The sequence below is a fragment of the Ammodytes marinus genome (assembly GCF_949987685.1).
Source record: "Ammodytes marinus genome assembly, chromosome: 9".
In the NCBI taxonomy this organism is placed as follows: Eukaryota; Metazoa; Chordata; class Actinopteri; order Uranoscopiformes; family Ammodytidae; genus Ammodytes; species Ammodytes marinus.
In genome coordinates this window covers 7,480,590-7,587,389 of record NC_137213.1, presented here as the reverse complement: position 1 = coordinate 7,587,389, position 106,800 = coordinate 7,480,590, and the positions used below count along the sequence as shown (strand labels likewise).

General features: G+C 40.1%; 7 protein-coding genes across 9 annotated transcripts; 4 read left to right on the top strand and 3 right to left on the bottom strand.

Moving 5' to 3' along the window:
* Nucleotides 1-2,980: 2,980 nt before the first annotated feature.
* On the top strand, nucleotides 2,981-23,097 carry LOC307255602 (CTD small phosphatase-like protein). Of its 2 annotated transcripts, XM_080034320.1 has the most exons (8): nucleotides 2,981-3,642; nucleotides 13,378-13,535; nucleotides 13,678-13,710; nucleotides 15,704-15,805; nucleotides 16,644-16,700; nucleotides 17,172-17,264; nucleotides 18,869-19,054; nucleotides 20,034-23,097. In XM_080034320.1, exons 1-8 carry the CDS (start codon nucleotides 3,567-3,569, stop codon nucleotides 20,157-20,159), a joined length of 831 nt encoding a protein of 276 aa, XP_079890446.1. In that variant the 5' UTR covers nucleotides 2,981-3,566; the 3' UTR covers nucleotides 20,160-23,097. The 2 variants fall into 2 exon arrangements, with proteins under 2 accessions (XP_079890446.1, XP_079890447.1); XM_080034321.1 differs by lacking the exon at nucleotides 13,678-13,710.
* Nucleotides 23,098-25,984: 2,887 nt separating this feature from the next.
* Nucleotides 25,985-35,842, bottom strand: LOC307255053 (1-phosphatidylinositol 4,5-bisphosphate phosphodiesterase delta-1-like). Its single transcript, XM_080033653.1, has 15 exons — nucleotides 35,539-35,842; nucleotides 33,731-33,889; nucleotides 32,418-32,646; nucleotides 32,163-32,292; nucleotides 31,480-31,708; nucleotides 30,737-30,938; nucleotides 30,267-30,411; nucleotides 29,404-29,556; nucleotides 28,849-29,001; nucleotides 28,577-28,733; nucleotides 27,772-27,888; nucleotides 27,479-27,657; nucleotides 27,212-27,344; nucleotides 26,854-27,003; nucleotides 25,985-26,635 (listed from the first exon to the last, which is right to left on the bottom strand). The coding sequence occupies exons 1-15, from the start codon at nucleotides 35,567-35,569 to the stop codon at nucleotides 26,544-26,546; spliced, it is 2,259 nt and encodes a 752-aa protein (XP_079889779.1). The 5' UTR covers nucleotides 35,570-35,842; the 3' UTR covers nucleotides 25,985-26,543.
* Nucleotides 35,843-39,713: 3,871 nt separating this feature from the next.
* Nucleotides 39,714-53,568, top strand: LOC307255881 (serine/threonine-protein kinase OSR1-like). Of its 2 annotated transcripts, XM_080034692.1 has the most exons (17): nucleotides 39,714-39,911; nucleotides 40,721-40,833; nucleotides 41,888-41,996; nucleotides 44,233-44,374; nucleotides 45,212-45,267; nucleotides 45,501-45,610; nucleotides 45,726-45,827; nucleotides 45,913-46,046; nucleotides 46,161-46,209; nucleotides 46,316-46,381; nucleotides 46,530-46,652; nucleotides 47,346-47,381; nucleotides 47,598-47,747; nucleotides 48,672-48,777; nucleotides 48,888-48,956; nucleotides 49,365-49,426; nucleotides 49,618-53,568. In XM_080034692.1, exons 1-17 carry the CDS (start codon nucleotides 39,842-39,844, stop codon nucleotides 49,690-49,692), a joined length of 1,572 nt encoding a protein of 523 aa, XP_079890818.1. In that variant the 5' UTR covers nucleotides 39,714-39,841; the 3' UTR covers nucleotides 49,693-53,568. The 2 variants fall into 2 exon arrangements, with proteins under 2 accessions (XP_079890818.1, XP_079890819.1); XM_080034693.1 differs by lacking the exons at nucleotides 46,161-46,209; nucleotides 46,316-46,381; nucleotides 46,530-46,652 and having other exon boundaries at nucleotides 45,913-45,986; nucleotides 47,360-47,381.
* A 6,763-nt stretch (nucleotides 53,569-60,331) lies between these two features.
* Nucleotides 60,332-64,239, top strand: LOC307255318 (solute carrier family 22 member 13-like; the record flags this gene model as incomplete). Its single annotated transcript, XM_080033997.1, has 10 exons — nucleotides 60,332-60,706; nucleotides 60,793-60,896; nucleotides 61,028-61,182; nucleotides 61,417-61,585; nucleotides 61,668-61,788; nucleotides 62,290-62,384; nucleotides 62,552-62,766; nucleotides 63,298-63,406; nucleotides 63,485-63,691; nucleotides 64,167-64,239. The coding sequence occupies 10 exons, from the start codon at nucleotides 60,332-60,334 to the stop codon at nucleotides 64,237-64,239; spliced, it is 1,623 nt and encodes a 540-aa protein (XP_079890123.1).
* Nucleotides 64,240-67,333: 3,094 nt separating this feature from the next.
* Nucleotides 67,334-71,694, top strand: LOC307255317 (solute carrier family 22 member 13-like; the record flags this gene model as incomplete). Its single annotated transcript, XM_080033996.1, has 10 exons — nucleotides 67,334-67,708; nucleotides 67,793-67,896; nucleotides 69,389-69,543; nucleotides 69,867-70,035; nucleotides 70,115-70,235; nucleotides 70,361-70,455; nucleotides 70,684-70,898; nucleotides 70,999-71,107; nucleotides 71,329-71,532; nucleotides 71,649-71,694. 10 exons carry the CDS (start codon nucleotides 67,334-67,336, stop codon nucleotides 71,692-71,694), a joined length of 1,593 nt encoding a protein of 530 aa, XP_079890122.1.
* Nucleotides 71,695-82,230: 10,536 nt separating this feature from the next.
* LOC307255017 (xin actin-binding repeat-containing protein 1-like) lies at nucleotides 82,231-83,987 on the bottom strand. Its single transcript, XM_080033614.1, has one exon. The coding sequence runs from the start codon at nucleotides 83,908-83,910 to the stop codon at nucleotides 82,237-82,239; it is 1,674 nt and encodes a 557-aa protein (XP_079889740.1). The 5' UTR covers nucleotides 83,911-83,987; the 3' UTR covers nucleotides 82,231-82,236.
* A 228-nt stretch (nucleotides 83,988-84,215) lies between these two features.
* Nucleotides 84,216-97,112, bottom strand: xirp1 (xin actin binding repeat containing 1; the record flags this gene model as incomplete). The annotated part of the gene is made up of 10 exons (XM_080034943.1): nucleotides 84,216-84,326; nucleotides 84,745-89,193; nucleotides 90,574-90,615; nucleotides 90,847-90,989; nucleotides 93,304-93,471; nucleotides 93,959-94,048; nucleotides 94,539-94,617; nucleotides 95,663-95,959; nucleotides 96,723-96,777; nucleotides 96,988-97,112. 10 exons carry the CDS (start codon nucleotides 97,110-97,112, stop codon nucleotides 84,324-84,326), a joined length of 5,451 nt encoding a protein of 1,816 aa, XP_079891069.1. The 3' UTR covers nucleotides 84,216-84,323.
* Nucleotides 97,113-106,800: the final 9,688 nt, after the last annotated feature.

The window sequence follows — 106,800 nt, the reverse complement described above, 5'->3', positions numbered from 1 at the left end:
CCAGTTTTAAAAAATGCCATTTCCGGCCGAATATTTTCGGTGGCCGAATGTTCGGTGCATCCCTATTAATTAGTCTATAATCGCTTGAAAATAAAGGCTGTTGTTTTCTTTATAACCTCAGAATTAGCCTTTTATATCTAGGATGCCACTAAACATTCCGATATTACACACTGCACCTTTAAATATGACTTTATTGCAAATGTTTCACTTTCACTTAAAGTGGCAGTGACCAAAGCAACCTTTGATTTCATTGATTAAGTTTTTATTTTAATAATAATAATAATAATGGATTGGATTTATATAGCGCTTTTCTAGGCACTCACAGACGCTTTACAGGGTTCCAGGTTCCATTCATTCACACACAGTCATACTGGTGGTGGTAAACTACCATAGTAGCCACAGCTGCCCTGGGGCAGACTGACGGAAGTGTGGCTGCCATTCAGCGCCTACGACCACCACCTCAAACATACAGCAGTCATACACATTCACACGAGGCAAGGTGGGTGAAGTGTCTTGCCCAAGGACTCAACAACAATGACACAGGTGGCAGAGCGGGGATCGAACCGCCAACCCTTGGATCATTGGCCAACCCGCTTAACCACCTGAGCCACGGTCTTCCGTAGGCCTATTCCTATCCGCTTTATTCTGTGGTATAAGAATAGTCAACATCCTCTTAAAGGTGCTCCGGGGAACTTTCAGTTTGTGCAAATTCTTGCACACCCTTTGGACAAAAGTGGTAGCGTTTTACTACCCCAACTGTAGTTCCTGGGAGAGCGTATGGCATTGACAAAAACTAGCCTATATGAAAATAGCATTCTTCGCACTGATGGTCTTGTTTGCTGTTACTAGTAATTTATGATCATCAGATGAGAAATGAGACAGTTTCATACATTTTAAGAGCTCCTTGTAGCACCTTAAAAGTCACAAATATATCTGTGGTATATGGGATTTTATACGTTTTTAATCACGTGTTTTTGAAGTCAGCAAGTCTTGCACGCTTGTTGACAAAATAACTTTTTGTCAAAATCAGTGAATATCTCCTCACATTCCGCTACCTGTCTGTGGACTATTGTGTTTGTGTGTGTAAGTGTACTGAAAAAAATATGTTATCTATACACAGCCGAGGCTCTGTAAACTGGTAGACAATGTAAACAAAGTGTATCCAAACCAATAGAGGTCACTAAAGCTGCAAAATGCCCGTTTACATAGCATAGGCTGTGTATTAACAGTGGATTTGTAGCAGATTCTGACGAGATATTCACTGATTTTGACAAACAAGAATTCTCCAGAATCGTTAACTCCACCTTTAAAGGCAGTTTTGTGACAAAATCTTCTCAACCTGTAGGTCTCAATGGCTATCTTTAGACAAAAAAACAAACCAATTGATTTGGCTTAAAACCATTGGCCTATAGCAGGGGTTCTCAAACTTTTGATAGCTGAGGGCCAATTTAGGAACCCAACATTGGACTGAGGGCCGCCGAAGGAAAACAATTGAAAAAAATGAAATCATTTCAATGGCCTGCGTCTTTACAGTTTACATGTATTGGTCTGCATCCAATAATGTGTAATTAACTAATTTTAATTAATAAATGAAGGGCTAGGTTTCATTTCAACATTGGGGGGGACACATTAATAGCGGGGGTCTGGGCGTTGTCCCCCAGAAAAATTTGAGGTTCGAACACTTCAATTTGTGCATTCTGGTTAATTTTTATGCAGTAATTTGTGTCTTCTGTATTTATTTATGGTGGACATGTTAAGGAAAAGACAACTAGCTCCCATTGACACAAATCTAATGGAATATAAATCAGTAAGGCACTGAGGCATTCTGTATTGCATTCAAATATTTATTCTACTTTATTGTTCAAAACTTTCTGCACATTGAAAATGTATCACCTTTTGGAGTGTTTTTTTGTGTTAACTATTATGACACTACATTGGAAATAAACAGGGTGGGCTATCAGCAGTCAACTAGGCAGATAGTTCCATGGCTATCAGCAGCTAGCTAACGTTAGCTTGTTAGCTAAACTTAAGACATAAGAGTTAGAAACCAGATAATGTTAGCATCCATCCTTAGACACTTGACCTAATCTAATTCACCTTGAAAGTGAGCAAGTGCATTGTATTGGGCTTGACAAGCTCACTATCTAACAACTTTTACATTGCGACCACTACACTGCACTGCGGAAAGCTGACCAGCCGTCTGCAACGAGAGGCAGAGGCCAGCCGAACGTCGCGAGTTTAAGATGGTATGGTCCACTGTAGGGGTGTTATTATTAATAATTGGGGAATTAATATAAACAATTAGGAGGGATATTTAAGTGTTTCGACCCCTGTACTGTTTTTACTGTTACGGGGGACGCATGCGTTTTTAATAATTCATAATTCAATGCGGGCCGCCAGATATGTTTCCGCGGGGCGCACTTTGAGAAGCACTGGCATAGGCAACTGAGTAGGCCTATAAATGCAGGCAATGTAGGCGACTGCATTTTATCATTAGAAATGCAGGGTATTCTCGAAGCATGTTACTGATTTAGACACTAGGTGGTGGTCTTGCTCTGTCAAAATTAGCCAACCATGGGGAAAGAACTAAAAGAACCCACACAGTAGCCTAATAAAGTTGTTTGTTAAATTATCATTCTTAATTTTTTGGATTATCGTCAGCTATTTGCTTGTATTGTCTGGCTGTTGGTTGTACCGGATCATGTTAAAAATATGGCAACGTGTTTGCCATATTCTGCCACGCAAAATGTAGGCCTATTATGACTGAATTTATAATTTTTTATAATAATAAGAGTGCAGAGCTGCAATTTGTTGCGTGAGACCTACAGTAATTACAGAGGAAAGGAAGCCTGTGAGGACTCGGAGCCGCGTCCATCCAGATGCACGGTTTGAGCAATGTGGTGGGCTGAGTTTGCGCTGGATGCCTGAGAGAATCCATCACAGAAACAAACCGCCCCCTCCCACTACGAGTGCCCCCAGCATTAGATGCAACTCAAAATACATTAAGCCTCCATGTTACACAGGGAATGTAGGGCCAGCTGATGCAAACTGTTAAACCTAAAATTGCTAACTTAAACGCTGGACAACTTGCATGTGATACATGTTTTTGGACAAGAATAATCCTCCGAAGGGCTTCCTAGCGTTTTCAGCGTTGTTCCAGACACGGCCTCACGTTGTGGATGATCGGAGCTTCACGGCTAACTCAAGCTAACTGCTAACTTCAGCTAGTTAGCAATTCAACGTCGGGTGTTTTTTTTTTTTTTTGCTTTTTCTTTTTTTCAGACACGCTCTGTCGTTGTTGCCATCAACAATACTTGTTTGCAGCGATGATATTTTGCTGAGCGCCATAAATGACAGCGTTTCAGTGGCTTCCATTCACCACCGAGCTAGCTGGCTGGCTACCACCGCTGCCCCGACCCTTTGCCTCGGTCGGCCGCCTGGTTCGCTGGGCTGTCTGCTCATCCTCCGCGTCTTGAACTGCTAGCTTACGGCAGCTAGCGAAAGAAGCGAGCGATCTACTACGAATAACATTGTGGGAAACAAAACGGGAATAAACACCAGTCTAAATGGACCACATGTCCATAATAACGCAAGTTTCCAACCCGAAGGAGGAGGAAATAATATCCTTTAACCAGGAAAAAGGTAAGGAAAAGTAAATTAACGGTTTTGAAGTGATGCTAGCTGGTTGACCACTTTTCGCGACTGACTTTAGCTGACTGAACTCGCGCTGGTTAGCTGCTGTAGTAGTTCAATACACTGGTTGCCCGTTTGGTAATAGTCCTATAAAAACTACCAAGAAACAAAATCAGCTTTGGTTGACAAAGTCTTCACGCAACAAGTTTATCAGACGGGCCTCGTCCTGAATAATTCGAAACAGCCTAAACGTTTATTTGCTGCGCGTTCAATATGAGAGCGCTTCGTTGTCGGGAGACTCGGGACGTGTGGTGTGTGTGATCCCATTATCGTTAACAAACATGTTGTGACACAGTTGTTCACACCAAATGAAGCCAAATAACACCTGGTCTTTGTGTCTAATGATATGTATATTGTACTTTCCTTTCCTGAATTATCTCACTAAATTATCCCACGACTACAAGCAACTAAAAAGTCCATGGTGGTTTGGTCTGAGTGGAAGCACCAAGTTTAGCAAAGGATAGTCTTGCAAAGCCAGACCAAACTACAGCAAGTAGTTGCCTATGGAAAGGATAACTATATGTTACTGATGTTGGATATAAAATGCCAAGTAAATTGCAGAACATTTTTCTTAAAATTAAACTCTGATGTGACAAAGTCATCACGACTGCAGCATTCACTTCGCAAAATGGACAGATACATTGCTGTCCTTTCTGATTCAGTCTATGTAATCTTATCAATTTTGTTGTGTATTCAGTATATTTCACTACCAGTTAAGGTTGTGTTTACCGTTTGTTTTTATAAATCACAAAATAATTCGATCCTTATCTTAAATCATCAATAAGGCTGATAAGTATATTTATTTTTAAAGGGTTCCTTGTGCTTTAAATTTCACTTGTAGGCTACTCTATTTGTCATGGCTCTTTATTGCTTCCTTCACTAACTCTTTGGCCTGAGCTGCACTGGAGGTCAAATCTGTACCCTATGATGGGTATATCATATACCCATCATAGCTGCTTATGTCCATCCAATCCCATTCCTGAGGCTATACCCAGACACTTTTCGGGTCGTCCATACCCATGGGATAACAGTATAACAGTATCACATCTCAAACCTCAATTGACAGACCATTAGTAATGTGAGAACATATGCCCTTTAAGCACAACAATGCATTCTTCCCTGAGCGTACAATAAATCCCTCAGTAACTACTATGGATTCTATGTGTGTCATGTACAATATTCATTGTAGGTAATGTGGGAGTTATGAGAGAATATCCTTTCAAGTTAGGATTTAACCCTCGCAATATTAATGTATGGCAGACAGTATAACATGTAGATTCCAGTGCAGTGATACACACTTTACAAACTGTGGATATTGTGCCGCAGCCTTAGTTAAAATGTTGTAGAGATTACAATTCTTTTTCAAAGATATCTTGTAAAGGTCTTTTTTTCTTTTTTGCATTTTATGTCACGATTTGGTGATTGAGGGCTTTGTTATTGTGCTGAGAAAAACTGATGGGGTCATTTGAGTAGTGCTGAAATGATATGTTGCATATATTCTTATGGCTAAAATAAATTTGAATGAATAGTTTAAGTAACAATTCCAGTAATAATATCAGACAGTGCTGGCTATGGTTTTCTAAAAGTAGATTTTTTTTTTTTTTTTGCTATTTTGTTTCTTTGTAAAAAAATTTTTTCCCTGTTTCTTTAGGCTGTTCGTCAGATTATGTAAGCAAATGTAATGCACTCATTTGTGTGTATATTTGTCTTTCATTATAGACTACATGATCAATAGAAATTATGAATTATAAATTATTATTATTAGGGATGAGCCCGAATCCGAATATGTATTCGGATAAGCACGGATAATGAGTTAGATACGGATACGGATAATTTCCGAATAGTCCCGTTATTATCCGGGGATTTTTTTTTATTATGCGCCTAATTGACGCAGCGCGTTCCGCCTCAATGACACAACAGGTAGAATGACACTAACAGCTGTTCTGCGGTGGACATGAGAGGACCGGGCGCGTCCCGTGACCCGCGGTCTCTCTCTTTTTATCCACTGATAAACGCAGCGCGTTCGCCCTTTCCCTTGAATAGAGGGTTCTACCTGTCGCATTCGCTGCCGTTTTTATGTGAGTTTCCTCCGCTGCCGTGGCGGAAAAGAGACGAACCGATGGAATATGCTGCACCCCGAGTCATCGTCAGTCCTTCCCCGATGTATTTACATTCACTAGGCCTACTGCTTAAACTCTTTCAAACACCACAACGTTTCCATCAAACTGATGTTAAGGACCTGTACTTTTTCAGCTGTCAATCAATGCGTATAGGCTACGGCTAGGCCTACTTCAGGACCTATACAATAAAATCGGAAACTGCAAACTTGACACATTAAAATCACATGTGGCTTTGTGGAAAGGCTAACATATTATTTAGGGTTTATGAGATTGGTACGTTGATACATATATTGTTCCTAAATCTTAGTTTAGTAAAACAAAAGTAAAAAAGAGGGAGGGGGAGAGATAGAGATAGAGATAAAAAATAATCATGAAATACAGCTGTATTTCCCCCAGTTAAAGGGATACCTTAATTAAGTTAAAAGTAAAACACTGGCCCTCATTTACTAACAGTGAGTAGCCTATGCACAGATTTGGGCTGTTATTTATCAATATTTTCGTTCCCTGAATGTCTTCGTATTCTGAGAACAAAGAAGAGAGAGAGAGAGAGAGAGAGATGAAAAGGTAGAAATATATCTGACTTTTTGACTTATATGGCAACATTACATCAATGTGATGCTTTGAAGGGACAACAATTGCATTGACAATGAATATTAGTTTAGAAAATCAATTTAGGTGTGACTTCCTTTAATGTAGGCTAATGTAAAAGAAACTTCCGGTATACGCCACGCCCACTTCTTGTTGTGTATCCGGATACAGATACAGATACAGATAATTTTGTTGGTTGAACAGATACAGATACAGATACAGATAATGACGTCTCCGCACACCCCTAATTATTATTGAGTATTGACTCCCAATTATATATCATGAAATTCCCACTGTGGAGCCAAAATGACCCAAAAGGTTTGATCTGTAGTGTGTGAATGCATTAATCGGCAAAGGTGTATCTATATAGGTGCATGCAACTCTCGACGGGGAGGCAGAACTTGGCATAACACCTGTATTTTGAAAATGTATGCTACTTCCTAATTTTGACACCTCACTTGACCCAATGGGAGTTTCCATTTCCTGTCCACAGCCTTTAATAATCAATGAGAGTCTGCGTTGAAAGGTCAAGTGTGCACAGTGTTAGTCTATTGTCCTAATCATCTGTGTGAATGCAGTGCGCCATAGTTGTTTAAAGCAATATGAAAACAAAGCCGTAATTTAAATAATATGTATTGATGAATTTTAGTTATTGGTTTACTCAAGAGACCATTTTAGCCCCAAAGTAAAATATTTGTTTTGTTCTTTTAATGATTTGTTGTGCAGGGCTAGTTAAGGACACACTCACTCAAGGTCTGATAACTTTAATTAAGGCCTACTATCAGTAAATGCTTTATAACAATTTAGAGACAATAGGTCTATTTTTCAAGTCATGATATACTCTGGTTGCATTAATGGCGCTTTTCCACCGCACATGTAGCTCAACTCGACTCAGTTCAGCTTGGTTTGGTAGCAGCACGGGTCGTTTTCCACCGCAAATAGTACCTCCTGAACGTGGGCGGGGTTGTCGAAAGGGGCTGAAAGTCTACTCCGGAGCAAAGTAGCAAAGCAGAAATTACGAGCAGTTGTTGCACTATTAACTGAACCAACCGCCAAAAACACGGATGATTTTTTTTTAAGAAATACCCCCCTTGTATCTGTTTGCTAAAAGAAGTAGAAGAATATTGCTACGGGCCATTAAAAGGGATGGTTGTTGTCCCGATGTGTGACTCTGCCACACAGCTGTAGGGATGTGTCACGTACATCCCTATGCACGTAAACACGGGCATGATAAAGTTGACTGTTTAGTGCTTGTTTCAGGATACGTGTTTTCAAATGCAAGCCGTGTCTCAGCCTGAATATTTTATTGAGGTAATCAGTTCAGTCCGAGGCTTGTAATGTAATCGCTCGCTATCATGTCTGTCCCAGTTGGCTACTATATTCTATTTAGCCTAGCTGCTAGCTGCCCTACACGTCTCCTCTCGTATGTTAAAAGTAACTTCCCCAACAACCAACACTGGGTGAGCTTAGCGAATATATGGAAAAAAAATTCGGATCTGTGATGCAAATCAAATGAAAGAGAGCCAGAGAAGGCTGCACACTAAATACACTCAAAAGTACCGGAGAGTTGGGGAGAATAAACAACAGAATGAAGCCGGTAGTCTCTGGCCAATCAGAAGCGTCGGCAGACGGCCGATTGTCTGGCCAATCAGTGGCCGGCCGTCTGCCGACGTCACCTTTTTGCATCGGCTCAGCTCGCTTGGAACCTAGAGCGAGGCGATACCAAAAAAGCAGCCGCTACCAGGTACCATGAAATTACGGTGGAAACGCCAAAAATGCGAGTTGAGTCGAGTCGAGTTGAGCTGATACCATGCGGTGGAAAAGCGCCATTAGTATGATTGTTTATCAACAGAGGAGTTGAGTAGCACTACACACACTCATATAGTGGGAATAAACTGTTATGCTTAAAGCTCCTACATGAAAGTCACTCCTAACATTGCGAGTCTGTTAATCTGGTCAACATATAACTATAAGACACTTCTTACACAGTTTAGTAAGGACGAAGTAGAGTTAGAGTAGCTATGTTGCTGTTTGTTTCCTACCTCTTCCATTTCGCTAAAGAATGAGTCAGAATTTCCCTTTGAGGCAAAGTCAAATTTTTGCATCATTATAAGAACATTATGACAATGCCCTTTCTTCTATTTGTTCTGGTCATTTTGAAAACAACAAGGTTTAAATGTGAGTGGCATAGTTGTGAGCTGTGATATGAACAGGAATTTAAAAAGAAAATATATTTTTTGTATTTAAAAGGTAGTACTGCGTAGTATGCAGCAGGAATCTTATCATATTCCCCAAAATTGTCTTACACTCAGCTAATGATTTGACTCTCTTATCTTGCAAATAACTTCCCATGTAGCATATTCTGGCAGCTGTCTTAAAGGAATTTGACAGGTAGTCTTCCATTGCCTGAACAGGCTCCAAACTGTCTGGACAAAAATTGACCACCTTTGCTCTGAGTGTTCCTCTAGCGATTGTCTTAGGACATGTGCCTGCCTTTCACACTGGTTGGGGTGCCAAGCAGCAGCCTAAATATAGACCACTGCTCTGTTGGCCAGTGCACCACTGACCTCCAGGCCAAGTATAACTTCTTCAAAAATGACAATGATCCTTTTTTTGTCATTCTCGCAGCACTTAAACTAGAATTTAGTTTGGAAAGAACATCAACTTGATTTTGCTGGGATTTTAGAGTGTTTTGATGAAGGGGTGTTTCAACTATAAAAGTCCCCTCTTCCCTCGCGTTTTAGCACTAGGACCTGAACACATTTTTTTAAATGAATGGGCGGCTTGTAAATGACCCCTTCACCCCTTTTTATAGTCATGGAATCCAAGACTTCTCTGTAGATTGATTTATGTGTGGTGGTATGTATGCATTGGGCCCTGCAGTTGTTCAATGACTGTGAATTCAAACAGGTTTTGGTGAATGTCAACAAGTTAAATACTTTTTATTTCCTGGCGTTCCCACTATTAATGTTTTGACATTTTGACTTGAAATGTCGTAAATAAAAAATGGCTGCCAACTAAGTTAAACATGGATAACAGTGGAAATAAGCACGGGTTCACTAGTAGGGTTCACAACTACTGCTACAAAAAAAAAGATTTTCTGAATGTTAAGAAGATCCACCTAGTACAGGTAAATAAGAGGAATGCTGTGTTGAGTATTTAATTAATTTCTAAATTCATAATAAATAAATAAATATATATATCTAGATACTTTGAATGTTTTTTTTTGTAAAATGTGATACATTTTTATTTTCTGACGAACAGGGTGCCATGGTGGCTGAGTTTCAATCGGATTATCCACCAGCCAGTTAGTTTGAGTTTGCAAGTTCACTTCATACTGTACATGTATGGGTTTCCATGGTCCAAATAAATGCAGTGCAGGTTAATTAAATTGGTTCTTTAAAGTGCCCGTATGTGAAAGTGAGTGTGAATGGTTAGTTGATTAGCTAATTTAGAAAAAGAATGCATTAAAGTATACAGACTACTACAATGTGTCAACACAAACAAACAAACAAACAAACCCAAGAGTCAAGGGAACAGCATACACTCCTTTGTTACAGAGAAAGGCTTATCTTAGTCAGAAATGTACTAGAAGTTGCTGTCACACCTGCACTTTAAGGATGTGTAGTATGTTTGTGGACAGCCCAATGCTGGATATTCTAACTGTACCTTTAAATGTAATCAACCAAGAGGAACAGCACAAGGAATAAGTTTCTGTGTCAATGAATGGTAAATGTCTTTGAGTTGGAAACCTTGGAATGTGTTTCGGTTAAGGTTAATAAAAGGAACTGTTCTTTGACTTCGAGCTTTATTAAAAAAACATTTACCCCCTTATTATGACCCCAGTGTCTGTTTGAAGCCTTGGGTGTTTTCTGAGAGTCTTTATGCAGAAATGGGACGGTTGTAGTGATGAGTCACAAGAAGATGACAACTGCTTCGCTGTCCCAGTTTTACAATAATACAAAGCTGAAATGACAAGACAAAGTCATGTTTAATAAAGTGTGCGGTCGTGATTTAGGTTATTTTTAGATTCTAACCAAGCTAACTATGGCAGATGTGATCCTCTTGGAGCATTGCTCTCCAACAAAAGCTAAGGGATCACAGAGAACAACTTAGTTTGTTTTCCTTTTAGAATCCCTTCTTCAACAAAGCATTATGTCATGATATGCTCTGGCTATATGTTCAAAGGGCAAACCAATCTCAACTAAGTGTAGTAGTTTGGTATTTGGTGAGTTTTGTGTAATGTTTGGTATTTTCCAGTGGATTGGGTCGAATGGCCTTTTATACATTGAGAAGGAGCCAAAATTTATTTTGCATCCTGTTTTATTCCTCTTCTGGATTAGCACTTGGAGCATGCCGTTTTTGTTGTGTTGGCCACTAAGATGATGGGATACTGGGCTCTCCTGAACGATTCCTTCTGCTTTCATTGCATAAGATTAATGGACATGGCCTGTCTCTCCTTGAGCCCGCTCAGTTTCACTCTGTTAAGCAAAATAATTGGTTATTTTGGCTTCTATTTGGCTCATCAAAAAACTAAAAAACTTTGTACATATTATGTACTCCAAAACAGTGTATCAATTAGAGCTGCAACGATTAATCGACAAATCGATTATTAATCGATTATTAAAATAATCGCCAATTATTTTGATAATCGATTAATCGTTTCGAGTAATTTTTTTATGAAAAATTTCCAAATTCTCTGATTTCAGCTTCTCAAATGTGAACATTTTCTGGTTTCTTTAATCCTAGTATGACAGTAAACTGAAATATCTGTGTGTTTTGGACATAACAATACATTTGAGGACGTCAACATGGGCTTTGGAAAATGTATCAAAATGTTTCACCATTTTCTGACATTTTACGGACCAAAACACTAATCGATTAATAATCGATTATTAAAATAATCGTTAGTTGCAGCCCTAGTATCAATGTGTCCATGTCATTGATGGTTTAGATACACACAATTATTTATGCATGATAATTTAATTAAAACAATTAATGGTAGAATCAGCGATTGCATGCTTTTGTCAAAATCAGTGAATATCTCCTCGCGATCCACTACCTGTACGTACTGTGTGTGCGCTGAACAAAAAATCCAGTGTTAAAACACAGCCTAGTGTTTTTAGCATGTTGCTAGCTACAGTGGCCCCCTTTGTTCACATACCTTTTTACTGAGACCACTAAGATGTGTTTTAACACCAGATTTTTTCAACGCACATACAGTACAGACAGGTAGCGGTTTATGAGGAGATATTCATTGATTTTGACAGCAAGCGTTTTTCAGAATCGCCAAATCCACCTTTTTAAATATCACATAACAAAAAATGTCAGCAATGCCCAGATAAAGTTTTGTGCGTTTAGGTTATAGGTTACTTATGATAGTCACAATGTTTTAATGCTGTTCTCTGCATGTGATGGATGCTTAGTGCACTTAACTTGGGGTCTCGGGGTGAAGAGATTCTGTCACTGATGAGATGTAATGTAAACAGCATGGCATGCCCTAGCTTGACAGGCAGTAATTAATGTGACTGGAAGCAAGTGATGGAGGGAAATAACAACCATAGGGGGAAGCAGAAAGTGTTTAATTTATGTCATGCTGAAACTCGACTCTACTGTAAATATAGAATTTAAAGTGTGGACTCAACTTTATGTCTCAAGACACTATGAAATTGAGGAATGCTTTGTTTTTAAAATCACAAAGATGGCTTTTGTAGCAGCTAGTAATGTTCTAACTGCTATACTTTTTATTTTTAATTAAATAAAAGCTGATAATACAGTAACTTGCTAATAACAGTATAACATTTCTGGAGCAATAACATAACTTTTTGCCCATAATGTAATGTATAAGCTATACATTGTTTGCCGGATAAAAAAAAAATCTTTTGATAAGAATGTAATAAACTTATATCACTTTATTTAAGTTTTATTTATTGGCTATAAAGTATCACACTTCCATGACACTTACCTTTACTATTGCAACTAGTCAATATAACATTATGGGGCAGGAAGGTATTACATTATTGTTTCAGAAGTTTTATGCATTATTGGCAAGTTACTACATTATCTAATTTTATTTAATTTTTTAAGCTGAAAAATTCTTACAATCTAGGCAGTTATTACGTTATCGGCCATCACAACATTATTGGCTGCTACAGTGTTTCCCATCACAAATGTCCGATGGGTATTTGTTTAAGGTCAGGAGCACAAAGTGGCACAACATCAAGATGCCAAAAGACATGACATAATGCTATTTGCTCTTCGATGGTCTTCAGTTGCAAAAGCATTCTGGTTGTGTGGGGGGGGGGGGGGCTAATGGGTGGAGAGGAATGCAGCCTTGTATAGGCTCTGCAGGGTCTTAGGGCCTCCCACCTCCTCCCTCCCCTCATCTCTAGTGCATGTCCAGGCTGCTTCAGTCACTCACCTGCCAGCCGAAACATGGGAGGGAAACGTAAGCCAGCTTTCAAAATGGAGACTCCTAGCAGGCCAATCAGGTGACGGGATCCACGGCATGGCAAAGAGGAGGGGGAGGAGGGTGCAGCGTCCAACTTGTCACTATTAATAAAAGCTCAGTGTCTGATTTAGGCCCTGCTCCATAGTCCTGGAATGAGGGGTGATTTGCAATCAGAGCAGAGCACACTCTGAACTATCGCTATGTGCGACTGATGAAGTCACCCAGCCATACAAGTTATTTTCTGATCAGTGATTCTGCCGGGCCGGGTCAACAAAACCAACACTAATGCCATTTAATCACACTGTCAAGGTCTCACCTATTGTTGTGATTCATTGTAGCTCCCACCACTGTGGAACTGTAATGAAAGTTGTTTATTTCCAGCAGCATCAACGGCACAGCATGCAAATAATTGACAGTAAAATGCTGGGTCACTTCAGCCTGCTCCATTTTTTATGACGGAAAATCAATTTGCATATCCACATGTTTCACCCTCTGCTCTCCCACCCCTTCCCATTGTTTTGACAGCATCCCAATCCAACAGCAGCCTAAAGAAGCAGAGGAGCCGGAGCATCTTCAGCACATTCTTCTGCTGCTTCCGCAACTACAATGTGGAGCCGCCAGCCACCAACAGCAACACCAGCTCCCTGCCTCCACCGGTGGAGGAGAACGGATCGCCTCCCAAGGTGAGCGGCTACTCCACCAAATACTTCCTATTGTTTTCTTTGTTTTCTTTATTTTTGTGGATCCTTTTTTGTCTCTTTTTTTTGTTCTTCTTATCCCTCACCCTGTATTTGTATTTGTGTATCTATCTCTCTTGTGTTGTAGTGTGACCAGGTCGAGGTCATCCCTGTCCCTTGTGTATGTATTGCCTTTTTTCCTTTTCCTTTGCATGCAGGCTGAGTGGGCTGGCGCTGGCACATCCCGTCTGTGTGGGCTCCAGTGCTCCTTAGAGAGCTTTTTCTCTGCTGCCGTACTGCGGCTCATATTCAGCCCATTGTACTGCTGGCTATGTGGAAGGTGTATATATGCCTATGGGTTTCTATGGTGCCTGATCTGCATGAGTGACACTTGGTGGTTTGTATGCCTTCAGAATTACTGTGACACTAACGGTCTAACAAGTTAATTGTAAAAGTGTTTCTATTAAGCGCCTCAGATGCTTACATGCAAGCAGTAGATCCAATTATCATGCTATTTATCTGTGTAATTGAATATTAATAGTGAGAGTTGAAATCTACAGTAGTTTCTAGTCTTTCACTTTACTTCCTCAATTCAGCGGTCAAACTCATTTCTATGTTCACATTGCAAGCCTAAGTCTTCAATTTGTAATTGCTCAGATTAAAGAAATATATATTTGGTTATTTTTTTTTTAATGTGACTAATATCATATGGGAACTGGTCACCATCCTGAACTGACCCAAATGCGCCAACGAACAATAACAAAGATGCCACATGCTGCACTCTGTTGTGCAGAAGCAAACGGGAACATTTTTGTTTTTTTATTTAGTTGCAGAATAATTCTGCATACTAATAGTTGCCTAATAATAGCAAAACATATATACAGTATATTCTCGTAAGAAAGACAAAACCTCACTTTTACTTTCGTAAACATTCAGGTTTAGGTTCTTTAACATTTTGGATTGACCGAGAGCACTGTAGTTGTTCAATAATAAAATTAATCCTCAAAAATACAACTTGCCTAAACCTTTTGCACACAGTGTAGTTGATAGTGGTTGGAAGACAGCAAATTTGTGAGACGATGAGTAGGATGAGTAGAACGAGAGCCAAATTAAAAATTGTGGCTTTTTGTGAGCAACGGCTCTTACTTCTGTACGGGGGTGTGTCTGTGTGTGTGGATGGATGGTGAGTCTGAGCCAGGAGTGGTGGGATCATCACGTATTCACAGAAACAGATTTCATCCATTATTTCAGGATGTCAAGGGGCTACTTTTAACTACAGCCAGCGCTTTGTGATGAATGCTTATGCAGAGTTACATAGTAGTCCGATATGACTGTTCCAAATGAGGTCGCACCCTCATATGAAAGTGGTCCAAATCACAATTGAAAAGGTCAGATATCATGTGATTGGAACTGTTCACACTGCCAGAAAAAAAAACCCTGATCTGAGACAATTATAATCAACTTTAGCCAGTAGTCTGAATTATTCCCTTCACTCAAGGAAGGAATTATGTGAATCAAATCAAATCAGTTTTATTTGTATAGCCCAATATCACAAATAGAATTAGCCTCAGTGGGCTTTACATTCCATACAGTATGACACCCTGCCCTTAGACCCTTAGCTCGGCTGAGAAATCAGTGACTGTATGAGGCTCAACTCTTAACATATATAAAGCACTGTTGTGTTCACATGAAATTTTAGTTAATTTGCATTTCCAAACTGATAAGGATAAAAGGTTATTAAAGTTTGAAGTATTTCTGGAAATAATGCACTACAGCAGCAGCAACAATTAACCTTTGCATGGCTTTTGTCAGTAAGATTGAGTCAAAGGTTATGACATGAAACTAAGGCCATTTTAAGACATTTTACTTACTCTGAGTAGGTGAACGTAGCAGGGGACTGTCCAGCGTTAAAGCAGTCCATAATGTCTTATTTTAGAGTTATGGGCCCATTAAACGCATCATTGCAGTCATGGCATTATCTCAGCTGCATTGTCTCCCATGGAGATGCTCTTCCTAACACAGTGTTGGCTTTTCTGCTCAGCCATGCACATTCATTTATGCAAAGTACATGTCTTTTATAACTCTTGTCGCTTTATTTGTCTGTCTGTCTGTCTGTCTTTGATGCTCTGACTGTGTCTGGAGATCTGACTCTATCTGCCCTGTGTTCCCTTCAGCCACCAGCCAAATACCTCCTCCCAGAGATGATAATATCTGACTATGGAAAGAAGTGTGTGGTGATTGACTTGGATGAAACACTTGTCCACAGCTCATTCAAGGTAAAACCGGCTAAAGCTTGAATCAAGGTTTTTACTATTGACAATGTACACAGTCCTGCAATGGTCAGCTGTCTTCCTGTGTGAGCTTGCGCCTTCTATGTAAGAAAAATACATTAGCCAGTTGACTTGACCATCTAATTCTTTGCTTAAAAAAAATGTTATTTGAAAAAAGAAAATAAATCCTTTTTCGGGATAAGGCTTAAAGCATATGCCAATTGTATGTAAAACTTACTGTGTAAATGCTTATAAATGAGAGTTATAGGCCACATACTGTATGCGTGACGTTTTCTTTGCCTTTACATCCAAAACTCAACCAATCACCAGCAGGAAGTGGAAGCTGTGTCAAAGCCATTAGATCACTGTGTAAACAAAGCCAGGAGAGGAGCAGGTGGAGGAGGATGTGCTGTAGTGAGAACAGGACCAATAAACTGTCCCTGATTGTGCATTTAGAATAAAACCAGGATGGCAAAAGGTCTGAAGTCTAGCCCATGTAGGCAGCCAGCTGCAGCTAATACAATGTCTTCTGAATCCTACAAAAGTGTCGCAACATATAGAAAACCGATGTGTGTCCAGTGTTTGTCCAGTTACTGTCTGAGGACGACCAACTATTTGTCTTTTGAGTTACTGTTGGATTATTAGAACGGTTGCTATAGGAAGAAGCACAAAAGGGACAATTTTGTTTTGGCAAAAAATAGACTATGTTCCTCTTCTTGCCGAGATTTGACTATCTTTGAATAGCTAAGTTTTAAGTGTTCCTAGCAGGACCTCTGCTGATCACTTGTGGTACTACGCCCACTGTTTGAATGACACTGACGTGATATTATTTTTCTTCTCACAGCCCATAAGCAATGCTGATTTCATTGTTCCGGTGGAGATTGATGGGACTGTTCATCAGGTATTGTACACACAAAATAAACACACATTTTCAGTGAAGCATGCTTTTGTTTTTATAAGGGGGAAGAGTTCCACTCTGTTTCCTTATGTGAAAATCCTGAAGAGATTGGCTGTGGTCCAGTTCAAGTAATCCAGGATAGGCTGTGTGTATCCTGGTTGGCCTATTCATGATTACTTGCACTAGATGGCAGCCGCTGGACGAACAAAGGTGGGCGTCTAAACCGTGAGTGAGAGTGACTATTTTACAGAGGGCTGTCAAAAGCAAGACATTTTGATGATGCTAAATATAACTAGTAGGACTTGCTCCGTAGTACCACTGCTCAAAAGTGTTCTATTATATAACACCATACTGCTATGAATCATGCTGGGAAGGTGATTGTAATGTGCAGTTCACTCATATTTCCGTCTGTCGCTCATGTTACACCATGTACGTCGTTTCCCTCTAACCTGTAATCTGTGGCATGTTTTGCAGGTGTATGTGCTGAAACGACCACACGTGGATGAGTTTCTTCAAAAAATGGGAGAGCTATTTGAATGTGTGCTCTTTACAGCCAGTCTTGCCAAGGTGCGTATAGGCTCGGACATTTTTTCTTTAGTGACCTCATGTTTTGGTTAGAAGCAAGCAGATAGCAGCTATGGAGCAACATTTTCTATTTCCTCTTTGTGCTCTGTATTTTTCTGTATTTTCACACTTCCTCTGCTTCGCTCTCTCCATCTGCGTCTTTTTCATCTTAGCCAATAATGCATGGGTAAGTTTAATGAATGAGACAGATAATTGACCACATTAAGGGCCTGTAGTATGGAATGCTTTCATGTCATAAGCTTAGGGGCACTTTACACGACAACACGAAACGGTGCAAACGCGGAAAAATTCCCGCGGTTGCACTATATCATTTACAGGAAAACAGCAAATGCAGGCATGAAACCGCAGATTTTTGAGATCACCTCCCAGGGAGGATTTTTTGGAAAACTTAACGGTTTTGGTTTCCTGTGAACACCGAAACCATTTCCCCTGATAACGCTGACGTCACGGCTCCACCCTCACACATGCGTAGTCTATAACATTTGCTGTCAAAATACCCACAACACAAGCGAGTTATAAAGTTAGAAGACACCATGAACGGTGTCTCCACGGCACCATCACTGTGATCAGCGGAGAGTGACGTGCAGGGCTAAAATATAGGCTAACACTCGCCAATTTAGTCTAAGCGATTAGTAAGTTATTGAGACCACCGGCCACTTTGTCTGGGGAAAGATTTGTGCTCTGCCGGTTTTTCTAGCCAAATAAACGTGTGTAGCTTCTATGCCAGGGCAGGGACACGGCTCTCTCTACATAAAAAAACACTATCCATAGTTCAGCGCGCAGCGGTTAAATTACTGTTCAACAAAAGGAGCATTAAGGCTACGGCTTCACAGTAAAAGCATTTCACTGGCTAAACATTAATAGCATTTCACTGGACACACGTGAGTTGACTTTTATTTTGAAGTACGCCTAACAGGAAGGTATCCGCTCACGAAGCCCCTTCACTATCAGCAAGTCTTCTGTTTTTACGAGTTCAATGCGGTGAAATAAGAGGACAGAAAGCTTGTCTTTTACAATATTTGTAACCCCAAGCTTACACCAACCGCTTTATGAACGTTAGTGGCATTCATTTTCGGTTACAGTAAGGTTTTATGCATCAAATTGTACCGGAAGAGCTATCTACTAGGCTGTGTCACTGCTGACTATTGGCTTGGCATGGCTGCTACACTGCTACTACAGCGATTTCGGCCCGTTTCCTCTGAAAACATGTGTATGGGTGAAGATGTCAGATAAATTGTGTCTGAACGGGGTTTTTTTTAAAACCAAAAACTGGAAAACTGTCACGTTTTCACAGTGTAAAGTGCCCCTTAGTGTCAGTGGTGCATGTTGTGTCATTAGAGTAGTTCTACTGAGGCATCTTCCCGGTCAGGTAAACAGCTGTGAAGGATGACCTGCTTTGCTGCCTTATAAAATGATAGTGTAGTATTTGCGAGCTGTTCTGTTGGTGCTCTCGTTGAGGCTTATCACCACAAATATTTGCATTACAATGGGTCTTCACAATTAGATTTTTTTTATGAGCATATTTTTGTAGTTGTAAAGTAGTTCATTCTAGATGTGTCTAATATTAGTTCTTTATATGCATGCAGTATGCAGACCCTGTGGCAGACCTGCTGGACCAGTGGGGCGTCTTTCGAGTGCGGCTCTTCAGAGAATCCTGTGTTTTCCACAGAGGGAACTACGTCAAAGACCTCAGCCGGCTGGGACGAGAGCTCAGCAACGTCATCATTGTTGACAATTCACCCGCCTCTTACATTTTCCACCCTGAAAATGCTGTGAGTTCCAAAACCAATAATATACTGGTCACAGTTAGAGCTTTGATAGTTTGATATGGTCTTAAAAAAATTGCTATCGTACTTTTGCTAACATGACTTCAAAAATCTTCCCAAGTTGCATTTTAGAGATGTTGCAGTGACAATAATGAAAACATGCCGCTGGTATCGACGTTTAATTCATGGGTGTATCAAGTTACCCATTGATGCAGTTGTCTTTTTCAAACGAGCAATAACATGGCCATGGGTGAAGGAAAAAATGAGAGGAGGACTTTTTTTTTTAACTTTTCAATTTGTTGAAATGCAATTTTGTAAAAATAAATAAATAAATTGAAAGCGGTAAAGTTGGAAAGACGTTGATCGAGTCGAACTTCCGGTATCAATTACTCATAATCAAAAGTTTGTAAAACAGAAACCATGCATGTTTGCTATTCGTAAGGCAGACATGGGGCTACAACCTTATTTTTGATGAAACTAGAAGTCCTCTAAATTCGACTAATATATTGTTTGACATGTGTATGTTGGCTGGAGATAACTGGGCCATCTAATAAAAGCAACAACGAAGAGAATATATTCAATCCATTCACTCTAATACAGTGCAGGCAGTGCAGTTATCTGCTTAGACGACGTATTGTTCTGGTATAAATGAGGTTGTAGCAAAGATACATTGTTTGTGTGTTTTGATAACATTTAGCTTATGAGTTATTGATCCTGGAGGTTTGATTCTGTCAAAATCTTTCCGCCTTCACTGCAGCCACACACTTTTGAGTTTATTTTTCGACATAGTGTTTCATCATTATTCATAAAATTGTAATCCACTTAATTTTTGTCTCAAAGTGCATAATGAAAAAAACACTCCATTTTTCTTCTCTCCTGTGGCCATACTATGCTTCCAGAATGTTTGAGTGCAGTTTTGATCTTGGTGACAAAGTTTTATATGGTATTAAAAGCTAACTGCAAGTTGTTTTCCCTGTCTCCCAAGGTCCCTGTCCAATCCTGGTTTGATGATTTGAATGACACAGAGCTCCTGGACCTGCTGCCTTTCTTTGAGGGACTCAGCAAAGAGGAAGAGGTTTACGGAGTGCTGCAGGATCTGAGAGGCAGGTAGCAGGACACAGCATGGCGCTGTGTGTGTTCTCCAGCCTCCTTCTCTGTCCATCTACGGCCACACCTCTCAGACTCAGGCAGATCCTCCCACACGCGCCCCTCTTGTCTCTGCCCCAAGGGGACGCCTCGGAGTCTCACTGTGGAAACCGTCAAGTCTCTGCTCTCTTCTCCTGGTGACTGGCTGCCTTCTGAAAACTCAGCAGAAAATACAAACAAACACTAAATATCCCAGGAGCACTGTGTTTCACAACAACAACAAAAAACACACAGCAGAAAGCGTAAAGTTGATCATATTGGGGACAAAATGCTAAGAGGAATGAACTCTGGTCTTTTTTCTTTGTTTTTCAAACCAACAAAGTTTTACTATTTGGTGAAGTGCTTGTTTTAAAACCAAAAATACACAACTTTCTTTCTGACATTTCTTTTGTGGTACCACACAAAAGTCTGAAAAGATTTGTTCCTTGTATTGTTGCTATGCAGGCAGTTTCTGGTAGTAGAAAGGACTGTGATTCTCTTTTCTTACTGAATGAAGTGCCTTGTGTGAATGTTGTTTATATGGGGAGATATTTTGTACATGGCATATTTCCAGAGTACTCCAGTCTTTTCACACACAATATGCTTTAAAGTGGACACAAGTATCTTGATATAAAAGTTTTACTTTATTTTTTCTGATCATCAGACGCTGGCTAATTGTATCCATAGTATTCATTTTTTTTCCCAGTATGCCTGTGCCATTACTTAGATGTGATATTTCATTCTGCTTTCATTTTATGTAGAAATAGTTACTTTGTTTTAGGCAAAGGAGTTCATTTGCAATTGTGAACCTTCTGCCCCACCTGCAAGTATACGTACTAGTTCTTTGCGTTTGATAGTTCGATCTGAAAGTTCAGATAAAATTGTGCCATTTATTGTCCGTTTCTCTCACATTATCTCATTTTATTATTTGCCCAATAAGGAATTTATTTGTTAACAGGCTTCGTATCTTTAACATTGGTTCAGCTATAACTGTTAAACCATTAGTAGTAAGTGTAGCATCATACATTTTATTATTTTTTCAAATAGTTGTCAATTACATTTGTGTTTTCATTGTTACGGGATCCTTGTTTGTTTGTCATGTCTTGCTTGTCCTATGGCTAGCTTCTAGCCCACATTTATTTCTTATCACTTGGGCACACATACGTGGTGCAGCTTCACCCTTATGGGATAATCTTTCCCCTGAATTTACTCAGTTGCAAAGTTTTCCCTTTTGTTGTTTCAAATGGTCTGGGATCTTAAAGTTAATAGGTCGAGTGCCACGATTTTATTCCTTTCATGAGGTTAGTGTCTTTAGTGAATATAGGATAGTGTCGGATCGAGTCTGGGCAGTGTTAAAATCACACCTTTCTCTCCCAATTTACATACAGTGATGGCACCGTCGAGCCGATGTGTGGCGTTTACCTTCCTAGACCCTTTACAACTGCTCTTCACCTCAGTGCCTACGTTTTGAGAAGAGCCACACAAACCGAATGCTGCAACATAAGCTACCATGGCAATAACCTTTTTTTGGGGCGGTGTGGTTTTGGTGTCTAGAGCACTTGACACGGCTAGCCAGTAGAGGTTTGGTTGACATTAAAGGCTGGCCTGCTTATCACCACAACTTGTAGCGTTCATAATAGAACCTTTAAACATACATTTTCACATGAATTGATGCAAAACTGGACAAAGAAACATATATAAAATTGTCATTCCGTTGTAGAATACAATCTAAATTAGTAAAATGTCAAAAGGATTTTCTTTGTATTTAAAATTCCGAAATAAAAACTAAAATGTTGCTTGGTGTATTTCACCAACAGCAGCCAAACAACCTTCCATATAGTCACCTACGTTGCAATAGTTATTAGCTTTTGTTGTGGAAGAGAGTAAATACAAAGGATATGTTCCAAACTTACAGATTGGTGCTCAGTCATGGCTCATCCAGACTGCTTCTAAATGTTAGGGGGCCAGCTTTTCAATGGAACACTACTGGGGAACTGCCAAAGGACTGAGGAACCTCATCGTGGCATTGAAGCCTTACTGCCTGTGGAGGCACGAAGCAATGTTTCATTAATTCCAAGTTACATCTAGACGTTTTAGCATCGTCTCATTAGTATTCTCTTATAGAGTGTGAAGACTGCTCGGCCATATGTGGCCAGTCAGATGATTTAACATTGTGAAACAATACAATGAAGCATTAAACAGCTCTGTGGTGCCGTCAAGGGATCATACACTCAGACAAATCTCTTTGGCTTTAGTGCTAGGTTTATGGGTCAGGATGTTACATTAGAAATAACTACACTACTTCATCATTTCCAACATTTTGTTCAAATGGAAAGGCTGCTGCTCCTTCAGGCTTATTGAAATATTTTGGTTCTGAATAAGCGTTTGTGTTGGTGGTGAGTGTTCAGCTCATGTTGATGGTTTCAGTGCAATGTCCTTTTTTACAAGAAGTGACTCTTGGTCGACTCCTCTAAACCTCTCAATGATAACCGTTCTCTGAAATCGTTGTTTGTATCATTGTGATATTTTTCTACCTACCTTTTGTCAGTATTTGGTTTGAGACGTTACATATTGCCAGCCTTGTTTTCTCTTCTTCCTTTCAAATCTTTGGTAAGAATTCCCAGTAAGGTCTCGTCTTTCCTATCAGGGGATGTGTGTGTGCGTGTCATGTGTGTATGTGCGTGTGCACAGGCTTCTTGTTTGTGCTTCCTTAGTGTTTCTTTGTGTATCACCTCACCCATAATCACACATTGACCATTCTGTATTGATTTAACACCAACGTTCTACAACACTTGAGTTCCAGTCACTATGCTTTGCATATTCTTTATGGGTCAGGTTATTCACCTTTTCTTTTATGAACACTTGTTTGTTGTTGGCAGCGTGTTGTCACCCTGAGCATCCTTTTTTTCTTTCTTTCCATAATAAAAGGCTTCATTGAAACAATTTTGTCATGTCTATTTTTTTTTACTCAGATGTCTAATAGGATACATTAATTAAGGCCAAAGACCATCACTTCAACTTGGTGTGAGGTTCTCATTGTCTCTGTACCTGGTTTGGTATTATGTTAATACATTTGACAGTGAATGCATCCATTTGTTTTGATTTTAAGTTCCTTCTAGACATGTCACAATAAAGTAAACTTTTATGAAGGAATGTTTGTCTTCCGTCAGCAGACTAATGGCAACTAACATTTTGATTTACCTTATTTAGCTGGCAGCAGTGAGGCAGTGTTACGTGAGGACAAGCTTTTTTGGCCACCTACCGTGCCAATATGGAGCAACTTTAGCATTAAAGGTGCAGTCAGCAATAACTCCTGTGACAGGTTGTCAAAATAACTTTTTATCAATATCTGTGAATATCTCCTCACGATCCGCTTCCTGTCCCTACAGTCTGTTAGTTGAAAAAAAATCCAGTGTTAAGGCTCTGTAAATCCTAGGCTCTGTAAACAAGCATGTAAATAAAGGGTATGTAAATAAAGGGGGCCCACCTTAGCTAGCAACATGCCCGTTTACAGAGCCTAGACTGTGTATTAACACTGGATTGTTTTTGAGCACACACACACAGTACAGACAGCGGATCGTGAGGACACAGTTATCTTGACAACAAGTGTTCTCCAGAATCGCTGACTCCACCTTTAATTTGGAGTCTTGTTTCTCAGCTGCAGAATGTAGCGGTAAAAAAAGAAAGAAAAAGGACAGATGTGTATGCTGTTCATCACTTGATCCTCCCGACACCCTCTGAAAACATGCAGAGAAATGCATCCCCAAAGACCCTCAAACAGATACATAAAATAAATAAAATACTCTTTACATGAAGCCAAGAAGAATCAGCAATTCATCGCATGATCACACACACACACACACACACACACACGTAACACACAAAGACACACAAACACAAAAAGAAAAATCCATGTCCTGTGATCTCCACCGTAGCTCCCCCCCTCCCTTCTCAGCAATGCTACGAGCTTTATTTCTCATAGTGCCTCATAGATGTGATTCCATACTTCATTAAATTGTTTTGTTTTGTTGTTGTCCTCGGATAATGTATTTTCTATGGTCAGACAATATTTCATAAGTTCTTTCCAGTTCTTTAATGTAGGAGCCTCTGCATCTTCCCAGTATTTTAAAATGAGTTTCTTGTAAACAAGGGAAGAAAACATAATTTGCCATCCCGTAGGGTTCCTTACACCCTCGGGGTTCTGAAAAATGCACAGCTGAGCTGAGAACTGCATTTTTGTTTTACAAATGGTTGATATCCAGTCTTGGATTTCATTCCATCCTTTGTTCACTTTCATACAATGCCAAAAGGCGTGTATGAGGGAGTCTTGAGAGCCACACTTCACACACTGGTCAGAGGAGTCAGCATAAAACTTATGTAATTTATCTCTAGTATAATATATTCTTGTCATCAGTTTATATTGTATTAACCTGAGATTTTCATATGTGGTAATTTTATTGGTAAGATACAAGCATTTCTTCCATGTTATATTGGCTTCTTTGAATTGGAGATCTTTATTCCATTTTTCATAGAGCTTATGCATTAAGTAATGTTTAGATTCTTCCTTCAAGAGAATATTATATATGCTACCAATTAACTGTTTATTTCTTCCTTTTTTAAACATAACCTCCTCAAATGGTCCTGGAAACAAATCATATTGTAAATTAAAGTTTTCCATTATCCAGTTTTTTAGCTGTAAATATCTAAACGATTCTTGGTTTGACAGTTTGAATTTATTCTGAAGCTCTGTGAATGGTTGAACCCTATTGTGCAAAATTAGATCTGACAATTGATTAATTCCCCTTGTACTCCAATTGAGCTCGTCATTCTGGATTTTAATTGATGGATTATTCCAAAGTTCTGTGTTCCTAGGGATACTAATCTGCGCTCCAAGTATTTTTCCAATTTTGTTCCATGATTTTAAAGTACTATTTGTAACAAAGTTTGATACTTTTATATTGCGTTTTGTAAACAAAGCTGTGAACAGGTTTTGGGGTTTTATTTGGTTACTTTCCATATCAATCCAGGGTTCTTCAGCTGTATTATTGATTATCCGATCTATGTAAAACATCTGTGATGCATAGAAGTACAGTTCTAAATTTGGAAGTTTAAGACCACCTTCTGTTCTTACATTATCACATGTATTTCTTTAGCTGCTGAATGCGCTGCTAAATTGACCAACTATTCGTTTAGTTAATGTGCCAGCTGTTTGTTTTTATGAGAGGGGTACGGAGTGAATAATTTAACAAAATTAAAGTGGTAGGCTTTAAAGTAAATAAAAAAAGGAGCCGAGTGATGCTAAAAAGCTGCAGGGTGATAATTACCTGTGGGATGTTTCAAAGAGTGACTGCGTTCCATTCTTTATATAATAAATATATCGCTTACACAGCTGCTTTAAATACACAAGTCAATGAACAACTAAAAGCTATTCAACAGTACACTAACCCATGAGCGGTGCTTTTATGTGCAACACCGCCTCCTTGACTTCCTTTTGATTGTTGACACTGTATACCTTGGGTGTGGCCATCCAAAGTTCACTGGGCAATGATTTTAGTATTTTTGTTATGGCTAATTATGCTCAGTCCAAAATAGGTATAGCTGATTGCATAGAAGTTTGGCTCAAAAGGGTATTTGGTTTTTCTATGTAATGGAATATTGGCTACGAATGTCATGTAATATGTGAAATATTAAGCTAAACAGTAAGTAGTATTATTCCACTTGATACAACTATGATCCACGTGGCCACTTAAAGTTAGTGAAAAACAATTTAGTTTAAAATGCTGGAATAGAAAAAACAAGGTCGAGACAAAGTTCACGTTTAAAACGTTTATCTTCATCTTGATTCATATAAAGATAGAGTGATGTCACATGAAAAAGAATCACAGTTGATGACTGAAGTTACTGATGAAGACAAAAGTTTTCATTTGAATAAAAATATTTAAATATACAATACATTGACCAGAAATTAGGGACACATGCTGTTTGAAAAAAAAAAATTAAAATCCAATCAGCTATCGCAAGCTGAACATGGTACAACGCTAGTGCCCCTCATACAAACCAGGTAAAAAACAGTTTGTAGAAAAGTCCCTGTTATGTGACTCATATGGAGCACTACTAAGTCTAGCAAACCAGGTGTGTGTGTAGTATTTGCAAGCTTACGCCAACCTTCCAACAACTCAATCCCAGCTGCAGATCTTAGGTTTTTACTGACACTGCTGTCTGAATGTTTTGTACAGTAGCTTCTCAAACTACTGGAATGAAGCCAATAACTTAATCATGAACTTTGGAGCAAAAACAAACACCAGCTGAAACAGGGCTGTGTGACTGGAGTGCTTGTGTTCTTCAGAGGCACACGCCTGTCTGCGAGGTCTCACTCGGCGTCGAGGACCATGATGTGTACAAAGAGTCCAGCTGAGGGGAGGACGTCTCCGTTCTTATTGAGCAGGGGCACGTGTCTGTATCCTGCCAGAGGGAGCACACAGTGGTAGCAGTCAGTGATCAGACAAAAGGAGAATATGAACAGCTCTTTGTGCAGAGTGCAAAGTGAGTTCTCTGTGCTTGATAGTGCCTGTCTATTCATTAATGAAGTTTGAGAACAACTAACTATCAGTCGGGTGACAGCAAGGAGAACAAGGACCCAATAAATTCTGAAAATACCCTCCGCCAGTTGCTGAACTTACCCATTTTTAAGCTGTTGAATGGAAGCGTGAACTGTCCGATGAACTCATTTCCGGAAGTGGAGTCGTGGTCTTCAACAGAGAAGCGCACCAGTGCTAGCTCCGGCACGTACACATCGAACTGGAAGTTTTTGTTCCATGTCGGGTTAAAACCTTTCAACAGACAAGAATGTTTCCTCATCCCAAGAATGCATTTTTACGAACACCAGATGGCATGAATGAAAACAGGGTCTTACAACTGTCTCAATATGTTTATATAAAAAACAATGAATTAAAATGTTCCCACCATTAATAATATACATCCAAAATATTAATATAAATTATATATTATAAAAAATATATGATGAATATCTGCCTTTACCATTGTTTTCAATAAAGTTGGTCTCTTTCTCAGCAACATCAGCCTGCACTCCGTAGACCTGCACTTTAACCAGCGGGTCCACAATGGAGGATTTCTTCATGCTCACTTTGGGGAGCTGCTGGGCCGACACAATCTGACGACAGGAGGGAGACACATCATGTCAGATGAGAAAAGATCCGACACGATCTGGGAGGCGGGACTTTGAACAGGAAACGACAGTAAAATGCACAGGTGTAATAATGTCAGCACACACAGGGAAATACTCACCATGACATGCAGTGTTTTGTGCTGTAGCCACTCTCCTCTGGTCAGGGTGATTGGGTCAAACTCCGTGTCCAGGTCCCTCAAGTAGGCCGGTTTCAAGATGTAGCCGCTCTTTCCGTTAACCAAGAATCGGCCCTGGTGCACGTCCATTTCCGGGCAGCTTGTCTGGAAGTTTAAGGCCACTGAAAAAGGGATTCATAAAAACAGAAAAAAATAAGTGACTGGCTCTCATTTATGAAATTTTTCAGGCTGGACTGTGCAAGTGACTGTTTGTAATTCAGTCAAGTCTTACGCACCGATTTGGCAGCCAGCGTTCCAGAGAGGCACTGGGTTGTAGTTGGAGGAGTCTGTCCTGGAGCCGGCTGGATAGATACGGCTCAGCTTGTCCACATTGTGACGGATGTAGGCATTAGCTGCAGACACAGGAGCAGAGTTATCTACCGAGCTGAGAGTTACTTTGTCATATTCTATCATAACACAGGAGGCCGCATCATTTTGCAAACTTTTCTTTTCAATATTTTTCATTGACTTCTCGCAACTTTTCAGAGATAGATATTCATCAAAATAGAGTTGAAGATGTTCAATGTTTCAAAAAGCATTCCCTGATTTTTAATCTAAAAAGTTAATAGCTTAGGAAATCCAAAAGACACTCTTTCACTACGTTAACACCTTGTGTTTTAGGTTTTAGAGTAACACTTTCATGGGAATATATTGTTAACAAAGTATCCTTACTGGTATCCTTTTGAGTTAAGGTAGAGTCAGCGATTCTTGTGAATTATTGTTAATATAACTAATAATACTTTCTAAAATCAGTGAATATCTCCTCATGATCCGCTACCTGTCTTTACCATGTGTGTGATGAAAAAACTGTTTGTATGAATAAGCCTAAGCTCTGTCAACGGGCATGTTGCCAGCTACGGTGGGCCTCTTTGTTTACATACCATTTTAGAGAGCCTAGGCTGTGTATTGACACTTCTTTTTTTTCCAGTGCACTTGTAGTATGGAGAGCAGGTAGCAGAGATATTCACTGATTTTGAGTGTTCTCCAGACTCTCTGACTCCACCTTTACATCTTGACACTAAACTACTAGTTGTCTCTCACCTGACTCCTCTGCCAGCCCTGTGGCCTTTCCCTCCTTGAAGGACGACATCTCGTAGAAGCTGAGGTTTTTTATTGCGTCCTCAAAGCCGTTGAAGTGGACACTCTTACAGTAGATCACCATGTCGGACAGCTCTTTGGCGAGTTTCAGCTTCTTTTTCTTCTCCATATTAAACAATAGAGATTAGATGTTAGGTACACAACAACGATCAGTTAATGCTAAAACGTGTTTACTGAGATCATTAATTTACTCCTTGCGTTGATGCAACCCCCACCTTGCTTCTCTCTAACTCCTTCTGCTCATCATCGTCATCATCATTTGACTCTTCCTCGGTCATGTCCGTGTCATCGGCTGTGTCATCGGGAGCATAGTTTTTCTCTAGTTTGTTTAACCTCTTCCCTTTGATCAGGAACTTACCCTGTAACTCCTGTACACACACACACACACACACACACACACACACACACACACACACACACACACACACACACACACACACACACACACACACACACACACACACACACACACACACACACACACACACACACACACACACACACACACACACACACACACACACACACACACACACACACACACACACACACACACACACACACACACACACACACACACACACACACACACACACACACACACACACACACACACACACACACACACACACACACACACACACACACACACACACACACACACACACACCCTCTTGAGTGACTGCTATCATCACAAGCATCCGTCACAAGCATGTCGTCAAAGGACAAAAGTAACAATCTACCGACAATAGACAAAAGTGGATACAAACCTCGGGACACGGGAACTCTGTGGGCATGACGTCCCCCAGCGGTGAAGAGACAAGTGCGCTGCCCAGGATGGAGCTCATGTGGTGGGCCATGACTTCCTGCTGCTCCACACTGCAGTGGTTCTCCAAGGAGAGGATAACTGGGTAATTGGACGTCTGGGGACACAAAACACAGAGAAGAAAGACTCACACAGAGTACTAGTGGCTATATCGATTTTCCGATTAATCGCAATTCTCCCTCAAACGATTTCGAATCGATTCATAAAAGTTAATAATCGATTTATAATTTTTTTTTTTTTACTAGTATTTAATATTAGAATTTCCTGCGCCACTGCGCATGCACGCCACACAAGTGCGAGTTGGTAAAAGTGGCGACAAAAGGGCAGAGAGCAGCAAACCCATATGACCTGCACTGGCTTTGTGTCTGTTTACATTTTTTTATGAGAGCTGAATTCCAAGCCATACTTTTTGCACAATGTGTTGAAATTACATAGAAAATAATAGAATATAAATCCTATAGAAACATGATTCACAAGAGTAGAAATAAAATAAAACTGAATCGGTTTAGTTTTTACATACTTCCATATCGTGTTGAAATGCAAGCTGCATTGATGAGTGCACTGGTCATAGAAAGTCATATTTGTGACAAGAAAAGCTTTTTCTCTAATACAATATTAGAGAAGGCAATTCATCTGTTGATTGAATTTAATGATCATCACAAAAGTAGGAGGTGATTAGCAAACTCAGATGCATTGAGAATTGATTTTGAATCGAATCGTTGACCTCGGAATCGAATCGAATCGTGAGGTGCCAAGAGATTCCCACCCCTAGATCTGATACTGGATATTACTGGATACCAAGCGCACCTTAAAGGCATACTCCTTGATGGCTTTGATGGCGTCTTTGAAGAGGATCTTTGAGGTGAGTGTGTAGCCGTGGTAGATCACTGGCTCGTTATCTGATCCGTCCCAGCAGTCCAGCTCCACGCAGCGGCAGCCCTTCAGCAGAGCCCTGAGAGAGTCACAGTGAACTAAGGTTATCATTCATAGAAAAAAAAACTAATAAAATAAGTGTTTACATAAACATCCAGATTTGGACAAATCGTTGACAGGATATAAAAATACTGCCATTGGCAATCTTAACATACAGTCTATCAAACAAGACGTTAATTCCTTTAGGACAGGGGCTTTGCTCAAACCGGAGACATCCAACAGCCCTCAGCCTCCTCATATTGGGAAAGAGGGATAACCAGAGACCAAACGACACTGAACAGATTTGAATAAGCATGTCACAGCTAAAGCAGCTGAATTTAAGTGGCTGGACTTAGAGCCATTACCTGACATAAGCATCGGTGCTGCTGGGCCCTTTGAGCTGATCCTCCATGAGATAGGTGTTGTGCGAGGAGGAGATGAAGTAGTGGTTGAGGGGCTGGCTCATGTCCTGGTACAACTCTTTGTGATCTGAATTGAGCACCAAGGCCTCTGGGTGGTGCAGGTAAATGTGGAAGCCGTCTTTTGACAGCAGCTTCTTCTCCTTGGCTGAAAGACAAAGGGGGCAAAGGAGAGCTTGAGTGTAAAATATATACTGCCTCTGCTAAGAGGATGGGATCTCCCGTGTGCTAATTCCATGCTAAAAATCTAGAGAAAAGCTGGCTAAGTTATGTGTTACAGCTCTTAGCATTCAATAGGCTTGGCAAGCCTGACATAGAAATGTCCCTAGCTGCAGTGCATGTAAAACATTCAAGTAATATTTTAAAAGTACCAACACTGTAAAGGCTGTTACTTTTGCATATTGCATTCATTGAGACGTTTATCTTGTAGGTTAATATCAACAGGATTAACTAGTTGCCATCGGAGGCATGTGTCATCAAACAAGACATGAGGCCTCAAAGCTATGGTAAGGCTCATTCTTTATCTTTAGAAAAAAAATTGTCTAACCGTTTTCCCCTGCTTCCAGTCTATATGATAAACTAAGCTAAGCTAAGCTCACTGCCCCCTGGAGCCAGCAAACATAGTTAGCATCAGTGCAAGAGGAGAATAAGTGCGTTTCTCTACAGGTTTCAGACAGGCTACCACTGACCATTTTCGTCCGGCTCGTACTTGTCGATAATCCTGTGCGCCTCTGCCAGTGTGACTTTCTCTCTCTGCTCTTTCATCAGGAAGTCCACCAGGTTGTCTGGACTCATGAAGCCCGTGGTTTTGGCGTACTCGCCGTAGATCACGTCCACTTCCTCCCGATGGGTCAACAGCTCGTAGAAATTTTCAATTTCCTCTCCAGCCAGGTATCCCGATTTGCTTTTGTCACATTTCTGTAATTTATATGTTTTTTAATTAGTTATACAATAAAGTGGAAATACAATTGTGTGAATAAACTCGGCAGTTAAAGAGACTGTGGCAAAGTTGGAAAGATGTTGACAGATTTTTAACTCCGGTCTCAGTAACTCGTAAGTAAAAGATTAGCAACACTGAAACGATACATCTTTGTCATCATCATAATGTAGACAATGGGATACTACAACCTCATTTTTACCAAAACGAGTAGTCCGCTAAGTCAGACTAATACAAATATATGTGCAGCGGGCTGTTAGACAAGAGCGCCGTCTAATAAACACATCACTGGAGCGAAAAAAATGGCATGTATGTTAAAGAAAACCCCGTCCTCCTCACATTTTACGCTCTCCTGTAGCCCTAATACTCATCCATAACTTATGACTTTGAGATTCAGGAATCATAAAAAAAAAAACCTGGGGGCATCATCATCACCTTGAAGAGCATCTCTGCGTAGTCGTCCTCCACCTCGATGTTGACCAGACGCATGAAGTCCTTGACCTCCGACTGGCTCAGCTTGTTGTTTTTGTTCTTGTCGGCTTTCCTCAGGCAGCTGAAGATCCAGCTGAAAAGGTTAATGTAAGGAGTAGATACAATGTTAAATGTAAAAGCCCAGACGCCACCTGTTTGATTTTTTTATTTTTTTTAGATCCATTCTCAGCTGGACCCCCACTCCCACAACAAGGATACTGCTCTGTCTTTTGCTGGTGGCTCAGGTTGTTAATGCCGGAGACCATTTTCTCCAGGCTGCTGACCCACTGCTTGGCCTCGTCCTCTGAGCTGGCGATGAGGTCCAGGTTCTTGCGGTGGCCCTTGAACATAATGGTGAAGCAGCGGCCCTCCACCTGCTCCTCTGTGTTCTTCCTCAAGATGTCCGATTGACGGCCCAGGTGCACCGTTTTGATGTCGTCGAGTGTAACTGTAGACAGGGGAAGAGTCGCAAACGACTCAGTATATCATTCAAGAAGGAAAGTCCCTCCCACAGGACTGCTTATGTTAGATATATATATATATATATATATATATATATATATATAAATATATATATATAACTATTTAATGTTGGTTTAATCAGACCAGCCTGCTTGGTAAACATAAACCTGCTGCCCAAGTTTATTCCCAGACTCCCAAAGACTCGAACAAGGCGACAGAAAAAATGACGTCACCATACTAGAGTTGTCATATGAGAACAGTTAAAGAGTGGAGTGACACATTTCCCAACTCTGGGATAATAAGGTATACTTTGACTTTGATTCTGCAGAACACTTGTTGTCAAAATCACCCTTTTGTCAAGACAGTGAATATCTCCTCACGATCCACTAACTCTCCATACCGTGTGTGTGCGCTGAAAAAAAAATCATAATTGCATGTTGGGCATATTGCTAGCTACGGTGGGCCCCCGTTGATTACCCTTTCTATACATACCAGTTTACAGAGCCTAGGCTGTGTATCAACACCAGATTTTTTTTTCTCAGCGCACACAAAGTACAGACAAATCATGAAGACATTTGAAATTTAGATTGTGACAACAAGCAAGAGTTTACCCAAATCGCTAACCCCACCTTTAACTGATGTAATCCAAGTGGGAACATTTTAACCAGAGCCATTTCCAGCCACTCCTTCGCACGCTATGAAAAAAAAAATCTCTATCTTGATAAACACACCCAGATATATCACTACTATCATAAACAACCCAGCTGTGTGAGATCATACAAAGGACTTTCAGACAGACATGATCTTTTATGGCTCTGGGATCATCAGTCATCTACTTTTATATTCCATGAAGGAAAAGAAAAATCTATCTGACCCGGTTAAAGATATTTAGAGACTGTTTTAGCTGTATCATTTCAGGAAACCCAAATGTGTCAGATGTTCTTAAGAAACAATTATCTCTGGTCAAAAGTAAAGAGGAAGTGTCAGACATGTGCCAACCACCACAACACCAGAGCTCAGTTTGCAAGAGTCTCACACACATGCTTTCGTGACACTGCGAAAGCACTCACACGTCTGCTTTTTCCTCAAGGTTTTCTTGGATTCGTGCCACACAGTCTTGCAGTCCTCCTGGAGCTTGAAGAAGCGTGTCTTCTTCCAGTGCGAGGAGCGCACCTTGAGGAGGTCTCCACCCTGCAGGAGGAACTGGAGGTCCTGATCACCCTCCATACCTGTGGAGCCAATGAACAGAGAGTCGATCAAATACTACATTTCTAAAAAATAAAATAAAGATATTGAACTAAAGCACATTTCACATGACCAAAGCCCCCAAGCAGGCAAACCAAGGAAATCCCCTCACCCGGGAATATGTTACACCTTTCCCACAAGTTGGGATCGTCTTCACTGTGACAACAAAGCATGTAATCTGACCGCGGACAACCCTGTGGTCACACATCTGCTACAAGAGATACAATAACCGCCGTGCAGCCTACCTACCTAGGAGCTTTACGTTCGTTTGTATCACCTTCCTGCGTTTGGCATGGCAGAGTAATTCCTCAGACGCGCTGAGTTTGGGTTCTCTTTGCAGGCATGACATGATGCCCCGAGGTGCAGAAACGCTACCACAGTCTGTGTTGAAAAAGCGTCGGGACCGAGCGGAGTGTGAAAGAAAGGGCGTGTCCCCAGCTCCACTCAAAGTTCAGCTGAGCTGTCACACAGACACGTAGCCTAACCTACCAGCACTGTTTACATAGCATGGCGAGAGGAGCAATGCTGCTCAAGTTCTTACTTGTCGGTTAATGTTGCTCTATAAAAAATAGTAATTTCATAGGATATTTCAGAAAATCGAGTAGGCTAGGACATAGGTCTTGACCATGTTTTAAGACAACCAATGTCCCAGAAGTTAACTTTAAGTAACACCCAGGCAGTGCAGCTAATAAACACATTTTCCATGATAGGTGGTTAGCTTACTTTAGCTGCTAATTAACGAGCAATGCATTAATTGGCTTACAGTCACAACCAGCCAACGAGATGCTAAAGTAGGCTAGGCTATAGGCTAGTTGTAGGGAAATATTCCAAGCTACCCTCCATCCAAAAAGTTGCTAGGTGACTTTTTTTTTTAAACTTAACGCATAAAAATGTAAGCAGACCAAGGGGGTCTATATTATAAAAGCACATTTAATTAGCTGATATAGGCAAGAAAATTACATTATAGTGTCAGTAGGCTATCGGAGTCCTTAATTGTTCCCTCGCGACCTCCATCTAGCGGTGTCAACGTGCAATGTCCTTGCTGTGATTTAAAACAACTCAACCAGACTTATTTTTTTTTCGGTGCTGGCAAACAGGTGGAAAAATAGAGAAAGGAATGCCTAGAATAACAGGTGGACCTGTTTACCATCCATAGACGTTTTATTTTGTCTTCCTCTTCCCTGGTTTAACCAAGGGCTGTGAGCGGTTTTGCATTGGCATTTGTTTCTGTTTGAAGCGAGGTGAGGCTGATCACAGGGGCCACACCTTTTGGCAGAGTATAAAAACATCTTTGAAACTATGCATGTCATCTTATTCGACACACATATCGCTTACAACCCTCATTGTCAACAACAATATAGCCTATAGGCTTCTCTTTTTTCCATGTTTCTCTTGTATTTAGCTGCTTCTGTATTCTTTAATATGATATTATTAGCCTAAGTGATAAGTGAATCCTATTTTAATATGTAAGGCTAACCGACTATCAAAATGTGAGAAAAGTTAGTAAAATCCAGCCAAATCTGCTCACGTGTCATTTTTGACAGAGGTTGGAAGATTCTGAAACACAAATAGCCTATTGCCAAAAGATCCCCAGACGCGCGCAATGAAACAGAGCTCCACATTGTTTTCCTACCGTGTTTCAGTTCGATGCCATTCGTTTCCATGCTCTCTGACTGAATCTCTTCTGTACGCAGTCAGAACTTGCCTCTCTCTCTCTCTCTCTCTCTCTCTCTCTCTCTCTCTCTCTCTCTCTCTCTCTCTCTCTCTCTCTCTCTCTCTCTCTCTCTCTCTCTCTCCTCGTTTCACTTGATGAGCCGTTTCATCAATAGGTGCTCCTTCTTTTTTCCATGTGCGCAATTATGTGCGTAAAGTCGGGTTCGGGATCGTTGAACTGTTGAAGTTTGGCACAGCAGGGCGGTGACACAGGTGCGTTTCTCCTGGCGGTCTACAGTAAATGATGACAGCACTCCTGCAGGCTCCAACACCGGTTTGGCAAGCCAGCTGATGTCACAACAAGTTATAGGTTATGCCTACACCTTAAACCTAATGTCATCAGGAACGTGGTTGGTTAACACCCCTTTTGACATAATAATAAAAAAAATATCTATGCCATATATTATAGTTTTGAATTGCACCTGCAGTTAAAATCAATTAATGCCCTTTAGGAAACTAGATGTGAAAACACAGGGAGGGGGCGTTTACCTGAGAAGCATCTAACAGTATCAATATAGCCGAAGCCTACTGTCATTAAGTTTTAGAAGTACTTTTTTGTACAGTGTGAACATTTCCCACCACTTCACGTCTATAGTCTGCTAAAGCCTTCGTCAATTGTTGGCTATACTATATTCATGTGAACACCTGTTCCTCGTGTAAACACAAAGTAGGGTAAATATGATTAAGAAGGCTGAATAGCATAGTTGGCCCGCTGCCCATCCTCATAGTTGACATTGATTTGGAGCGTGTCCGTTATCGTTACACTGAATGGGGCAGTTACAAACAAATTTTTGTTTAGTTTTTTTGCTTCCCTTTTCATGCACAGCTCAGCCTTGGCAGGATAATAGCACTGCAATCACTAGTGCGTTTGGGGCTCTTGTGGCTCTCAGCACTTCCCTTTCAGACCGGGCTTACCCTCTGCGCCCTGTCAGCAGCAGGATGGGATGAGGGAGCTTTAATGCAGCATTGGAGAGGGGGAGCTTCCGGGTAGGTCTGATCACCTCCAGAGTCCACGAGGTTCGGGAAAAAACCCACAGGACAACATGAGTGCGACTCTGTATTTAGATCGGTGTCTTTTCCGTGGGTGCATGTGAGGGCAGGAAATAGATTTTTAATAAAGAAAAAATAACACTGCACATGTGTTTTTTTAAATATTTACCTCAGAAAGACACATATCTTTGCTCCATCTCAGCCATTTGGTCAAGAGGGCCTCACTCCACAGCAGGGGTGGATTGGAGTTATTTTTGGGCCACACAGCAAACACAAGCTCAAGGGGCACTGCAGCCCTTGTTCTCCCCTTTTTTAATCCTTATTTATCTAAGAAAGGCCTATGTGTAACTTATTTACTTCTCGTTTCAATTAATGCCCTTTAGGAAACTAGATGTGAAAACACAGGGAGGGGGCGTTTACCTTGAAAAACAATTGTCCAATGGTCAGTAGGCCTACAAAAGTATACTACAAATCACTTATACAAACATTACGATTAATGTATTAAGCATTCTGATGCCATTTAAGCAGAAAGAGACAACAAAAAGCAAAAAAAAAAAGAGTAAAAAAAATCTAAACCATGATTTAGGAGGGGTTTTATGTGGCCCATGGTAGCATGGGGCCTAAAGCAAGGTAAATCCACCTCTGCTCAATGGCATCTCACCCAATATAGCAGAAGGGAGTGTATTCATTTTCTCTGGACAATGGATTTCCTCAGCCCAGAGCTGGTGGCGATGGTTTTACAAAATCATAGACAAAGGCTGTGATTATTTTTACATTCTTGGAGTTTTGTCATATTATAATCTCATTAAAATATCCCTCATTTCTATTAACAGACCACCTTATGTTTAAATTGGAGAAAAACTTTAACCAATAGCCACGGTGTAACCAATCTTTGTAAGAGTGTTAATAATAACTCTATGTTCTTCTGCCTCTGTGACATACGTTAACTTGGATAACTCAACATTAACAGGAATATCTGAAAAATAAATTAAGCTTTGTGACTTGATGCCTTACAAAAGAGAGGGAAATACCAATTTGATTAAACATCTGATCAACGTCAGCAGTACATATAGGCTATTATGAACTGCTGCCTGGAGAAGATAACCAAAATTGTCTGATTACATAGCCTGTTGAACTTAAAATGTTTGCAAATTGGGTAATATGGACGCCCAACCCTCAATAAATAATAACCAGTAAGTATTCGGTCAGGCCATATATAAATAGTATTTTAAATTTGAAATAGTACAACCAGAGGTAATAGCTGTATTGAGACGTACAGCTGCAGCAATGAGCAATAGTCTTATTATGTTCATTGTATAGCCAAATTAGACATTTTCCCCAAATCATTCAGCCCATGGAAAAAGTCTGCCTGCCCATTTCCCAACTGTAAAAAACAATTTCATGTGAAAACTTCTTTCACAATCCACATCAGCAGGAAACAGATACTCTTAAAGAATCCTGCACAAGTACATAATGAGGCATGTATTTTTAAATGTACTTTTGGATGGGAGGGGGGTGGGGGGTGGGCATGCAACTGTGACTGTGTAGAACTGTCAAGTGGTACACATGGCTCAGGAGTCAGGTAAGAAAGCGCGTTTTTGCTTATGGCCACTGATAGCAAGTCAGGACCGGGTCTGGAGGTAACTGTAAAGATGGTTGTGCCATTTGTGTGTAGTCAACAATTTTATAAATATGTGCAAACCCTTTCCAGATTTTACCACCATAGCAAAATGCATAGGAACATGGTTGATGCTGTGTTTGGCTGTGGTTTTCTCACTTTCCCCTACATGTTTCAGACAATGCCTGTCTTTAAGTCACACAGCCAAATAAACTTACTGCTAGCTGTAGACCTGCTCAAATGGATGCAGTGTCATCATGACTCATGTCACTTTCAGGTTGAGGGATGTGAGAATACATTTTCAAATTTGCTCAGCATGTCACCAATAGATGGCATATTAGATATGGGAGAATTTGCCTGCCCAGTTTTCTAATTGTAAAAAACATTTTCATGTGAAATCTTCTTTCACATTCCACTTCAGCAGGAAACACACCCCACACAAGTAGATAATGATGCATCATGCTGTATTCATGACAGTGACATCCATGGAGACAGATGTTTGACAAATTTGGTAGGCAACTCTTCTACCATACTCCTATTTGAGTATACAGGCTAAAATGCTGCTACCAGCCACCACTGTCAAAAGTGTAATTCCAGGCGGTTTTATTGTATTTATTTTTGTAGAGGCTGCTTTTTTCAGCATGTAGCCTATAGTTTACATTTAGGCCATGCTTGCGTCATATTCAAAATATAATTGCTTTTATATTTTAGTTTATGATGAAATGTATTGAGAGTTTGGACAAGGAGATAGAAACATGGAGCATATGAACATATCTAACAGTTAAACACAATATTTGAGAGACAAATGTCTATTGTTAATTGTGATGTTTGTCAGAGTAAAATAAATAAATAGGGTTTGGGCAATTTGTCAGCTTAATGTACATTTTGTTTAAATTAAGCTAAACTTTAATTTAATAAAAATAGGCCTACTGAAATAACCCTTTAAAAAAACAGCAGTAACACTGTAATTGAGAATACAGTAGGCCTAACTATCTATCTATCAATAACCTATTCTGAAATATGTAATCGAAGGCTAAAAGAGAATAGGCTACAACAATGACATGTAGTCTACCTTATGGTAATTCATATTATTGTGTTATTTCAGATGTCTCTGTAGGCTACACGACTGAGAAATAAATTGTAGAAGAAAATAACCACCTAGAGGCCTAGAAATAGCCGAGGCCTACTAGAGGCAAAAGCGCCCTCTATCGGCTAATGTGAAGACTTCCTCATGTTGAGGAGTGCAATACTAGCGTATCTGTTGTCTAAAAAGATTACAATGTTTTTCTAACCGGCATGAAATACGGAATATAACCGTGGTCCACCTCGGTATGTTGTCTGTTTTCATGTTTTTTCGGATTCAACAGATATTTGGCTGACTTTGCCACACTCAAGATGGCGATATCTGTGTGCCTCCTGCCGAGTCGAGTCCGTACGTAACTGTGCGTCAGTCGCGCGTAAAGTTGTGTTGACAGGAGCGGCAGGAGTTGTCAGCGGAACAGCAGCAGCAGCCAGCATCATCGGAGCCGAATGGAGTAATCACTAACATATTAATCCAGACAGCGTCTCTGTTATTATCCAGAAGCACTGTTTACACTGTTCAACCAACGACAGCATGGCAGACGACCAGTCCTCTCAACCCTGGACGATCGACAGGGACGACTACGAACTCAATGAGGTGTTAGGTGAGTAGCCTAGCTCGCTAAGGTTAGCATGCTAGCCTCCCCTGTCTCTACTGCAGCGGTGTCGGAAGCCAATTACCACTAGCCAACTAGCACTGCACGTCTGCAGCTAGCACAAGGCCAGTCACAACCTTTACAACCCGTAGCAACATGGCAGGAAGGTTAGCAGCTCCGCAGTTTCCCTTTGACTAGGCTAAATTAATAACAGGAGCCTGTTTTTGGCCAGCTAAAGTGAGGTAGCCCGACAGCAAGTCAGCAGGAATCTAAACGGCTAGCTAGCTAACACAGGTTAGCCTACAGTGCGTGAGAGCTCCCTCGTCAGTTGTTGGGGAGGGTGGTGCTCTTGAGCTGAAGGTATGACACGGATTATAGTGAGCCATTCAAACTTTAGTCTAGGTAACGTGACTTATGCCTTTGAACAAGAGAGTTATGTGGTGTCTATCTAAATGAAGTGCATGTTTCTAGAATCCAGTTAAATTAAAATTGATGCTTCATGTTACATTGGTATAATTGGTCTGTATGTTTTTATTATTTATGTGTGTGTTGTCTATTTCTTGTATTGTATGTTTTTAAATGGACCTTGAGTCTAATAATAAAATATGATGATGATGATGATTATTGTGTAATACTGGAAGTTACCTTAGTCCCTATCTTAGAAACTATTTTCTACACAACTATAGCACCTTCTCCTGTGACACATAGTAGAATATTAAGTTTAGCTCTCATAATCTGACTGCTGTATTTCAAAAGTCAAAGGCTCTTGTGCTCCTACAGTGTGTGATGGTTGCATCTCTCAATGTTGTTCCACTCAGGAAGTGGAGCCACTGCAGTGGTCCAGTCTGCATACTGCAAGCCCAGAAAGGAAAAGGTGGCCATCAAACGCATCAACCTGGAGAAGTGTCAAACTAGCATGGATGAGTTACTGGTAAGAAGCAGTAGCAACTGTGGGCCGGTATCTGCCATCCAGATGTTATTTATGTGTGTTGGTGGGGTCTGAAAAGGACAGATCAAAAGCTTGATACCACAACAACCGCTGAGTGCTGGAGCTGGGTGACACATTATAAGGACAAATTTAATGGGAAGAATGTATATATTCCTGTGCAACAAGGTTGCACTGATCGGACATTTGATTTTATATTGCAATATTTTGATCGGTATTCAGGGTTTTCTGCAGGGCAGGGATTTATAGCAGCGGAGCCTCAATTGCAGGCATTAATTTCAGCAGGAGTCACACTGTCACTGTAGAAACGTTTCAGTTTCCATAGGGAATAGAGGAGATAAACCGCCCTATCGGCAATTATCATTTTCAGTTGTGTGAGGAATAATATGATTGAGAAAAAACTCTTGACATGTCTAATCCAAAAAATATCATTCCTGACAAAGCTGTATTAGTATCACAAATACTAAAGCATATGGTAACTTTCATAAAATCTACTTAGAAATGTCATAGTCCTACCATCATACGGTACAAATGACCTTTCTATGTTATTCTTGTACTCATTTTCTGTCCAGCTGTGCAACAGAGGGATATATTGATGCTTTAGATAGGACACCAGAGAGATGACTTTGCAATACTTTCTCATCCCACCACAACTGTTGCTTTTAAATATCAACATTGCAATGTTTGCTATCTGGTGTGATTTATTTTCATTGCCTTGTCTCCCAGGATTTACACGTCTAGGTCCTGAGTTCACCTGTGTGGGTGTCATCTGGGTTAAAAATGTCTTGGCTTGGTGGCCCAGTGGTGACGTAACCTAGGTTACTCCACCGTCTGCAGCCAGAGGCAGTGTGTGCTCTCGTTTTAGCTTTGGGCCATTTAAACAGGAGGACAGGTTGGCTGTGAGGAAAGAGTGCTAGGTCAAATCCTACTTAAGATACAGTATGGCTGAGCTTCAGTTTGTCACTCACAGTGTAGTAAATGAATATTTAGTCAATTATTCATGTGTGACCTTGTGTCCTATATTTTCTTCTCTGTGCAGAAAGAGATCCAGGCTATGAGCCAGTGCCACCACCCAAACATTGTGTCTTATTATACCTCCTTTGTTGTGAAGGATGAACTGTGGCTGGTGATGAAGCTGCTCAGTGGCGGTAAGTGCTTTACTGTTTAAAGAAACTTGGCTAACTCTTATCTTCACCTAGACTCTCTTTGTTATGCCTACTTACTATTTTAGATCTCAAATCAATCAGGCTGTGAACTTGGATGAATGCATATTTAGATTAGTTCACCTGGCCCAGTTGTATGTTGTGCTGTCATTGACTTAATATCTGGTAATTGGGTCAGCGGTTTTGTTTGACTATCTGTTTATCTTGCTGCCTGAGATAATAGGCCATATGTATGTGTAGACAACTTGACGTAAAACTCAGATATTAGCAGTGCAGCCAACATGCTTAATAGCTTGTTGAACATTGACCAATGTTTTGTATTGCTCCTTGCATTCTCCTTGCTTTTTGCTTTAGTTGCTTCGGCCACACCCATGGTTAGTGGTTGAGCAAGCAAATGGTTTAATACTCCACTCTTTAAGCAGCTACTCTGCCTGAAATACAACACAAGAGCAGCTGATGTATCTGTTTACGGTGAAGACAAACAAACGGTAAACAGCAGGGGCTGATACCAGTGGGATCAAATTACAAATGGCAATGCTGGATTCCCTGAATGCATAATTTCCTTTGAATCCCTGGTGCATAGGGAGGCAATTTGAACTAGCGCCGAACGGCAAAATCCACCACTAAAAATGTGGAGAGGTTATTACAGAAAGTAAAAACATTGGATGACCACTGGTGAAATATATTGACCTTAAATGATATAAAAAAATGGGGTTGCAGGGCTGTACAGTGCGACAGTTTTGATCGCATTTGCTACTGAAATTGATCACGTGCGATGATGAATACGAACCCATTAGCACTCGTGCGACAGCTTGCTAATGAGGAGAGGATGTCTTTGAAACACAGAGGAGAGATGCACAACACTGCTTAGAGGGCTCTACATTAACACTGCGGGTAAATGAGTCTTAGGCAAGTAAGTTATTGAATCCACCCTCCACTTTGGCTGGTGAAAGATGTGTCCTCGGGATCTGTGCGGGTGAAGCGATTCTAGGTATAAAAACTTCGCCAACGGCAATTACCGGAAGGAGACGGCACATTACCGCAGTTAAGTTAGCTCGTGTACAAACAGAACATTTCCTGTGCGCCTTCACATTAAAAGCCTGTTATTAGCCAAACGTGAGTTGACTTTTATTTTGAAGCCGGTAAGAACAGGAAGTTAGCGCTTTTTTCTAGCTTGAAAGGCAACTCATTCAGCTGCAGAGAGCAGTCAACAGTAGCCTAGTCTATTTACAAAGTTTTAAATAAGCCACTGAAAAGCTACTCCCAACACATTCACAACAACCTATTTAATTTATCCTAAATTGTACCAATATTTATACTTATTTATTTAATAGGCTATGTTTAATGTTTTAAAGTTTGGTTTTAATTAACAGAAGGACATTATAATAATAATTCTGAATCAGCAAAAAATTGCAATTGGCAGGTTAGATTCTTTTTTCTAAATTGCAATCAGTGCACCCCTATTAATTTTTCTACAATTATTACTGCACCCACTAGGATATCATATTAATTGTGAATCTCAAATGAGACCAGGATGACATGCTCAAAGGTAATTAGAGCAAAATGCAAGGGTTAAGGTTATGCAAGTTTTCAATCATAGCCTACTTTGTGTGCTACCAAATTTATTTTTGTGCTACTGAATTTTTTTGCTTGCTAGCACCAGTGCTACCACCTGAAAAAATAAGCGTACAGCCCTGGGTTGATTTGAAAACAATCTTTAGGATTATGACTTTAAACATTCTTTGTATGAAAACTTTTTTGATGCTTTTATTTTAGAACTGGTGAGGGAAGTGGCTAGTGGCTACTTGTGGCACTTTGACGGTTGACTAACAGGTAGCCATCCATTCATAGAAAAACAATAGACAACAACATAAAATCATTTATTTTGTATATACTAGGTAAGCTCAGGTGTGCTTTTCAAGAGATTTAAGAATTCTTTTGACATGCTGCATTTTGTTAAGTTGGGAAGGAGGACACAATTTTTTTTAATAGTTCAAACCCCCACCAGATTAATTCTACTCTCTAGCTTTTTTTTCTAGTAAATTTATTTGAACATGTTAAAAAAACACAAACTAAAAACATATAAGCAATAAAAAAAATAAACTGGATCCTCCAGCAACAAATTGGTAACTCAATGATATAGTTCATGTTCAAAAGAGGCTTCTTGTCAAACTTGAGATTCCCTCAACGTGTTATGACAGTCCTGTGCCCTCCCTCTCAGGCTCAGTGTTGGACATCATCAAACATATCATCTCCCGTGGCGAGCACAAGGCTGGGGTGTTGGACGAGGCCAGCATCGCCACCATGCTCAAAGAGGTGCTGGAGGGGCTGGAGTACCTTCACAAGAACGGGCAGATTCATCGGTGAGTTCTACACCACGCATCGCCCCCAGGCTGCAGGGCGATGCACACACTGTTACTGTGTTAGTGTGCAGTTTGAGTCCTGGTTAAGCCACCATGTCCCATTATAATACACCACACTCCGGTCTCTCCGCTCACTCTCTGGCACTGAGCCCTTTTATCCCTGCATGTGAGCGTGTAGTTTGAACTGGACCCGGCTCCTTCAATATTTAATACATCGGAAATGCATAATTGAGGAGGTTTGTTTTACATAAACGCTCCACCCAGGAACATTGTGAACCCCCTCTGCGAAGAAAGGCCTCTTTATATCCTCGGTGCCTCGTTGTATGACATGTGGTATTCTTTCAAAATAACAAGCTAACGTCTCCCACACACAGGGGTTTGCTTTAGTGACTTAAAAAAATTACAGTTCTTTTCAGTGATTGTTTGTTTTTGTGATGTACTGCTACATTCTCATGCTTTTCTTATTTATTGGATCCAATAGTCTAGGCATTTGATTAGCAGATTAAATGGGTCTGATGTTCCAGTTTGGAGCACGAGTGCAAAGTATTTTCAGTATAGACGCACAGTGCAGCTGCTGTGGCTAACTCACTTATACCTAATCAGGCGATGGAGGAGGAGGGAGGTGGTAGGAGTCAGGTTAATCCACTCTGTTCTTTTGTGTATAGTATGCAAACAGAAATCAGGTGGAAATAAATTAGGCAAATCAAAGGTGCAGCTTAAAGTTTTTTTTGTGTGATTGGGTAATGCGCCTAACCACTCCTCTCTTTGGTAGAGTTGCCAACATGTGCCATCTTAGTTTTTAATCGTGTTTTAATCCCACTTTTTCTTGGTGTGCAGGGATCTCAAAGCTGGAAACATTCTCCTCGGGGAAGATGGCTCGGTGCAAATTGCTGGTACAGTTCATTTTGTTTCTGCATTGTTAAAGCCCCCTGTAGTTTCTGTTTAAAATGCTGATGCATGATCTCGCCGAACAAACAAAGCCCACATTGTATTTTATTAATAACGCGCCGTTTTTAGCTGGAGATTAGTTTCTCTAAATCTTTAAGTATTTTGAGTGATTTTAATGGCTTTCCTCACATTTTGTCTCTGTCATACATTCCAAATCACACACACAAACATTCCCCAGACTTTGGTGTGAGTGCCTTTCTATCGGCCGGAGGAGACATGACTCGGAACAAGGTTCGAAAGACGTTTGTGGGGACGCCGTGCTGGATGGCCCCCGAGGTCATGGAGCAGGTGGGAGGCTTGTCTTATTGATGGTGTTCTGTTCTATGTCTATGATGCCTTATAACTCAGTGATCAAAGGAAGACTTGAGTGCTTTGCTCACATGGCTCTGTTTTCAATCCACAGGTCCGCGGCTACGACTTTAAAGCCGACATCTGGAGTTTTGGGATCACAGCCATTGAGCTGGCTACCGGGGCTGCACCATATCACAAATACCCACCCATGAAGGTAACTGTGTGTGTGCGCTGACTGTTACTTTGATGATTTTCCACATAGTATGTACTGACTGATGCTGATGGCTGCATGCGTGTAGGTGCTGATGCTGACGCTGCAGAATGACCCTCCCTGTCTGGAGACAGGCATCACAGACAAGGAAATGGTGAAGAAGTACGGCAAGTCCTTCAGGAAGATGCTCTCCGTGTGTTTACAGAAAGATCCTGAAAAAAGGTCAGTTAGTACGCAACCCCTTACTTAATAATGCCTGATTCAAGTTGTGCTTGTTTTGCTTTCCATTGCATACCCCAGTTGCGATGAGTAAAATGAAGTGTCTTTCCTATTTAGGCCAACTGCAGCTGAGTTGCTGAAGCATAAATTCTTCACGAAAGCCAAAGTGAGCCTTACATCATTAAAGTAAAAATGAACTGAAAAACTTTTTCCAGGCTTTCAAATAGAATAATTATAGATTCCTGACAGAAATGTTTCTCTTTCTTTTGCAGAACAACGAGTATTTGCAGGACAGGCTTCTGCACAAAGGCCCCACAATAAATGAGCGATCCAAAAAGGTGTGACAGTCATTACTAACACACTTTGTTGCCTATTCCATGTTGGGATACACCCTTTGCAAACCTGAAAAGGATTAAACAAAAAGAAAAAAGGTTAAGGAGTTAAGCCTTTCATTTTTTTCTTTACTTTTTCCATGGCATGGCGTAGGTGCGTCGTGTGCCCGGCTCGAGCGGCCGCCTCCACAAGACGGAGGACGGGGGTTGGGAGTGGAGCGACGATGAGCTGGACGAAGAGAGTGAGGAGGGCAGGGCTGCGATCGCGTGCCTGCGGGTAAGACTCTACATGGCTACGTCCACTTGACTTTACAAGGCCCTGTACCTGTATTTCTCACTGCGCCCCTTACGGCCAGCAGATGGTGCTGCTATTCCATTAGTCTGAAGAATTCTTAGCCAGGCTGGAGTTTGCTGTATTTGAAGCCTCTTGCCTCAATGTCAGTGTAGTTAAGGTTAAGGTTACTCGGGTTAATCGGCTCATTTACACCAGAATCTAGAAATAGATCTTGATCTGTATTTATTTTATTATTTTTTTCTGACTTAGAAACAGCTTCCCTTTGTTGTATCATTGTATTACAACTGCTTTTGGACCCATGTAAATATTAACAATGATTACATATAAATGATGCAGTAGAACATTTGAGAGTTAACATTACAGGACCAATTATTAAGGAAAAATTGTGTTTCTGCTTGCAAGTTGGTTCTGCCAACACACACGTATCTAAGGTAGATAGGACACCTGCTCAGAGCACTAGTTCAAAATATTTTCCCACTATGTGCTCACTTTGTTTCATGTCTTGGTGAAGGATTTTACTGTCTTGTTATCTTAACTGTGGTTTCTGTTCAGCCTTGTGTTTAAAGTCGCCTCGTGTCAATTTCCTTCAATCCAACAATGTCGGCACATTTGGGGGGATAAAAGGGAGAACTGCATGTGTTTTAATCCTGACAATCTGTCATGTCCATTCTGCAGTCACCCAGAGTGAGGGACGGCTCCCAGAATTTGGAGGTGAGTCTGTGTGTGGTGGACATGACCTGGAAATAATGATTTGTGGTAATGACTTGAGAGACAATCTGCATGACTATCGTGTGTGTGTGTGTGTGTGTGTGTGTGTGTGTGTGTGTGTGTGTGTGTGTGTGTGTGTGTGTGTGTGTGTGTGTGTGTTACCATTTGTGTGAAACTCAAGCAGCTACTTAATTTATTATGCATTTTGGTGTGTTTTAGCTTTTCCCACCAGCGGACGATTCTACGGGACATCTGCAGCCGCCCGGTGCTGCCCAGGAGAGCCCTGCCACTGCGGGCCAGGTTGGAGAGGACGCTCCACCGCAGGCTCCTGCTCAGACAGCCAGCCCTTCACATGCCCCCACTGCTCAGGTACACCGCTGAGAATAAGTAAAGGGGGGGGGGGGAGAGGGGGGCTTTGCTGTGTAGATCAAGTCAAATGTGTTCTTGACATTCCAATTTATTGTCTTTTTTTTTTTTTGATAATTGGCATCGGCCGATATCTATGCTCATGATATCTACGACATTGCAGGCAGCTTAGTCAGTGAGGCTGCTGTGGGGCAATGTTAGCATTTTATTTAATTTGAACTCAAATATTTACTGTGTTTTTTTTTTTTTTTTTTCTATTTTAATAATTACATTAGCAGGACAGAAATCCAGAAGTCCCTTAAGGTGATATTTTACAGAGCCAACACCCGGGAAGACCAAGTGTAATAGACAATGCATTTCTGTTTGTCATGTTTTATTCTTTTGTATTTTATCAAATGCAAAAAATACAAAACAATAACAGCGTGATATCGGCATTATATATCAGCCATGGGCCGACCCGCTTTCTAAATATAGGCATTGGTCATTGAAAAACCCATATCTGTCGACCCCTTATTCCTAGTTTAGGGCAGGTTCTATGAGAAACATAATGAACGAGTACCACCAGCGTACAGCTGATTTTTCTATTTTCTTTTCAGGTCCTTAATTTGATTGTTTGAACTTCAAACACACTTAAGTTATGTTAACATTCAGGGTTACTCGTCAAAACGCCGTGTGTGTATCCTTGTGGTCTAAATAATGTTGATTTAATTCTTCCTAAAACATCTGCAATGATGATTTGTCCTAAAAGTTTTGAAGTCTTTTTTTCTCCACTACCTTCGATAGTACAGCACTTTGTTTCTTGGTGTGTTATCACAACCAACTGTTAACCAGCGGAAAAAGCCTTCTTCTGTTTGTATCTCCCTGTTGAGCATTCTAACCACTACTGCTTTACAGTAACGTAACCACTTGGCTGTTGTGCTGTTGCAGGAGCCAGCTGCAGTCAACACTAGTGTTCCCATCAGCCTGGTCCTGAGACTGAGGAATCTCAAGAAGGAACTCAACGACATCCGATTTGAGTTCATGTCCGGCAGAGGTTAGGATATATCCGCTAGCCTCTTCTTTCGGGATACGGAGATAGAAGAGAAGTCAGACTCAAGTCTCTATTGTTTTAACTGTTTTGCTGTCTTGTCTGCCTCTCCTCAGATTCTGCTGATGGAGTTTCTCAGGAGTTGGTCTCAGCGGGTCTGGTTGATGGGAGGGACCTAGTCATTGGTAAGAGTACGAGATATATGTGTGCTGGGGTATTATCAGTGTTGGACAGAGAACGGGGTGGAAGTCAGTTCACTTGAAAATTGTTTGAGATAAGCAATCCATCATTGCAAACTCAAAGCTCCACATTATTGGTCTTGCCACCTCAGTGTGCCCGTCTTCTGGGTGTAGTTTTTTGACATTGCAAAAACACAAAGGTCACTAAAGTTAACTATTATGGCCACACCGAAACAGGTAAAAGTGTATTTATAAAAACATGTGAAGTGTATGTAACTTGTATGGTATCATCAGAATGTATCTAGTTTAAGGTCTCATGCTGTTCCCAAACCAGTTATTTCCTGTTTTCACCACCGATCACGATGGAAAATTCTTGTCATCTGGTTCGCTCACTTCCTTTTATCTTCTGTCTAGTTGCTGCCAACTTGCAAAAGATTGTTGAGGATCCGGGTAACAAAAATGTGACTTTTAAATTGGTGAGTACATGGACAGAAAAATGACAGAGCTTTTACAATAGATTTTTCCAAATGTGTGTGTTAATTCATTAATTCATTATTTTCTTTTTCTTTCTTTCTTTTACCAGTTTTCATATGGTAAAATATTGTTGTCATAGATTTATAAATAAGTCAGTGCAGTTTTATGATGTGGTGCCTTCTCTTCCATCCAGGCATCCGGCATTGAGGAGTCTGAAATTCCTGATGATGTCAAACTCATTGGATTTGCACAGCTCAGCATCAGTTAAGTCAAGTAGAGCCAGCAACAAAGGACAGAAACTTATGGTATTGCACAGCTGCATTGTAGTCGATTCCAATAAACCACTACTGCCAAAGAGAGGAGGAGGAGGAGGAGACATGGAGCTGGCAGGAGTGTGACATAACTGCAGGATGCATGAGGACCACGTTGTGAAGGGGCTCAGTTCATCACAGGAATCACACTTGAAACGTTTACAGTGCGCTTATACAGTAAATGGGAGAAGAGATGCAATCAACTATATCAACTCCTTATTTCTTCTTCTTTTTTTTTTCTTCTTCCTCGTCATACATAAGCACAATCCAAACCATCTCCTGCCAGTACTGGAAGTGATTGCCTTTGTTTTCTTTTTCCTTTGATTAATTTGAATTGTGCCACAAAACTCGAGAGTGTTGTGCCACCTTTATTTGGCACTTTATACTACATAGAAATTGAAAAGTGTAAATTCAGCCTTAGTTATTCAAAGTGTAGATCTAACCAGTCTATCTGTGAGTATTAGGTGTATTCTAAGTACTCCTATCCAACTGATCTCTTTAAGAAAATCTCCCGTAACACTGATACAAATAACACACATGTAAACACACTGTAGCATAGTTTTAGTTTTTGTAATTCTGTAAATTTAGATGGATTTTTACAATATATCTGAAAATCACCAGATTCCTGAATAAGGCAGCCCTAGGCGTGTGGTGTGGTGGTTTTCTCAAAACATAACCGAAGAGTTAAGGCTCTGACTGCACTGCTGAAATCATTCAAATAGACACAAACAAACTGTTACTGCTCCGTCCCACAACCGCAGTTAACACTTAGTCAGATTGCGTTTTCCCGAGGTATTCAAAGACAGGGATATTTTCACAGATTCAGACCTGCCTAATATTCTTGTACTATGCAATAGGTGTTTTCTTTTCACCGTATGTGACCACTGGTTGCTTTGTAGTAATTATCTTTAAACTTAAAATACTTTTTGTGCTTGTACCTCACTAGGAGTTTGTGAAGTCAACCAGCCCAAACAGGCAGCTTCAGGAACACTCAGTGAGAATTTACTTTCATTTTAACAAGCAGTCACAAATTGAAAGCAGACGGACACAGCAATAGCAATTTCTATGTCCCCCTGTAAGAGGTCATTTAGCTTGTTTCCTGTTATTGATCATACCGCTGGGAAGAATCGTAAATGCTGGCTGTGAGTGTGGAGCTTGGGGCTGCTTTTGTTACAGGCTGGCTGACTGATGAACTTCTGTTGAGGTGTCCACGCCCAAGAACTGACAAATGTTCTACCAAAGCAAAAGTTGAATTTAAAGGGGCACTTCACCCAAATTGGAAAAAAGAAAGAAAAAAAGTTTGCCTTTAGAGGTATTAACCTGGTTAGATAGTTTTGGGCTCATTTGCGGAGTTTTAAGGTATTTGTTTGGCTTTAGGGATGGAAATGTCACCCTGTCCACCACCTTGTCTTGAACTCTGGTGATTCATTGACTTTTCCTTTAGCATCACCTGTAGGTTAAATGTCAGATTGTATACCTGCAAAACTAATAACATTTCCTTCAGTCTTGGCTGTAGTTAATGTATAGTGTAAGTTAGAAAAATTGTCAGTATGCCAACATCCTAAACAAAGATGGTTAAACAATAAACCAGCTACACATAACATGTTTGTTAGCATAGTCATTGTTAGCATGCTAGTATGCTGATTAACCTGAAGCACTGCTAAACTTGAATGGTAGTAGACTATTAGTCCTGTTGGGACTAAATTGAAAAAACCTGGATTGCCTTATTGTGTTCCCATTAATATACATACAAGTCATGCACCCCATTGTGAACAGTTTAAAAAAAAATGAACTGCTGAAAAACTACAAAAATGTCAACAGTGATTTTTTGTTTATCCAAAGTAAGGGACAATGTTGAATCATTGGCGAAAGCTAGCTGTAAGGATGGAGAACCCCTGACCTTATCTCTAGTGCCCCATGAGGAAATGTTTTAGTATTTAGTTAAAACTATTGGATAAATTGCCATGACCTGTGGTACAGACGTTAATTTTTCAAATATTTACAGGCTAAGGTAGTGAACATTGTAAACACCATACCTTCCGAACATTAGAGCACTGCTAACAAAACCCCATTGACCCTCAGTGTATTGAGGGGCAGCAGGAATCATGTGACGGATCTCTCAACACCTCAGCCAATAAAACCAAAACTATCTGAATGCTTCGATAAATGTCATATTTTTGGTGAAATGTCCCTTTAAACCTCTCAATAAGCAAGTTATTACTTAAGTTTTTGTCACTAGGCAAGTTGTTTTGACTGTACTGTAGTTAAAGGGATAGTTCAGTATTTTTTTAAGTGGGGTTGTATGAGGTACCATGCATAGTTAGTCTTACCTTATGGAGATGGTTGTCAGCACATTCATTTTAAGCAGTTTGAGGGCGTCAGCCTTGTACTGTTGCAGACAGGGCCAGCAGAAAAACGTTTTTTCGCTAAATAAATGCTTATCTAAAAAATAGATAACCATTCAATTGTACAGTAAATGTAATATCTTTCACTGCTGATTTGCACCAAGGTCTTCGCTGCACAGCACCAACGTGAGTTGGCTTAGTAATATATGACCAAAATATGCTTGAAAAAAGTGCAAAAAATAAATGGCTGTCCGCCAGTGCTGTGGAGGGTATCAGCCTGCAGATCAGCAGTGTAAAAATCCTAAATTTAGCATAAAATTGAACTGATATTTATTAGTGTGGTAAGCATTTATATACGTGGCAAAAAAGTGTTTTTTAGTTAGCCCCCAAGGGGGGTACAAGGCAGACTTCTGCTACAGGAACGTCTCCTCCAAACTCCTTAAAGTGATTGCGCTGACCGCCATCTCGACAAGGTAACAGACTAACTATGCATACGTACCTCATACAACCCTATTTCAAAAGTACTGAACTATGCCTATAAGGCTCTTTTCTTTATAAACACTCACCAACAAATCCCTGTTGTCACTCCCAGTGTAGGCTGTATGGTTGCTTTGTACCACGTGCAAAGGGCTGTGAGATAGCTCCTAGTTCAGGTACTCATGGTGTATGTAAAGATGGTGTAAATGTACTTATGGTGGCAACTCCATGCACTGTCACACAAACATCATGAGGTTAGTACTGATTTAGATGCATCAACTGTTTAAGTGTATATGTCAGATGGAAAGAACATTTTACTTGTAAATATTGGTTAAGGCAAACGGATTGAGACTCATGTTCAATGGACAGAGTTTAATTTGGTCTTAGTGTTTTCCACTGTTGGCCTTTGTCAGAGCATCACTACTCGCACACAAATTATTTGTTCAATTGGCACTTTATTGATCTGTTAACATGCATATTTTCTGACTTGCGTGGGGCTTGTAATCACACTCTGTGCTTTCATGTCTTGATTGCATTTTCTCATTGAAACCTGTTAAAGGCTTTTGGATGAAATGCCATTTCAATGAGACAGATGGCACAGGTTACACTTCTCTCTCCCTGTGTGTGTGTGTGTGTGTGATGTTGGTGATAACGATTGATCATCGAAGGCTTTGAGCTGAAAGTCACTCGGACTATATAAATTTATTTCCCTTGTATCGTTTACTCATCAAAAGTTATAATTCTGTCCCGTTATGGGGGTCACTGAATGATTAGTATTAATATTATCATTTGATTGGCAAGTAATTTTCTTTTCTAAACTTTTTTTTTTTATATACAAATCATTACCTATATTTTTTAAATATGATTAATTAAAAAATGTATACATCAACAATTGAATAATTTATCATAATTTGAAGTGGGATGTTTGTGATAACATACAATAAAAGATTCCTTGGCATATATAGATTGGAAAATGTCAACACATGCAGATGATTTTTAGTAGATGAATAAAGTCACACGATGGAATTCAACAAGTGAGGACAATGTTTAATTGAAATGGGACTGCTTTTGACGATTTTCTCCCCCTTTTAACAGCTCAACCGTTAGCAAACAGAGATAACATTTAGCCCTGAAACGTGTGCACACCACACATTTGGTTACAGACTAGAGGGTTAAACATTTATTTTCGCCTTTGCTTGAGACCTTATAAGAGTCACCCTGAGGTTGTTTCACATATTGTATGAAAAATGGTGGGTTTCGGAGATATTCTGACAACTATCTGAGACTTTGGTTTATTCCAGAAGCTCCTTATTCTTGGGTTATCCATCCCACATGTAGGCCTAATATAAAATATTTAAAAATAATGTGCTAAATGAGGTTATAATCCTGCTTCCTTTTAGCATGGATAGTAGTGACTGAGTGTGCAGTGGAGGGATAAAGATAGACAGATATAGGAAGGAGGAGATAGCTTTATTTTATAATTTAGTTCAGTTAGCCTATCACTGGCACCATAAATCCGACTTCCCAGTACAACTGGAACGCAGACTGACTCCTGCTGTCGGGAGCCGATCAGCTGGCCCTAACAGCTGTATACCACGGAGACGAAAACGAAACTGAAACTTAACTATGCCTGGCTGGGCTGAATTTGAGTTGGAGCAGCAAAATATAGCCTACACTCATAAATATTGTTAATAAATAGATGCAATGTGTTGTGTGATTTTCTTCAGTAGCCTAAAGTAGGCCTAGATTCTGCGCTAACGCCACTAACTGTTCTCTAACTATCGCGGACCAGTGCCACACTGCTTTTGGGTGGTCACGTGGTCTTAAAAAAATCAACAAAACCCACCTCATGTGTATTTGAACCAATGACGGTGCATTCTATGCTGCGCACGCCATGAAAATTAGATAAAAGTAACAATGCTGCGCTACGCAGCATCAGGCAGGAGATACAATGTAGCGTCGCGCAGCAGCCGTCATCAATGGGTTAAAATGTGCATTCTTTGCATTTTCACAAATAGAATTTTTTTTGCATTCTTTGCATTTTCACAAATAGAAAAAAAGTTTCACAAATCAGAAACTACGTTTTCTATAATCTATAGCCTCACTGTGATATTCTAGTTCAGATTTTAAGAGTCTAGGTGTAATGGTTTTCAATCAGGACCAGTTCTAATGCGGTCTGGACCCCAAAAAAGCATTGGCATGTGCCTTTATTGCATTTTCACAGATAGGGTAAAAGTTTCACAAATCAGAAACTAAGTTTTCCATAATGTATAGCCTCACTGTGATAATCTAGTCCAGATTTGAAGAGTCTAGGTGCAGTGGTTTTCAATCAGGACCAGTTCTAATGCGGTCTGGATTCCTAAAAACCATTACAATGTGTATTCTTTGCATTTTCACAAGTAGAAAAAAAGTTTCACAAATCAGAAACTATGTTTTCTATAATGTATAGCCTCACTGTGATATTCTAGTCCAGATTTGAAGAGTCTAGGTGCAGTGGTTTTCAATCAGGACCAGTTCTAATGTGGTCCAGATGCAAAAAAAAAGCAGTGAAATCTCCCCTCTCTTTTTATTTAACAAACTAAATAAAGGTTACATAAATTGTAAACTGTTTTTAAAGAATGGTTAGACTCTCTTAGATAATCTAGACAAATTAATGTGGCTTTACCGCGGCGATTTAGGAGGTTAAACAACGGAGAATGAGTCGCTCTATGCCGCTCCTTAAGAATCCCTTAACTTTTCCTTAACTGCCGAATCGGCTGCTGCGAATCCTCTTAAACCTGGCTTTCCCGCATGGTGAATTTCCTGTCCATAACATTCAATGCATGAGGATACGTCTATCTGACTCAGTGATTAATATGATCTATGTACATTTTAATTCCAGACAGCGCTGTTGTTATCACGGCCCTTGTAACAACTGGAAAAGTCTTTTTGGGTATGACCATAATGGAGGTTTACATTCAAGAGTTGTTTCCCACTAATGTCAGGTACCCACGATAAAATAATACAAAATATATAATTACAGGTATTCTGCATGTACACTGTATATTTAATGTGAACTCCACTCTTTCAGAAAAAAACAGCTGTTAGCTTGGCCACCATACCCAGGATAATGGCAGGCTTGCTTTCTCCATTGCTCAACATACTGGCCATATATCATTGGTCCATACCCACTTTAGTGTTCAGCAGCTGTACAGTGGTCAGTGGAGCGCTTGTCTTCCTACCTCCTGAGACCAGAAGAAAAGAGCTTCCAGATTCAACCAATGAGGTCGAGGGCAACAGGGGAGAGCCCTGTAAGATTTACTGAGGAATAGTTTCAATTTTAGTTTAACTGGGATTCAGTTAAAGGCCAACCAGGGGATCCTAGTTATTTGTCTCGTAGATGAATGGTTCACTGGTTGGCTGTGGAATAAGCTCCACTCAAATTACTTCTGAGGTGACTAATTGACTAGTGTGGGATCCACAAAGATATCATACAAAACAAGTGTCAGTGGAGGTTAGAGTTAAAGTGCATATTACACATCTTTTTATATTGGCTCATTTGTTTCTCTAATTATCATTTATGTTTTTCAACTTTCTTTTCATTTCTTATGAGCATTGTTGGAATGAGACTGAGAATAAAGAATTATATTTCCAACTCCTTTAATTGCTGTGTACATGACAAATAAAGAACTTGAATTGATAGCCTTGTTACTATAATTTTTATTAAGCTACTTCTTGAAACAAATGTGTGATTCCCGGAAGCAAATGTTCAAAATATGTTTGCATTTGACAAGCTTGCACGCAAACAGTGTTTTCCTATGATTAGATTAGATTAGATTCAACTTTATTGTCATTGCACAAGTAAAGACAACCAGTTCAACGAAATGCAGTTTAGCATCTAACCAGTAGTGCAATCAATAAAAACGTTTTTTTGTTATAGCAGCGCTATAATAATAATAGTACATAATACACAGATTGCAGCTGGTCAACAAAGTTAAAAAAAATATCCAGTCAATATCAATATTAAAGTGCATATAGTTCTGAGGGTCCATAGAAAGCAGTATGAATATAAAGTGCAAGTACATACATACATAAGTCTCAGATTGCAGTTGATCATAGTTAAAAATTCAGACCATTTTAAAGTGCATATAGTTCTGAAGGGTCCATAGAATGCAGTATGAATATAAAGTGCATAAGTAAAGTGCATAGTGGTAGAGGTAGTCAGACAGACCATGGTCCAAGGAGGGAGGGTGGGGGGTGGGGGGTGGGGGGGCTAGTGTAGGGGCTTGGAGTTGAGCAGTGTTACAGTGTTATGGAAAAAGCTGTTTCTGAGCCTGCTGGTGCGACTCCCGAGGCTCCTGTAACGTCTCCCGGACGGGAGGAGAGAGAACAGTGCATGACTGGGGTGTGTGTGTGGTCCTTGATGATTTTGTTTGCACGTTGCAGACACCGTGAGTGATGAAGGTCAGTGAGGGCAGGGAGTGATGTGACAATTATTTTTTGAGCAGTTTTTACGACTCGCTGTAGGGCTTTCCTATCAGCCATTGTGCAGTTACCATACCACACCGTGAAGCAGTTGGTGAGGATGCTCTCAACGGTGCAGCGGTAGAAGTTCCGGAGGATCTGGGGGGAGAGTCTGGCTTTTTTCAGTTTTCTGAGGAAGAAGAGGCGTTGTTGAGCTTTCTTGATCAGAGTGGAGGTGTTGAGTGACCAGGAGAGGTCTTGTGAAATATGGACACCCAGGAACTTGAAGTTGGTGACCCGTTCCACTTCAGCCCCGTTGATGTGAATGAGTGTGTGGATGCTTGCCTTTGATTTCCGGAAGTCAACAATGAGTTCTTTGGTTTTGGTGGTGTTGAGCGCAAGGTTGTTATTAGCGCACCAAGCTGCCAAGTGCTGTACTTCCTCCCTGTAGGCTGATTCATCATTATTCTTAATCAGGCCGACCACTGTTGTGTCGTCCGCGAATTTGATGATGGAGTTGGTGCTGTGAATGGGGGAGCAGTCATGGGTGAAGAGGGTGTACAGTAAAGGGCTGAGCACACACCCTTGTGGCACACCAGTGTGAAGAGGAAGTGTAGTGGAGGAGAGGTTGTTTAACCTCACCGTCTGTGGTCTGTTGATCAGAAAGTCCAAGATCCAGTTGCAGGTGAATATGCTGATGCCAAGCTTGTGTAGTTTCATGAGCTGTTGTGACCTCTGGGCTGCCCTTTAACAACTTCTTATCAGTCTGGAAACAGGCTGGTATTGCTTTATGATTGGCTAACGGTCACAAACCCAGCCTTGATATTCCTCTTACTGTGGAAGTTACAAATTGACACGTGTACTATGTCCATGGTACTAACACGCTGTGTTGTTCCACTTTGAGCCAGTTACTACCAGAATGCAATATATTGTATAATGTTCCAGAAGAGAAACTGTGTTAAGCTACAGCTATATAATATCCCATCTGAGATTTCAAACCCACAGGTTCTGAACCAGATAGTTGTGACAGAAGCTGCAATGAGAAATACCATATTACAGTTGCAAGCAGAGGACCCCTTGGCAGCGTACGTTGTAATAGTGCTCATGAGTGCAAAAAGACAACTTAGAGCCAGATCCACTAAGAATGGATTGTGCGCGCTTTTAGCTCTATGATTTGCAGCAAAATAGCGCCCACAATCTGCCCCGTTTTGGCACAGTAGCATATCCACAAAGGCATTTGCACTAGGTAACACTTCCCAATAAGGTACATAAAAAGTGAGAAGTTACTCAGGAACGACTGTTTAGTTAATGAGTAGGCACTGAGAAACTGATTCAAGCACTGTTTAGTTGGTAAACAGACTCGGAGATACTGTATTAATGCAGCATTAGGTAATAGTATGGTAATGAGTAGGTACAGCAGGTACTGATTCACTAAGGGTACATTAATGGTCAAGTAAGCATTCGTTAATGAGTATGATGCATTACTTAACTTGAAGGTACACAAACTGCTTTACTATTGGTATATTAATGGTTAAGTAATCATTAATATACCAATAGTAAAGCATTACAATATCATTAAAAAATAAGTTTGATCATCCGTGTTTGGCCTGACATTTTATTAATTAATTGTGAAATCTAAAGGTGCCAACACACTGCACACCGCCGCGCGGCGACCGGAGCGGCTAGGGCGGCGCGGCCGCCGCAGGAGTTGAACATATTGAACTTTTTGCCGCCGGCCGCACCGCAATAGCCAATCAGCGTTGAGCTCCTCCCGACGTCACTCACTTCGGGACGACGGACAGAGGAAATTAAGATGGATGAAAACATAATAGTCACAGTTTGCTCCCATACGTTCTGTGAATAGCCTATGTGTCTGTTGCCTGCTGTGTACAGCTATCAGTTTTGCTTTATGAACCAAGTTAGCCCCGGTTAGCTTGGGTAAAGCACCATCAGCACAGCAGACTGGTGCTCTCAGCACCGGTTAGCACCAGCGCCAGCATATCCCCAGAGTAGAGAAGGCTACTCTGGTCGGGCGGCGGACACAATATGACCCAATATGATCAAGCGGCGCGGAACCTGCGATTCGCGCGGCCAACCGCCGCGCCGCGGTGTGCAGTGTGTTGGCACCTTAAGGGGGAAAAAACTACATATTAACTCATAATTACCTAATCATTACCTAGTGCTTCATTAGTACAGTATCTCCCAGTCTGTTTACCAGTAACTAATCATTAGTGCTTGAATCACAGTCTCTCAATACTTGCTCATTAACTAACCATTCGTTCCTCATTTGTCCCTTTGTAACTACTCACTTTTTGTGTACCTTATTGTAAAGTGTTACCAGCATTGTGATATCAACATAACCTAGACGGTCTTCTCCAACACTGTATAATTAATCAACATCCTGCAATTTTGTTTTTTGTTGTGGATTTTGTGTTTCTCTGTTTATTCTGTCACTCTGTTGTTATTGTTGTTGTTGTGTTGTGTGCGCTCGTCGGCGTTGTAAATGAGGGGAACCTCAATGCCTTTCGAGTTTGAATAAATAAAGGTTTCAATCAGTACATAGAAAATAACAATATATTAACAAACACTTGTGTGATATCCAAAGTGTTTTGTTCAGTCAGTCAGTCAGTCGGTATAATGAATTTAAGGAGAGTCAAAACAGAATTTCATTATTCCTACTGCACACAGTGATACTGTAACCTCTGTCCTACAATGACATAACAGGTGTACCTGTTAAGTAAGAGCACTGGCAGAAAATGTTAAAGTCAGCACATTATAAAAGTTATGATGAACAGTACTTGCTGTTAGAGATATGCAAAGTTAGGCTAACTATCTGTCTGCAAGAAATAATTACTTAAGCTGCATTATGCTTCTATTGGTAGCAGTATTGGAAATAGCTAACTTTAGTGAGACACCCTAACAATCAAATGATCCAAAAGTTTGAACTAATCTATTTAGCAAGATTCCTAAAATATACATTATTTGTTATACGATTATTTAAAAAAAAAATGGATGAAGGCTGTTGATCAATGTAGCTGTGGTAACCAAAGCCCTGGAATTCAGGCCAAACATCAAATCGTCTATAAGATATTACATTGAAAAAGTACCTGAACGACATACTGTATTTGGTTAGATAATCATAAGACTTACTCTTTCTATAAAACAATATACAGTATTTCCATTTAGATGCTGTGTCATCCTTCCTGCAAGGGGACAGTCCTGGGTTTAAAGCTCTTTTAGAAATATACAGTCTATGGTTTAAACATTAATGGGCATTGTTTAAAGGTCATCTCCGGCAGCATCTCTGAACTAGAAAATCAGCTCCGTGAACATGGCGGACTTTGGAGAGATCCTCCGGAATATTGGAGATTTTGGATCATTTCAGAAGATCACTCTTTTCGCTCTTTGCTTCCCAAATGTTATCATTCCTTTTCACTTTGCCAGTGTATTATTCATCCAGTCAGACCCAGAGAGACACTGTAACACAGACTGGATCCTCAGGACTGATGCTAACCTGACCACAGATGAGCAGCTGAACCTGACTCTGCCTCTGGAGGAGGATGGGACCTTCAGCAGGTGTTTGATGTTTGTCCCTGTGGACTGGGACATTGGTGCCATCAGGGAGTCTGGACTCAATGAGACCACAAGCTGCCAGAATGGATGGGTGTACAGCAACACTATCTATGATGCCACCATCGTCACTGATGTAAGTGATGGTTATAGTCACTTATAATATCAAATGATCTTTATGAAATCCTCTTTTATCAACCATTTGGTTTCATTTTTCAACAGTTTGATCTAGTTTGTGAAAAGACAAATTTGTTGGAAGTGGCACAAGCAGTGCTGATGGCTGGCATTCTTGTTGGCTGTCTCTTATTTGGACCTTTTGCTGAATCGTAAGTTTTCCCCAAACTTAAAGTATATGGGTTTTTGGATTCTGTATCATCTTGTTCACACTTAAGACACATGTAAAAAAAACACAGGGTTATGTCACATCTGTTGACCGGAGAAGTTTTATCTGTTCCAGGTTTGGTCGTAAACGAGCAGCTCAGATTCCAGTCTTTGTGATGCTGGTATTTACTGTAACAACCGGAATAGCTCCCAACTTTTACTTATATATGGCATCCCAGTTCATGCTGGGAATTGGCTATGGCGGATATCGACTGAACGGTGTCATATTGGGTACAGTATACTCCATCTTGCAAATGTACACGCTGTTTTCTTTATGCCTACATGATCACAGTCAGAGATCATTTCTTTTCTATGCCAACAACAGAGGGACTCTCTATGGTGTCCCAAACATGTAATAATTGTAGTAAAAGGTCATTAGAGAATACATCAAGGTAACACACACACACGTCTCCCTTTAGTATGATGAACTTGAGGTTCTAACTGTCATTGTATTCCTGCTTGCAGCCACTGAGTGGATCGGGGTGTCCAAACGATCATGGGGAGCATGTGTGGCCCAGCTATGTGGTGCAGTTGGACAGTGCGTCCTCGCTGGTATGATCTACTTCATCAGAGACTGGAGACTGGCTCAACTTATCACAGCTTTTCCAATTGCAGCCATTGCTATTTACATATGGTGTGCATTCACTCCTCTTATTCCCCTTGAATGTTTTAAATGTAAATGACAGCTTATTGATAAGTATCCTTATTTCTGACAGGTTTATTCCAGAGTCAGCCAGATGGTTGTTGGACAGAGGGAGGACAGAAGAGGCTAAACAGCTGATAGCCAAAGTGGCTACCATCAACAAACGCCCTGTTCCAGAGAATCTACTGGAAAAGGTAATTACCCTAGGCAAAAAATAAATAAATGCTTGTTTCGGCACTGTATCCATGCTCGGAATTTTCCATATACTTATTGCAAGTTTGTGGTGTATTTATATGGTGAAAAAAATATCATACAATAAAGAGTCTGCAATGTTAAGAATGTTTTCACAGCATATCCAGTTCAGTAACCCTGCTAGTACCTCAGCTAGTTACAGAAGAATGTGTCAGAGATATTGATTAAAATCCTTTAAAACTCTCTGCAAAAAGGTTGTATTAGATTGTGGTTTAGGAAGACAACAATCAAATCTGGACTGGAATGTATTGCAGTCAGTCATTTAGGACTAAATAACAGAACGGCTTACATGATGAGCTAACAATCTAACAGAGTTCGTCAGTTCTCTCTCTGACAGTGGGGTAAAAAAACTGAATAATTTTTGCAAGGCTGTTGGATAACATGACTTGCTAACACAAGCAAGCGTTAGCGTGATATTGTGTCCACTCCCCTGTGCATTGCAGATTGTTGAGAAAGACACTGACAGAAAGGGAGGCATAGTAATTCTTATCCAATCATCTGTGCTTAGGAAGTATTTCTTTACCATAATATTGACATGGTAAGTCACATTTTACAACTCGACCGAGCCTATAAAATAAATGATGCATAGTCATAACACGTACTTTTTATATTTTAAGTGAAGTTATTTTTCGTGGTATGACTAATACTTGTTTTCAATACTTCTTTTTTAATATTATTATTATTATTATTTTTTATAATTCTCAGGTTCTCGTTGAATCTTACCTACTACTGCCTTTCATTCAATGTGGGCAATTTTGGCTTGGACATCTTCCTGACGCAGCTCTTATTTGGTCTGACTGAACTACCAGCTCATATACTTTGCATCTGGCTGTTAGAGGCACTGGGAAGAAAAGTGTCACTGATGTCCACACTTTTGATTGGGGGATTCTTGTGCATCTTAACCCTAGCTGTTCCTCAAGGTACTGTAATGGCAGCAGCTAGCTAGCTACTTTTCAGCAGCTTCTTGATTATTAAGAGTTTGAAATTAAGATTTCTTAGAGTAAATCACACAACTCGAGGGAGTATGTTTAGTAGAAAGTTAGGTTTAAAAGCTAAACAAGACTATCGTTGGTCTTTCTGTACAGAGGGTTCAACAGCAGCAGCCTATAGTTATTTCATTCAGAATTATGTTGACATTGTTGTTGCTCTAGTTTACATGCAATAACTTGCTAAAGGTAGTATTCAGTTGTTGAGCTTGCTAGTTCAAGCAATATTAGAAGCAGGTGGCACGTGATTGGCCAAAAGGTGCCATGACGGTGACAACACCATTGTCATTGAAACACATGTTACGAAAGTAAAAGTTAAATTATTAAATAAAATATGTAATGAAATTGAAAAAAAAAACACATTGAAAAAAAATCTAATTTTCAAATAAAATGAGATTAAATTAATTCTTCTTGTTTAAATATTCCGTAGTGACAAGAAAATGGCTCTTTGTTCTTCTGTTCAAGGTAATGCTGTTGCTGTGACTGCGTTAGTAACCTCAGGACGTTTTTTCTCAAACTGGGCAGGGTCTGTAGTCAATGTGTATGTTCAGGAGCTTTTCCCAACATCTTTTCGGTAAGTTCTGTGTGTGAGGAAATACTTTGAAACAAAAAGCCCTGCACCCCTGAGTGTCTGAAAGTGTTTCCGTTTCAGACAAACAGCCTCTGGTTTGGGCTCCATTGCAAGCAGAGCTGGTGGCTTGCTGGCTCCGTTGCTCAACTTGTTGGCAGTGTACCACTGGTCCATACCCACTGTAGTCTTCAGCAGCCTTACACTGATCAGCGGAGCTCTCAGCTTCCTGCTTCCCGAGACCAGGAGGAGAGAGCTTCCTGATTCGACCGCTGATGCCGAGGGCAACAGGTAAGCAAGCTGTATTACTGCATGTGTGAATTAGATAAGTCTGTTTAAAGTATATACTTATGCATTATGTGAAAGCCTGCCAAACTTTGTATTGAATTAATCAAATAATGTATTAAAAAGGAACAGCATTTAGCCTTCGTTTTTTTTAAATTATGAAATTGATAAAAAGTAATAGCATCACCAAATGGGAACTGAATCAGTTGAAAACCCAAAGATGGATACTGTAAATTCTGTTTTTATTTCTGAAAGGTTGACCAGTATTCACTTCTTGTACGTAAATCGATCCGCAAAATACAAACATGAACCAGATTGCCTCTCCCATGTGGGACTGCCAAGCAGCACTCATTTTGTTTCTGTATTTAGTGGAGGATTCAAACATATTGCATCCCAGAAAAGGCAACATGTCACAAATTGCCCCACATTTGGACACAATCCAATGCAACTAACACATTCTCTGTGTATTCCTTTCCTACAGAAACAAGATGACCCTGAAGAACAGAAATGAATCAAACAAGCCTTCACTGATCATCAAGTCTTCCAGGCTATAGTGTAAATAAATGCCTCTCTTAACTATTTGTATTATGACTTTCCTCTTGTTGTTTAGACTCATGTGATGATGTTGATTGGTCAGCTGGTCTGTCTGTCCACTGTCAAACAACTACTGGGAACATTTGCTTGAATTTGTCTGCATATAATCTTGGGTTTCACCGAATTAATGCTAATGTTTTGTTGGCTCTCCTAAGCATTCCTCTAGTCACCTAATTCTCACTTTTAAGTCACATCGAATTCCAACTTGAAGATTTACCATGAAACTTACTGAGAACATTCATGCTTTCTGATTTGGAAACTCCATTCATTTTCTTGTGCCACCTTCAGGCCAAACACAAGATGTCTTAAAATGAAAGCTGACAGCTCTGAAAGTTACTGTCAACAGTCATACTCACAAGGTAAAGAACCCTTTAATAACATCAAGGCTTTACCCCTTGTGCCACCTTCAGGACAAATTCCATATTTACGAATAGCAATTATTATCAGTCTATGTGGAATGCTCATGCAACCACTGTCAGTACCTGTCTCAACCATTGACTATCTGTCATTGTGCATTAACATTTGTAACCTATAAACAGTAAGGAATCAATATTGCTGCTGATGAGGGCAGAATTTAATTTTGCTGCTGCAGATTCAAGGTCCTGGTCACAATGGTTTGACTCACTAGAACACTGCCATTGTTAATTGTATAAGTACCTATGACAAGTCAAAATGTCATAGGTACTTATAAAGTCAAAAATAGACTTATTTACAAATGAAAAAAATTTATCAGGTTATTGCTTCTGTGGTTTGTTCCGAATGTGCAATTTCTTATCACATCATTCTGTTTGCACTATTACGAGTTTATGTGTGGGACATGACCTATGTGTATGGTTTTTGTGTTCTTGTGTTTTTCTACAGTAAATATTTTACATAATGGTGAACCGCAAGCTTACATTTTATTATACAGAGCATTCAAAATTAATGATTAGCCGTTTACTGCTATTATTGCAGAAGCTTTCTATAAAAGCTGTTCACTGTGTGTTGTCTATTGAGGCACAGAGCATGCCTGTTGAAAATCAAACTGTTTTTGGGTTACTCAAATGTTCAATCACCAGTACTATTCACATCCGTTGTACTGGCGTGATGGCAGAAGTCTCGGCAGCGGGAATCTGAAAAATCTTCACATAAAATGGACACTATCTGCAAGGAGGTAAAGGAAGTATCAGGCCTACTGGGACAAACTGCAAAACTCTCCTTGGTGGTGAATTCCGGTGGTTTCGGCCGGGAGGACTTGAAAGTCACGTGACATGTACGCTGTCCATTAGAAATGAACAGGGGGAACAAATGTAGGTGATTCACAATTTCAAGGCCTTTATTGTGAAACCTCTACATTTTGCGCTGTGGACCAACGTAGTTATTTTACATTTCACTGTGAGACTGGGTTGGATACTCTTAAGGTGCGAACACACCAAACGTGTTGGGTGCGGTGGCCATCGCGCCCAATGCACCTGATCTGGCGCTTGGTGATTTTGTGTCAAAAAATGGTTCAACGCGCCCAACGCTACGCAGCTTGTCTCCCCCCGATATATTTATTCCCCTAATGAACCAAGGCTGCGATCAGACCCGACCCGACACAACAGCGATCATGTCCGCACAAAAACAACAACACAGCCAACAATTGTGCCAAAAGACAAATAAACAGCAACTGGAAATGAACACAAACAGCAAGGCAGCACCATACCAAACACATTTACAGCAGCATTGTGCGCAGGGCAGTAGAAAATAAAGGTAAGTAGCCTACATTACCCTACCTGGCTGTGACGGGACCGTGGCTGGCGTAGATATAGGCATAAACACCGGTGCTTCGCTGTACTTGTTGTGAAAGTTCCCCGGACTTAGCCGTTATGTTTGGGTTCATTATATGGAGGTGGTGGCCGCACACAACCGGGTGAGTTAACTAACGCTATCCGACTGCTGCTAACTTGGTTTATCGGCTAAAGCACAGCCGCACATATTCACTGAATTAACCAGGAAGCCCATTCTCCTGGCTCACTTTACCCACGTTTTCTAACCCAACCCCGAGCGGCTTCATATCACCAGCCAGCCGCAAATAAATTTCCTCCTCGGTGTTTCTCAGCCTCTGTGTTGTCCTCCCACCGTGCCGATGTCCATGACGTCGGGTCAAGCTCACCGCTGATTGGCCAACGCGGCTAAACGTCACGCAATTTTTGGAACTTGTGCGTTGGTGCGATGGTGCGGTGACGCTTTGGTAACGCGGCTACCGCTAACGCATCATCGCACCTAAACCAATGGTTCCCTATGCAAAAATAGGATTTTTCAACGCCGCCACCGCACCCAACGCGTTTGGTGTGTTCGCACCTTTAGAGTGTAAATAGAATTCTGTTTTAATCTAATCTTGGCAGATGTTTGTAATATTCATTTAAAAAAGTATTGCATTCACTAAAAGCTTATCTGTGGTTTGATCATAGTCAAGTTAGTCATTCATAACACCAATAAAATCCGAAACGTTCTCTTAACTGATGAATTTAACTTTAACTTCAATAAAACATATTGCATAATCTTGCTTGAAAACTTCTCAAACATGGCTCTCTGAAAACATATTAACATTTTTGTTTTACCCCAATTTTACAGCCGTCCAGGTCAAACCTTGTCGGGCACATCTGAATGAGGGCAATGTTTTCAAATCACAGGTTTTGTTTTTGATCTATGTATGTTTGACCCAACACACATCAGATTCAATTAATTAACATCAACAGTTAGGATATCTCTGTTACATTTTTTTAAATTTGTGATGATAAAAATTAGTTGAAAGAAACATTTCTAACCCAAGCAGCAAGGAGTAAGTGATTTCAAGATAGCACTCTTGACCCCAGTACAGGAGAGAATGAAGGACACAAGATAAGCATATTCCTCTTCATTTCCTAACGCTTTCAGGGTATAATAAAGTTTATGTGCATATCAGGTGAACGCCTGCTGAATAAAATTATAAATCATTGTTCACTACATTCCAAGACAGTTAGCCATTGTTGGATGCAGGTCATTCTGGCTGAGCAGTCCTTACCACCACAAAGTAAAATAACCCACAACCTTATGGCGGATTTTGGGGAGATCCTGAGGAACATTGGCGAATTTGGATTATTCCAGCAACTCACTTTGATTGCACTTTGCTTTCCAAATCTTGTTCAATCTTTTATTCTTGCAAGCCTTCTCTTTATCCAGTCAGACCCAGAGAGACACTGTAACACAGACTGGATCCTCAGGACTGATGCTAACCTGACCACAGATGAGCAGCTGAACCTGACTCTGCCTCTGGAGGAGGATGGGACCTTCAGCAGGTGTCTGATGTTTGTCCCTGTGGACTGGGACATTGGTGCCATCAGGGAGTCTGGACTCAATGAGACCACAAGCTGCCAGAATGGATGGGTGTACAGCAACACTATCTATGATGCCACCATCGTCACTGATGTAAGTAACAAGTGTAGAAAAATGCATTATTGTCATTGTATTTTATTGTTATATATATATATATATTTGTATATATCTTTACAGTTTGATCTGGTGTGTGACAAGGCTTACTCGGTGGGAGTGATACAAGCAGTGTCAATGACCGGCGTTATTATTGGTTCTATTATATTTGGACCTTTTGCTGAATCGTAAGTGTATTTCCAACTGCAAAAAGCAGTATTTCTGATATCTGTTGTGAAAATAAGATAAGATAGCCATTATTGTCACTGTACAGTCAACTATAAAAGCACAATATATACTTCCTTATGTACAGGTCCAATTGATATTAATATAAAAATGTACAATTTCATACATAAGATTCAATTTACACAAATGCATATATTATACATACGTGTTGCCACGTATGCATAATATTTACAGGGCAGGGCTATACAGTGCGATAGTTTTGATCGCATTTGCTACTGAAATTGATCACGTGCGATGATGAATACAAGTCCACTCGCACTAGTGCGAATGAGGAGAGGCTGTCTTTGAAACACAGAGGGGCGCTGCACAACACAGTTTAGACGGCTCTACATTAACACTGCGGGTAAATGAGTCTTTGGCAAGTAAGTTATTGAGTCCACCCTCCACTTTGGCTGGTGAAAGATGTGTGCTCGGGATCTGTGCTCCTGCGGTGATTCTAGCGTCTAATAAACTTCACCAACGATAATAACCGGAAGGACAAGGCTCTCTGCTCTCTTTGCATTACCGCAGTTAAGTTAGCACGTGTGCAAACCGAACATTTCCTGTGCGCCTTCACATTAAAAGCCTGTTGCTAGCCAAACTTGAGTTGACTTTTATTTTGAAGCCGGTAAGAACAGGAAGTTAGCGCTTTACAGCACTGTAGTGCTCTAGCTTGAAAGGCAACTCCTTCAGCTGCAGAGAGCACGCCACAGTAGTCTATTTAAACAAAGTTTGAAATAACTTATTTCAAACTTTGTGTAAGTTACACAATAAGCCACTGAAAAACTACTCCCAACATATTCACAACAACCTATTTAATTTATCCTAAATTGTACCAATATGTATACTTATTTATTTAATAGGCTATGTTTAATGTTTTAAAGTTTGGTTTTAATTAACAGAAGGACATTTTCTAAAAAAAAATATTATTAATAATCTAATAATTATATACAAAAAATATATAGATATATATATTATTTTTATGGGGATATATATATTATTTTTATGGGGATAAATAATTCTGAATCAGCAAAAAATTGTAATTGGCAGGTTAGACTCTTTTGTCTAAATTGCAATCAGTGCACCCCTATTCATTCTTCTATAATTATTACTGCACACACTAGGATATAATATTAATTTAGAATCTCAAATGAGACCAAGATGACAGGCTCAAAGGTAATTAGAGCAAAATGTAAGGGTTAAGGTTATGCAAGTTTTCGATCATACTTTGTGTGCTATCAAATTTATTTTTGTGCTACTGAATTTTTTTGATTGCTAGCACCAGTGCTACGACCTAAAAAAATAAGCGTACAGCCCTGGTTACGGGGTATATCTGAAAGTCTTAAAAAGCATTGAAAATAGTCAGCTATTTCTGTCATTTTATTCATAAGCACCATGAAGCTGATCTTCTATATTTCTATACTGTGTCATTTTGTTCATCTCTTTCTGTTGTAGGTTTGGTCGCAAACGAGCAACTCAAATTCCAGCGGTTATATTGTTTGTATTTATTTTAGCAACAGCGCTATGCCCCGATGTCTACCTATATGCAGCATGTCAGTTCATGGTGGGACTTGGAGCTGGAGGCTTTCGTATCAACAGCATTATACTGTGTATGTATATTGTGTATTCAGTGCACCACTTACATAGGTGTAATTTGTCATCGCTTTGAACAAATCGTATTCAATTCATCACACCATACATAGACAACATAACGGAAAATGGATATAATTGATATTAGTTGAAGTTTTGCAAATACTCATCATTTCAAGTCATCCATAGCAGGAAAATCTGTAATTCTTGAGACCACAAATTGTTTTTATAGGTGTTTCATTGTCATTTAATTTGACTTTAAATGCTTATATTATTATAGCATACTTCACACACATACTACATCAAACTTAACTTAATAAATGTAAGTTTTTCATAATTGCAGCCACTGAGTGGATCGGTGTGTCCAAAAGATCATGGGGAGCATGTGTGACCCAGCTATTTGGTGCAATTGGAATGTGTATCATCGCTGGTCTGATCTATGCCATCCGAGACTGGAGACTGGCTCAACTTATCACTGCAGCTCCATGTGCAGTGGTTGTTATCTACATATGGTGTGCATTCATCATTTTTAATTGGTTAATTTTATTTGTTAATCATAAACTTAGCAATCTGATTCCTTGTTTTTATCAGGTTTATTCCAGAGTCAGCCAGATGGTTAATAAGCAGAGGAAGGATAGAAGAGGCTAAACAGCTCATTGTCAAGGCAGCAGCCATCAACAAACGCCCTGTTCCAGACTGTTTGTTGGAAAGGGTACTCCCACATATACCAAACTACTTTTACTAATCCTACTAATATTACTATAAATTTGACTTGATATAAAAACAAAACTATGCAGATGGTGTGCAGTTAACAACTTAATGACATTTCTGTTGCAGATTGTCCTTAAAGATGTTGGGAACAAAGGAGCCATTAAAGTTGTTTTCGGATCACCTATACTGACCAAATATTTCTTCATCATGACATTGGCATGGTGAGTTTACATTTCCAGGAACTCCACTTGGACAACATACATCACAAATTAGATCAAAACTTTTGCCACAGGTCATGGCATATTCATCCCGATTGCATGGTTTCTTCTGAATGCTCCAGTTTGCCAAAATCCGTTGTTGAGGATGTTATGGATGCCACATAATGTAAGAAATGTAAGGTGTCATCTTCTGAGTGACTAAAGTGTTTTTATTCCTGTCTTTAAACTCAGGTTTTCTCTGAACCTTTCCCTCTTCTGCCTGTACTTCAATATGGGAAACTTAGGCCTGAGCATCTTCTTGACGCAGTTGTTATTTGGTGCTGTTGAAATACCAGCTCATTTACTGTGCATGTGGCTGTTGGAAGTTTTTGGGAGAAAGAATTTACTCATAGCAACAGTTCTGACCGGAAGCCTCTCTTCTGTACTCATCCTAGCTGTCCCTAATGGTAAGCTCATTGGCACATTTGATTAAACTTGATGATTTCATGTTTATGCAGGCTGTTTGTCTGATTGTAAAGTTTTGTTTTTGTATGTTCGATTTTTCAGGATATGATAATGCTGTAACGTCCTTGGCTGTCACAGCACGTTTTTTCCTGATCTGGGCAATTGATATATGTAATGTTTTTGTTCAAGAGTTGTTTCCAACATCTGTAAGGTAGGTGTTCACAAGCTTAATGTGCAAACTTTCCTTTTATAGAAACACCATTTGATATGGTATATATATATTAAATAGTTTATCATAAACAACTTGGATTTCCAAATGAATGGGTCACATGATAGGTTCCACAACTGTACACAAAGACTATTTTACATTGGTATTATTTGACCCAAACGTAAACATTTTACTGTTTATGCTTTACACATTTCCTCGTTCAGACAAACAGCCACAGGTCTGGCAGCCATATCAGCAAGAACAGGTGGATTACTGGCTCCGCTGCTTAACATCTTGGCCATGTACCATCGGTCCATACCAACCGCAGTCTTCAGCAGCCTTACACTGGTCGGTGGAGCTCTGTGCTTCCTGCTTCCTGAGACCGGTAAAAAAGACCTTCCTGAGTCAGCCGATGAGGCAGAGAACAAGTAACTATGGCAAAATATGTTCCACCATTATATACTGTATTTCATTAGACAAGCTGATATCTCTCAAATTGATATTTGCTGCCTGATAAATATCATATATGTCCTTCGTTTTTCAGAAATGGAGAGTCCACAAACACATTTCCAAATGCCACCAAGCTGTAAAGATGTTTTCTTTCCATCCAAAATCAAGGTGTTACTTACTTCGATTCCTGGATTTTTATACTTCTCCTTCCCAGAGTAAATATTGTATTTCTTACTCCACTACAGTTGTCTGACAGTTCAGTTACTTTTTTTTTGCAGTTGTTTTTCAAACCCCCCATCTGTCCAGCAAAAACCATGTATCTCCAAATTTTGTGATTTCAAATGTTCCTGTAGTCAGAAGGATTAAAGGTCAGCAATTCTGGAGAAAGCTTGTTGATAAAATAACCTTTTGTCAAAATTAGTGATTATCTCCTCAGAATCCACTACCTGTCGTTACTGTGTGCGCGCTAAAAAAAAAAGTTTTAACACAGCGCCTTTAAACTCTGTAATAGGGTAAGTAGACAAAGGGCATGTTAACAAAGGAAGCCCAGCCATGCCAGTATACAGAGTCTAAGCTGTATATTAACACTGGATTGCTTTTCTTCAATGAAAAGCACACAGTATGGACAGGTAGTGGATCGTGTTTCACTGATTTTGACACCAAGTCCTCTCCAGATCTGGAGATCACTGACTCTACCTTTAAGTGTTCATTTATGAGCTGAAAAAAATCTCCGCCTACTTAAGTGAACACTGAGGTATTCATACAGGATCTGAATACTTCTACCACCCCTGTTCATTACCATGATGAAGCTGTCAATAATTAATTAAATGTTTTTTTAGACTGTGTATTTTCTATTCTGAGTGGGGTTTACTTTGTATATAAAAGTGTTCATATGTTGAAATAAAATCATAAAGAATGAGCATTACATATTACTGTTTATATATTAATAGAATGTCTGTCAATTGTGCAAAAAATCAATTCAACAGTTTTTTAAAGGCTGCTCATAATATCATATTACATCAATTTCCGAATTAATTGACACAATAGCCTATATGAATATCCTTAACACTACTCTTTTTATTAAACTTTTAATAACTCATCAAAATGACAAATTGAGAAGTTTAAAAAACAAAGGCCTAATAACTATAATGAGCAGTCACTTTCCATCACACAGTATATTTCCCTTATGATTAGGGCTTTAGCAACAAACATACATCCATAGCCATTTTTGAGAATATAATCCTAAAACACGTAGCATAAGCAGGTGCATAAATAAAAGATAATTATTTGGAAATCTTCCAGGAAACTAGTAGGACATTACAAATGTGTCTTTTGATAAATACACTTATTCTCTTTGGGTTAGGCAGTGGTGTAAAGAGTAAATGAAAACCTTACTTGAGTAAGAGTAGAGATGCCTTACTAGAAATATTACTCTGTTACAGTGTACAAGTCAACTATTGAAAACCACTTAATTAGAAGTACAACATTTTATTTTTAAAAGTATTTAAAAAATCCACAGCATGTGTGTACTGTAAGTATCAGGAAATGTACTTAAAGTATTACAAGTAAAAGTGAGTGTTCTACTATATAAGAGTATTACTCATGCATTAATTTAAAAGCAGGGTTTGTAGCTGGAAATTAATGTTGGTTCTAAGTATTTAATTATTTTATTCATATATTGGTTGTCTGCTTGGTAAAATTTAAACTGATTGTAAGGAAAAGCAACTGATTCTGAGTTGTTTGGCAGTTGTTGAGCAGAAGTTGGAACCATGAATTTCTGCATTTAAAATGAAAATAGTCAGAAGAAAATACATTTTGACAGTCAAGTTATCAATTATTCGACAAAGGTATAATCTGTGCGTGCAGGCCTGCATAGTGTTGGGTAGTATGCAATATTTGAATAACTTCATATGTTTCATCTGGAAAAAGTCCTAATTGCTAAAGTAACTAATAACTCGAGTTATCAGATAAATGTAGTGGAGTAAAAAGTAGAATATGTCACACTGAATTGTAGTGGAGTAAAGTAGAAAGATTAAGTAGAATAAAAAAAGAAAATACTCAAGTAAAGTACAAGTGCCTCAAACTTGTACTACAGTAGGCTACTGTAGTAAATGTAGTTATTACATGAGACTACTGGAGTTAGGTGAAATAATCGACACCAGACTCGAGTCCGTATGGTGATCAAGTCATGTGTTCATTATTGAGCTTTGAAGATGCTGGTAAGTGGATTGTGTTACCTTTGAACAGAACCAGGATAACTGTTTCCCCCTGCTTGCAGTCTAAATGCTAACTGCGCTAAGCTAAGTGGCTGCTGGCTATAGCTTTATATTTAGCATATAGAAATGAGAGCGGAGCCAAATTTACTGCAGGTTACCAATAATGTGTAATGGACAAAAACAGGCTGAAATATTTCTGCATCTTGTAGGCCTACCGAAATATTTCATGTTTGATTTGCACATTGATGATGATGTTATAGGCCTACATCGTTATGGCCTACAAATTGATTATATCACTTACCGAACGGTTAACAATCAGCTGATGTTTTTAAAAGTAGCTACTTAAGCCCTAAAATCCTGCTAAAAATGCAATGTTATTTGTCCAATTGCTTTCACTCCACAAATACACTGCATCAGTCTGCTTATAAACGGTCTCAGTCAAGTTTGGTCATGGTGTAAGTGAGGCCATTAGACAAACCGATATGTCAATTTTCACAACCCAAACGAGCCACAATAAATTTAAACAAAACTGCCTCGATCAAAAAGTTGTAATTTTATTACAGATTAATCACTAATCACACACTAAAACACAGTATTTTCATGTAAGAATATTTACAGTTACAGTAGTTTTCTGCAATTTATACAGAGAGTTCACAGTCAAATAACAGTTATTACACTTGTGTATTATTTTCACAACTACTTATTCATACAAAATCACTTTAAATGATTGTTAATTAACCCATACACATTGTCTGCTTCAATTCAGGTTAACTTTGAAATAAAATAATTTCCATGTCAGATACATTCATTTTACAGCTGCAATGTAAAAGAACACACTGTACAGACCAAGTTAAAAAAAATGACATTAACGTTATAGATTGTAGTGGATATAGGTTTCTTAATAAAGTGTAATTGCTAATAAAAACAAATTTTATTTTAACTAATTAAATGTAAAGTGGTTATGAAATCCATTTGAGTGCTTTTTAAAAACATCTTAACTTGATGTCTTTATTTTTTTTTTACATTCGTATGTGTGTATTGCATCTTGTCAACAGAGCACTGCTTTTACCCAAGTAAATCATCCATCCAGCTGCTATTTGTGACAGTTTTCTCTGCTGTTTGCTCAGTGCTGTTGTTGTCGGGGACTAAAAGACTGTCCACAAATGAATTGACATTACTTGGCTGAGACAATTGCATCAGCTGCGGTTCTGATGCAAACATGTCATCAGCAAAAAGATCTGTCTGATTGAAAGGAGCAGTAGTAGATGATGTATCTGAACCAAGGAAATCATTCAGTGAATTAGAAGTGGCTGGGGTGGATGGCAGAAGTGTGAATGCATCAGCACTGCTCGAGATGTCACCAACACCAAAGATGTCATCGGAAAAGGCAGACGGTTGGATTATGGAAGCATCTGCACCTCCTTGGGGCACATCAACAGTAGGTGACTGAGTGAACAGAACGTCATTTGAGCTGAATATGTCAAAGTCAGTAGCCTGTTCCGTTGTCTGACTGCTTTTACCAAAAGGACTTAAGGTCTGATCCTCGCCTTGTTGAACAGGTACTGAGTTTGGGAAAATGAGCTCATCTGTCATGCCAAGCGCCACTTCATTCTCATTTGCTATTGGTTGAGAGTCAAGCAAACTAATAGTATCAGCAGGAGCAGCTTCGGGCAAAGCTGCATCATTCAAAGAAGATGAAAATGTATCACCAGGGGTGTTCACAAAATGCTGAGAGTCAGGCAGACCAAAAAGATTGGAAGAATCTTGAGGAAGTTCGTGGTTGAGATCGAAAAGCCCTCCTTCACCGCACAGGTCTCTTCCTCCTCCATCTGGTGCATCAATTAGTTCATCTGGCTTTATAGCAGGTTCATCAGTGTTTATATGGATGGTCAGTGGGTCACCAAGTGCTGAACTGAAACTATCCCCGAAAATATTATCATTAAATGGAGCATTTAAAACTTCATCTGCACTTTTCTCAGCTTTCAAATGATCATTTAACTTCTCAGACACTTGGCTCACTGATGGCACATTAATGTGAGGATCTTTACATTCAGTCAAAGACAGAACCGTAACCTTGCTGCTTTGCAAATCTGATTCTTGATCAGCAGTTGGATTTGAATCAGTTTGTTGTGGTTGTTCGTCTCTTACATTTTGTGTTTCACTTGTTGAAGGCTTGAGCAGATTGGATGGCTCTTTGCGTAGCCCTTCACCTTTGTTACTATCCAGTGTGCTGGGCTCTGCTGAATGTGGCTTTTCTTGGATGTGCTCCCCTGCCTCTTGTTCCTGAGATATGTCGCCTTCCTTTTGCATCTGTTTTGTGAGGGCCTCCTTTTTCTCCTCTGTCTTTCTGTCATTAGCAGGTGTTTTATCGATTATTTCATCTTGCGGGGAGGATGTTGTAGTATCCTCTGCCTTCTCAGAGGATGACTGAAACAGTCTCCCTAAGAGTCCAACACCAGGTTTGGCTTCTGGCTTCTTGGCATCTTTTGGTTCAACTGTGTTTGTTTTGATACTTCCACCTGATGTGAAGAGCTTTGATAAAGGACTCTTTCCTTTGGACCAAGACCCTAGCTTGGCCTTTGTCTTTTCTGCCTGTTTTGGAGAACCCTTCAGAGAATTTGTTCTGGCAACAGGCTTCTTCTGACTAGCACTGTTTTCTTTATCATTAATTGATTCAGTCTTTTCAAATAGATTTTTATTGATCTCAAGACTGACCTCCTCTCCACTGATATTCTCTGCAGGACCGTGCGGAGTATTTTGATTTTCCGATTGGCACGGGTTGATGGAGTCTCTTGGAATTACATTATCAGATGGCTCTTGGGGTTTCACAACTTCTTGAGTTGAATTTGAAGTTTCAGTGAAACTCTGAATATGAAGGGATTTCTCAGCCTTGTCTACAACTTCATTCAAAACTGATACACCAGTCTGTGGGATATCTTGGCTGTTCTCCACCTTACCATCAGGCTCTTGGTATAATGTCTGGCTTCTTTCTCCTTCGTATTTAAATTCTGGGTTTTCAAGGCACACCTCTTTTTCGCTCTGCTCTTTGCTGATCTCAAAAGACAAATGATCAATGTTATTTTTGTCATTGATATCTTTTATATCATTGGATTTATTCACTTTGCTCTGTTCAGGTTGGTCTGAGAGCTGTGTACTGTGCTCTTCACCATTGGCCTCTGTGGGCAGTTGAGACGACGGGTCGTACTGAGCAACATGTTGCTCAACATTTGGAGCAAACCGTACAGACTTCTTAGCTTTATTTGGAAAGGTATCCAGCCTGTTGGATGTTGCGTTATAGTTTGTTTTTGAGATGGGTGGCACGTTTTTCTGTTGTGTTTTTTGGTTTGTGGCAGTAGAACTCGGAAATTGGAAATGCCCTGCTTTGGTTGGATCACCCTTGGGTTTTGTTTCCTCAGTGGGCAACTTCTCAGGTGAGCCATAATTTGTTGTCTTAGATTTTTCCTTGACACCTGAAATTAAGGAGCTTGACAATGTCTTCACATTATCCTTCATATCTCCACCATGGTTGAGTTTTAATTGGTTGTTGTCACTTTTGCGATGCACTTTCAAGCTTGTGCTATAATTTCGAACATCAGATGTCTTATTTTTCCTGTAAGTTTGATTTGCTGGATTGACCGCAATATGCTTTTTCTCTGGAGGCCAGTCCATTTTTACTTTGCCCTTAACATCAGCTCCACTGGCATATGCCTCTCTTGCAGGGGACTTTGTGACTAACACAAAACCAGTGGATGCTCTGGAGCCATCAGATTTGTTGAAGTTGCTTTTTGTCATTTTGGGAGTGGACAAAGCATCTGGCTCATCTGTCCCTTTATTTTTATGAAGCCAATGGTCTTTATGTTGCTTGTGCCCAAATCCTTCATCATAATTTCCTTTTCTTTTAAAAAGCTGTTGGTAGTGAGATATGCAGTAGAACTCCCCATACAGAGAAGAATAGTTGTTGATGCTGCAATAAAGTAAAACAGTATTTTGTAATATAACAAATATATACAGTATATTATTTCATTTGTCATCTGATTGTTTATTTCTACTACAGGTGCATCTCATATTATTAGAATATCATGAACAAGCTTATTTTCTTTCTGTAATTTAATAAAAAAATTGAAAGTTCTATATATTCTAGTTTTATTAGACATTAAGTGAAATATTTCAGGCCCTTTTTATGTTTATTTTGCAGGATACAGCTTACGGCTAATGAAAATCAAAAATCCAGCATGTCAAAATATTAGAATATTTCATATTGCCAATCAAAAAATCCACTCAATACCTGCATCAATGTGGCATGGCATGGAGACGATCAGTCTGTGGCACTGCTGACTTGTTATGGAAGCCCAGGTTGCTTTGATAGTGGCTTTCAGCTCATCTGTATTGTTGGGTCCGGTGGCTCGCATCTTCCTCTCTACAATACTCCATACATTCTCTATGGGGTTCAAATCAGGCGAGTTGGCTGGCCACTCAAGCTCAGCCAACCAGTTACTAGTGGTTTTGGCACTGTGGGCAGGTGCCAAGTCTTGCTGTAAAAGGAAAATGGTCATCTACGTAAAGCATGTCAACAGCCGGAAGCAAGTGCTCTAATATCTCCATGGAGATGGCTGCATTGACTTTGGACTTAATAACACAGTGGTCCAACAGCAGCAGATGACATGCTACCCCAAATCATCTCTGATCCAAATGAAATGTGGCCTTACATTTGGAAATCAAGGTCTCAGAGTCTGGAGGAAGAGTGAAGAGGCACAGAATCCAAGTTGCTTGAAATCCAGTGTCAAGTTTCCACAGTCAGTGATGATTCCCTTATCATCACTGACTGTGGAAACTTGACACTGGATTCATGTCACCTGCAACACAGCCGTCTACCAGGAGATTTTAGAGCACTTCATGTATCCATCTGCTGACAAGCTTTATGGAGATGACCATTTCACTTTTCCAGCACAACTTGGCACCTGCCCATAGTGCCAAAACCACTTGTAACTGGTTAGCTGACCATTATATTTCTGTGCTGGTTTGGCAAGACAACTTTCCTGACCCAAACCCAATAGAGAATCTATGGAGTATTGTCAAGAGGAAGATGAGAGTCAGCAGACCCAACAATACAAACAAGCTGGAGGCCGCTATCAAAGCAACCTGAGCCCTGTTTCAGGTAGCTGGTTTTACATACTCTGAGTTTAATCCTGCGCTCTGAGTTGGTCAACTCAGAGCGCAGGGTTGACGAGCAACTCTGGGTTTTCGGTTTCAGAACAGTGGGTCAGCGTTGGGTAAATCAATTCTGAGCGTGTTCACTCTGGGTTGATCGCGTGCGTAAAAGCCATCGTCAATGGATCGCTGATAACATGATTCACCATGGAAACAGAAGAAACAAATGCTTGATCCTCCCACTTCTCCACTTCTCAAAAAAGAAAAAAGAAATCTCCGCTCCTCCCACTAGAGTTAGAAATATTAACGAATGAGTTTATGGTATGGAGAAGAATTAACAGGGATATTGTCTCATAACTCTGATCTAATCTCCTCAGCAATTCAGAAAAAAACAGAGCAAACATTTTTTGTCAAGAGAATAATTTTGCTTCCGTATGAGAAGCCATAGTCTATTTTAAAAAGTTACGCATATCAGCAGTAAAGTATAAAGCTGGCGCGGCACAACATTACTGACAGTGTTTTATATTCGCTGTATAATATGTTGGCAAGCTATGGCCTAATACTGTGCAGTAAACGGACACATTAGGTGACAGTTTCCATTGAAGAGCCTGATTGATTTATTACCAGATCCATTTTCCTCAAGTGATCACAGTTTAAATTATTGTATAATTTGTATATTCATATTAGGCTATTTAACGAGGCTCGTCTGTGACTTTAGGATCACACAAGTGAACAATAACGATCGCGTGCAGCCGCAGCGTTACATGAATCCACCTGACATAAATCTGTTCAGTGGCACAGATGTTAAAAAGCATACAATACAAATAGGTTTATTAATCTGAATGTAGAGCATTTCACGATGTGTAAAGTGGCCGCCTATATGAACGGCTGAGAACAAGGCTACTGATCAGATAAATGATCGGTCAAACGTAAAATCATCAGGAAATGATAAAAACATCCCGATGGAGATTTCTATGGAGTGATTTTGCTTCAAACTGTACAGGGACGCGTTGTGACAGTGACTCCTTCTTCAGTCGGAGCTGCAGCGTAAAGTGAAAACAAACTCGGGTAGGTCTAACCACCTCCCGAGCAGGTTAGACCCATGGCGTATGTTGCCGCAGTAACTGACTCTCGGTTGCGCTGAACCTGCTACCTGAAACGGAAAACCCAGAGTTTCCACTAACTCAGAGCGAACAAACTCTGGGTTGCCTCAAAACCAGCTACCTGAAACAGGCCTTTGGGCTTCCTTGACACCTCAGCAGTGCCTCAGCCTGATCGTTTCCATGCCATGCTGCATTAATGCAATAATTCATGCAAAATAAGATCCCAGACAGGGTATTGAGTGGATGAATGCAAATACCTTTAAAAAAGGTTGACATTTCTGTATTATATATAATTTTTTTATTGGAATATGTAATATTCTAATATTTTGAGATACTGGATTTTTGATTTTCATGAGCTGTAAGCTGGAACCCGCAAAGTTAAACAAAAAATGGCTGAAATATATCACGTTATGTCTAATGAATCTAGAATATATGGAACTTTCACTTTTTTAATTAAGTTACAGAAGAAAATTAGCTTTTCCATGATAGTCTAATACAGTGCTTCTCAAATGGTGGGGCGCGCCCCCCTGGGGGGGCGCCGTGAGTTGTCAGGGGGGCGCGGGCTGCCTTGATTTCCAACTGACCAAAAACATTATTATTTTTTTTTTAAGTGCTAGCAAGCGCGATGTGTGCTTGTGTATGGTCATATCCGCGCGAAAGGCTGCGATTTGCAGTAAATAAATGTCCACATGTGTCTCCAAGTGTCTCTGTAGGCTATTTAAAAAGAAATCAAGCAAGTAGACTAATAATAACATCAATTCATTATTGGTTATTGCATCACAGAAGGCCTATTGGCCAATAATAATAAAAAAACACCACCTATGTTTACAGTTTAAAAATGTTTTGAATGAAATGCAAATCTCAGTGAATCATTTGCTCTTGTTTCTCTGTCCTGAGATTCACACAGACTGAGCAGTCTTGTTTAAATGTTACAAATTGAGCTAATAAACTGAACTTTGATTTTTTTTGCTGCAGAAGTTATCTCAGCTAATTTTTGTTATCTAATTTGATAATAAAGTGATTGTATGCAGAATGCTCGTGCCAGAAACTCATACAGTGGTTTTATACAGATAAATAAATAAATATTAGCAGGTTCTCAATAGTATTTCAATTTAGGGGGGCGCAAAAAAAAATGCTGTCCCCTAGGGGGAGCATGACAGAAAATAATTGAGAACCACTGGTCTAATAATATGAGATGCACCTGTATAGATGTTGTGAATGTTTCCATGCATCGGAGGTTTGCAACAATAGTTTTTTTTCATTAATTAAGATATTTCATTATTTCATTATTATAAGGTATTGTATTAATTAGGATGAATATGATTAATTTCATGTTGATTTGAGTCATTTGATCATTTTGTGTAGACAAATCTTACCTGAGCTTCTTCTTACAGTGTTTACAGGAGAAACAGCTGTTGTGCAGGATAAGTTTATTGGCAACCATTTTTTCCATTGGGTAGACAGGTGTGAAACAGGCAGAACACATTTCCTTGGCAGGTGACTGGAACTACGATGATAAAACACATTCCATTTAACGTAACTAAAAGTTTATATCCCATGATTCCCTCTTTGTCATCTTTTTATTTCTCAAAACATTTGTCTGTGTGAAGGTCATAAATTATGTTTATTTTTTCTGTGATTTTTGTTCTTCACAAGACAGAGCTACTTACAACAGCCGTTGCCTTTACATAATATAATATAATCACCAATCTGAGCAATATTGTTTTTGCAAAATTCTTGAAGGAGCACTTCTGAGAAAAGGCAACTTCTGAATTGTTACTTCGGACAAAAAAAAAATATGCATAAGGAGGAGAACATTTAGCCATTTCTGTGACGTGAGCTCCATGATAATTTCAATTGTTTTATTTATATTACATTTTAAAATGTGTGGAACAAAAATAATGAAAACCAGCACAAAAATATAAATCAAATATATATTTTTTTTAACTGTTATTTATTTGACAATTTACACAACAGAACATAACGTTTCAACAGTATGTTTAGCTTTAATAAAAGAACACTTTATCATGAGGTTACAATATAAAATCTTAAACACTTTCATTTAATTAAAAGTCAGCATTTTCATGATCTCATGAGATCAATTTTATGACTAACAAAACCTTTTTCTTGAAAACATAATGTATAAATACACAAATGGAATAACTGCTTTCCTAAGATTAGAAGAGTGGGAAAAACATTGCCTGTCCTGTCCTTTTTAGGGCTTTGCCTTTGGCTGGCTAAATGTTACAAACACCTTCCCTTCCTCCTTAGTGTTGTTCAACACTTTATCTTCAAAAGGGCGAGCAGATCTTCGAATTAATGGGGATGTCATGACTTCATATCTGGCTGGACTCCCAACTACTTCAAACAGTGAAGATGACTTACTGTCAGACTGTTTGGTGACAAATGTTGAAGTCACAGAAGAAACATAAACATTGCCAAAGCCGTCTGTCTCTTCATATGTTTCACTGACAGTCTTTGTGCCAACTATTCCTGCGGGTTGCTCTGGAATAGTCTTCACCTCGAGCACGCTGACATTGCGATGTGCAGGACTGTGACCATTTTTTAAGGACTTCTGTCCTAGATCACTTCTTGCATCATGGCACGTTTGAGATTTACTCTCTGTTTTCGGTTTAAATGTTGACATTGGTGACTTTGGTTGTACGGCAGGCTTTCTGGCAGCTGACTGAATGGAGATGAATGACGGGGAAGATTGGGACGAGGATTGTCTGATAAGTGGCTTATTGTGGACTGGTCTGGGAACTTCTTGTTTAGAAGGACAAGAATCCAAACCTGTCTGCATACTCATGTCAGAGGTTTTTATGATTTGACCGGATTTGGCTTTGCTGGACCCAATACTTATTTTCCTGATGTTGTTGGTAGGTTGAAAGTTTTGCTCGGATTTCAAGGATTCATCAAAAAGTCCTGACAACCCTGCAATGTCGGCCTCAGATTTCAGATTGGAGACTGAGTACAGAGCCTTTTTAATTGACTCTTCAATATCAAGCAATTTGGCTAACGTTTGTTCCTTCAGATTCATTATCTCCTTGCTTGCCTTTTCCAGATCTTCAAATGCAGTCTCAACAGAGGAGATGCTTTCTAGATCATCATCCTGTGTCTCTACTTCAACTTTCTTTTGTTCAGTTTTACTTTGCTTTACATTTCTGCTCTGTGTAACCATCCAAGCAGGGACATTCTCATGTAATGTCTTCAAGGAACTACCATCTGCGCTGCTGGTCTCTTCCTCTATGTTTTCCACTTCACTGAGGATTCCTTTGAGTTCCTCTCGTTTTCTCAGATTGTCAAAGATTTCCATGGCCGTTTTAACATTTCCTGTCATAATCTCCTCCATGTGGACAGACAGCCTTTGCCGTCTTTCGTCATCCGTCTCCTTTACTTTCTTCTGTCTTAAAACAACTTTATCCTCAAGTTTGGGTTGTTTTTTATTCAGACAATGTTGCTGTATATGGCAAGCATCAACTGGACTTTTTGTGTTTGATGTTTGCTGTGTGTCATCAGTGATGTGTTGTTTTGTGGTGGGGCTGGAATGGGATTTGTGTTGATGCACAGTGGTTTTGTAGCTTTCTCTATGATCAGTCACATTGTCATTTATTACTTTTACCTTCTTGGACAACAAAGGGGCTCTTTTGTCCAGAGTTTTATTCTCCTTTCTTTCAAAGTTCTGTAGAGCCGCATGCAAACCTAGGCTCATTTCATGTTTACCATCTCCCGCACAATTCTTTATGCACATTTGTATCTCCTCAGCAGCATTGATTTTCTGGATTACATTTCTCTCCATTTCCACTTCGATGCTGTTTGACATCATTACTTGGTCATCTGGTTTGCCAAATGGTGCGGTTTTCCTAATTTCCCCGGCCTTTGAGTTCATTGGTAGACGCTCAATTGTTTTATCTAAGTCTAGCACTGCTTCATTAACACAGTTTCGGGGGTATATTTCATCTAAAGTTTCTTTACTGATTTTGCCTTGTGTTGTGGTTTCTTGTTGCTTATGTGTTGAATATGTAGAAAATGGTTTGCTTTGTTTTGGAGAATTCGCTGGGATTTTCATGTTGGGGCAAGCCACCACAGGAGCAGCACATGTTGAAATATCGTTTTCTTCCACAACCATTGATTGTGTCCATTGTGGCTTTGGCGGTAAAGTTGGCTTCTGTAGTTTCTCACTTGTCTTTTGAGGGAGTGGAGGAGGAGTAACACTCTCGGAGCTGGAAGATTTGGAAGTACCTTTTGCTACAGGGCTGATTGTTGAATTCTTTGTAGTAATGGATGGTTGTCCTTCACACGTTACTGAAATTGAAGGAGACAATTCTGTGTCAGATGGAGGTTTAGAAACCACAACACACTGCTTGTGAACAGTCTTGCTCCTTCCTGAATTCCTGTATATCATTGCATCTTTATAGTCTCCTTTTGATACATTTACACTAGACTTCTCAAGAGATTGCAGAGCCATTTGGACATTACCTCTTACAATATCTTCTTTATCTAGAAGCTTCTGCTCTGTTGCTGCACTCTGCAAAGATCTAATAGCTGCCTTCACATCTCCTCTGATACATTCTTCTGTCTCATCTTCTGTTGTATGACCATTACACTCAAAGCTTACAAAAGGTGGCAGTGATTCTGGTGCACAATTATTGACTATAACTGCACTTTGTTGACAAGCCTCAAAGGAAACATTGTTTTCTTGAGCTGTTTCTGCATCACTGACCTTTGGAAAAGTCTTGATTTGCTGGCATCTGGAAGACGAACAGGTAGATTGCATCACTGCTGAGGAGCCTTCCTCTTGAGCTGTGACATTCAGGTTGTATATCTTCCCAGGGACAATGACATCACGCTCCACCTGCATGCTTTGCTGCTTAGCCAATTCAAGGGACTTTTTAGCTGCTTTTACATCTCCAGATACAATGACCTCTTTTTGTGCTTGGGCTCCTTCTATATCGGGAACTTCCGCTGACAAGTCCATGTCATAGATAGTCCCAGGTTTAATGATCTCCCGCTCCACACACAAGCTCTGCTTCTTTGCACGCTCTAATGACTGCAGTGTTGCCTTGATGTCACCAGGCACAACATCCTCTTTTTCTACCATTACAGGTTGTTTAACTGTGAGTTGATGCTTTGCTGATGAGACATCCCCACGGACAATTTCTTCCTTTATTAGACAATTTTCAACACTGGAAGAGCACTCGGATGAAAACAACTTTTTGTTGCTCCTAACATCTCCAGGCAAGACATCAGAAATGGTTCGCTCTACTTGCACCTTTTGCTGACAAAGACTTCTCTTTGCTTCCTTGACATCCCCATGAACTATTTCAATGTGGTCCTCAACCAGAAGGCCGTGATCAACCTCATCTCCTGAGGCCTCATTATGAAGACTTTTGAGATAGTGCAGATCTCCTTTTTCAATGCAACTTTTGTACAAATTCACATTTCCCTTTTCATTTTCATCCACTCTACATGACGCTGCAGTCCTCTGGCTATTGGCAGTAGCTAACAGATTTCCAATCGTAGACCTTACATCTCCTTTCTCTATAACGTGACTCTCGGTTTCATAATTGCAGATAAGTGAATAAACTGACATCTCTGCTTGTCCCTCTGAAGTCTCTTGCATGATGATTCCTTTTTTCAAATCCTTTTCATGAAAAAGCAGGTCATCGATCATCTGGACAATGTTTTGCATTCTTTGATCCCTCTCAATGTTGATAGGGGCAGCTGACTGGTAGACTGGAAGTTCTACAACTGTGGTATTCACTTTACCCTTCTCCACTTCTCTAAGAAGACTAACTTGAGGCTTTAGGGTTGGTTTTAGTAAGAGTTGTAACATGATGTTCCTGATGTCACCCCGAACAATGTCTTCTTTCTCGATTTGCACGCCTTGGTTGCTTTCGAGCAGATATTTCGCCATGTCAACATTTCCACTCTCATTTGCTTGAATTATGATGCCGCCTGAGTGAACAAATGTCATTTGACACAGAGAGGACAGGGTTTCAGAAACACTGCTGGCCGTGATTTTGTCCAGCGGCATGGTCTCAAAAAGCCAGGTAGTGCACTTCACATCAGCTTTTGGTATCTCCTCAGTGCCTTGTACTGAGATATCATCAGACTCCTTGATCTTGTCCAGTGGCTGCGATTCAAACAGCCAGGTACAGCGTTTAACGTCTCCTTTTTGGCTGTCTTCTCTGTGGACTGTTTTTACTGGACCTTGCTCCTGAGGTTCTCCTTTCAGACTGTCAATGGTTTGATTCTCAAAGAGCCAGGTGGAGGTCCTGACATCACCTTGCTGGACATCAGTGACACTAACCATTCGCACAAACTTCTCACGTGACTGCTCAGATTCAAATATCTGTTTATTGGCCTGCACAGTATTACTTCCTAAGTCGTCAATGACCCTGACATAGGGTTCATCTCGGCTGGTAAGGGAATCCAAAGGTTGTGTTTCGAACTTCCATCTGGCAGATTTGACATCTCCTTTCTTGACGTCTTCCTGAGTGACAGCTCGGATCACATAAATTTCATTCTCTTCCTTGATAGCATCCAGGGGTTTTGTTTCAAACATCCACCTTGCTCCTCTAACATCACCTTTCATTACTTCCTCTTTTTTCACAGTTGTGACTTCATGAAACTGGCCCTCTTTGTCTCTGATGGCATACAGTGGCGTGGACTCAAACATCATGGTGCTCGACTTCACGTCTACCTTAATCACAGGCTGTTCTATAGAGTCTGACTTCTGTTCAAGGGGTTGATCATGGATTTTGTCCAATGAAGAGGTTTCAAATATAAACTTTTTGTTCCGTACATCACCACCCTCTGCATCACTGACTCTCTGAATGTTCACATCATCACTTTCCTTGTTGATCTGGTTCATGGGACAGTTCTCAAACATCCAGGTAAATGTATGTACTGAACCTTTTTCAATGGGTTTTTCTTGGTTCTGTTCATCTGATGCTGTCATCATGTCAGATCCTATTTCATCAAGGGACTGAGATTCAAAAAGTTCTTTCACTCGTGAGACATCTCCGGACTGAAAGTTGACCTGGCTGACACATCTCACGTTGTGTTCAGAATTAGCATCCTTTCTTGTTCTATCCAAGGTTTCTGTTTCAAAAAGACGCTTGCCTGTCTGAACACCAACCTGTGATTTGACAGAATCCTGTATTGTGTTGCACAGCTTCAAATTGAATTCGTCACCATCTTTGATACTATCTAGAGGCTGTGATTCAAAAAGCCAAGTAATAGACTTGACATCGGTTTTGTCGATGTCTTCTTTATCGTTTGCTTTATCTGATTTGTCATACAAAATGTCCATTGGTTGTGTCTCAAATAACCATTTACAGGTCCTGACATCACCTTTGCAAGGCTCCTCTTCTACGGAATTATTCTGCTCTGTCTGGTTGAACTTGGAATGAATCCCATCAATTGTCTGAGTTTCAAAGAGCCACTTTGCCGTGTTAACATTGCCCATTGTATCTTCCTGTCTTGTGATGCCTTTTATTACCTCAACATTTCCCTTCCCCTCTGCAAGGTCATCTAAAGGCTTGGTCTCAAACATCCACTTATAGTTTTGGACCTTCCCTTTGATGAATTCTTCTCGGCTGACAGTTGTGATCTTGTGGAAGTTTCCAGAGCTGTCCTTTATGGCATATAAAGGAGATGTCTCAAACATTGCTTTGTTACTTTTCACATCTCCTGCTGCAAAAGCATCCTTCTCAATAATCTCTTCATCAGAATGAGCAATTTTGCTCAGGGGAATTGTTTCAAAAAGATGTTTGAATCCCTTAACATCGCCCCTTTCGATTTCTTGTTCATTGAATGATGTGTCTTTTTGAATACTGCAGCTCTCAAATATTTGTTTTTTGCCTTTTACTTCACCTTGCTCGTCAGCTGAAAGGGTAACTTTCTTTAAGTGCCCAACTTCATAGCTTTCATTAAGGGTTTCCATGGGTTGAGTTTCAAAAAGCCATAGAGAGGTCTTGACATTTCCCCCAATAATTTCTTCCTTTTCCAAAGACTTTTCTTCCGAGTCTCCTTTAAGTGCTGCCAAGGGTTGCATCTCAAAGAGCTTTGTCTTGTTGACAACATCTGCCTCTACCGTACATTCAGCCTCTGTTCCTTCGAACTTGTCCCCTCCCACAACTTCTTGTATTGTCTCAAATGGCTGAGTCTCAAACATCCATCTCTTTTGGTCTACTCCGCCACTGTGCCCCTCTTCCAGAGATATACCACGAATAATCTTCACCCCATCAGTTCCCTTATTGATTAGATCCAAAGGCTGCGTTTCAAAAAGCCAACGAGCCGTGTTGATGTTGCTACTGTTGATCTCCTCCCTGCAGATGGATTTAATCTTGTGGATGTTACCACTTTTGTCTGTGATGGCACAGCAAGGATCCGCCTGGAAGAGTTTGACAGTCTTTTGGACATCTCCTTTCTGTTCCTGAAGCTCAGATCTCAGTTTGAGGAAGCTATGATCTTCTATGGAGTTGCAGCGTCCCAAGTCACCCAACGGTTTAGACTCAAAAAGCAGTCGGGTCCCTCTCACATCTCCTGGCTGGATGGGATCTTTCAGCACTGCTTCAACCAGTTCACCTTCTTCTCCTTTTGATTGATTTAGACAATCTATGGGCTGGGTCTCAAACAGCCACATTGATGTTCTCACATCCCCTCTGACAGAAGTCTGCCTTTGAGCAGACATTTGATGGCCACTTTCTGTGTGCTCAAACATAGAGGAGGTGCCTCTGACATCTCCTCCTTTCAACTCCTCGTCATACAGCATCTTCTTGGTTGCATGAGGATCTCCAATGTTGTCCAAATTCCAGTTCTCAAAGATCCACCTCATGGACTGCACCTCACACTGAGCTGCGTTAGATTCCTGAGCGTTTTCTGACTGCACTGCCTTCAGGATGTCATCATCCACTGCATCGTCAATACTTGCCCTTAGGTCAGGGTGGATATGTTTGAAAAGCCTCTTCAGCTCACTCTTCTGTCGCTGCTGGTTGAAGATGGAAAAGGTTTCTTTCGGTGGAGGCAAAGGCAAGCTAGATAACGCTGACGGGCCTTCATAGTCGAGGGGTCTGGGTGGTATGAGAGGAGGTGGGGGAAGAGGAAGGTCGTCTTCATCATGAGATGAGTGTGAAACTGTGACTTTCCTGGCTGCTTCAGCCATCTTTAAATGAAAGACAGACGGGAGTGATATTGTCAGGTTTCGTATATCAAAAACAGTAGTTGTAATAGTGCATGCAAATGTTAGAATGACATGCATTTTAGTAAGTTAAGCAATACTTTACCTTTCTCTATGCTCGCTTGATGCTTTTCACAGCAAACCATACTCTGTCACACCAGGGTTAACAGAACACCTCATAGCTGTTAGTAGGCAGACATCACACAAACACCTATACTGTGAGTGCACTAATTGTTTTGTAACTAAATTTTCTCTTTTTTCTTTACAGAAAAACCTGAAAATTGTATCTCCAATAAAGTATTATTAGGCCACTTGAGAGCATTGGAAACAAGCTGTCAACACAACACTGATATAGTATCATAATTTAAAATGGCAATGGTGTTAGCAAATAGTGGTCGATCCGTCAGAGACAGATTTAAATTATAATTGGTTTGTATTTTGACGAATGTAAATCCAAGATTCACTCTCTTTACAGCTCTTTTCTTAAGAGAAATGTTTGGCTCTTTGGTTGGCATATGCTCCACCATGTTTATCACAGTGGGTTTTTAGAGATGGAGTTGTTTGTTGCTGATAGAAAAAGCTGCCTAGTGCATCCGAAAACATCACAGATGAAAACGGTGCAAATCAACAATAATCGTAAAGTTGTAGGACAGAAAACAAAATCGTATCGCTAAAAGACGCTAAACCCTAAACTGAAAGGAAGTACTTGGGTGACAGCTACCAGCTGTCTATATAAGTCTACTATCATATAAGCTGCAACTTTCACAAATTCATTTGATACAAAATATAATAGAAAAAATATTTACTATAACACCTTTAAGGTTATTCATATTGTGTGAAAAGTGTTGGAACTTTCTGTCATTGTCCTGCTGTACGGTTCAAAAGTTGGTGGATGTGAACGCCCTCTGCACTAAAACCTAATAGTAATTCAATCTTGAGTGGTGGAGTGCACATGTAAAACAACAGAAAAAGTGTCACTCTTTACAATGGTGCTCACAGACTACATTGTTTGTCTGTCTGTTTAGACTTCCACAAAAATTATTATTTTAATTGAATGTATGCATTGGTCGAGACATTACGATTTTCAGGTTTTGAGAGAAAGAAATCTGCACTGCTAAAGGTGGTCTGCTCCAGGCATTAACAAAAAGGAATAAGTAGTTACTTTTTGATGATTGTAATGGCGGGAACATGAGGAAAGGATATAATACCGGGAAGCATAAATATATGGTAAGATCATGTCGTTTCTTGAAAACTAGATAAGAATTGTGTCTTTTCTCATACAAGTACCATAAGCCTCAGTTACACAGCACACGACCAACAACACCCACACACTACAGTAAATATGCTAATTGAACTATACAGTACCTTATGATTTTTAGACCTTGTTCCTGGAGAACCGATGAATTCCTTTTGAACAACAAAAAAAGAAAGTGTGATTAACCAATTGGATCATAAATAGATTTAATTATTTTATGTAAAAGTATTAGTCAGCACTTGGTTGCACATGTGTTCAAAGTATGCAATATGTTTTGTGAAATGTGGAGTCGCTCCTATTGTGGCAGAGCATACTGGTCATTCCCTGTTGAGGCCCTTGACCTGAGTTTGTGGAGAGGTATGACAGGCATTTCAGGAACTCACTGTCTGTGTTGAGCCTCCTGTGGAGTCGATAGCTGCTGCTCTTGACAGATAGATAGCCGATCTGTCTCTCACTGAGGAGGAAGTAGATATTCTGTCTCTGCTTTGTCTAGTTGGGGTGCCCAGTAATGGACTATATTTGTCATCTGCAAAAGAAAAGAGAAAATACATCAGATATATATCATACGTGGGCAGAATATGAATTACATTTTAAAAGACACCAATAATTGAAGTAAATTGACCGTTTGCTAATATTGCATTTGCTAGTTGAGATATGTCAACTCGCACTTGTATAGGAAGTACTCCCACTTTTGTATCTTAGAAATAAGCAAAGCAGAGCATGTGTGTGTGTGTGTGTGTGTGTGTGTGTGTGTGTGTGTGTGTGTGTGTGTGTGTGTGTGTGTGTGTGTGTGTGTGTGTGTGTGTGTGTGTGTGTGTGTGTGTGTATTTATAGTTATGCCCATAGTGTGTATTAATAGTGATGCTGGAATCTTTCTTATCACACTCTTGTAGCTTCCTGTTCACTTGTGGAAACTATTTCATGTGCAACAAGGCCTGCAGTTTATGGTAGGCCGATGGTGATTTGGTAGAACTTATTTTTTGACTGAACCTACAGACGATTTAAAGTATCGGTTTAAAGACAAACATTGTAACAAAGAAGTCAGTTTACGAAGGCTTTGATCCCAGTAGCTGACAAGACGGATAGGCCCACACAGCTTGCCTCGGACCCTGACCACACTGCATGCCATGGACTGACCATGACGCCCAAGAAGTGGAAAAAAACAGCAACTGCTAGCTCAGCTGGAGTGACAGAGATTGTTTGCACACTGTTTGTGTGAGCTCCCGCCATCAAACCATCAACACCTGACCATAGGAATGCGAATGCCTGACCCTTAAATACATGGGAATGATCTCAACTTACATGCATCATATCACCTGAAGTAGTTTTACCTTTGAATTAAATAGTTATTTGATTGGTTTAAAAAAAAAAGCAAATGTCCTCTGTATTTATCAGCTGGAAACAGTTGATCCGTTTGTGTGAGGAATATGGTAGATATGACACATTCAGAAAATATTTAAACAACAACAGCAGCCCTGCGAACAATACTGTATAGCTGGAGGTCAACAGTCCAGTGTACTGCTCAGGCCATCCAGCTGTAACTAATAGCCAGATTTGAACACACCTCCCCTTTTCACAAACTAAGCCCTCACAGGACAAAGGATGGACCAGCGGGCCGGCGCCTCTCACGAGTGCGGACTTAAAGCATTTTCATAGATGGGTGAGCAGACAGAATGGGACGACCGAGTGCCATGCGTGTCCTGCTGAAGCCCTCACTCGCTAAACAGGGAGGTCAACTTCATCACTTATCATCATCGCACACTCACACACACACACACACACACACACACACACACACACACACACACACACACACACACACACACACAAATAGCTATAGCAATAGCTGGTGACATCCTGATATGTATAATGGAGCTCACTGACTTTTGATACCTTTCTCTATAAATTCCCACACTCTCAAAGCACTTTCTGCTGACATCTCTTTGATCTGGGTTAACTCTCCAGGAATGAAGAGGAGCTATTAGCGGCACAGTAAGGTGGAGGGGGGCCATTGGGCCATTGGGCAGCTGTACAAATGATGGTGAAATGCAGTTGGTATTTGTTCATCACTACCACCACCTTCACCACCATCAGCTGTTGCCGATTGTAGCCACATTCACAGACATGTAATGAAATCCAGTGTGCCAAATGGCTGCTCAAGCTAAAGGCCCTGTAGACACCTAAAAAAAGCACAAACTGTCAAAAGGTGTGACTTTCCACATTGCTTTAATGACGGATGACGCTGCTTCTCATTTTATAGTTCGTTATCACTGTTTTGGTTATGGAAATAAAACTGCCGACCGAGTGATCCTGCTGTCTGACCTCCCATTTCAGACATGTCTAAGGATAAGGGTCTGTAAAAGGATAGCCACTTAAAACCTAATGAAGATGCCAGCAACATAGTCATGATAACGCTTTGTCACCTTGTTCAGTCCTGATATCACTAATAAAGAAATAGCCATTAATGCTTTCGAATCGTTATAGTTTCTATATTTTTTTTGTCAAAGTCAAGTATTTTATCATTTATTCTTCACTTTTATCTTTTTTAATTTATCTAAGAGAAGATTGTTGTTTGTCATTGACACACTGGCACACAATTAAGCCTTATTGTAATATTTCAAATACTGTTCGGCTGAAGTATAAGTACAAATTAAAGAGGATCAATTCAATGTTAATTCTCACAAATTGGGATCACACCTGACAGAATAAGAGTACTCTAACATAGAATAATACATCCATTTACATTGCTTTCTCAGTCATCATACAGTAGCACTTGTATTGTTTTACATTAGCTGCACATTCACATCAGTTGCCTCCATCCCAGTAAAGTTAATACTCACTAAAACACCATCCAGCAGCGTTCTCTGTCTCTCCCCTGTGTATGTCCGCTGTGCAGGATAACTGACTCAATAGTAGTAGAATACTGCCTGTATCCTCTCTCAGTGCTTCTCTCTGCTCCTCAGTTCTCTGTGACTGAACTCTCTCTCGTCCCGTGGCCTGGGTGACAGCTGATTTTTATCAGAGCCCGCTGCCCCAGTCGAAGACACTGGCTATTTTGGGAGGGTGGGCTGGCGTCTGCTGCTACACGGCTGAGTCAATCACCTATGTTAGTCACTGAGAGACTGGGGCACCCCTCCACCTCCCATTCCCATAGTTGTCAGTGGGTGTTTGGTTTGGGCAACTTAAGATGAAAAATACACACAATAAAGGTCCCATTTTGGTCATTCCAATGAAAAGTATGATTTATGTAAGTTTTGTTACATATATTTTGTTAGATTATACTAGCATATCATAGATCATACAATTTTCTTTAGGGGTTTAAATATATTTTGTGGACAGGTTTGAAATATTTACACCTGTGTTTGGGACAGTAAATTATGATCTTTGTCACATTGTCTGTAATCCTCGCCATAGCTGTCCACTGACATTCCTGGCTGTGTCTAAATCACAACAGACCAACCGTTGGGTCAAAGCGTCAACTAGGATACAGCACACCGATATCAGTTCCAGGACACAGAGAGGCATGGCTCAGAGGGCCAAGGTCTGCGTCACGGTCGAAGCCATCAGCGACAGCGTCACTCCTATCTTAAGCAAGTCAAACGCATAGTTATGCATTTGCACCACTACATCCTTGTCTTTATTTAGCTGTTTCCCTGCTACTCCCAGTGCCAAAGACCACAGAGGTAAGCAGTGACGGCACTCTGTCAGGATGTACATGGTGACACTTTAAATCCCAGAGGCCTTGATCCTTACCCTGTGGTCACTTTTTTCTGCATTCATTTGATACACTAGGTGTGTGGGGATTTTTCAAGTACTGTTTTTGACACAGATGGATAAAAGTCTCAGTTTACATACAGTACCTATTTCATTGCACGAGCAGGGACACAAACATTCACTTGCTCAAAGATCAGTGGCAGTCAAGTTTGCAATATCCCTATAAAAGTGAGGACAACAACTGATTGTGGACTGTGGCACCATTATAGAACGGTGAACTCATGTCCTCAAGGGAGCCATGTCATACTCCCCCTATTAGACCTCACTGACTGTAAACATGAAATCCGGCACCCCTGCTCACCGTGTGCGTATCCGGATGCTCTGTCGTAAGACCCTGGCAGCCCATTTGTGCCCTTTCCTCCTTCTGCCTGGGCGCTTCGCTGTGGAGAAACACGTACAGTGTTGTGACGACAGTTGTTTCTAGTGTCACATCATATGTCTCTTTTTGGCTGTCCAATATGGGAAAGTGGTCTGTTACAATTTGAACCAATGGGAGCTTAATGGAATAGTTTGACGTTTTGGGAAATAAGACAGTTGGCTTTCTTTCTGCAAAGAAAGTGATGGTTAGCTTAGCTTAGCATGAGAACTGGAAACAGGCAAAGAGCTCAACCTGAAGTTGAAAAAAAAAATCTTATATAAATCTGCCTGCCAGAAACCGATAACCAGCTTCATATGATGTGTTTATAGACATAAAGGGATTTTCACAAAATGTTGAACTTTAAAAAAAAAAAAGTGCAGCTTTATAGCTTCCATGAGAACGTTTTTGTCAGGAATTGGAGGTGTTTCTCTCTGAAGCCTCTAGTTTTTATTGATTGGCTGTTTCTGTTTCTTATGCATCCATGCACTATGTGAACTGTCTACTGAAGCAATTATACAATCACAATTGGTAAGTTGATCTCACTTTAAAAAATCAAGGAATCGGAAAACCTTGAAAAAGTTAAAAACGGGGTGCTCTGGTGGCGTGGTGGATAGAGCGCGTACCATATTGGCTCCGGCATTCGTTGCAGTGGTCGCAGGTTCAAATCAGACCCGTGGACCTTTACTGCAGGTCATCCCCCCTCTCTCTCTGTTACCCCATTTAAACTCTGTACTATCCAATAAAGCTTGAAAATGCCAAAAAAAAATGATCTTTAAAAAAGAAAAAGTTAGGTACCCTTAACTATTAGTCTTATGTTTGGGTGACTCTTCTTGTCAGTTTGCTTTAAGTTACCTTATAATTATCTTATTTACTTAATTTGGTGTAGTTTTACCAGCTTAAAAATGGCAAGTGCAATCAACTTGTTCTTTCTAAGTGTGGGTAATTAATGCTCACAAGCACATGATTGATTCTAAGTGGCTTTGGCACTGTCAATAAAGAATCAAGGAATGCATCACTGAGTCAATGCAGTCGTATAAAATATTAACACATGTACTAAAGTCACACACCTGGATGGTTTTGTCCTGTAAAGGAGAGTTGTGACTTGTCCTGGCCTGCAGAGGGCAGTCTTTCCCTGTGTTACTGCTGGAGTTGAGCCTTGGGCTGCTGTTGAAGCCTTGTTTCAGGGTGGCCTTGGACTCAAACAGGGCACACATGGCTCTGGTGACTGAAGGCTCTCTCTGAGGGAGGAAGTCCATGGAGCGACTCCTGGACAGAGTGGAGCTCTTTCCAGATCCACAAAGGGCCACATTCTCCCTGCTCTCCAGCCTCCTCCATCCACTGTCCACCACAACGCTTTCTGACACCTGAAAGCCACCATTGGTTTTAATGTGAGATACTGCAGGTGAATGGGGTAACATCCTTAACTTATCATCATACAACTTTGCCAGTTGATTACTTACATTAAAACTATTACTTTTTTTTATTGCATTTGTTTCAGAAATGTTTGAATATGCAAATTTGGAAAATCTATCTAATTATTCATACACTTGCATCTCTTTAAAAACTTAAAATCTAGATGTTTGATAAAGCCAGAGTACAACCATTTAGTGTCCAACGTTTTTACACAACAGATAAAGCTTTTTTTCAATTTATGAATCACATAACATACATGTCTCAAATGCATTTTCTGCATGTTTTTCAGAACAAAATTTTATATATCAGACAAATGACAATATGAACAAACCCTTCTGCAATAACCTTCACATAGTGCTTAGAATTATTATAGAAAGTTTAGTTGATGTAAGTGCTTTATCAGTTGAGATTGTTGGTTCACTATAGGAAAAAAAATAATGTTGAGATAATGGCCATAATGATGGTTGTATAGGAGAAATATACAGACAAGGTTCAATGAAATATACACCCAAATGTACATTTTGGACCTTTTATCTATATTTTTATGAATGAAGACATTTTATCAAAGCAAAATTGACAAAAATCTCAAAATTGACCACCGCTTGAAAAAGACAGTGTAATTGTATTGTCTCGCCTTAATGTGTTTTTGTTTTTATAGTTGTCACATGTATTACTCATGATGAAAAAAAATTAAGAAATAAGAAGATGTACTACCTGGAGTTTATGCTCCACTTTTTCAATACTCCTTAGGTCGGCACAGCTTTGGTAACTGTTGGAGCAAAAGTATTGACACATTTATTTACAGGGACTCTTGTGATTCTAATCCAATCAACTTTCATTCCTCATTGGGGACCACAAGAGGAGGTTACTGGGAAACTACCAATGTACTGTATATACTATAAATGTCAAAATGAAGCACACAGAACAATCTCCTGCCCGCTCACTGAACTTTCCTTACAGTATGTTGTGCAGAACTTACTGTTGCACCAGCTGAGACACAGACTTCCTTTCCCAGCGTCTGGGAGCTGGCATGGCCCATGACCTCTCCTGAACCCCAGAAAGACTCCTCAGGGACTGGGTCCTCCTCAGACCAAAGGACTCCATGGCAGTCCCTTTAACAGCAGCTGAGGAAATATTACAATAATTATGTTTGACAAAAACTTTGAATGGCCTAATAATTCAATGAACAGCATATTGTGTGTTAAAGGATTCATGATAGAAAGTACACGACTAATACTTGTTTATGATTATCTTATCAATTTCTCGTCTTGATTCAACTTTATGACTTGTATGCAAGTCTACAACTGAGGTTTAACTGCATTTGAGTTATTATCTAACAGATTGTCACATTGACGGTCATATGACTCTGTTAATGTTTATGATCTCCTGCACTCATGACAGCACATTGAAATTAACCCTTAAGTGTGCCTTTGTGCTATTGTACAATAAATATACTTCATGTTTTTAATGTTGCCCTGCATGCTGCCCTACTCTTAAAAGAAAAAAGAACAGAAGAAAAAGGTCCTTAGTTTTGAAGAAAGAGACATTTATATTCAAATTTATATTGTCTAAACTCATGCAGGGAGAGAAAACCAGCTATATATATATATACATAAACAACCACGTTAGAATATTCTCAGTGCAAATAAAAGGTATGCTGCTCTTTCTGCAAAATCAAAAGAATATTAAAGCCCATACCTGAAGAGACGGAGCAGAAGTCACCTGTGCATCTCTGGTCTCTGTGACTGACCTGTGGTGAAGGAGCATCTCTCACAAGACACAGCAATTTCCACTGGCCAAAGTCCTTTAACACCTTGTGATTCGGATATGCCGGATATGATTCCTGCTCCTATAACAACAGCTGATAAATATGGGATCAACAGAAACCAAGGTGTGTTTAAGGCGAGAAATACTTTTCTGAAGGATTTATTATTTTGTTGTTAGTTGTCTGATTTATGATACATTCGGTTTTAAAGAAAACGTGCAGAAAATGTTTTTTAAAGACCTGTACGAAGCATTTTTGATGTTTTTAAATGAAAAAAGGCTGCATGAAAAATCTGTTCCCTAAAAACTTTGGACACTCATATGTTGCAAAAAGGCAATAAAGATTTCAACTCTGGCTTTAGTCAACATCTAGATATTTGTTTGTAAAGAGATGCAAATTTACGGATAATCAGTTAGATATTGCCACATTTGCATACTTATTCAAACATTTCTAAAATATTTGGTACAAAAAAATTAAGTTTAAATGTAAGTAATGAACTGGCAAAGTTTCATGGTGACATCTATCTTTACCATATACACCTGCACTGTCTGGCCTTAATATAAATCTCATGAACACCCGAAGTTATTACTCAGTTTGGTATTTAAATACTAAACATGACAGCTTGATGCATTGAAAAACACTGGGAAACCAGAGAGCGGACCTGTGTGTACTATGACAGCTGCTCCAGTCAGATGTCGGCGTTGGAATGCCTGACATAGCTGCTCTGTTACTGTATCTCATGCCAAAAGTCAACGCCACAGCATTTTATCTGCACCTCACATGCCTATCATATCCACTTTATTACTGTGGCAAGAGTCACATTCATTCTGCTCTCACACTATGACTCCTCAGCGTGATTAAATAGATGATAATGCGTTATGTTGCTACTGCTAAACCTGCCCATACAGGACCAAAGCATGCGCTGACTCTGCATGTGAATCTCTTTCCTGTTGATCATTACAGTTTGCCGATGCTCAAATAGTTAAGAGTTACAATTCTACCAAGCGTTTGGCACCTGGATTATATTCACCAATAAAGAGAGAACTTTACATATTACTTTTCTTCCGCAACCTGAAGTAATCATTAACTGTCATCTAGAGTCACTGGTGTAAAAACTTCTTCATTGCAAAAATCACACTCTGAAGTCAGAAAAACAGAGTAGGCCTACGCTCAAACCCTGATCACATGAGAATTAACGAATTTTTGGATTGTCTTTTGTTAGCCTATATGTTAACCCAAAATGCTAATTCACAACCTTTTACCTATTTGTTGCACCCCAAACTATTATTATGTTAGTTTTCTTTGCCACATTATTATTTATTTATTTTTGACATGGTAGTTACGAGGGAGGACACCTTTCTTTATTTTGTTCATGTCATGCATTGTTAAAGGTTCTGCAGTCATCTAAAACTGTGTTTTTGCTTTGTGTTTCAAAATCGCCTGGCACCTGAATCGAAGTAGCCATCACTCAGCAACAATAATGACAGGCGGTGTATTTGACTACATCACCTCTCATTAGCATTGACAATGTCGACCTCAAGTGGTGAAAGTGCTTCACTCATTCCCTTGTGCAGAAAAACACACACGTGATGTCTTTTTGCCTTGATATCATTTTGCCAGACAGCAGATGGCGCCAGAGCAACATGAGCCCCCCTTCCTCTTATACGGTCTATGACAAATGTGGTTAAAGACATCATAGCTGCTTGCTTGTTGACATAACATTTGTTGTTACACTCGTCAACTTGGCAGTTGAATGCACGTGTAGGGCTATGCATTGGCCACTATTTGCACTACTACGAATAATGTTGGGCTGCTTTGTCCACATACAACTAATACACCCATAAAGTGTATCAATAGGCTACATATTAATGCTTTGTCCAAACACGTGAATACAAGATGAGCAACAATAGATTCAGACATCAATGAGAGATGCATGTGAGAAGATGCATACAACAACAGTGCTGTTGTTAGCTAATGCATGTGTTTTGCCAGCTGCAGTGGAAGAAGAGAGAGAGAGACAATCAGTGAGTGATTGAGTATGTAGGGAAGGGAGGAGGGAGGAGTGAGGAGGGAGGAGGGAGGGGGAGAGTCAGACAGTCTCACCCACACAGAACAGTTAGTACTGGCCTGAACAGCTGAGAACAGAGCAGGTCTGGTTCCTGCTGCTGTGTGCTCCTGCAAAAGAAAAAAAAAACTCACATGGAGCCACATGTGACAGCCAACACCAACAGCAGAATGCACTTTGCTGGAACTCAGAGATCACAGGAGGAGTTCCCACTGCAGGGCTGAAGGCCAGACACAATCAGGGGCCAGATGAAAACAGGAACACACACTTTGTTCACACAAAACACTCATCTTGGTTGTTGTTGCATAATGGAACAACAGGGACGTAATATGTTTTTACTGCATTCCTTCCTTTTGTGCTCAGCACATTGCATCACGCAGGCCATGTTCGAAAGTTTGTAAGAAAGGTCACCATAGTACTTTGGCTCATGTTGACAAGAGGCTCTTTGTTGGAGGGAGGGGGGAATGTCAACCCCAATCACACAGCTGCTTGGCTCTTACAGCTCGTGCTGCTCACATGCAGCGGCAGATAAGATCACTTCTGGTGAAAATGATAGTTGTGTAACCTACTTTGCACTCTGGAGGCTGCAGCTCGACTTGCCTTTTGCAACAATACTGTAAAGGTGACAATGAGCGGGGTGTTTTAGGAAAACAACGGGCAGGATTGCCTTCATGAGGAGAAAGAGCATGCTGTAATTTTTAGTTTTTTTAATGTTAAAATAATACACGCGAAAATGTTTTATTTGCATGTCATTACCCTCTCTACCCAGTTTCATCTCATATTAATAAAGCTTGAAAAAAAATATATATATAAAATAATGCATCCGCATCATATATGCAACTAATAATAACATTCATGTTCAAAATGGGTAGGATAGGGAAGAAGATGAACCCTTTAAAAGTAGTGTGGATCATATTTGTAAATTAAATGAGTCAATTACATATCTACTGTACAGTGCCTTGCAATATTACATTATAGCAAAGCAACTTTGAGCCTTACTGTTCTTAGCAATGACAAGGCTGTTAAGTGAAGGCATTTGAATTATACAGTAAGTCGCAGTTCATCTCAGTCCACACACCGTTTTCGCAGGTGGCTCACCATCAGAACCTTTTATCTCTTTTCTTATCAAAATTCCAGCCTTCACATTACACAGAGAGCACCCTTGGACTCTAGGAAGTTGTAGCCTCGGTTGACTAGCTATGCAGAGATTCAATATCACCCCTGGACCGGCCCCAGGATTAGGCAGCCATTCACATTGGCACAAGGCCAGCGCCTGCCATTGGAGTATCACAGGAAGTTCTCTGGTGTCACCCACCCCCCTAAACTGATTCCACTGCACAGACAAAAGGGAAGGCAGTTGAGATGTCACTTACGGTGTCAATGTTGTGAAATGTTACCCTCCAAGTCTTTATCTGATAGCATCTTCCGAGTGGTGAAAGTGAGATTGCAGCGTCTTTCATACAAGTTTGGCACACAGTTCAGTTTGAGGGGGCTGTTAAAAGCTTTTTTACCATGAGCAATCAGGCCTTATGTGAAAAAAAATCTTTCTGACAAAGTTGGAACAGCTTTTTGTTATTTCAGGTGAAATTTGATGTGTCTTTTATCTGACAATCTTCCCCCTATGTGTATGTAATAACAAGTACTTCAACATCATGTTTAAATATCAAGAGGAGATATTATGGTAATTTGCAATACTAATACTTTAATGTATGTCACCATCACAGTCTATCTATCTATTTAGTTCTATGAGGCATTGTTTGTTGCACTTGGTATGAATTGTATGAAACTTTTTTTATCGACTCCACTTATCTTATCTTATCTTATCTTATCTTATCTTATCTTATCTTATCTTATCTTATCTTATCTTATCTTATTTAAACACCCAAACAAAACTCAGGATAATTTGAATCAAAATGTCACAGCTTGGCTACATTACACAATATAGATCATCAGGCGCAAAGTCACAGGCATGAAGCATTAAATCGACCACGGCTGTTCAACAACAACAACAATCTCTCTGTGAGGCTATCGCTCTGTCCATGAACTTTTGTGCCTCTTGCGCGTGTGACCCACTCTTCTCCTGCCAGCGTGCTACTTCCCCAATCACCAACCTGCTCCACAACACTCCAACACTAAAAAGAAATGTCTGAATGTCGTCTGCTACACTGTCCAAAAATCTATTATACTGCTTTCACAGGCTACAAACACACACATAACCGTATCATACAATGCCACATAAGCCTCACATGAGAAGGTGATGTGTGCTGGGACAGCAAAGTATGGAGAATGGAGCAGAGTATATTATTAACGGCATATGCTACTTCCAAACTTCTTCTGCTTTCTGAAGCTATGTGCTCATTCATGAACACATGCAGTGATCATTTGAAAACAGGTTGCTTTTATGTATAACTCTGAACACTCTTTGAATGGCAACCTATTTAAATCGAGAAAACCGACGTCACTACTTCAGAAATAAAACACTAAAAAGATGAGTAATCTTGAAGAATAAGAGGGTTGTGTAGAAAGCCAGGAACACCACCGACGCGAAAAATGGTGACACTAGTGCAAAGATGTTAGAAATTGTTGAGGATGGCAGTACACGCTGCTGCTCATGATGAACACAAACAATGATTCATTGCTTTTCCATCCTCTGAAATGGAAACAACTGGGCTATATTTGCCCTTGCGACCATGGTGACGACTGTCATAATATGACATCAGAAGCTATATGTAAAAAGGAACCAACTCATGTGTATGTGTGACATTTCTAGGTTTTAGGAGTTATAAGTAAGACACGGACAGATAACGGGGGAGTATATTCTATTCTGTCAAGGAAGTACTTTTCAAGGGAAACAAATTACACCTTCTGGCACTTAACCTTACATTTTTACCTGACTGGAAAGCAATAACATACAGTCTGACACAAACTGATACTTCCAGTTGTGCCAAAGAAGGCAGGGGGACCTCTAGAAGGGAGTACATCCCTGAGATAGTTTCCACAGAAAGGAAGGAGAAACTGGGTCACATTTTCACATGACATTGTCAAACCCTGTCAGTATATATGGCTGTATGTGGGCCATCGCTGGCACAGCTTGACTGGAGAGAACGGGGCCACAAGAGATAGTGGCCGCAACCTGAGAGGCCAACACAATGTAGGTTAACTGTAGATTATGTAACTACTGTATATGGACTATGGACTGGGTTATGTTTTACTCTCACTGTTGTCCGTACTAGCAGAAATAAGATAGGATCATCATGCGTAATACACAGAATGTGAGTGGGGGACAATATTGAGGAAAGCATCTCTGAAATGATGAGCATGGACTGTGGCTGCAATATGGCACGTCTTCATTTTCCTCTTCATAGCATGTTCATGGAATTAAAGGTGGAGTCAGCTATTCAAGAGAATGCTTGTTGTCAAAATCCCTTTTGGTCAAAATCATTCAATATCTCCTCACAGTGCACTACCTGTCAGTACTGTGTGCACGCTGAAAAGAAAACCTGTGTTAATACACAGCCTAGGCTCTGTAAACGGGCAAGATGCTTGCTACTGTTAGCCCCTTTGTTTACATAGGCTTACCAGTTTACAATTATAGCGTTCTCAAGAATTGCTGACTCGAGATCTGAAAATTAAATCAGGTTAGAAATGTGGTCAGCTCGTGATAAAGTGAATCGATACAGAAAATTGTGCCAGTATAACATGTATCACTCTACATGATAACCTCAAACTGAGCATTGAACTGTGGTTAAACATTTGTTTTTCTCCGTGACTCATCTGCCTCACTGCTGGTGCTGCACCAGTGGATCGAACTCCTGACTCATTCAAGCATTCGTGTGACGTAACAGCCAGCAAAAAAGGAACAGGAAATTCCAACAGTATTGTACAAATGTATAAATGGACAAGCAGTGTGATTGTGCTATAAATAGACACATGGCCTTCTGGAGCAATTTAATCATGTGTTATTAGTAAGTCACACCAAATGCTCCACCAGGATACACAGACTGAGCTGCAAAATCAAAATCAAACACTTTGTTAAAGGCCATTGAACTTAGTCACAAAAAGGCCAAGTTTGAACACAAATAAAAGACAGATCTTTGGTATCTCGGTACTGTCTTACTATACTAGTTATTCTGCTGCTTACGCTCTGCACAGGTCAGTGGCAATGGCACAGATATTCACGTAAAGCTGGTCACATTCTCAGAACACACTTCCACTTGGAGTCAGGAATATCAGTTTGTCCATCTCTCCGCGTGCTGAGCTTTGTTTTCCTCCCAGTCTGCCACACAGCGTGAACTATGATTATCTTCAAAAGAAGAGACACTGGAATGTTAATCCAGACGCTCTACCTACCTACCTAAGAAAGGCCTAAAACCACTTGGTCACATGTGTGCACATGGACAAATGTCACCTTCTAACCAATGTCAACTCTGTTAATCAAATCAGCAGGGAAGATGATTTTTCCTTGAGAGGAAAAAGCAGAGGCTTTACACTCAAACCCATAATCATTGTCCATGTACAGCTTCCCTACACTGCAGGGAGTGTCCTGGAGTTTAGGAGTGTCTGGAGTATCACTGAGTCATATTACAAGTTATGTAAGGTGAATGGCTGGAAGTATGTGGCAGCTTAAATGGACCTCTAATCACCATGTGTGTAAGAGGTCCGAAGACTGTTTACAAAGACACAAAATACCGGACCATCTGCGGAAGAAACAAACATGTTTTTTTTATATGAAACTGAGAAACAGGAATTTAACCACCATTGAATACTTACAGTAATGCTGAAAATGTAATACCACTGAATTTGTGACACATACATTTCTGTTTTGTTTTTTATTATTATAAGTAGAGAAGCCAAACTAATCCAGATAGGTGGTTTTCAAAGGGAAGGGTTTCAGTTATATTTTAGATTTATTTGTGTGTCATTTCTTTATAAAAATTGTGGTTTAAATGCACAATTTGGTTTATAAACTTTCAGCCCTAATCAGTTTGTTTACAAACAGTCACTTTCTGAATCACTTGTTTCTGTCACAAACAATGTTCATACACAGTGGAGTGCACAGGTAGGGTGCAGAGGGGGCAACCACCCCTACCCTTGTTGTTCAGAGAGCTTAAGGGACCTTTTTAAAATCTTTATTCAAACCACTGTATATGACCAGCTTATGGGACTTCAACATTTGCCCCTAAGGCCTACATTTACTTTTTTTCTATAGGTGCACCCAGGGCCGCCCATAAGGGGTATGAAGTGGGAAAGCTTTCTAGGGCCCAGCCCTTGGGGGGCCCATGGTCTCCAGAGGCCAAGAACCTAACTGAGCCTAACATTATTTTTAACAGAAATATTCACTATAACCATTTAAAACTTGCAAAACCATAACGACAAAACAAACATTTTAAATATTGTAACTTGGGTAAAACTCCTCCTCCGCTACCCTCTGCTTCATGTCCGTCCTGTGTGCACGGCACGCTGAAAGAAAGTTGCTAACACTAATTTTAAAAAGCCTGATATTAACGTGGTTAGTATAAACATAAACAAACATTCGCCAAGTGTTGGCTAGAGATTACCTATGTGCCTTTTAAACATCATAACATGATGTACTCCCCCACCCTTACCCAGGGCAGGTGGGCTGGGTACCACAACACTGAGCTGAGGGGGAATGGAGGCTGGCCAGGGAACTTGTATAACTTATCATTTGACCCCTTATACAGAATATGCCTTGTTGGCTTCACACCTAGTTGTAGTAATGTGTTAATCACAAAATAAATATCCATTTGTTCTCCCAGGAATTGTAGAATCTTTCAGCCCAGCATCCATTTCATTTGAACTCTCTAAAAAAAAAGAAAATCTAGTCTTGAAGAGTGTTTTTAAGTTTGAGTTACAGTAAAATTATTTCCTTGATGAATTCAGGTGTCTCCATAACAGATAAATGTAGTTCTTTAATACAATTATGCATTAATTTCCTTTACTTTTGTGTGTGCCATATGGTTACAACATTTGGTTTTGATATATTGTTGTACAGTTTTGGCTGGATTATTTTACCTGAGTCGTCCTGCTACTTGTGTCTGGGTGTTATTCTATGAATTGTGTAAAGTATTTGGCCCCTCAGGTAAAACAGAAAACAGGTGTACCTTTTCTTCTTCATTCTTAGAAAGTTGACAAGGTTATTATTATCTGTTGTTTTCCAGGTACAGCCAGGTACAATTTGAAAAAATTTCCAAGAGTTTCATGTCACATACTGAACATACTGCATAGACCAGACCCAGGTGTCACACCATACGGATGTCTGACCAGTTCTTTACTGCACCTCAGGGGCGGCCCGCGGCGTTAGGCAATATCTGTAGTGTCCTTTGTTGTTGCCTGCTCCGGTGATAAACCTAGTGAATACTCAAGAAAACCAATGTTATTTTGTAAAAATCTGTTGAATATTAAGCAATTGCGTGAGTTTTAGGGTATTACAATAAATTGGTAAGTAAGTCAGAAATGTGTTACTATTTTTAAACACATATACAGTATAATAACCACAAAAGAAAGAGTCCTTTTTCTCACTTGAGCTCCTGCTCCCCAAACTCTCGCTGCACGTCCCTGGTTGATAAGATAGTCAGTCTATCTACAAATACATGTATGTGTTTATTTAGGGATGAGCGCACACACACACACTGATACAAGTAAAGTATGAGTAAGGGGGGTCCATTGACTGGACGTTTTCAGGGGCCCAGCCATTTGTGTCGGCGGGCCTGGGTGCACCATAGTAGCACATCAGCCCCTCCCATCTGAAGGAGCACCCTAATTGGACATTATTACCAAGGTCCTTTTTTGCCCCTAAGGTCAGAGAGGTATTTGAGTGTCTGTGTGTTTCACCTAATTTATCCAAAAGTAAAGTATACCCCAATATCTGAGAGCTGTTGCATGCACGGGCCTCCCGTCTGTTTACAAATGGGTGCCCTTTTTTACTGTTTTACCCCCTGCCC

Excerpts from the sequence above, each read along its gene's own strand:
- LOC307255881 (XM_080034692.1), top strand. The coding sequence starts at position 39,842 with ATGGCAGACGACCAGTCCTCTCAACCCTGGACGATCGACAGGGACGAC. Across the intron at positions 46,210-46,315 it reads AATTCTTCACGAAAGCCAAA|AACAACGAGTATTTGCAGGA; the intron begins GTGAGCCTTACA and ends TTTCTTTTGCAG. Across the intron at positions 46,382-46,529 it reads TAAATGAGCGATCCAAAAAG|GTGCGTCGTGTGCCCGGCTC; the intron begins GTGTGACAGTCA and ends GGCATGGCGTAG.
- LOC307255602 (XM_080034320.1), top strand. The coding sequence starts at position 3,567 with ATGGACCACATGTCCATAATAACGCAAGTTTCCAACCCGAAGGAGGAG. Across the intron at positions 17,265-18,868 it reads TTACAGCCAGTCTTGCCAAG|TATGCAGACCCTGTGGCAGA; the intron begins GTGCGTATAGGC and ends ATATGCATGCAG. Across the intron at positions 19,055-20,033 it reads TTTTCCACCCTGAAAATGCT|GTCCCTGTCCAATCCTGGTT; the intron begins GTGAGTTCCAAA and ends CTGTCTCCCAAG.
- LOC307255053 (XM_080033653.1), bottom strand. The coding sequence starts at position 35,569 with ATGGAAACGAATGGCATCGAACTGAAACACG. Across the intron at positions 28,734-28,848 it reads AGGAGTTAGAGAGAAGCAAG|AAAAAGAAGCTGAAACTCGC; the intron begins GTGGGGGTTGCA and ends AATATGGAGAAG. Across the intron at positions 27,345-27,478 it reads ACAAAACACTGCATGTCATG|ATTGTGTCGGCCCAGCAGCT; the intron begins GTGAGTATTTCC and ends TCCTGTCGTCAG.
- LOC307255017 (XM_080033614.1), bottom strand. The coding sequence starts at position 83,910 with ATGAACTCAAAGGCCGGGGAAATTAGGAAAACCGCACCATTTGGCAAA.